The 143,420-nt window shown below is 41.7% G+C and overlaps 20 protein-coding genes across 20 annotated transcripts; 13 read left to right on the plus strand and 7 right to left on the minus strand.

The window, feature by feature from the left end:
• Window positions 1-7,342: 7,342 nt before the first annotated feature.
• Window positions 7,343-8,303, plus strand: MELLADRAFT_66879 (uncharacterized protein; the record flags this gene model as incomplete). Its single annotated transcript, XM_007414956.1, has 4 exons — window positions 7,343-7,389; window positions 7,564-7,823; window positions 7,898-7,990; window positions 8,050-8,303. 4 exons carry the CDS (start codon window positions 7,343-7,345, stop codon window positions 8,301-8,303), a joined length of 654 nt encoding a protein of 217 aa, XP_007415018.1.
• A 4,243-nt stretch (window positions 8,304-12,546) lies between these two features.
• Window positions 12,547-15,008, plus strand: MELLADRAFT_110786 (uncharacterized protein; the record flags this gene model as incomplete). Its single annotated transcript, XM_007414957.1, has 10 exons — window positions 12,547-13,219; window positions 13,322-13,502; window positions 13,591-13,623; window positions 13,718-13,846; window positions 13,928-13,979; window positions 14,080-14,189; window positions 14,281-14,389; window positions 14,485-14,767; window positions 14,837-14,913; window positions 14,988-15,008. The coding sequence occupies 10 exons, from the start codon at window positions 12,547-12,549 to the stop codon at window positions 15,006-15,008; spliced, it is 1,668 nt and encodes a 555-aa protein (XP_007415019.1).
• A 9,827-nt stretch (window positions 15,009-24,835) lies between these two features.
• MELLADRAFT_72928 (uncharacterized protein) lies at window positions 24,836-26,713 on the minus strand (the record flags this gene model as incomplete). The annotated part of the gene is made up of 3 exons (XM_007415011.1): window positions 24,836-25,072; window positions 25,161-26,032; window positions 26,111-26,713. 3 exons carry the CDS (start codon window positions 26,487-26,489, stop codon window positions 25,040-25,042), a joined length of 1,284 nt encoding a protein of 427 aa, XP_007415073.1.
• A 907-nt stretch (window positions 26,714-27,620) lies between these two features.
• Window positions 27,621-29,914, plus strand: MELLADRAFT_110787 (uncharacterized protein; the record flags this gene model as incomplete). The annotated part of the gene is made up of 10 exons (XM_007414958.1): window positions 27,621-28,146; window positions 28,230-28,269; window positions 28,502-28,513; window positions 28,609-28,737; window positions 28,828-28,879; window positions 28,980-29,089; window positions 29,185-29,293; window positions 29,389-29,671; window positions 29,743-29,819; window positions 29,894-29,914. The coding sequence occupies 10 exons, from the start codon at window positions 27,621-27,623 to the stop codon at window positions 29,912-29,914; spliced, it is 1,359 nt and encodes a 452-aa protein (XP_007415020.1).
• A 1,698-nt stretch (window positions 29,915-31,612) lies between these two features.
• Window positions 31,613-34,471, plus strand: MELLADRAFT_117735 (uncharacterized protein; the record flags this gene model as incomplete). Its single annotated transcript, XM_007414959.1, has 9 exons — window positions 31,613-32,292; window positions 32,358-32,538; window positions 32,762-32,890; window positions 32,977-33,028; window positions 33,130-33,239; window positions 33,338-33,446; window positions 33,532-33,814; window positions 33,910-33,986; window positions 34,084-34,471. The coding sequence occupies 9 exons, from the start codon at window positions 31,626-31,628 to the stop codon at window positions 34,102-34,104; spliced, it is 1,629 nt and encodes a 542-aa protein (XP_007415021.1).
• A 56-nt stretch (window positions 34,472-34,527) lies between these two features.
• Window positions 34,528-37,374, minus strand: MELLADRAFT_45062 (uncharacterized protein; the record flags this gene model as incomplete). The annotated part of the gene is made up of 11 exons (XM_007415010.1): window positions 34,528-34,999; window positions 35,068-35,138; window positions 35,207-35,288; window positions 35,352-35,553; window positions 35,612-35,766; window positions 35,841-35,958; window positions 36,030-36,447; window positions 36,518-36,615; window positions 36,697-36,766; window positions 36,839-36,871; window positions 37,073-37,374. 11 exons carry the CDS (start codon window positions 37,248-37,250, stop codon window positions 34,796-34,798), a joined length of 1,629 nt encoding a protein of 542 aa, XP_007415072.1.
• Window positions 37,375-37,732: 358 nt separating this feature from the next.
• MELLADRAFT_117737 (uncharacterized protein) lies at window positions 37,733-39,022 on the minus strand (the record flags this gene model as incomplete). The annotated part of the gene is made up of 2 exons (XM_007415009.1): window positions 37,733-38,831; window positions 38,917-39,022. One exon carries the CDS (start codon window positions 38,809-38,811, stop codon window positions 37,915-37,917), a length of 897 nt encoding a protein of 298 aa, XP_007415071.1.
• Window positions 39,023-39,994: 972 nt separating this feature from the next.
• On the plus strand, window positions 39,995-44,098 carry MELLADRAFT_91944 (uncharacterized protein; the record flags this gene model as incomplete). The annotated part of the gene is made up of 4 exons (XM_007414960.1): window positions 39,995-41,489; window positions 41,579-42,579; window positions 42,654-44,029; window positions 44,083-44,098. The coding sequence occupies 4 exons, from the start codon at window positions 39,995-39,997 to the stop codon at window positions 44,096-44,098; spliced, it is 3,888 nt and encodes a 1,295-aa protein (XP_007415022.1).
• Window positions 44,099-44,113: 15 nt separating this feature from the next.
• Window positions 44,114-45,159, plus strand: MELLADRAFT_72933 (uncharacterized protein; the record flags this gene model as incomplete). Its single annotated transcript, XM_007414961.1, has 2 exons — window positions 44,114-44,606; window positions 44,686-45,159. One exon carries the CDS (start codon window positions 44,154-44,156, stop codon window positions 44,451-44,453), a length of 300 nt encoding a protein of 99 aa, XP_007415023.1.
• Window positions 45,160-58,721: 13,562 nt separating this feature from the next.
• On the minus strand, window positions 58,722-59,420 carry MELLADRAFT_91946 (uncharacterized protein; the record flags this gene model as incomplete). Its single annotated transcript, XM_007415008.1, has 2 exons — window positions 58,722-59,030; window positions 59,346-59,420. 2 exons carry the CDS (start codon window positions 59,418-59,420, stop codon window positions 58,722-58,724), a joined length of 384 nt encoding a protein of 127 aa, XP_007415070.1.
• Window positions 59,421-65,372: 5,952 nt separating this feature from the next.
• Window positions 65,373-70,315, plus strand: MELLADRAFT_110792 (phosphotransferase; the record flags this gene model as incomplete). Its single annotated transcript, XM_007414962.1, has 9 exons — window positions 65,373-65,672; window positions 66,181-66,396; window positions 66,476-66,710; window positions 66,791-66,876; window positions 66,994-68,336; window positions 68,404-69,394; window positions 69,470-70,010; window positions 70,080-70,170; window positions 70,249-70,315. 9 exons carry the CDS (start codon window positions 65,373-65,375, stop codon window positions 70,313-70,315), a joined length of 3,870 nt encoding a protein of 1,289 aa, XP_007415024.1.
• Window positions 70,316-86,344: 16,029 nt separating this feature from the next.
• MELLADRAFT_72934 (uncharacterized protein) lies at window positions 86,345-88,571 on the plus strand (the record flags this gene model as incomplete). The annotated part of the gene is made up of 9 exons (XM_007414963.1): window positions 86,345-86,454; window positions 86,477-86,553; window positions 86,657-86,784; window positions 86,891-87,047; window positions 87,248-87,488; window positions 87,561-87,690; window positions 87,802-87,860; window positions 87,969-88,076; window positions 88,168-88,571. The coding sequence occupies 6 exons, from the start codon at window positions 86,893-86,895 to the stop codon at window positions 88,240-88,242; spliced, it is 768 nt and encodes a 255-aa protein (XP_007415025.1).
• Window positions 88,572-89,158: 587 nt separating this feature from the next.
• MELLADRAFT_30587 (uncharacterized protein) lies at window positions 89,159-89,647 on the minus strand (the record flags this gene model as incomplete). Its single annotated transcript, XM_007415007.1, has 3 exons — window positions 89,159-89,244; window positions 89,310-89,414; window positions 89,482-89,647. Coding segments are annotated over 3 exons (357 nt in total), but the record flags the coding sequence as incomplete, so codon positions are not given.
• A 4,946-nt stretch (window positions 89,648-94,593) lies between these two features.
• MELLADRAFT_75578 (uncharacterized protein) lies at window positions 94,594-96,426 on the plus strand (the record flags this gene model as incomplete). Its single annotated transcript, XM_007414964.1, has 5 exons — window positions 94,594-95,039; window positions 95,103-95,184; window positions 95,250-95,619; window positions 95,682-95,790; window positions 95,849-96,426. 5 exons carry the CDS (start codon window positions 95,000-95,002, stop codon window positions 96,025-96,027), a joined length of 780 nt encoding a protein of 259 aa, XP_007415026.1.
• A 2,598-nt stretch (window positions 96,427-99,024) lies between these two features.
• MELLADRAFT_66888 (uncharacterized protein) lies at window positions 99,025-100,442 on the plus strand (the record flags this gene model as incomplete). Its single annotated transcript, XM_007414965.1, has 4 exons — window positions 99,025-99,344; window positions 99,392-99,530; window positions 99,620-100,007; window positions 100,069-100,442. The coding sequence occupies 4 exons, from the start codon at window positions 99,025-99,027 to the stop codon at window positions 100,440-100,442; spliced, it is 1,221 nt and encodes a 406-aa protein (XP_007415027.1).
• Window positions 100,443-112,334: 11,892 nt separating this feature from the next.
• Window positions 112,335-114,466, plus strand: MELLADRAFT_91952 (uncharacterized protein; the record flags this gene model as incomplete). Its single annotated transcript, XM_007414966.1, has 7 exons — window positions 112,335-112,404; window positions 112,462-112,759; window positions 112,874-112,890; window positions 113,021-113,388; window positions 113,518-113,812; window positions 113,883-113,959; window positions 114,011-114,466. The coding sequence occupies 7 exons, from the start codon at window positions 112,335-112,337 to the stop codon at window positions 114,464-114,466; spliced, it is 1,581 nt and encodes a 526-aa protein (XP_007415028.1).
• Window positions 114,467-120,292: 5,826 nt separating this feature from the next.
• Window positions 120,293-121,469, plus strand: MELLADRAFT_91953 (uncharacterized protein; the record flags this gene model as incomplete). The annotated part of the gene is made up of 3 exons (XM_007414967.1): window positions 120,293-120,629; window positions 120,674-121,113; window positions 121,161-121,469. 3 exons carry the CDS (start codon window positions 120,293-120,295, stop codon window positions 121,467-121,469), a joined length of 1,086 nt encoding a protein of 361 aa, XP_007415029.1.
• Window positions 121,470-136,901: 15,432 nt separating this feature from the next.
• On the minus strand, window positions 136,902-137,060 carry MELLADRAFT_39014 (uncharacterized protein; the record flags this gene model as incomplete). Its single annotated transcript, XM_007415006.1, has 1 exon — window positions 136,902-137,060. A coding segment is annotated over one exon (159 nt), but the record flags the coding sequence as incomplete, so codon positions are not given.
• A 1,764-nt stretch (window positions 137,061-138,824) lies between these two features.
• On the plus strand, window positions 138,825-139,588 carry MELLADRAFT_123421 (uncharacterized protein; the record flags this gene model as incomplete). The annotated part of the gene is made up of 5 exons (XM_007414968.1): window positions 138,825-138,960; window positions 139,061-139,132; window positions 139,222-139,347; window positions 139,428-139,496; window positions 139,557-139,588. The coding sequence occupies 5 exons, from the start codon at window positions 138,825-138,827 to the stop codon at window positions 139,586-139,588; spliced, it is 435 nt and encodes a 144-aa protein (XP_007415030.1).
• Window positions 139,589-140,142: 554 nt separating this feature from the next.
• Window positions 140,143-142,635, minus strand: MELLADRAFT_50022 (ubiquitin C-terminal hydrolase; the record flags this gene model as incomplete). Its single annotated transcript, XM_007415005.1, has 10 exons — window positions 140,143-140,407; window positions 140,484-140,601; window positions 140,679-141,160; window positions 141,235-141,438; window positions 141,509-141,805; window positions 141,868-141,971; window positions 142,041-142,145; window positions 142,218-142,297; window positions 142,369-142,455; window positions 142,537-142,635. 10 exons carry the CDS (start codon window positions 142,559-142,561, stop codon window positions 140,293-140,295), a joined length of 1,617 nt encoding a protein of 538 aa, XP_007415067.1.
• Window positions 142,636-143,420: the final 785 nt, after the last annotated feature.

Here is a 143,420-nt window from a genome sequence, read left to right on the forward strand (position 1 = left end):
GGGAAACTAAACAAGTTCCTCTCCCACAAGTGACAGGGCTCTCTCGAGTGGCCGTCCGGAAGGGGGAGCCCGGATAAAAGCTCCGACGGTATTTTTAGCGCATTAAGCCCAGTGCCTCGGATCATCTTTCGGGCTGAGTTCACCTCTCTTCACCTCTGGGCCGCCATTCGAGAAAATACCTCCGAATCCTATACCGAACTTTGACGCATGGATGATAGCGGCATGTTGGCAGTGAAGAAAAATTAAACAATCAGTAAGTTTCAAGGTAATTCAAGTTGTTGAAACCTACCTCTCATAAGTAAAGAGAAAAATCCGTCATGCATGTGAAACATATCCTATGAGGCTAAAAAGAAAACTTGCACTCGGATTCTGCTTGTTTACAACAATATCAAGTTCAAGTACACCGAGAAGATCTATGAAATGAATGCAAATCTGACTGGAAGGAAGATGTACGCATTAGAAAGAAACTAAAAGTCTGATAATATTTTATCAAGCGATCTGTTCTACTCATGAGTACTGAGTTGATGACATTGGACTTCAGAAAAGGAAAAAAAAAAGAAAAAAAAAGAAAAAGAAGGAAAAATTATGAATCAAAGTCGTGATGATCATTGTCATTTTAAGAAAGAATATGAAAGACAATTATCATCCATCAAATATATGATTCGGGATCAACTTGAGCAAAACTTGACAAAAAGGTAGAGTGTGATAAAAAGAAATGTGCAAAAAAGGAGAAAAACATTCCATAGTATAAATATCGAGTAAATCATTTAAGCGTTCAAGAACACTCATGGAAACAACAAAAACCCAAGGATCAAAAAGCTATACGTATGAAAATGTAGATTTTTATAATCTTTTGTTACTGCGTACATATAAAGATCTTATATAAAGCGAAGAATCTAAAGATGAAGAATTGCAAAAGAAGACAAGAATGAAGGATCTAGTTCACCTAGAACCGATTGGAAAAAATGCATCAGGAAAGTGCACCTTGATTGAAAGAGACTGGGCCAATCAATACAAACAGGAAAAGGTTACCGTCTTTCATCGATTTCTATGTTGACAGTATCAAAGTAGGTTACCTCGGTCATCTACATAGCAATAAATGTTTTCGAAATTACATATTTAATGGAAATTCTTTAACGTGGCTATGTTACATTCTGTGGATGTACATATTGGCATTTGAGGTTCTTGTCTTTGTGGGATCCGGATCCAAAAAGAAAAGAAAAGAAGTGGTATGTAACAATGGTCGGGATTGGCCAATCTTAATTTTTGAACCCATTAAAGATTGTATTTCGAGTTGAATTGGTTTTCTGAATCCGAGAATCAAGCTTATGTGAACCTTCCCTAGCCACTATCTCTCGCCTCAATAGGCCAAGCCCAAGCAACAGCGCCATCGAAGGAATTTCCGCGCCAAGGAGTCAGGACATTTGATTTCAAGGAAAGAAAGACGGTCGGGTCAAAATGGTGGAGATAAAGGTCCAATGAAGAAAATGCTGGAAATCTTACACTGCCTTTTTAATTTACAATCAAATTGAGAGATTCTACTTACATACTCGAGATTCGTATCTAGGAAGTTGATCAATGAGAAAGTATATCGTGGCTTGTTTGACCCAAGTGGAGTCGATGTTCTTAATCCAACAATCAGGCTGGGGTTGAAATCATTGGGCACTACAAGGGGGCTTCTAGATACGAGAATGGGTTACAGAGGTCATGTGACGTAGCCACGACGAACGATATACCGTCGAGTCGCGCGTGTTTGCACTCTTGTGCTGTTTACCTTGCGTTAATCCCTCATTACCTCTATTGCAATGAGGGTGCTCTTTACCCTGTGAATGAAATATGGATGATCTCCTATAATCTCGAACTCCGTTTCCTTCTGCTTTCCTTATCTATTAATTTTTAAACTTACTCTCATCAAAGTAAGTACAAAAATTGTACTCTGATCAATTCTCAAGTTTTCGAGATTTCTTTCTTTTGTCTGTTCATATAATTTTTAGAGCCCGCTCACCTTTCCCTTTTTATTTAACCTTGCAATACTTTATTTAACCTTGCAATAATTTTTTTAGTCCGCCTCATAGCGGACCTTTTTTATGCATTTGAGTCAGTTGCAATCTAATGTAGGAATTATTCTACACATAGCTTTTTAGCGGATCCATATCCGTTACTTTGTAAATGGGTCGATAGATTTTTACACACCACGCTTTACACTCCTTAGAGCATCCGCACTCGTGCGGTAAGTCGGGTGCGGTAAGGTTAAATTTACCGCAAACGCGGGGTCTTTTCCACACCGGTGAAAAATTAGCCCCGCGGTAGTTAATTTTCGGTCATTTTGCGTTAGCGAATCGGTAAATTTACCAATTGGCTAACGCATGCGGTATCACACATCACGACTTGTTCCCGGCAACTCGACTCCAAAAACAAAACTCAACCAGACCTCCAACACCAAAGTCAACAACCAATATCTCCTTTTCACCACTCACACACGATGAATTCCAAGCCTTACAGTTGCATGAATCAACTCGAGAACGTTTGACACCGATTGATGTCTTCAATTGAAATAAGTCAATCAACCATCTTGAACTCGACTCCAAACCATTCAGATGAAAATGAAAGATGTCTAGATTCATATAGCTATGTAGAGGTCAATATTTAAGAAAATCAACATTAAAAGACCAATCATTGGAGGACTTTTAGGATCAAGTGATACAAATTAAAAATTGAAGTTTGGATTTTTATTTCCTAGTTTTAAATCTTTAAATCTTTTACAAGATCATTATGTGTATTCAGACTCATTAAAAGCTTTCTCGATGTAGTAAAGCCTTTGTTTTTTAATTGGAATTCATGTATTAAGATCTGAACAAACTCATGTTAAATTTGTAATTTTAAATTAAGATCTATCGATCGAGTAGATGAACAGGATGATATCGGGTCTTCATGTGTAGATGGAGTATTAGTATCTTAGTGCAAAGAAGAGAACAGTGCCTCTATCACATGAAAACTGGCCATGAAAGCAGGTGATGTGTACTCAAAAAATTAAAACTTTACCTTACTGCACGACCGGTGCGGAGTACATGCACTATCTGTAAAGTTATAAAAGTTACAGCGCTGCTAATGCAAACGAGTGCGAAATTTGGTTGAGTTAAGTAACTTTTTACTTAATGTTGTGTTTGTTACCGCACGTGACCAAATTAACAACCGCAAACGAGTGCGGATGCTCTTATTGAGTGTAATTTCGTATGTGTGTAAAAATCCATGTCACCAACGGTGAAATGTAATTTTACACTCGAACCTGCCCAGATTCACGTGTGCAAAAAAATGCTGTGTAAACCCATGAGTGTAAAATTGTATGGCCCCGGGCCCGAAGTATAATTTTACACATGATATTTTACATACCTTATGGTAGGTAAAAAAACCAGGGTGTAAAAATCTTTACAAGGGCCAAAACCCTAATTTTACTCTCAAAGTTCCTCACACTCCTTATCGGACGTAAATCCTCGGAGTGTTTTTTTCCGAAAGGACCCCACCAAAGTTGAGATTTCCACCCCATCTATCTACATAGCTTACACTCCGATCGGCGACCGCGGCTACAGCTTTACCGAAGGTTTTGATTGGCTTACCTGCAGGTACCCTACATGCCCCAACCTTCTTCGATCAAGGGCAAACTCTACCTTTTTGCCAACCTTCTTTCGTTAACTCTCCTTACCACCACCAACATCAACAATAATGATACCGATATTCGATGTGCCCTTTCCCATGGCCCATGTCAACTAAGGACCACCAATCGCCGACTATATCCCTTCGTCATCTCATAGCCAACCGAACCTACGAGCTGATCTATAAGAACGAACCTCTCGCAATACGACGACCCCCTTCCTACCCAACATCAAGTCTCAGAAGGCCACCTCTCTTGACACATCACGCCTTACGCACGATGTCCCTGGTCCTCCTGCGTAAGGAGGCCCCTGGCCTTCTCAATGGCTCACCCCAACCGAAACCTCCTTTCGACTTGGCTCTTTTCCTTTGCTCAGTGCTTTCTGTTCCTCCTCCTGCTCAATTGTTCGACCCAGATTCGAGTGTACCCATTTCTATTTACCACTGCCATCAAATTCTTCAGTTGTATTGGTCTTATCAATTTTACCAAGTTACTCATTATTATCGATTATTCCCGTTAGATCAGTTCATATCGTTCTATTACCTCTATCACTACCTCACTTTCCCTTCCGAAAACTCATCACCGAAACAACTCATCATGTCTTCTATCAAGAGCTCTCGATCTGTTACCCCTGATACCGACGAGGCAATACCACAAACCCAATTCAAAGGACCACCAACTCAAATTGACGAAAAGGCCGCCGCTTTGGTCTCACACGTGTCTGAAACGCCTCCTCCTACCCCTACCAAACTGAAGCGACGCCCTCCCAAGAAAACTGGGAAGAAGTTCAAGATGCCGGTTCCAGCCTCGGGTGAACTTGTCACTTTCATCGATCACGGCACGACTCGCAATCCCCAAGGTTATCCACTTTACCCCAATGGTGAGACTGTGTTTGTACGCCAGCCGCATGACAACATCACGAACTTCGGCCACGTCGCCTACACTCATACCCAAAAAACCAAAGGCACCAAGGAAGGACCCTGGAAGACCGTTTGGTATGCTTGCCTCGGGGTCCTCCGCTGTGATGACGACTTCTGTGCATACACGGCACCTCCTCCAACAGCCGAAGGAAAGGCTGCTGAATACATAAAAGAGTATGTTTTCTCATTTTGTATATATATTCACTCGAAGTTCGACATGTTCCTAATGAACGTGTTTCTTTTTTTCCGTTTGACCATCTCTAGGAACCCCGTCTGCCCGGCTATTGAGTGTAGTGGGACGCACATCTGGACTCAATGCCCCGGGACTATCTGCCGAATCGACATCCAGAAGGACACCGGATGGGGTGTCCTTCGCCATTCCGGATTCCACGCTCACCCTTGGCCTGCCTTGAAAAAGGCCGATCCCTTGGCAATGCTCGACCTCACCGAGGAGGTAGTGAAAAACCCAAAAGCCGGGCCTCTGGTGCTGAAGGTCAGTATCTCGCAAAGTATTTCCAAAAGTCAGGTACGAGACTGACCACTTACACATGTGATGCTTGGTAGGTTGGCCAAGCCGGAGCTGGTCAGACCATTACTCCACCCGTGGTCGATATTCATCCCGCATTTGCCAACGGTGGCCGTTTAGCGTACCTTCGTCGCAAGGTATTGGTAGAGAAGGGCTTGATTCCGGAAAAAGAAAGCAAGGGTGGAGGCGACCGTCTCATAATGGACTTGATGCATTGGGTAAAGTACGTCTTTCACCTACCTAGACTCAAAAAAAAATTGATTGCTGACTCGTTTGTACACATGACATCTAGCCACGGCCTTCGTTTAATCTCTACCTCTCTCCTGGGTGCCAACGTGCACATCACCTTCCAGACGGACTGGATGGCCGAACAGTTAGTACGCCGCGACGCGCTGGGTAAAGTGTACTGCGGAGGTCTTCTTTCGGATGTCACCTATCGGTTCTTTCATCACGGGTACCTTCTTACGACCTCAATGTACAGCAATATTCTCCACCGTTGGATTCCGATTCAACTCACATGGATGTGGGGCTTAGAAGAAAGTCACTATAAGGCTCACTTCACCACGTTGCTCGGCCAGATCAAAGGCGCCGATTTGACTTACCACAAGCGGGACCTCCTTGTGCAACAGGTAGTGGACTTTTCCACCGCGAAAAAGAAAGGGTTTGTTACAGCCCACATGGAAGTTTTCCAAGAACACGACCCCGCCAAGGCCTTGAGCAAACTCAAAGGCTGCCATGAACACTACCGGCAGTTGATTACTCGAATCAAGAAGAACCGGAATGTGGTCTCAGCGGGCCGGCTGGTGAGTCAAACTGTAGGACCAGGTTCACGGGCTTGAGGTTAGATGCTGATCTTGACCCACTTGCATACATAGGCTGAGTTTGAACGACTTGCTCTGGATCTCCTCGAACCCAACCAAGCCGGCGACCTCACTCTCACCGAGAAGTTTGCGCAAATCGGACGACTCTTTCCTAAGGCAAAGCCTTGGATCGACTGGTGGAACACGGCTGACATTCACAGCATGTTGTTCTGCGCCCGGGTCCGGCTCCCCATGGACGATCCTCCTCTCCCAGAAGGTGAGGATCCCCACGAGTATCCGGATACGACTAACGGACAGGAGTCCATGCATCGGCAATACTATATTCTCACGTAAGCTCTTTGTGTATGTGGATGCCTTACATTTTGTACTGACGCGATGCCTTTCAATTTCTCACAGTTCTGGTCACTGTACGATCATTCAAGGATTCATTCAGTTGTTACTCTTCGGCGAGTCCCTCAAGAGGGACTTCAACAGCGTCCTTCGAGGCGTATCAGTCAAGTACGGCAATAGTTGGCAATCTGTCGTTGAGACGATGGGTTGGTCCAAAGAGCAAACTCGACGACGCCCCAAAACCAACGACGGTCGTCCGCCTGACACGACCAACGCGTTGCTTTGTCCGAAGAAACTTGGCCGGCCCACAGGTTCAGCTAATGTCAACAGGGATCCCCACTCATCTTATCAGTCCTACTCGGCAAGCACCGAACCCGGCAAACTCAATTGATGTTGGGAGACATCGACCTTGGAGGCTTTGTATCCTACCTTTTCCCCTCTTTGGATCGAGGGATCCAAGGGCAAGGGGAAGGATATCACTTCCAAATTGATCCGCCATTACTCGTCAAGACTCTCAGCCGAAATGCATCGATCGACGCACATCAAGTCGGTCTTAACCCGGGGTCTCAAATCAGTTCAAACCGCGGTTCAAAAGCTCTCGCCGGACTCATTCGTAACCGACGCCTTCTGTTCTGCCGACTTATTCATGGAGTATCTTCTCATTGCGCAAAGAAATCGCCCAACATCCGCCGGTCGTCTATTTACTTACAAGTTAGTGCGTGACTATCAATGCACAGCTTTTTCCTCACATGAAGAGCAAGAAACTTCGGTTAGAGCGACTGTGGCAATTACCAACAATCTCTTTCATGACGCCAATCTGCAATATTTGGAAGTGGGTAAGCTGATCACCCTTTGGAGTACTGAAGGTCTCTTCTCCAGCAACCTTTGATGTTGCACGACCTGTCGCGCAGACCATACGCAGAACCCTGCGTCGACGGACGGGGACGTTTCCAACAATGAAGTGACCGTTGGCAAGGTGGACAATATCCCTCGCTTGTACGAACGATGCCGTTTGGATTTCACTGGCCAACCTATGAATGTCTACTTCCACCTTCGAGGGGTGGCAGGTTTAACCGAGGATGATCGGATCAGCTTCATGGCGGAGATGGACTGGCCTGAGACTCTGGTTCTCAACAACGTCTTGTATGAAATAGTTTTGAGGGGTTTTTGGGGTTACCATCATTATTGGAGCAAGGTGGTGAGACACGTAGATGGTGTTAGGGGCGTGTGGTTCTATGACGATCGAAAGGACGACGGCCGCGCTCAGCTTCTGGGTCGAGATCTCTCGTCAATTTCGGGGCCTCAACCATCCACCAGTTGGCTCATATATTCTTGCAAGCCTACGTCAAGCGAACAGAAGGTGATAGATCTTGGAGTCGCCAAAATCTCTGCGAAGAATCCTGATGCCCAGGGCGATTTACCTTTCATTTTGCAACCGGAGTTGGATGACGTCGAGGACATCGAAGAAGATTTGCCAGACTTACCGGCATTGGATCCTCCCTTGGCTCCGGGGATGGGCGGATCAGTCGCAAGTCAGACCTCCTTTAAAAGCGCCAAGCTCGCGTTTACATCAGCTGGTAAGTGACAAGTCACATTTATGGTGTCGCTTTGTGATACAATCAACCTGACCCATTGCAACCCTTTTGTGTAGCGTCTCCAGCCGTCGATGAACTTGAGGAACCAATGGGTTATGCTAATTCGCAAACCGATCAAGCCAAGCAGGCATTTCTTCAAACTGAGAACTGTAGGTGACTTCTCATTCCACATTTCGCTTCATCTCAAACTGATATGGGGTGTTTTCAGGTCCCTCGTCAACCGCTCCACCGACTGTGATGAGAAGGGAGGAGGGGGAGGAGGATAGCAAGCAAGTGCCAGCCTCCCTGCCCGAAAATACGAAGAAGGCCGACGTCAAGGGGCCGTTGAGTGTCCGCCTGCGTGTTAACAAGCGCCCGAAATCACTGGCTTCTCCGTCACCTCAGAAAGGTGCGAAGGTCAAGAAATGTGGGGCCAAAGGGAAGGCCGATTTACAGGTGGTCAAGAAAAGGACCTGGTGGTAGAGGGAAAGGCTAAGGCCTCGCCAAAGCTCAAAGGGAGAAAGAAAAAATGATGTAATATTGGTTATGTTTCTTTTCCGCACACGGTTTTTTTAGACAAATTTGTGATGATTATGAATGTGAAGGTAAGCACAGGAGTCGTCGTTTTTTTATCTCATTGTCTTGTGTCTTCGTTAGTGTCTCAGTTTTATGTATGATGGGGGCCTGAATGGAAATGCACATTGGCCAATTAAGCGGTGGACCACCTGCTCAGCATAAGCTAAGCTCGAGACATTAACGTGAGCGCAAAGAGCGAGAAAATAGGGCCCCGGAACCGTATTGTCTTCCTGATTTTGCGCCAAAAAAAAGTTCTAAGTCCAAAATTTTTAAAAAAGTTCTAAGTCCAAAAATTTTTGACACTTCGTCGCGTGTAAATTTGCATGTCCCGGGGCGGCTGATGGATTTTTGCGCTCCATCCATATCGACTCCTTATTGTGTGTAACATCTTGGAGTGCAAAACTAGGGCTTAGGCCTCCAAAATTTATTTTTACACCCTACTTTTTTTGCCTACCATAAGGAATGCAAAATATCGCGTGTAAAATTCAACATTGGGACAGTGCAACTCCACTTTTACACTCATCGTTTTACACGTGATTGTTTTACACACGAGGTTTTGGGGAAGCAGGAGTGTAAAACTGCATTTCACCCGTGTGAAAGTGCATTTTTACACACAACAGGATTTACACTCAATAAGGAGTCAAAATCGTTGTGTGTAAAAATCTCCTAACCCTTTGTATTACTTTTGCTAAAAAGGAAGCCCCGGTTGAAAAAAAATAAAAAAGAATGTAGCCCAGTGTTTCACCGCAGTCACTGCGGTGGGTGTGGAGCCTGAGCAGCCGCATTCCATTACCTATCCCAAATTTGCCAATCCCCTCACCACCTAATTTTCTTTTTCAGAACTCAATCATGAAATCAAAGCATCAGCACGTCAACCCAATCTTTCTTGATTGTTCCTCCCCATCCAATCCATTGGCCAATGAAGTTCTCAATATTGATTCCCCGGACTCTGGGACTGTTCAACTTCAGGTGATGTTTTCAAGCTATTTTTCACCTATAATGTCCAGTATCCAATATACTCATCTTTGACTATTCCAAATCTTACAGAGCCCACAACTGAATATCAACAATGAAGAAGACGGTGGAGGCAGCACTGCATATACTTTCTACTTTGAGTGTGAATTTTGGGTCCCTTGCAATAAGTCCAAGTCAGGATTCTCACAGATCTCTTGCTCTGATTGGATTCAACTCGGGACAGTATGGTGGTAAGTAACGAAGAAGAATACCTAAAGTTGTAAAGGTCCCGCTTGAGTCAGTGGATTGAAAACAAGACACAGGAAGGATAATGAGATTAGACACACCTCTCTTACGACAGAGGTCAGAAATTGATCCACCACGATGGATCGAGGCATTGTCCAGCACTAAGACACTATTGTCCGCTGGGAATCGATTCATGCAAGGAAGCTGTACAATGAAATGAGGTCAGTGTGGAACAATGGGTATTGAAGTAAAGGTAAAATCACGAACTAAGCTGTATTTCAAAAATTTCTCGAATCGCTTTCGATTCACCGGCCCCTCAAGAACTGAAAGATCCAGCAAGCCATCATAAGTGATGGCTGGAAGGAGGGAATACCGACCTTGATGCATCTTAGGCACCTTGCGAGTAGTGCGTATTCCAATCTTGCTTCGCTGTCGTTTTCGTAGCAGATCCCGTCCACAGACTGCGCTCTCGTCTGCAACTCGTGAGAAGGCAGAGGATTTCAATACAGAATATTTGAGATAGAAAGTGAAATAATACTGACCCGTAAACACTAAGAAATTGGACGGATAGCCCATCATATCGCGCATCCATTTCAACTTTGGCATCAAGGATTTCCGAGCATTACTGACACAGGCCTTCTTCAAGCTTATCATAAGACGGCTCATAAGTTCGAGATGAATGGTACTTATGGAAGGCATCTTCCCATGTGCATTGTAAAGCTTTTCTTGAATCTCGTCAAGGAAAAGTGCTGGCTGGTCAAGGACCAATTCTTCCATGAATTTGCGATCCGTGGCATTCAAGTGCTGGCGCCGACCACGGCGTTCGTAGGTGTCGGGATCGCGTATGACTGCACGAGTTAGGTTGTAGAGCTCAATCCATCGACCAAAGGATCGGCGAGAAATACGCTTGCTGAGTCGCTGTCGGATTAAAGATCTTGAAAGTCCTTGAAGACTGTAGCAAACAGCAAGCACCTTGATATCAGCTGAATATTTACGGAACCCCATTGAGAAGACAACTATTGAAATTGATTGGTTGGTGGTAGCCTCTCTTGAAGGACCTGAATCAAATTGGCCGGGATTGGAGGCGGGGCTGCACCTGCTAAACCTTGTCTGCTGATGTACGCCCACCGCAGTGACTGCGGTGAGATTCTGGGCTACATTCTTTTTTATTTTTTTTCAACCGGGGCTTCCTTTTTAGCAAAAGTAATAAATGGCTTTACACCTCGATTCTAGCTAAAACCTTCTCATTGTGAGTTTACATAGCTCGGATCAGCCAGGTTCCCAAGAAATCGAGATTTTCTTCAAATCAACTGGTCGGCAGTAAAGCTGAGATTGATTGTGACATCTGTCAACCTTACACGCCACATCCAACAATTATGCAGATGCTTATCAGCGATATGTACATCTCGGGAAACCCGGTGTTCAACTCTCTACATACACTGCCTTGTTATGGGCCTTTTGCATAAGTTATCCTACGAGGAATCACCCCAAAGGTGAAGTTTGGACCACCTTGACCTTCAATTTGTAAGTACGGCCCGCAAAATCCAAGTGATTTGACTTGGAACTCTCCTCAAGCTTTGTGAGACTGACTGTGCCTCATTTTTTTGATCCAAATCAGCTTGAATGATGATTCGGCGCATACAATAGTGTACGACAGTTCGATTAAGACTATTAAGAGTTTACCCGGGATTTTGAAGTTCGATTAAGAAGATACCTGGGATTTTGAAGTCCAATTGACACAGACCCACACCTTTTCTTTCGCTTCCATTGGTACACATGAAAGATGAACAAAATGTTTGAAATCTAATCATACATATGTGAGCATATGTGATCAGACAGTAGGCTGTGAGATCAAGAAAAGACGGTTAGAGTTAAGGTGAAAATCATCAGCCCTATTACTCATCGAAGGATGTCCCTGTATTTTTTTTCACTGTGTTCACTCACACAATCACTGTCCGATTGAAAAAGGCTGTACCAATAGATAACCGTGCTGTTTTCCACAGATAGCGGAAAACAGTTCATCGACCATTTAAGCTTTTGGGTTTCTCGGCGAACTTCCCATTGGTGAAGTTTGCCGGCCGAGCTTACTTATGAGACGGTAAACTGGTGGCTGACTGACCTCGTGAATCATAACGGCGATCTCATTGAAGATAGGTTTGAATCCATTCTTCATCAAGGATTAGTCGAATTCATTTAAGCAAATTTCACGGAAATATTTGTTGTGTAGTCGATGTCTTAGTATGGAAGAATGAGGTCATACTAAAAAAAATAAAATAACACACAGCTTTCTTTAAAAGAAGCGGATCAAGAATGAGATGTGAAATCTAGATAAGAATCAAAATCAAAACTCAGGGATTCAAACCATTTTCAACGTTCAGTGTCGGGGTTAGGGTACACCATCAAAGAAAGAGCAAGACGAGAAGGCTGTGTGAGATCAAAGAAGACAACCAGCATGTTAGATTGGACATGTAGTGAATGATTGGGCAATTCATTTTACTCATCTCTCCTTTCTCAGCACAATGCTTGGTGTAGTTTTTTTTCTCTTCCATATACCACAATGCTATGCTGTTCTTTATCTTGGATATCGGTTTGATTGATTTCACTGATTGCGTTATGGTTGTGTTGAAAAGATGTGAATATAAAAGGACCTATGTGGTCTCAATCTGCTTCATCCATTCTCTTCATCAGTTTCTTTTATTCGATCAGAAGTCTACTTTCCTCTATTTCATTATTGACCATTATAAAAACACTAGAAGATTCAATCATCCTTTTAGTTTTCAAAGCGCGTGTCGTTAGTTTCTGAGAAGCGTCTGTTGTTCTCTGATCTGCGTGTTGTTATCATTATTCATAACAGCGTATCATTCTCATCCAGAAATCATATCATTCTCGTCTTAATATAAAGCTCTCTTCGCACCTATCTATCACCATTATCTACAGCCAATCTCCATAGATGGATTCTCTTGCAATCAAACCAGTCCAATATTCAGGTCAATTCGATAAAGACTATATTACCATTACTCCTACCCAAGAAGATCCGCAAAACAAAGTTGTAGTTAAAACTTTACATCAATCCAATTCCAGCTCAACCTTAAGGAACCCTCCAAGTCTGCGTTCGATAGTGTATAAGGCTGAATTTAATTCTAAATCTAATCTATCACTCGGATCAAATCAAAATCAATCAGAATTAGATTCTCAACATCATGCTACTTCTTCTTCTTCTGATTCAACTAGCACTGTAGTAGAAAATATAGAAGTTGTTGTTAAATTAGAAGAAGTAACAAGTAACATTAAATCAGATAAAGCTGTAGTTGAGAAAAAATCTCCCTTAGATAGTTTTAAATCACATTGGTTAGATTTCTTAACTTGGTTTACGCCTTATCGTCAAATTTTCCTTGTGGTTGTGACTGTGAATGCTTCAATAGTGATTTCCATCATATCTGGTGCACTTGGAGGTCCTAAAAGAGATCTTTCCTTAGCAGTTATTCTTAATATCTTTGTTGCTATTGCAATTCGAAACGAATGGGTGATTAGATTGATTTATTGGATTTTTATTAAATCATTTAGAAGTCCAAAAGTTCCGATTAAGATTAGAAAACATATCGTTGGAATTTTATATCATATTGGTTAGTTTTCATTTCCGATGGATTTCTTGTTTTCCCGTGTGATCATCATCCTAAGAATTCAAAAATTGATTATTGGTGTTTTTTTTTTCACCTTTTTTTTAGGCGGACTTCATAGTGGTTGCGGTTTATCTGCATTGTTTTGGTTAGGATTATCTGCATATAGACATTTAAAGAATCCAAATCACTTTCATCCGGTTGTGATTACTCTTTTATCAATATCAATCGGTTGTATCTTAATCACTTGTATTACCGCTACTCCTATATTTCGTGGTAAAAGACATGAGTCAGTTTTTAATTCTTTCTATAAATATCACCCTTTTTTGTCTTGCCTATTATTTTTCTTGTGCTGATGTTTATGGTCGTTTTTCTAGTCTGTTCGAAATGATTCATCGGTTTATTGGATGGTAAGTTTTTATTTATCCTTTCCAATTAAGATTTCTGAAACATTCTTTTAGAATTGTCTAATTTTCTGTTTTTTGTACTGTTACGCTTCTTCAGGTTGGGAATCATTAGTACTCTGGTTTTTGTAATCTTAGGACATTTATTATCAAGGACGAATCCAATTAAAAATATGATGGATGTCATACTCGATGTTCAATTTTGGTTGATGATCACAATTCTTTTTTTGTGAGTTAAACTGAAGAGCTTGAATACAATATCCTCTGACATGTTTCATACAAATATTGATTTGTATCCGAACATTCGCAGTATCATTTCCTCTTGGATCACAACTCGACATGTCGATGTCGAATGTTTTGCGGTAAGCTTTTCAAATACTGTGAAAATCATATCATGAGTACAGTAGGACTGATTTAAATTCGACTTTGGATCATTTCTTTGTTTCTTTCAAACTCAATCAGTCTTCCAAGAAAGCTACGGTGGTCAAAGTTCCGGGTGGATTGACTTCAGGTCTTCATACCCGAATCTCCCGTGGTGGTTTGAAAGAATGGCACATCTTTGGATCAATAAGGTTCATTTTTCTTCAATCTCTTTAGATTTCAGTGGGAAAGAATAGAATGAATTCTGATCCGTTAATATTTTCTTTGCTTTGATGATCTTAGTGAAGGAAAACATTCAAATTGTCATTATATCGTAGCAGCTGTTCAAGGTGAATTTACGGGGGGTTTGAACTTAGATCAACCTACTAGACTTTACACCAAACTATGGAAGGTTAGCTCAACAAGAAACCCATCCTCAACCTCTATCTCACCCATCATCCCACCACTAATCGAGCCTTACGTTTTATTTTTTCAAATCGTTCAAAGCCTGCTGGATTACCATACTTTTCTAGAATGTTTAATAGAGGAGTAGCCATCTGTACAGGATCAGGGATCGGAGCAGTAGCTTCAACTTGCATTCAACATTCAGATTGGTTTTTGATTTGGATTGGACCTGATTTACAAAACACTTATGGATCTGAAATCATGAATTTGATTGAAGATAAAATTCCAACAGATAGAAGATTAATTTGGGATACTCGTGGTCCTTTAGGTAGACCTGATGTATTCTCACTCTTATCTAAAACTTATAAAGATTGGAATGCTGAAGGTATGTGAATTGTTTCGATTCTGCTTCATTTAAGCTACTTTACTAATTCCTTTTCATGATTGAACACAGTGGTACTTTTTATTGGTAGTCCTGCTTTGAACAAAAGTGTACTTAGATCATCAAGAGAACATAAGATTCCATTATTCGTGAGTCTTTTGAGAAACATCCTTCTCTTTTATTTATGATCATTGACCAATTTTCCGGATATCATGGATCACAGGGATCGATCTGGGATGCATAAATGTATTTTTCGATAAAACATTTAAGAAATTATTAGAATCAAAATCGAATTGGATTCATCCAATTATTAATAAGCATTATTATTCAACTATAGAGAATCTATTTCAAAGAGAAAAGATTCGGGTTCGTTCTTCTTCATTCTGCAAAGCTTATCATTTGGGTTTCAGCACTATTCTTTGAGCTGTATGTTTTTATTTCTCTAGATTTCATGTTTTTACTTTTCGTTGTTTTTTTCTTTCGTGGGTTTAATTTCCTCTAGAACTTTACATTTTTCTCAAAAGGACCAATTTTGAATCTTCTTTTTTTGTATTTGTGGTGATCTGTGAGTCTATGGACTTCATCTTTTTTTCTTATAATCATTGAGTTTACTTTTTGCAATCTTCTTACCACTCTGTTCTGTATCCTTGTACAATTATTTTAGATAGAAATCAATAGAACTTTTTTAAATTTCTGTCTTTAAGTTATCAGTGGCACTGGGGTTCAAGTTAAGCAAAAGGCAAATTTAATGTACTTGAGCCTCTTGGCCCATCAAAGTTTATCTGTTTCCAAAAGGAAAACACTAGGAATGTGCTTTTCAGTTGGGACTTTCTCAGAGTCTTGAATTTTCAAACGTTCAAAGCAGCATTTTGATGTAGGTAAGGGACAGCTATCGCTTAGGCTTCTCCCCAATTCAAACCCCCCTATTTTGAAGGCATCAATGTATGTCCTAATTCAGGCTCAGCTCCTACCCCCAAAAATCTTTCTGTGCTTTTTGTTTGGCATGCCACTTCAATTTGTTGCATGCCTTGGAGTGTGAGTTTGGGTGTGTTTGTGTATCAGAACAGCAGGCAATTTAGCTACCACCATGCACAGGACCTTCATTCACAGGATAGCATTGATGTTAGCCCTTCTCTTTGTTCTACTCAAGCATATTTTATCAAACAGAAATACAATTCACTCAGTATCTTGTGAGTTTTTTGTGGTTGACCCTCAATTCTGGATGATTATCATCACATACAAGGGATGTGAACTTAAGCTGACAATAGGGGTTATGTAATCATTTGGATTGAACCTTCCCAAGGAAGGCGGCTCAATTTACATTGTGAATACAGGCTGTACAGAGCAATCCTTCCTTTTATAGGGCAGACATAAAGCTTGACAAGTAACCTCAAGAATTGAAAATGGGGTATTCTTTTGTGGTTGATCAATGGTAGAATACATGTACAAAATCAGTCTGTATGACTTTTCCTGCAAGGTAAAGTCCTGCGTCCACCACATATGTTTTCTTGATGTCAAGAAGGGCAGATTGGTTGGGGTTTGGTGGCACAAAGAACATTTCAAAGTTTTCATTTCTTCCACTCAGTAGAAACCTCAGCAACCCTCAGCTTTTTGAAATTTTGTACAGCTCAGACCTGCACACCAATGTGCTGACTGAGCTATATACTGATGATCCAAGGAAGTGGAAGTATACAAAACAATATTTAATCAGTAAGCTTTGAAAGACCTATATAAGCTAACCTTAACACAGGAAAAGTGGTTGATAGGGGATTTAGTAAATTGATGGATCTGGAAAATTCAAATTACCATCTTCCTCTGTTTTTATTTCTGGTTCCCAAAGTTTGCCAACATTCAGTCTTCTAACAGGACAATCAGATTGAAGTCAAATTAATTCATCTTGCCAATTATCCATGATATCAACTTTGCATATTTTGAAGTGTTTATTGAGATCATATGAAAATGATATGGTATAACAGCCCTTGACAAAGTTTCAGAAATCAGTCTTAAGTTGATTAATTCAGTATAAAATGAAGTAAGGTGGTGAAGTTTTCTAGAATTTGCTTCATTTGATTGAACTTCTTTCCAAAGTTGGTATACAAAGTCATTTAAAATTTGATGGATAATTTCATATGGTAATGCATTCATCTTGTATTTGATGGCCATTTGTCTTGTTGATTTTAATAATTTTGATTTTTGGTTATAAGTTGAATTGAGTGGTAATTGAGATGATGACATAATGAAATGCTCATTGAATCATTTCATTGGTTTTCTATTCCTCTCCACCATCTACCTTTATGCTGTGTCAAATAGCTTGAGTATTTTCTCTGTTTACCATTGCAATAGTTGGGCAATGAGACAAATTATTTTCAATTGACACCATCAAGTGTTAAACAATTCAATTACCAGCCCAATTGTCCATTTGATCAATGCCATTGTCATTGTCATTGACTGGAACCATGCATTCATCTTTTCACTATTGAAGAGCCCAATGACACAAGCTGCTCTGGTGTCTCAAGTTTTATTTTTGGATGCCAGATGATCTTGGGTCCATTTCTTAGTGAAGTGTGGTACAAGTCATGTGCAACAGGGCCCAAGCCTATAAGTTTATACTATACATAGTATGAACAGACTCATTGTAGTTTGTTCCTGGCTTCTTAGAAGCTGTCATAGACCTTGGATACCAACTCCTTACTGGAGGTGGTCAGAAGCCTACAGAGTTATGTTTTGGGGTTGGTCCCAAAGGTAAGGAACCTTGGGAGGTAGCCTCAGCAAACCCCCTTCCTGAATCCTTACCTCCAGGATTAGAACAGCGCCTGAGAAGCATGAGAACTTCTCAACCTGGGAGGTGGGTGGGGTTTTAAAACTTTGAGATCTATAAGGGAGTGACATGTATGATCTCCAGAGTGTGTGTTAGGAAAAGAATAGGTGTGATGGACTCGGAGAGAGAGTAAAAACTCTAACTCTCATCATCCCATTACTCCCTGGTACCCAAGTATCTCTTGGGTTCCGTGCCTACCCGTTGTGGTGATCAATTTATGGGATCAATTAAAAAAATTCACAATTAGCAGTTTACCAGTTTATTAGAAGGATTTAGCAGGACAGAAAATTTAAAATGGAGGTTTTTTGATCAATTGAAGCTCTTGTAGGCTTATGTATTGGTCATAAGGATAAAATTACATCATTATATTTCACATTACTTATTAAGATCATTATAGTTTATTCACAAACTTATTACAAAAAGAAAGAAAGAAAAACATAAGAAAAATTTGAAAATATAGGTACATAGGTTGGAAAATGGTTTTTAGGGTAGTAAAAATAAAGTTATGGGTATTATGAGGTTAGAATATGACAGAACAACATTATATTATACTGTGACAATTTTAATCTTGAAGGTTGATAAGAAGAAACAAAAGTTATTAGAGAAAAGGCACTTTTTCGAAGTTGGTAAACAAGAGGTATACGTGTAGTTTGCATATGTAATGGTGGTAGTAATGGAATTTAAGGTTGCCAAGAGGGTTTCCCGGGATTTTTAAGGCTACAGAAGATGATGTCATATTACATGAGCAAGAAAAAGAGAGTAGCAGCTGTGAAAATTGGAAAAAATGGGTGAATTTCGTCAAAAATGCAGGTTTTCAGCTTATTACATATGTCAAATGACGTCAGATTAGGTTGGTAGATGGCTCATTCAAAGCAGAAGAGTGAATTACATAATGTACAAACTTTAAATTAATATTAGCGGAGGTTTATGAAAAAAGTTATAAGGCAAATAAAGAATTGGTGTGAATCTCGAATTTACAGTCACAAGTCAACATGTAATGCTCAAAACCTTAACTTCACAGCTCAATATCTTACTCATCACTCATCAGAAGTAGGTCATATGGGTGTCATAAATGATCAGTAACACGAGGGCTACAAGATGCACTTTAGTAATCAAAAATTGGAGCACATCTGAAAAGATTTGTAATCTCAAAAATTGGTTTTCAGCTAGTTTACAAGGAAAAAATCACCTGTATTCATCATAAGAAGTGCTGTACATCATATTATTGCGTCACTGATCACTTTTGGCTGTGAAAATTACATCATTTATTAGTAACAAAATTATTACATTGTGTCATCATAGGGTTTTTAGGGATTTCTGGGCGGATTTGATTGGTTTTGAGGCTGTTGACCATTGTAAAAGTTAGAGTACATTGTTATATATACTTTGAGAGGATTCTGGGACTGTTGTTCCCCTTTTTTCTTTATCATTTACGCAGTTATTATTTTGTTTATCATTATAAACTTATGTTAATAGTACCTGGTCACTTAAATACGCCCTTTATTATAGCTATAAAGAGAAATTTACTTCAGTTTTATAGTCAAAAAGACTCATTGGGAATAATACCAATAAGATATTGCTTATTTTCTTCAGTTATCATTTGGGAATAACACTATAGCAGTGTTGATAGTAATAAAAATTGTGCTTTTGAAGTTGGAACACGTGTGAAGATATATTTCTCTGGTGCCTTATCTGTACTCAATACAACAGAGTCTTTTCCTGATTGTGTTGTTTTAGAAGAGCAGTCTCAGACAACTTCTACTAGTCATTTTATTAGTAGATTATCCTCTTCTAGCTCTGTATAACCCTTGTTGGGTTATAAGTTCTACACCGTACCTGTAGCTTCTACCATTTCCTACACCACAGGAGTGTTCTGTGTCTGAAGAACTTCTGTTGGGCAGGCCGTCTGTAGCGGGACCATAGGGTGTCCTGAAATGGTCTTATCCCAGCACAAAATGGTCTTCAGCAACCCCAAGCTTTCTGAGACTAGATTAGACCATTCTGTGACTCCTGGAGTCCCTGTGTTCCTGCTACAGACCACCTATCCCACAGGCTCTGGGAACACATGCAAACAATTCATTCACCTCTTCCTCCTTGAATTCAAACTGCAGTTGAATTCAAACTGCAGGAGTTGCTGCATTCAATGTAATTTCTGGACAAGCATGATGCTTCTGGTCTTATCATGTGATATACTCAATCATTTTAGTAGAGTGAAGTTTCTTTTTCCTTCCTTCAAAAACACATTAGACCCCAACAAACTCTGGAACACTGCATTCAGGCATGATCAACTTTCAGAATCCTCCGATCAAAAAAGGAGTTATGAATTTTTTTTGTTTTGACTTTGGTTGTTGTCAAAAGTAATCCTGATTATTGGCTAAGGAACGGTACCCCACAACTTGAACCACAATACCGGTCATATTTTAATCAAGTTACAAACTCTTGTAATATTTGATTGATGAGTTCTACTGGTAATTAATGACATATCAATCTGGTTCATTTCTTATGTGGATTATCTTCTGGCTGTTTGATATTGTATATTTAGTATTGTTGACAATCAAATTTCTTGTTCAGTTCCTTGTAGTTTTGTGTTTATCTTGAAAACCAAAACTTAAAGAAATCAAATTTGAAGAAATCATTTTTCAAATCTGCTGACCACCACAGTAAAGATAGAATAGCCCCCCCACCATGTAAATATCCGTGTAGCACGTCGACGTGCACACACGGAGAGTTTTGAAATAAATCTCAAAGTCTTTTGGTTGAAATGAGACTGAGATTACTGTTGAGCACCCTTTGTGCTTTGTGATTTGTTCAAAGGATTTTCATAATCCTTTGTTGTCAGCAGGGGTCAACTGCCTTTCAACCTCCCAGGTGATAAGGGGAAGATGCGCTTGATGTGGCACCTCTTTGATGGGTCGTTACAGGTTCTACGGAGAGGCTTTCGTGTGTGCACGTCGACGTGCTACACAGATATTTACATGGTGCCCCAAGGCAAGTTGATCTTGCACCAACACTTGCTTCAAGGAATGAATGACATTTAAGGTGTATTGATCTTCCTTCTCTGGCATACTCAATGCAGGTGTGTGTGGGTCTTGGCACTGATTGACTGGTGGACAAGGGCACCCAATCCACCCATCCTTTGAAGAAGGGATACAGGTTGATCCAATGAGCCAAATGCAATGAATTTTGGCACTGAATTATCAAAATTGAACTTCAAGAATGCATACTCTGTGCCAGGACTTCTTACTTTCTGATAGGTTGAAATCAAAAATGTTAAATTAGCACAATGGAGCTCACCCTATCCAAGTCCAATAGACCACCATATCAGGTGGTGGGTGCAGCATAAATGGTGCATCAGGCACACCAAAATATTTCAAAAATAGGGGGTGGCACGCCCATATGCAAGAATCAAGTATCTGAAGATTGGCAAGCCTTCTTGAATGTGATCTTGGCCTAGAGAAAGGTCATATGGTGCATGAAATAAGAAAATAAATTAAATGCAATCAGTCTTCCCACAGTACAATGTCTCTGGGCTTCATGTGTCAATAGTTTTTTTATTTATCTAACTCTTAAGACAGAGAAAGTTGAGCAGATGGACCGGTGACTTGCAATATTATTGCCATCAATTGCCATTCATAGTTGTGCAAGACTGGAAATATTGTTTGAACAATTTTTTTCTCCCATCATTATTTTAAAAGTATGAATTCTAAGTCAAAATTTGTGTGCAATCCCCTTATCACAGATCCAATTGCTGTTTTCAATGTTTGGGTTGTTCTTCTTTCCCTTTTTTTGCACAAATAGCACACCCTCACGCCCCCTGCTGTTCAGGTGTGCCCAGGAGAAAGGATTTTGTGCCTGAGTGCACCTCTCCCTGTGAAACCCTTGCCTACCACCTGACTACCACAGCATGTTGTTTATTACATTTCCTACTACACTGCAAGCCACAATTTAAGCAAGCAAGATCTGCACAGTGGCATCCTATACAGTCAACTCCCTTGAAATCCATATCCCTCTAATCCCATACTTCTGCCTAACCCATAGAAATTTGGGTCCATAAAATTTATAGGCGGGGAAAAGTGGCCCAAAACCCATACCTCACACTATTCCCATGACCCATAACTTTTTTTAGGAAACTCAGGTCAAAATCCATAACCAAAATTTGCCAAAGACAAAGATTTATAAAAAAAAGCCGCATCCTTGTGAATTTTTCAGCATAATCAATCTCAAAATGCTTCCAAAAGACCTTTCACAATTCAGCGTATCAGATATTGAAACAGGTTTCAATGCTTTACAAACAGAGAATAACAAACAACTCAAGCCTCTCAAGCAACTTATCAGTGAAGGGAAGAAGTTATCAGAGGCAGATGAAAGATTCATAGACTGTGCTGGAAACTTAATAGATGAAACACTTGTGTTGAGGAAGATCATAGAAGAGGGGAATGCGGCTAAGGCTGCCAGTCAATTCAACAATGATGAACTGAAGAGACTGGAACTTTTGGTTTTGAAATTCAATCAGACCAAGGAAGCGGTGATTGCTAAAAGACCAAGTAAGTGGTAACCTTCAGGATGTAATTGAGTTGTTCACTTGTTGAAAAGATGTGTTGTTCAATGTTTTAGGCTCCAAGAAACATGTAGCCAAGGAAAGTAAAGGAAAAAATAACCGGCCAACAAGTAAAAAGAATAAAGCTGCAAAGGCTCAATCAACTCTGGCTCAGCGAGTTGAAGTCCTTGATTAGTACGAATGGAAGGGTTGCAATCAATCTAAGACTGCCCGACACTTTTCTGAAATCTATCCCAAGTTGAACATCAAGCAACCACTCGTTTCAGAATGGGTCCAAGACAAGACCAAGATTCGAGAGAATCATCAAGCTGGTCACACTGGATCTCGAAAGAACACATCCAAGCATCCGCAGGTCGATGAAGCACTTCAAGCCTGGGTTCAACAGGCTGTCATTGCAGGCTTAACAATCACGGGCGATGTGATACAATCCAAGTGGTGTGAATTCGCTAAACTCTTCAAAATCTCTGAACAAGACTGGCTTGCTCTTAGTGAGGGATGGCTCACTCAATTCAAGACTTGGAACGGTTTACGCCACATAAGAAAGCATGGAGAAGCTGGCTCCGTCCTTCCCGATACAGTAGCTGCCGAGCGTCAACGCCTCTGAGAAATTACCAACCTTTACCATCCATGAGATATTTGGAACATGGATGAGACTGGTCTATTCTACGGGTTGGTTCTCTCTTTAACATATGTATACAGTGTAACATTTATCAATAACAATCACCTTCTTATGTTTTAGCATGCCCCCCAACAAAGGTCTTGCATTTGGTCCAAAATCAGGGGTTAAAGGTGATAAGCAAAGATTGACCTATGCCCTTGCTGCTAGTGCTGAAGGTGAAAAGATTGAACCTTTAATTATTGGCAAGGCAAACAAGCCTGCATGCTTCAACAAGAAAAGTGGCGAGAGAGAGCCTCCCGAGCACAAGCTTACAAACATTCGGTTAGAATTCTTCGCACCCAACCTAACCTCACATATCCAACCCTTGGATGCCGGAATCATAGCCTCATTCAAGTGTCGCTTCAACAAGAAAAGTGGCGAGAGAGAGCCTCCCGAGCACAAGCTTACAAACATTCGGTTAGAATTCTTCGCACCCAACCTAACCTCACATATCCAACCCTTGGATGCCGGAATCATAGCCTCATTCAAGTGTCACTACCAATCAAACTTTATCAACTATTCACTGAAGTGTTATGATGCAGAGATCCCGGTTTCTGAAATATACAAGATACACCAGCTTGATGCAATGAAATTGGCTCAAGAAGCTTGGTTTTGTGTTAGTGAAGGCACCATATCAAACTGCTTCCGCAAGACTGGGATCATCTCACCTCGCAAACCTGATGGATTGATAATTGATGACCCAACTGTCTTAACATCAGACTCGGACACTAACCTCCCAATAGTCCCAGATTCCAAAGCTGAGGCTGTGTTGGCCGAAGATCTCAAACAACTTGAACAGCTCAAACTTGTCCATCAACGGAACGTGATGTCAATTGCCAAGCTTCTCAATCCCCTTGGAGAGCATTCTAGTGGATTGGAGGAATGGAATGTCGACGAAATATTTGAATCGATCAATAATCGAGATACTGACAAGGATCAAGATACTGAAATAGACATTTTCAAAGTCTCCACTCCTTGACCAAGCTATACAGCCTTTGCATCTTCCCTTTCTGTTGTTTCCGAGTACATCAAGCATGAAGACACACCCGAAGCTAAGTCTTTTGAAGCTGCTATTCGCACTGCTGGCAGACACTTTTGCTTAATTCACACGTGATCTTTAAAACAACCGTCATTATCTGACTACTTTATTAAACATTAACTACAGAACTCTTATACATAACTATTGTTATTGCGCACAAGAATGAAGAAATGATTTTTTTTTTTGATTTGCTCGTTCCTTGTTTTTATCTCCCTCTTGACCCATACTTTGCCCGCCAAACCTTAATCTATGGGTGATGAGGGAGATCCTCCAAAACCATACGTCCATAAAACCCATAGTTTTGGGCTTCCATGAAACGGTATGGGTTTCGAGGGAGTCAACTGTAATATTTACTTGGCTGTTGGGGTACAAGCCCTGTTACTCTCTTTGAGTTGGATGTGGATGTGATTGAATGACTGTATTTCTATTTTCATTTTGAAGTAATGAATTATAGGGATTATGGATCCTGATGGGTCTTGTGAGTATTCAGACCCCTGTGCAGGGTGTTATATTACACAGAGCACAGTCTCATTGAAGAAGGTCCCTGTTCTGTGGCCTTGTGAGGTAGATAGCCTCCTGCTGAGCTGCATTCCATGTTCTGCTGCACACAGTGCAGTACAATGGCCCACTTTTGAAGAATGCTTGCTTGGTCAATTATATGATCAGAAGTTGATAATTCTGCTGTCTTTGAAAACTCTACTATCAGGTGCTTCTTAGCAATTATTCCAATGTGGACTGTCCAAGAAAAACAAATCAACTTCCACAGCACCATCAGGAATTGATAATAATTGAACAGGATTGGACACACCACCCATGATGGAGGCAGAAATTTACCAAAGGTGTTTACTTGGCAGGGTCTAGACTGTCACCTGGATTGGTTTCCAGTTGCAAACATTTTTGTTGATCTGATAGAAAAACACAAACTCATAATTGATCACTTTATGTGACTTCAACTATTACTAAAGATCATCCCAACTCTTGCCTTGGCTTTAGATAATCCAGACAAACATGCTTAAGAATCAAATTATACAAACCTTAAAATTGCTAGAAATAATACAAATTTAGTCAACAGTAAAAAATTTAGGATTACTGGTAAATGTACAATTATACTTAAAATTAACTTCAAAATTGCTACATACAGATTGCAAAACATGGATGGAGGTTGGTTTTGAGGTGGTTTGATGCTTGAATCTGATGAATCACTACATGGGTCCATTGAGCTGATAATCTAATTCCTGATGATCAAGACAACAAATCAGTATGAATTTTTCAAAACCTATACTCTTCAGTTATTTGCCTGGTAAGAATAAAATTGATACAAACCATGCATTCATCTGGGGTTAATTCATGGCTAAAATGACATTGGACCCCATGAGATTTGAAGGCTTTGACTAATTCAGGATCGATTTCTTGAGATTTAGAGTGTTCAGATTTAGTAAAGACAATGTGTTTGAAATTTGGTGCTCCTTTCAAAGCATCCACACCCGCCAATTCTAATGCTACAATCCAGTATTCTTCACTACAATCTAAGTCGGTCACAATCGTTCTTACATTCTTCAAGATTGGATCTTGTAACCAATAGATTTCTGTTTCAACTTCTTCAGGAGGATAGTGAGTTCTGATGACCCGTAAGTTTGGAAAATCCCACTCTGTGACATGTTCAATAATTTGATCCGCAGATGTGCTTGTAAAGAGTCCTTCTAATGTATCTTTGATAGGTTCAAATACCCTTTCTACACCTTCAGTTGGCTCGCTACCACTCAAAAGCTCGATGATTTTCAAAGTTGTTTTTGAAGTTTGAATAATGTGACAGATTCCTTCTAAGCAAACCCACTCTAACATAAAAGAATAGTGGCGTAGATTCTGCAGAGCTGGAGGTTCTAGACTCATGGGCTCTACACAATTGATACCAAAATATAACGATTCAATTCGAGGTAGTGCTGATAATAATCTTGATATTGAGTCCACATCGATAGGCCCGGTATCCACATTGATAGGCTCGTTATCCACATCTATGCAGTCAAATAAGATGGATATTGACTTCAACTCTCTGATAGTTTTACAGGCTTCGACCAATTCGTGAGAAACACCCATTGAACAAAAAAAGGTAATGTTCAATGTCTTCAAGTTGATACCGAGCAGTTCAATTAATCTTGCTACCTGATTCACCGTAACCAGATTTGCTCTTTCTGCAGCTGAACAAGAAAAGGTACAATCTGAGTTAGTACTTCTGAAGCCTTATCTTGGCTGACCAAATCAGAAACCAAAACTACCATCTTCTTTCCATTTCTTACAATCCACTTCTTCTTCTTCTTGTACTACTTCTTTTGGAAGCGAGAGTCTTCCAATTGTGAGTCTCTTAACTGGACAATGAAAATTTGATCCAAAGAAACCATCGTTCCAATTATCCAGAATCAGGTTTGCATATTTTGAATTATCTATAGAGATTGTCTCGAAATAAAATGGAATGACTGCATTAGACCACATTTTGGAAACCAATCTCAACTTGATTAATTCGGTGTAAGATGATCTTCTGAGGTAAGGTTCTCTAGCCGCTGACTCGTAGTGATCTAAGTTTTTTTCTGATTGATTTACAAATTCTCGTAAGATTTGAACGATAATTTCGAACGGTAACCGACCGATCGCAATCATCGTGGTTTTTGAGCCTTAAGCCTTCTCGTTGAATACTTTCTAGAATGAATAAGTCGGTTTTCCTTATGAAGCGTTGCAAAGATTCTTCAAGATGAGATAGATTCGTTTGATTAAATGTGGCTCAGTCTAGAGTCTTGAAGTCACATAATGTTTTGGTTTGGTTTTTGTTCGAAAGCGATTGCTCGGTATCTTCTGTAGTTTGAGTCTTGATTCTTGCCAAGCTGATCAGCCTTACACATACATAACGTATATGCCAGGCTTTACGTACTGACATGTTCTCATTTGTATATTTAGTGGGTTCACGCTCTTTGTGATGTCTTGTTCTTTTCGCGGTTTTTTTGGTTTCTTTCGACCGCATCAATATCGAAAATCATGGCAAAATTTCCACTTCACCAATCACACTTTGAAAGCCACCCGAGAAAAAACAAAAGAAACACGCTGTAGGACCAAAACGTACTTTGTTGTAGGCTTCGAAGGTGGTTCAAGCTAGCGTAAAAGTCAACACTCGCGTTTGATTGACTTTTACGCGCTGCACATTCTCGGGAACTTATCTGAACTTATGCGCCGCAAAATGTGGAAAACGGAGGCCGCAGAACCTTGTTGAATCCGAGTAACCCAACATTTTCAATGAAAGCGCAGATTGCTACCTTTCTCGTCACCCCACCACTAGGGCAGTCAAGGGTCCTTATGAAAGAAGACAATCACCATGTTTTACTGGATAGCGGAGGATTGTATTTGATGACTCAACCCCCGTTTCGTAGTCCCATTCTCGCTGTAAATTCTTTTTCCTTCGGCGCATACCCAAATCCAATGATGTTCTTCATTTTTGATATAGCCTCGATTTGAAGAGATTTGGCCATAAAAGTCCTTCCTTCTTGGCCGAAATCAGGTCCCACATCTGCTTTGTCAGTTCCTTCATTCGTTCATATTTTATTGTTGAATCCTAGACGAAGAATTATTATCAGGATCATATCATAATCATCGAGATCGACTCTTTTGTAAGCGTCATCCTTACCTGAACTGCACGTTCTTTTCATTCGGAAAGCTTATCATTATCATAAAGAGCTCCAACTCTCTCGTCATTCGTTTAAAACCTCAATCATTACTGGTTCATTTGTGATTCTTATTATTATGGATGCTCTGATCGCTATAACAAATTTATATCTAAACCAATCTGATCACGTCTCTCTAACATCAAATTCAAACCAAGATCAATGCCAATCAACTTCTAATGATCATTCTACTTCTTCTTCCGCTTCAAACAAAACGGTGATAGGACAGTCAGAAGTAATAATCAAGATAGAGAAAGATCGAAGTCAGCTTAAATCGCATGAAACTGTAGTTGCGAATAAAACAATTCTAAATAGTTATAAATCACATGGTTTAGATTTTTTAGTCTGGTTCACACCTTATCGTCAACTTTTGATTTTTATTGTGACTGTGAATGCCTCAATAGTACTTTCAATCCTATGTGGTCCACTTGGTGGTACAAGTAGGGATTTTTCTTTGGAGGTTACCCTTAATATCTTTGTTGCTATTGCAATTCGAAACGAATGGGTGATTAGATTCATTTATTGGGTTTCTATTAAATTATTTAGCAGTTCAAGGGTCCCGATTATAGTTAGAAAACATATCGTTGGGCTTTTATATCATATTGGTTAGTTCAGTGTTCCTTGAATATCTTCTCCAGTTTGCTGATCTATATATTTGTCTATCATTGATGGTTTCACTGTTTTCTAGGTGGACTTCATAGTGGTTGCGGTATATCTTCTTTGTTTTGGTTAGCATTATCAGCATATAGACACTTAAAAAATCCTAATCAGTTCCATCCATTTGTTTTGACTCTTTTGTCAATATCTATCGGTTGTATCTTAATTACTTGTATCACCGCGACTCCTATAATTCGTGGCAAAAGACACAAGTGGGTTTAATTTCTTTCAAATTATCACTCTCAATCGTCTGGATTGTTCTCGCGCTAATAATTTTTTTAGTTTGTTTGAAACTATCCATAGGTTTGTCGGATGGTAAGTTTTCAATTCCTTGCGAAGGGATCAAAAACGACCGCAACACGCTTGTACATTTTTCCGGTTTTGAAACTATCTGTGTTCTGCTATTGTAGGTTAGGAATCATCTGTACTTTACTTTTTGTAATCTTGGGGCATTTGTTATCAAAGACGAATCCAATTCAAAATATGATGGACGTGATACTTGATGTACAATTTTGGTTGATGATTATGATTCTCTTTTGGTGAGTTGAAATGACGAGACTCGATATGTACATCCTTCGTTAATCTGCTTGATAACGAAAATATTGATCGTTTCATCTAAACTTCCGCAGCATACTTTCTTCTTGGGTTACAACTCGACGTGTTGATGTCGAATGTTTTGCGGTAAGAGACTTCTTGTTTGATACTAATTAGTTTCTATGAGAATATATCAAGACTGACTTAACTTCTGGTTTACATTGTTTGCTTCTTCATCTTTTATCAGTCATCTAAGAAAGCTACTGTGATCAAAGTTCCAGGTGGATTGACATCAGGTCTTCACACCCGAATCTCACGTGGCGGTCTGAAAGAATGGCACATCTTTGGATCGATAAGGTTAGCCTTTCCATAACTTGTGATTCTTAGGCTTCTGGGGCAAAAATTGAAAGATTCCTGAGCCGCTGACTGCTCCTTTTCATTGATGATCCTAGTGAAGGCAAGCATTCAAATTGTCATTACATTGTAGCAGCTGTTCAGGGTGATTTCACTGGGAATCTGAACTCAGATCAACCTACCAGACTTTACACAAAACTATACAAGGTTAGCTCAACAAGAAACCCATCCTCAACCTCCATCTCACCCATCATCCCACCACTAATCGAGCATTACGTTTCATTTTCTAAAATCATTCAAAGCCTGCTGGATTACCATACTTTTCTAGAATGTTTAAAAGAGGAGTAGCCATTTGTACAGGATCAGGTATTGGAGCAGTAGCTTCAACTTGTATCCAACATTCAGATTGGTTTTTGATTTGGATTGGACCTGATCTACAAAACACTTATGGATCTGAATTGATGAATCTAATAGAAGATAAGATTCCCAAAGACAGAAGATTAATTTGGGATACTCGTGGTCCTTTAGGTAGACCTGACGTCTTTTTGCTTTTATCTAACACTTATAAAGATTGGAACGCCGAAGGTAAATGCATTCGACTTCTTCTCCTAAAGCCTTGCGTTCCTCATCTCCTTTCTGCGTGTTTTTTTGCGCAGTGGTGCTCTTTATTGGTAGTCCTGCTTTGAACAAGAGTATACTTAGATCATCAAGAGAACACAAAATTCCGTTATTCGTAAGTATTCTCATGGATAATCTTCTCATTGATCTACAGTCACTGATTACTTTCTTGGATTTTATTTATTATAGGGATCTATTTGGGATGCATGAATATGCCTTCAACAGAAATCTACATACGTATCAGAGCGTATAAAATTGGGTTCATCCTACTTATATATTAATGAGCGGACAATTCTTCAACTATAGAGAATCTATATCTTCAAAGAGAAGATTTGGGTTTACTATCATTCAAAATTACATTCTTGCTCTTGGCACTTGATCTGGGGGGTTTGTTTTTTTGTTTTTTTATCTATTTATATATTCCTAATTTTCTGTCGTCTGTTTTGCGGTTTTCCTCCATGTAATAGGACACTTCAACCCTACAACCAAAAACTCGACTTTTGTAGTCTTTGTATTACTTTTCAATGTGGAGTGCATATTTACTCCCATAGGATTGACTCTCCCTTTTGTAATTCTTCTTGGTGTCTGTTAGTATTTCTTGTATGAATTGATCGTCTTGGATAGAGATGGATATATTATCCTTCTTGTGCTTTTGCTTCAACTTGTCAATGCGCTCTGGTGTGATCAAAGATGAGGATGATCCCTACCATATTTAGGTATAAAGACCAATCATGAACAGCACTGAAAACCGTAAGACAAAAGTTGGAAAAAAAATGAGAGGGCCTATGTATGATCATGTATTGGATTTGATATCTTCAGCTTGCTCAAAATGTGACGCTCGAGATCGGGCGATTCCACGCAGTGATCGGGAAGCGATATCTCCTTGTTCGAGTTAAACATATCCGGTCTTTGGGATGTGGTGTTCTTCTGTTTGTTTTGGTATCTGTTGACCGCATCAAGATTGAGGATCAAGCGTAAAATGCTAACTTGACCAATCCCACTTTAGAAGCCAGCCAAGAAAAACAAAAGAAACGCGCTGTACATTCTCGAAAATTTATGCGCCGCAAAACGTCGGAGGTCGTAAATCCAAGCACCCCATATATTCTTGAAGAATTGAGACGCCCTTGCGCCTTGTTTAGATTTCTAGCGGTGTTCTAGCTTATCAATAATGATGTATCAATACGAATACGAAGTACTATCGCCTGCATGGACTGTGCGGTGTTTTTTGAGTGCCTTTTTTCTTTTTCCAGCTGTTTCAAAATGATTGTTGCTCCTGTTGTTTTCGGTTATATTTTGCATATCCGTGGTCAAATGGTCTTTTGTCCTTCCGGGTTATCTATCCCGATTGGGATCAGACATAGAGCTCATGCAGGCTCAAGCCCGCTCAAGCGTTGGCATCAAGGGTCGAAGCAGGCTTCAGGTAAGCAATGCGATTCAAACCCAGGCCGCGTCAGAAGCCATTTCCACGCTTTTCCCACCAACTTGAAAACTAACGATATGAAAGCTGAAAATTCGGAAATAACAGCAGGAACACTTCCCTCTTTCCATGAGCGTTTCCTCCAGTCGTGTTTTTTTCATGCAAATCTCTTCCTAGCCCTTATGGCCCAAACGCATAGAGAGAAGAAGACAAAGATCACATGACACGGACAACTAATCCCCCAAAAAACTAAAGACATCCACTTTCCATTATCAATCTATTTCGTTCAGGGTAAGGTGTTCGCATCATATGGGAACTTCGTCTGTTCAATTGATTGATACGACTCTTCGCTCTGATAACATCCGATCACCACTCAACTCGGACAAAAGGCATGAAGCTCTTGACACGACATTGCTTGGTATGAATACAAGAACGCGGTCATCATCGTACGAAAATCCGAAGCTCTCTTCACACCTCTCAAAACCTTGGACCTTGTCCTCAAAGATGCTTTCTCTAGAAATTCAAACATGTTTAAATCCAAGTCAAGCTGATCACATGTATACTACTCCTACGAGGAAAGACGATTCGCAAAATCAAGTTGTAAGGAGACCTTCACAAGAATTCAACTTTGATTCGACATTAAACATTCCTCAAAGTTCGTGTTCGACGGTGTTCAAATATGGGACTGGATCTAACTCTGATCTAGCATCAAAATCAAGTCAAGATCAATTAACTTCAAACTGGAATCTTCAACCTACTTCCTTGTCTTTTGATTCATTTCAAGCTGTTGCAGAAAAATCACAAGTTGTTAAAGTAGAGAAAGATCAAAATACGACCCAATCAGACGGAACCGCAGTTGTGAAGAAAACATTTTTAACTAACTTGAAGTCTCATTGGTTGGATTTCTCAACTTGGTTTACACCTTACCGACACCTTTTCTTCAAGATTGTGACGGTTAATGCTGTGATAATACTTTCAATTATATTTGATTCAAATGGTGGTGCAAATAGAGATCTCTCTTTGGGGGTGACAATCAACATATTTGTTGCTATCGCAATTCGAAATGAATGGGTGCTGAGATTTATTTATTGGATTTTCATCAAAACTTTCAGTAGTCCAAGGATTTCGATCAAGATTAGAAAACATATCGTTGGAGTTTTATATCATATTGGTCAGTTATAATCTTTTCTTCAGTTTGATGATCCTGATGACTGATGGTTTTGGTTTTTTCCCTAGGCGGGCTTCATAGTGGTTGTGGTACATCTTCTTTGCTTTGGTTAACAGTATCAGCATATAGACATTTCAGAAACCCAAATCAATTTCATCCAATTGTGTTGACTCTTTTATCAATCTCAATCGGGTGTATCTTGATCACTTGTATCACCGCTACCCCTATATTTCGTGGTAAAAGGCATAAGTAAGTGAATACGTCTACAAACATTACTTTCGACTATCTTGCCTCCATTTCTCCTATGCTGATATGATTGGTGTTTTGTAGTCTTTTCGAAGTGATTCATCGGTTCATTGGATGGCAAGTCTTGAATTTTTCAAAAAGACGAAGGACCGTACCAAGTTTTCGAAATTGTCTGAAGTTTTCGAAATCCTCCGTTTTACAAACGTTTCCCATGCCGCTTCTTTAGGCTAGGAATCGTTTGTACTTTACTTTTCGTAACCTTGGGACATTTATTATCAAAGACAAAATCAACTCGAGATGTGATGCCTCTTGTACTTGATGTCCAATTTTGGTTGATGATCATGATTATCTTCTTGTAAGTTGAAATGATAAACTTGAATAAGATACCCTTTAACTCTAACTCACTCAATACATCGTTTCTAACCATCTAAATTTTTGTAGTATCATTTCTTCGTGGATTACAATTCGACTTGTTAATGTCGAATGTTTTGTAGTGAGTGATATTCTCGTCTGAAGTTTATATATTTGAGTTCAGTAAGACTCATGTAAATGCTCGTCTCAATTATATTGGTTGTCTCCTTCATATTACACCAGTCCTCCAAGAAAGCTACGGTGATCAAAGTTCCAGGTGGGTTGACTTCAGGTCTTCATACCAGAATCTCACGTGGTGGTTTAAAAGAATGGCACATCTTTGGATCAATAAGGTCAGTCCCTCTATACTTTTTTCTCTGAGAGTTTCTGCAGAAAAAACAATGTAGATAATACCGACCCGCTGACTGCTTCTTTCCTTTGATCATCTCAGTGAAGGAAGACGTTCAAATTGTCATTATATTGTAGCAGCCGTTCAAGGTCAATTCACCGGGAGTTTGAACTTAGATCAACCTACCAGACTGTACACTAAACTATGGAAGGTAAGTGTGACAAGAAAACTCCAAAACCAATCCAATCCAATTATCCTTATCCAATCACTGATCAAGCGTTGTGTTATGATCCAAGCCTGCTGGATTACCATACTTTTCTAGAATGTTTAATAGAGGAGTAGCAATCTGTACAGGATCAGGTATTGGAGCAGTAGCTTCAACTTGTATCCAACATTCAGATTGGTTTTTGATTTGGATTGGACCTGATCTACAAAACACTTATGGATCTGAATTAATGAATCTAATTGAAGATAAGATTCCAAAAGACAGAAGATTGATTTGGGATACTCGTGGTCCTTTAGGTAGACCTGATGTATTTTCACTTTTATCTCAAGCTTATAAAGATTGGAATGCTGAGGGTAATTTCCTACATCGCTTGTTGAAAAAGCTACCCAATTGGGTGGTTTCTTAAGCTGTTCTACTGATTTCTTTTATTTGTAATTTCTATACGCAGTGGTGCTTTTTATTGGTAGTCCTGCTTTGAATAAAAGCGTACTTAGATCCTCAAGAGAACATAACATTCCCTTATTTGTGAGTCATCAAACTCTGAATTACCTTGATACTTTTGCTCAAGAAATGCTCTCATCGTTGATCATCAACCACTTGTTTTGGATTCTCCTCATTATAGGGATCCATCTGGGATGCATGAACATTATCACACTCATTTATACTTCGATATTTCACTATTTTAGTCTACATACTTGATTTTTGGCATTTGGGGTTCCCTATTTTTCTCCTTTTTCTGCCTTTTGTTTCACGGTCAGGTTATCTGTAGGACTCTTTATTATCCTCAGATACCTCAATTTCGAACATTTTTTGTTTTCTTTCAGACTGTTGTACTTCATAGGCATATGGGCCGCAAGCTTCTGTTATAATTCTTGGACTCTTATTTGTACAATTTTTTATAAGTCTGTTGAGCATTTTGTGAAAGTACCTTCCGTAGAAAGACTTCACTAATTCTTTGGTCTCAATTTTCATGGGGCTTGGAGAGAAGTGAACTATATTCTCAAGCCTCATCATAACGTAGCGCGCCCATTTGAGCATGATTGTTTTTTAGAAAACATCACACTTTGGAATTTACAAACGCATTCACAGTATTGCAATTGGTTGACGGGGTAGCAGAGCCAAATATGTATCGAGTAGTAACAATTTTATGTGTCGGTCATAAGCACTTAAACAGGGTGATCAATGTATCTGGCTCAACTGTCAATGGGCTAATCTGATGAGATGTCAACTAGTTTAAAGGGGCAAAGGTAAATAATCTAAAAATCTGAATTCTTCAATTTCATTTTATTTGCAGTGTAGAGTAGAGTAGTATTGACGGGGGAATGTACTCAAAATTACTCATCCTTCATCTCAGCTGCTAATTTATCAGCCTTGGCCTTAACATCATCAATGGCTCCTACCATGTAGAAGGCAGCCTCAGGAAGGTGATCATGGTGACCAGCAAGGATACCCTTGAAGGACTCAATGGTATCTTTGAGAGGAACTAGTCGTCCTTCGAGACCAGTGAAAACCTCAGCGACGGCGAAAGGTTGGGACATCTGTTTGGTGGAGAGCCTTTCTCAGCGTGTCATGTGGTTAGAGACAGATGGAAAAATGGTGAACGTACGAATCGTTGAACTTTTCGGGCTCGCTCGACTGTCAATTTGTCATCTTCTGACAATTCATCCATACCCAAAACTATTGTGACGATAAAAGACCAATCAGTCACCTTACAGTCAGTGGTGGGCAAGGCGATAGAGACATACTGGCAATGATATCCTGGAGACCCTTGTAATCTTGTAAGAGCTTCTGGATAGCGGTGGCCAAGTTGTAATGTTCCTCTCCGACCTTGATAAGTAAGAATAGATCAGCATGAATGTTCAAAGGCGGAGTTCAAGGCATTTGACATACAATACGGGGGTCAAGTAGACGCGACTTGGAGTCGAGGGGATCGACAGCTGGGTAAATACCAAGTTCAGAAATACCTCGGGACAATACAGTGGTGGCGTCCAAGTGTGCGAAGGTAGTTGCGGGGGCAGGATCAGTCAAATCATCGGCAGGCACGTAAACGGCCTGGACGGATGTGATGGAACCCTTTCGGGTGGTGGTGATACTGTAGGCCAAGACAGATTAGGCGATGTCAGTCGAGATAAAAGAAGGAATTCACTTACCGTTCCTGCATACCACCCATATCGGTACTGAGAGTAGGTTGGTAACCGACAGCAGATGGGATACGACCCAACAAGGCAGATACCTCGGAACCAGCTTGGGTGAATCGGAAAATGTTGTCAATGAACAAAAGCACATCTTGTCCCTCTTCGTCACGCTGATTGAACAAGAGATGAAAGTAAAAAAATCAGTCTCCACAAAATGTCCCCTCGAACAAGATCGAAGACGTACGAAATATTCTGCAAGTGTCAAACCAGTCAAAGCAACACGGGCACGGGCTCCTGGGGGCTCGTTCATTTGTCCGAAAACGAGGGCAGCCTTACTCTTGTCGTTCTTGAGCTGGATGACACTGTATATGGAAGGCAAGACAGCATGGTCAGCGGTGTTCAACAAAGTATAGAGTAAGCAGTGACAACATACCCAGTTTCAATCATTTCGTGGTAAAGATCGTTACCTTCACGAGTACGTTCACCGACACCACAGAAAACGGAGTAACCACCATGAGCCTTGGCAACGTTGTTGATCAACTCTTGAATGAACACAGTCTTTCCGACACCAGCACCACCAAGAAGACCAATCTTTCCACCACGAGCGTATGGTGCAAGTAAATCTACGACTTTGATACCGGTAACAAGCACTTCAGGAATTGTCGATTGATCAATGAATGATGGAGGCTCGGCGTGAATAGGCATCTGTGTCTTGGTGTTGATCGGTCCACGCTCATCAATCGGTTCACCGATAACGTTCATGATACGTCCCAGACACTCAGGCCCGACTGGAATCTGAATGGGAGCGCCAGTGTCAATAACTTTTTGACCACGGACGAGACCTTCGGTACCTGTGATCGATGGATGATGGAGGTGTGTCAATCAAAAGATCGTCATGTTTACTCCCCTGAAGGAACTTACCATCCATAGCAATTGTTCTGACGGTGTTCTCTCCCAAATGCTGGGCGACTTCAAGAACCAAACGCTGTCCGAAATCTTGAACCTCGAGGGCGTTAAGACTGTATAGTACATGATCGATGAGTTAGTGAGGGCACCACACCCGGCAAACGATTAACACAATCAAAAAGAACTTGACTAACATCGGAGGCAAGTTCTCGCCATCGAAAGAGACATCGACGACGGCACCAATAACAGTCTTGATTTGACCGACTACCAAGTCAAAAAAAGTGTTAGTGCAAGACTTGGACCAAGATTTCAGAGATGGCGACTACTGCAACTTACTTTGACCCTTGGCCTCGGTTGCGTATGATCGAGCTGAGAACGTCAAGGAAGTGAGCAAGAGTCAGTCAGTGATAGTCAGAAAAAGGGTCTGGAGAGAAGTCCTCAGTAGTAAATTGGTGATCGGAAGATCCATGTGATCGCTCATCAAGTTAGTTGGTAACACTTTCCGATCTCGATCACCTCATATTGAAAGATAGAAAGAAGCTTGACTTGAAATGAACACAATCTACTCACTTTGATCGACTTGGGATTGAGCGAACTTGGGGATAGCGCATTTCGAGATGAGTGGGGTGACATTAGGCTTGCTGAGAGTAGCAAGGCTACGAGAAGCGCCTAGAAGGGCGTTGTTGGCTCGTCGAGCTTTGGTGGCAGCCCGAGGGATGGCACGCATAAGACCGGAACCTCGATGCATGATGGGATTGAAGGAAGTGAGAGACAGATGGTGTAGTGGATAATGTTTGGGTGGAATTGAAGTGTGACCACGAAGAAGTGGAAGGGGGAAAGGGAAAGGGAAGGCAAGGAAGAGCTGATGAAGCCTGAAGGAGGAAGTCGTCAGTCAATCAACTTCAATACAGCTCAACCCATCGGATCGAGTCAAATAGGTTTCGATAAGTGGAATCTGTCGGAAAGTCACGTGCTGCTCAATCACCTAGAAAAAACTGCTGGGGTACGGCTAAAACCGTTTACATACATTCACTGTCAATGGCCTGTCACACAAAAACTGACATCGCTATAGTAAATTCCTCAACTCTAAATCCACACGTTTGGTCGCAATCCTCACGTGTGGCTTTTCAGGGAAACGTGGTTCACCTTTTGTAGGGGGCAGCTCTCAGGTGGAGGGTATTGCAATGTATTCATGAATCAAAAGATAGTCTTTATTATTGAACTCGCACACTGCAAGAAAAATTGAATACTAAGATCCTTGATATGATGTTTTCATAAGAAAGATCAAGAAACACAATGACCGATGATAACAGTTTGGAAGAGATATGTACATTTTTAATCCTTGTTTTTTTTATACGAATCTCGTCGCATCTTTTTTGATTCAAATCAAATACCAATAGAAACAAAGAAAATCATCTGCTCCCATATGACTGGCGGACATCATGATTCATTCTTGTTATATTACCTTTGTTATTGACACTCATAGTCAGACCAACATATGATAATTCGTTTAGATCTTCATTGCCTGTTTGAGTTTGAGGACTTGAGATAGAACCATAAGATTCCCTTTGCTTACTAGCTACTTCTCTATGAACAGTTTTAGTATGACGAACAGGATGATGAACTGGGATTTTCATACCGTATGTTTCTCGTTGCAACATGGCCAATTCTGTGTCAGTTTGCTCACTGGGTCTTCGGGGACGAACGGGTATAGGTTGAGCTATCGAGGATCTTGATGCGATAAGATTAGAATCGATTGGATCACAGCGAACAGGGTAATCGAATTGGCCAATCGATTGCCGCATGACCGAATGGTTCTCCAATCCACGTCCACTACGTGAAACAGGTCGTGCGGTCCTTGGACTTTCACTACGGCAAATTGATGATGGCCTAAGATTTCGCGGTTGGTCAGATAAAGGAGGAAATATCTTATCGAAAACCATTCTTCCGCGAGTTTTGGACTTATCATTTTTAGTTGATTCGGGTAAACAAAATCCATAGATATCTTTGCCAACGAATTTAGGGTTTGATGGCTTGGGAGTAAATTGAGCTGGGCGGTTAGAAATTTCTGAATATCCTCGAGATCTAGAAGGTAAGATATTATTGCATCTACCGGTAAAGTTATGAGTTTGTACTTTGGTGTGATTATTGAGCCAGTCGAAAGCTTGTGCCGAAGTGGAAGCCAATGAGCCAGAGATCTTCCGTGTCAAACGTGGGATGCTCTCCAGTGAGATGTTTCCAGGGAGGGAAGCTCTCCTTCGGCGGGTGTTCGAATAGTCGACATTGGTTCTATGGCTGGGGGAGGGCATGGTGGGAAAGTTGTGAAGGGCTTGAAGGTTTTGTGGAGATAAAATGCAGTGGAAGAAGTTGTCAGTGTTTGGATTTAAAGCTTCGTGAAGGTTAATGTGGCAAACGGTGGTGCAGATTCGCTCAAAAGCAGACACCAGAGGTCAATGAATATATAGTAGGCCATCTGCTGAGCTCTTCCCTTTTGCACTGTAGGCATTTTGTTTTACTTGCTCTAGAAAGCAGCCGTTTGGGCCGACGTTGTGACCACTTTTGAAAGCTTAGCTCAACACATCCCTTTGTACCGGTGTCCCTTTGTCTTTAACGAAGTGATGGGTGCTTTTATTCATTTTTGGTCTTCGGAATGTTTATGTGGCTGGCTGTGAGTGAAATGCGCTGATAGAGGCAGTTATGAGTCACTGGCCGCTCCAAATTTAATTGCAGGTACATGTGCTGAAGAAGGCTGAAGAACTGCCATGGGCTCTGTGGAATTTTCTCTTGGCTTACTATGTATGGCGTGGGCGGGTGTGAGCTCATCGAGTTCCTCTTCGAGACCACCGGTGTTCGAGACAGAAAGCTGCACTCTTTCATTCATATGCTCAGATTTACTTCGTGTCCGCCCAACAGCTTTTCCTTTTGCTCACTTGATCAGACCGAGCACTATACGGTGATACGTGATGATCGACCCAAAGGGTTCTCCAAAATGCCTACACTTGATATTCCTTGGACATGCCCATGACCGTGTCCTGTGTTGCAATCCACAAAGGTAGCTCGATACGCTCTTCCTTCCAGCTTCCTCCCGTTTGCTCATTTCCTTTTGCTCAAAAGGCACTTGCGCTATGAAGGGCTTTGGGGAAACCCGTAAACGATAGAAATACTCTTGAGAAATTAGGGCTGTGTGTATACTCAATTCACTCGGTGACTAGCATTGTTATTTAAATAAAGCGCCTTGATGAAGTCTGTGAGTCAGCTTCGGCAAGGCTGAAGGAGGTGGTTCATTCTCTGCTTCCACCATATCGGGTTAAATTAAATCCTTCACTCAACGCACCAACACATTCTATGACTCCAATTCAGCTCATTCGCCCGTGTAGAGAGTTTTGTAAAATATCATCCAGACGGTACAGGATTCGATTAGTCGCTATCAACTTTAACTTGTCTCACAATACCCACCCACTACCCTTCTGAGTTTGATTGTCATTGAAGAGCATGAAACGAGCTCAGCTTGAGAGAGATCAAGTATCACATGTCATAGCTTCACTCCCTTATACCAAAGAGTCTCAAACCATAGGCAGCTCGGTAGATAGTCAGAAGAATAGTTTTCACCTTGTAGCTCGACGTCCTACATTTTCTGAACGCTCCGATAATGAACCTCGACATCCTTTCACTGTAACAGAACGTGATCCTCCGAGGGCCTTATTATTGTCGTCATCTTCATCAAACAACAAAACACATTATCCTTCATCGCACTCCCAATCAAACGACCGTATCTCCCAGTGTCCAGCACCCAATTTCGACAAGCGGAATTATTCACTCACTCAATCGGTTTCTTTTCTTCCTCCAGAGGTCTCATCCTCATTTCCTGACATTCTACAACGTACTCAGGCTTGGGCATCTGCTTCTGCTAATTCTTCTCACTCTTTGAAAAATCCTAAGAAAGTCATCATCAGTTCGACTTCTGTTAAGGCTGTAGCCTTTGAATTCGAACGAAACCATATCCAGAAAGCTCGAGATAGTGTAGAACTCAATCTCAAGCAACACTCCAGGTCATCATCTAGGTCATCATTCAGTAGATGGACGGAGGTGCCCCGTAAATCAATGACTTTATCTAATTCAGACTCTACGACGGACATTTCCTATAGTTCCACTTACTATCCAACCTCGCCTGGTAACAAGTTTTTTGAATCTTCTTCCGCCAACGCCCCCGAGAATCCACCATCAGAAGAGGAGGTGGAAATCATCTCTAGCCCTAATCTTTCACGTGGCTCTCATATTGACATGGACGCACCATCATTTCTACATTTTGACTCGCCTGAATCAGTTTTTGTGAATCAAGGCAGTGAAGACTTGAAACTCTCAATGTCAATCAAGTACCCTATTGCCACCACATCGGACTCTCTAACCACCAGCCCATTATTAGCTGCATCACACGAGAAGCCTAATGACTGTTCATCTCAAAGCCTCCTAATCAACACCTCCAATATCTCGCAGAAGTTGACTGATGACCATGCCTCTCCATGCTCTTCCGAAGATTCTTCTCCGACATTCCATATCCCGGGTCACTTCAGCGCTGATGCAGTGTCTGTGGTTGAAGATGAAGTTGAAGACGACTGGGAGGATGCTGAGGACGACGATGCTCTGGGGGCCAATTCCACACCTGTCAACTACATCAACACCGCCCTACAAACCTATAATTTTGCGGCGCCTGCATCTTCATCTTACATGCCAGATGCTACGAAGCCTATACAAGAACTGATTTGTGTTGAAGTCAAAAGGCGGAGTCTCACCAGCACCCAAAACCGGCACTCGCCCCATATAGCATCTACTCATCGCCCGAAACTACGAAACAGCGTAGTTAGCATGCTGAGCATTGCCAGTCGCAGTAGTGCCGTGAGCCTCGGTGCAACTGACGACGGTGGTGAATTTGAAGACGCGGATGATGAAGCTGAATGGATGGACATTGACGGCGGCGGTGCCTACGAAGGTAAATTGATTTTATCTTTTGCATGCGTGAATCCAGTCTTACAATATAATCCGGCTAGATGGCTAACTTGACGATCTTATCCGCCCCAGATCTAGATAAGGCCCAGGAAATCACTCGAGAGGTTAGCCGACAATTGATCATTGATACAGCGCAGGCTTTACAAAAGGCCACAGAAGCTCGCCACAGGTACTCAGCTCTAACAGAAGCGCATCACGCCAATGATGTAATCTACACGCCTATGGCTGGTCCGCTGAGCAAAAGAACATCAACTCAGGTTCCAAAGGACTTTTTCAGTAGGTATGATGGTGTACCCCGGTCAAATAGCATCACTTCCTCTTCCGCGGTATCCAGTAGGGGATCGCGTCTCAGTGATCGATGTGATTGTGAAGTACATGATCGGTGCGGGTGTAGCAGTCCATCTTCTCAACCAAGAGACTCTGTGAGCAGTCGAGGAAGTCGAAGCAGTAGAGTGATGCTCTTTACTAGAAACTCGAAACCTACTTGGGTTGCTAGATCAGAAGAAGCAGGCGAATTGGGTCCGATTGTCGAGGTAGAGAATGGATCAGATGAACACACCCGAGTCTTATCGGAATCTCCCTCTACGCTAGAAAGCTCTCCTTCACAAGGTTCTGTAGACCCGTTGACTGGTCAACCTCGTTGGCGGCCTAGACCTTTGTTTCTTAAGCCTGCTAGAGTTAAAACGCCACCTGGCCCTGCAAAGCGATCAATCCATGAAAGTCCATCTGGTTCATCTTCCGATAACGATCCCACCAATGGAAGACAATTTTCAAGACAGCATCGACAGCTGTCAAAGAGTCCCTCATTCTATTCAGCCAAAGAATCTACTATCCATGGATCTGCTCCTTCTCCCCGACCTACTTCATCCGAATCTTCAGCTACTTCTATCAGCCGTGAGACGGCAATGACCCAATCTGAAGTTCTATGGCCATTCCCTCCCTCCACTAGCTCTAGCTCACCTGCTGGTTCTTCCCATTTAAATGTCCGTATTGCTCAGTCACCTCAAGATACCACAACCCGTGTCTCGCCCGAAGGGAAGATGTATCTGTCTGTCAATCAACATGTACGGCCGGTGAGTACCAGACTTATTTTCCTTTAGATTCGAAAGAAACCATTCACCAAACTGACTCTTTGTGGTCATAACAGCATACAGCCAATGTCACATCGTCCAACCCACCCAGACCATTTGGAACAACTCCACCAGTCACACTAAGACGTCTTCAATCACTTTCCAGTGACCGATTACCTTTGGTAAATTTAAAAGATCGAAAACCAATCAAGTACAGTACCCGGAGTAATTCCAGAGCTGGTCATCAATCCAACAGAAGCAAATCAACACGCATACAACAGAAAAATAAACTTGACCTGTCTGTTTTACCAGAGATTGTGGATTCTGGAGCACCGGTTACCCGTGCTCGTTCAAACACGCTCTTCGATGCGTCTTCCGTAGCTACTGGCCTTCTATCTCGCTCTGGATCTACAGAGCTACATTTTGGGCTATCAAATGAGACTGATGAAAAGGGTACTCGTGTCAAGTCTCGAAAGAACATCTTACGACCTGATAATTCTTCTGGATGGACAGTTTGCGATCCAGAATCTTTGTCAGAAGAAGTTTTGGATCCTTTTGCACGCGTACCCGGGGTTCTTGTGCGACCTCATACAGCTAACTCGATCCGTCGTACTCAGACAACGAGTTCAACATCTTCCCAACATACTCACAGAGGAAAGCGACGCTCGCTTACTGGGGCTGACTCGAACAATGCATCACAATCAGATAGATTGGAAAGGCTTTCATTGAAGAAAATCTCAGCCTCCGCAACTAATTTACGAGAATATCCCTCAGACGGTTACAGACCCGATTCTTCTTTGACTGACGAGGTTGGCCAAGGCTCCGAAAGTGGTTCCGAAGACTTATCAAGACCTGCTTTCCCTACTCGACCAGTCCGACCCCTTCGAATGGACGAGGATCCTTCGGCGGCACAAGATGGATCATTGGACAAGCCAAACATCTCTCCTCGTGAACGTAGTCAAACCTTCGGTCGGCATCCACGTAACAACCCATCGCATAAACCTCCGGTGATGGTATTACAACACGGAGAACATGTTGAACTTCCCCTTCCGACCGGCGTGAGTATGAGTAGATCAGGAGTAGATGGGTCAGACCGTATGAAACATCATTTTAATCTCCACAGAGGTGTTCCGGTCTCTCCGATCTCTCCTCCAACCCCCGAACCTGGACGAGATGAGGGACCGATGAAGAACCCAGTCTCTAGACCTTCATCTGGGGGACTTCAACCTGGATTGCCTCATAGCCCTCGAGAGATCTCGTACAACCTCAAGGATTCTAGCCCATCTCAGTTGTCATTGTGGCCCTCGTGGTCCGGTGGACCTAAAAGCCCACAAACGGAACCAAGTCCAAGTCCAACACTCTCCACCTCCACCTCTACATACACCTTTCACTCATCTTCTCGGGCTCGCCTCTACTCTCACGGGAACTCGACAGTGATGGAAAGTGCTTATGAGTCAGATGACCTCCCTCAATTATCTTCATCAACCCAACTTAACAAGGAACCAGAGTGGGAGAAGGGTGACCACCGTTCGGCGGGACACAATGATGCTTACCCATCAGTCGAACAAGCTAACGGGATGAAGTTATTCTACTCTGACAATAAACAACCTTCGGTGATCAATTTTAAGCGAGATTCCGCTTTGGACAAGATGAAATTACTAGATGTACAACGAGATCCAGTCACCGAAGTAGAAGATCGTCGACCTGCTTCTTTCATCATTGGAGGTAGAACCAAGTTAATCTCGGGGCCTATCAGACTTGATCAAGCAACTCAAACTGAACTTTTATGGAAGATGATCAATGGAACAGTATCTTCGGATGGGAGATTATCATTCGGTCAGAAGAAGAAGAAGAGGGGATTGAAGTTCAGACTTTGAAGGTAGTCATCTGGGGAGAGAAAAGGAAAGATAGTTGCAAAGTGATTTTGAAGGAGTTGATTTTGTTTTCTTAGCTCGATTTGTTCGTTTCAGGATTGTAGTCATTTATGTATTTTGTTCTCTATCCTCTTACCTACTTCTTTTTGCTGATCTGTGAGTAATATTCTTTTTTCTGCGCGCATGTTTGAAGACTTTGATTTGAGCTAACATGATTCTTTTTTTGAAACGACAGGTGGACCAGGAGATGGATAATTTATCCAACCTTTTTTTATTAATTCATTACATCTGTTTTCATAAATCTTTCAATTTATTGTTTTATCGGGTAACTTGCCTTCATCTATATTGACATTAAGAATCATCGACCGATAATAAAAAAATCCCTTTTTTCCCTCTCTCAAAGAAGCAACAAAACCAAATAGAAACTATTAGTTTTATTCTTCTTTTGCTTCATTCATATAATTTATTCTTATTTTTGATTTTCTTCGTCACTCCTTTATATGTTTTCTTTTTGCTGAAAATTTGTTTATGAAAGAGGTCATTTATCAGTAGAAGAGTTGCTCAAATGTCTTTCTTCTTTGTCTGTTTTGGCTTTTGTCTTTTTGATTTGTATGTGTGCGCGGACTTGATGATCTGATTGAAGTGTTCGAACAGACTACCTGTAACGGCTAATTGGCTAAACAATAAATACTGACTCAATCCATCCTCGAAAAATCTTCATTGTTGAGGTTCCCTGAGGAGAATAGTAACACTTCGCCTTGGCCGCGTGTGCTGAGTTGGGTAGGCCATGGTTTGTGCTCAAACCATCAAACTTTGTGTATCTTAGAGCATCCACAGCCGTGTGGCGTAAACCGTGTCGTACGGAAATTTAGGGCAAAAACATCCACAGCCAATGCCCTAAATTGTCACGTAGCTAAGGGCATTTCCACCGTGCGAGCCAAAATAGAAGAAATTTGTTCTATTTCGGCTTGCTCCCTAAATTCATCCGTACCTCGCTTTTCCCATAAAACTCCCACTTCCTCGCCGACACTCCCTGCAGTCATCCCCCTTGATGATCAATAGCCCATAACTCACCTTGCCAAATATGCTTCAAGCCGTACTGTACGGAACCACGGCTGTGCATCAGTTGAAAATCATGCCTCAAACACTTCCCTAAATGATCCGTGCAACCCTCCGTACGATATCGATTTACGGCACGGCTGTGGATGCTCTTACTGCCTTGCTGAGCTGAGAGGGAAATATCAAACTTAACAAAGTCCCTTGTTTTTGAGCTGTACTGGCCAGCTCAAACGAGGGACTTACGCGTAAAGTCAAAATTTTGGCGTGAGATCGGCCGGGGCTTTTTGTCAAAATCTAGTTGTCTTATAAAACTTTTTTTTGCAATTATAAGTTTCCTGAGCCCAAAAATGAAAAATGTGAGCCTCACTCTTGGCTACAACCTCACGGTTGTAGTATCCCAATAACATGAGTTGTGCTGAAAATAAATGAGAAACTTGGTGTTTCAATTACGCCCAAATTTCAACTTTTAGACGCGGAGCAGCCCAAATTACTTGATTTTTGACTTTGGTCACTGAAAGAAGTTCATGCATATCTACAGAGCCACTCATCATATTTAGAAGCGGAGAGTACGAGGCTATAGAGACACCCAGGGTGCACATCTTTCAATTTTGGGCCAGGCAAATTTATAATTGTAAAAAAATGTTTCATAAGAAGACTAGATTTTGGGCAAAAGCCCCGGCCGATCTCACGCCAAAATTTCGACTTTACGCGTAAGTCCCTCGTTTGAGCTGGCCAGTACAGCTTAAAAACAAGGGACTTTGTTAAGTTTGGGGAAATATATGCTCAATAAATTATACTGTTATTTTTAATGGTAACATTTACGGTACTCAAAGCTGTGCATAGTTTTGTGTGTATAGTTTTTTTGGCCCGAATATACTTTTTTTCACAACTATACACGACCTGGGCAAAGTATATTTTTGTTGACATTTTAGCCACCAGCATCTGATCAACAAACACAGATATACATATGGGGTCCTCAAACAAACTTAACAAAGTCCCTTGCCAAAGGCCCGAGCCCCAGCAAAGGACCTACCGCATAAACTGGAATCCTTGCGTGAGAAGTGAGCTGTATTGGCTCCAAGTTCTCTACATCTGTTTGTTTTTTTTGTCTCTCAATAAACATGTCTTGCAACAAAGAAAGAAGAAAATGGCAGGGGACCATTACATATGTACCAATTGCAACCTCCTTTCTATCTTGCTGGGAAGTTATCTTTTTGAGTAGTTGAAGATCAATTGTTTTGACCGCTTTCTGAGAAATACAGGCTTTGAGTCAGCTCGCCGCTGCTGAAAAATGAAAACAGACCCATTTTTGATTCCCCAGTAGCCCAAGTTCCAGACCAGATTTGGGGGAGCTTGCAATTGGCTCATATGTAATGAATATTTGCCACCATCCTTTTATTTAGAAACAAATTGAAGAATTCAAAGTAGTGTTTTTTGTGCCAATACAGGCTATTTCTCACGCCAGGATTCCGTTTTATGCGGTAAGTCCCTTGCTGGAGCGCGGACCTTTGGCGAGGGGCTTTGTTAAGTTTGGTCCTCACTTTTTTTTTGCGGGGAAAAAAAAGTATATTTGGGCAAAAGAACTATACACACAAAACTATACACAGCCTTAAGTACCTTAATTGTTTAAATTGGGTGCAATAAGTGTGGGATGTGAGTTGGGCAATCAGGTTAGGGTTAGGTTTTAAAGGTGTACTGCATCAGGGTCCAACTATACTTTGGTTAGGAGTGTTCCTTTTACTTTCACTTAAGTATAAATAGAAAGATGAAAGTAAAAGGAACACTCCTAACCAAACTATGCTTGCACCCTGATGCTGTTACAGATGGTACAATGTAGTTATGTGTCTGATGGGATTTGAACCCATGACACTGCGGGAAAAACTCTGACGCCCGCCGGGCTTGCGCCAACGTGACGTGAGCCACGGGTTGGCCCCATTTTGAAGCCAACCAAATTTCAAACCCTGGCTTGACGAAAGCCATGGGTTTGTTGAAGTCAGCCAGACCATACCCAAGATCCATCATCCAACCCAGCCAAAATCGGATCTCACCACCCTCATTCACCCAAGAGCGTTTATGATCGACACTGCCACCTTACCAAGAACAATCAAGAACGCCTGATCCTGTCTACATTGGTAGAATCCTCACACTTTGCGACTGACAACCGAGGAAATCTAATCACACTTACGTCTGGCATTACTCTCACCACACAAGAATGTGTTTCGCAAGTCAATCAGACTATAAAGTGGCCTGATTCCTTCGTACGTTCCATTCTTTTTTTGTCCTAACTATATCCAACTTTTCAAATCACTTCCCATCTGTTATGGACAGACTTGGGGGTTTTCGGCGACGAGGGTCAAGGGAGTTCTGGTGAGGATTTGTATCTATTACCAGTCTTCCTATGTGGATTGTCGGATGAGGGAAAATCTGTACAGGCAATGTATCTACAACTATAAGATGGTTCTCGAGCTTGTGACATGTAATGTGAATATGTCACTCAAGTGAAATAGAACCAGTTCATAACATTATCCCCCCTTTAATGCCCAAGCTTCCTCTTGCAAGCTCTGCATTCTTTCCACGGGCTGCGTTAAAAAACCCAGTGGGAAAAAGCATAGCCCTCTCACTTCTTCCGCCTTCTCCTTTTGTACTTATTTGTTGCGTCGGGATATTTTAAATTAAACTCATTAACTAAATCTTGACTATTCTTGAGGTTGATTTCGGGTTCCCATGAATTGTTTTCCTTGCCAAATCCTTTCCAACTCACAAAGTATTCCTTCTTGTTGTACCTTCTTCTACAATCTAGTATCTCGTTGACTTCCCATTCTTCTTCATCCTGTATTATGATTGGTTCGACTGGGGGTTGTTTTCGTTGATGTATTGTATCCGGGTTATGTTTCCTGAGTACAGAGACATGAAATACAGGATGGACGCTTTTCATGGAAAGAGGGAGATTCAATTTATAAGTAGAATTTGATATCTTTTGGATAATGAAGAAAGGACCTAGTCATCTATTTTCTAATTTTGGGCTTGGCCTAGTTGTCGAAATGTTTCGTCCGTTCAACCAGACTTGGTCTCCTACTTCCCATCTTGGTGTTTGTTGTACTCTTTTGTCAAATTGTTCTTTCATCTTCTCTTGAGTTAATTCTAAACATTGATTTAATTCAGATTGCACTTCGGCGAGTGTTTGCATCCTCTTCTCTACTGCTGGCACACACTGTTCAGCTGATGGTACTTTGTTGAATGATGGGTTAAATCCATAGTTAGCTTTAAACGGTGAAATGCCCGTGGATTCATGGTCTTTGTTGTTATACGAGAACTCAGCTGTGGGCAGTAGACTTTCCCAATCGTCTTGTCGATATTTAACGAAATGTCGTAAATATTGTTCGATTACTTTATTGACGATCTCGCTTTGACCGTCTGTACGTGGGTGGAAAGCGGTTGACGGGTGAAGGCGTATACCTAGGCGTTTGTCAATTTCTTCCGTGATCTGTGAAATGAAAATACTACCCCTATCTGAGATTATCGTCTTGGGAGTTCCATGAAGCTTCCATACGTTCTTCATCATGAGATCTGCTAGGTCTTCAGCCGACATTGATTCAGTACAAGCAATGAAATGACTCATTTTCGTTAATCTATCCACCACGGTTAATATGCTGTCGTAGCCGTTTGATGCAGGGAGGCCGGTGATAAGGTCATATGAGATATCCGTCCACGGGCCAGCCGGTATCGGTAATGGCTCCAGAGTCCCAAAGGGTTTCTGTGTGGTTGATTTAACCCTTAGACAAGAGTCACAACCGTCCACGTACCTGTTGACGTACGCTTTCTGAGATGGCCAGATGAAGCTTCTCCTGACCAATCCGAGAGTCTTTGCTCGACCTGGGTGGCCCGCAAGCAATGAGTCGTGTCTGCTTCTTAGTATTGAGTATTTGATGTCGTCGACGTCAGGTACCTCTATTCTACCTTGGTTGTAGAGGATACCATCTTGTACTTTGTAATGCTTCAAAGCTGCTTTCGTCTTGGCTGATATCGGGTTCAAGGTTGTGTTCATCAGTTCCCCTATCCTGTCACACTCTTTGCTTGCGTCTCTGATTCGTTGTATAATTTGATCATCCGTAGGAATGTCCGGTGCCTTAGTGTCAGTTTCAGCGATGCCCAATACATCCACCTCAAACCAGTGCTCAGAATTGTCGAGTGCAACCAATTCATCTTCGAAGAACCCCTCTACGCTAGCAAGCTCGACCGGGAACGTGTCTGGGCCGATGTTTTCGGGTCTTAACAACTGGCCAAAGGTCAATTTTTCCTCGTTAGTAGGCGCCAGGTCCGGTCTTCTAGATAAGGCATCTGGTTTGGTAGCTTTACTGCCGGGTCGGAATTTAATCACGAAATCGAAACAGCCCAGTGTCTCCGCCCATCAAGCCTGTCTGCGGGTAAGCTGCTTGGTTGTCATGAAAGACTCCAGGTTACGATGGTCCGTGTAGACTATCACATCTAGGCGGTTGGGGTTTCCCTCCAGGTAGTGGCGCCACTCTTTGAAAGACGCGACAATCGCCAGTAGTTCCTTATCAAAGATCTCGTAGTTCCTTTCAGCTTGGACTAGTGATCTGGACAGGTAAGCTACTGGGTGGAGTTCTCCATCGTCCTCGCTGCGTTGTGATAGCACTGCTCCTAATGCAAAATCGGAGCAGTCACATTCCAGAGTAAACGGCTTGTATGGATCGGCTATCTTCAGTACGGGTGCGGTGGTGAAGGAGGTCTTCAGGCTCTCAAAGGCTTTTTCGCATTTTTCATCCCAGACATAGTGCGCGTTGAGCTTGGTCAGATTATGAAGTGGTCTTGTGGTTCTTGAAAATTGGTCGATGAAACGTCGGTAAAAATTGGCGAATCCAATGAAGCGTTGGAGTTCAGATACTGATTGGGGTGCTGGCCATTCTTTGACGGCTTTCACTTTCGTCGGGTCCATTCTGATTTTATTCTTAGAGATAATAAGGCCAAGGTATTCAATTTCCTTCTTCGAGAACTCGCATTTTTCGGGTTTCAGCCAGAGTGTATGCTTGGATAGGACGTCAAGTACGCCATCAACAGCGCCTTCGTGATCTACTTTAGGCTTTGTATAAATCATAATGTCATCCAAGAAGGCCGCGGTGTCTTTACCTATACGTCCCAATAAGATATCTTGAATAAAGTATTGGAAATAACCAGGGGCGCCTGTTGGCCCAAAAGGCATAGTCAGAGGTGCAAACTGGCCTTGTTTGCATATAAAGGCCAGTTTATCCTCATCACCCTCTGCTACTTGAAGATTACCGTACGCATTGCGCATATCAAGCTTGGTAAAGTCTTCGGCATCCAGCAAACTGTCGACTAAGTCCATAGTCAACGGTAGTGGGTATTTGTTCTTGACGGTTAGGGCGTTGAGCTTACGGTAATCAAAACAAGGGCGCAGATTGCCGTCCTTCTTCCCTGTGAATAACACAGGGGCAGCCCATGGCGAAGTGGTTCGACGGATAGTCCCGTTGGCTAAGCCTGAATTCACCAATTCCTCCAAAGCAGCGTCCTCGGCTGGTGATAATGGAATTATCCTGCTAGCCTGCGGTTGAGCTCCTGGTATCAGTTCGACACGAAAGTCGTAGCGGCGTCTCGGGGGTAGGCGTTGGGCATTGGACTTCCTAAACATGTGTAAGTGCCTATGATACCTAGACGGGACAATTTCCTCTAGAGCTTTGACGGGTTCGAGTTTCTTTTTGTCGGCGGCGAGTCGTGCTGAGGTTGACCAGGACGTCTTGGCTGCTGTGACCTGGATTGATGTGTTATTCAAGGGAGAAACAGGCTTGCCAGCTGTTCGGGTTGAACATGGGTTGGAATCAGTAATAAACTCACATTGCGGGGGCGTTGATATATCTAAAAAGACATTAGCCCCCTCGTCACTGTTCCTTGCGTGCCCCTGAGGCTCCTCCTTGGGATCGTCGGGGTTCTGTGGCGGGACGGACGAGGCCGTATTCACTACGGCCGCAATGCTCGTATCCGGGTCTTGTGTCGTGATGTGTTCGTGGTTTTCGTTGTTCGTGGTGGGTGTAATCGTGATAAGGGGGGAACTATCGGGAGATAGAGGGTTGTCATCTGTTTCAAGGTGATTAGGATTAACTGGACTCTCGAACTCACATTGCGGGGATGCTAACGTGTCAGAATTGACACACATCCCCTCGTAATTGTGCCTAGCGTCCCTCATGGGGTCCAACGAGTGGCCAGATAAGGGTGTTTTCGGCCAATACGAAACCAATGAAGTGGTTGCAACGTGAGTCTCGGCTGGGTGTACCATACTTTTACTCCAGTCAATCAGGTGAAAGTTTTTCTTGATCCATGGCATGCCAAGTATGCCGTCGTACGAGTCTTTGAGTCTTGTAATGATGAATGGGGTCGGTAATGGGTCGGATTTGATAAAAAGGTGGGTCTTGAAGGAAGATCGGCTCTCAGAGCCGTCGAATCCAGTGATCAATTGGTCATGTCGATCAGCACCGGCTATCAAGCCAGCGTGGTAGGCAAATGATTCACTGAGCACATCGTGCGTAGCACCTGAATCAATGAGGAACGTAGCGGGAAATGTTTGGGACGGTGTGGCTCGGGGAATTTGGGACATGGATAATGTGGTGTGTAAAAAAATGCGTGGGTCGTTTGTATTGCACAAGTTCATTCTACTAGATCCCACATTAATTGATGACAAATTCTCCAGGTGGCTCAGGATGGGCACAACCTTCAATCCTGAGCTTCTCCATTTTTTGAAGTTTCAGCTCGTCCTACTCCTTCTAAACTACTGGTATGATTCACCCTCTGATTACTCAACTCTGCGACTTTAATTTCCAATCCAGCTATTTTTGATTGATAACCACCTCGACCCTTCCCTTTCCTACTAGCTCTACGATCGGGACATGCGCTGGAGATGTGACCCTGGCCATTGCAGCGGAAGCATAAACCCGCTCGCATACGTCGTGCTCGTTCCTCTTCGGACAATCTAACGTAGGCGGCTGATAAATCCATGGCATTGGGGTCTGAGATTCCTGCACTCGTGCTTGGCGTATGGAAGGTTGGGTTGGTCGCGCCGTGTAATTTACTGTCTATCTTGATAGCTAAATTAGTGATTTGTTCAATTGACGTGAAATCCTCTTGCGTCATAACCATTGCCACTCTAATCTCCTTTTTCAAACCTTGCTCGTATTGACTAATGAGCTTCGGAGTTTCCCAGCCAGTAGAAGTTGCGTGAATGTTAAATTCATGGGTATACGCGGCCACGGTGGTCTTCTGCGATAAGTTTCGCAGCGCGCGTTCCGCCTTCGATTTCTTCTCAGTATCGAAATACATAGCTTTAAAATTTGTAACGAAGCGTTCAAAGGTTACGAGGTGGGCGGTAGCGGGGTCGAATAACTCCTTTGTCAAGGGTTGCGCCCAACTGCTGGCTGCTCCCGTGAGGTAAGACAGCGAGAAAACCACCTTACTTCGGTCGTCGGGGAAGAGGTAGGGGTGTGCCAGCATATAGAGCTGGACTTGACTCGCAAAGATCTCTGCGGGTTCGCCTCGAGCGCCGTTGAATTTATCGGGCGTCGAGACTTTGGGGCCCTTCAGGACCGGTTCAGCTGGTGGTGGCTGTGGCGCAGTGGGTGGTTGAGTGGCTGCAGCAGGTGCAGATGGGCCTCGGGATTCCAACGCCGCTAAACGAGCTTCGGACTGCTGGTATCTGGCTTCAGCTTGTCCTCGCATCAGGCGTTCTTCAGCCAATGAGGTGGAAAGCTCCGCAAGCTTGCGTTGTATGTCTTCGAGAGAGGTCATGTTGGTGTCAGACATATCGATCTCGCTACCGGTAAGGCTAGAATCGGCGTCGAGAAAAGGGATCGGAGTTTCACTATCAGAGTCCTCCTCCTCTAAAGGAGCACGGTAAGATGGAGACGTGGTTGCGTTTGCTAGTCCAGGGATCACAGTTGGGATCGACAGAGTTTTTAGTAAGTAAGATAAGGTTCTGGTGGATTCGGTTTCAGCGTATGCAGATTAGTTAATAAGGTTTTCGATTTCGAATAGTTTCTTGGGTCTTTTCAACTTTGAATTTCTGAGATCTAGATAAGGTTTTCTAATGAGGTCGAGATTCGCTAGTATTCTGAATCTTGAGGTTCGGTTTTCTTTCGATTTAAGTCAATTCTACTTGTTTCTTCTTGGTGATCTATCTATAGTCCTTGAGTCTCGTCTATAGATCCGACAATATGTTATGGACAGACTTGGGGGTTTTCGGCGACGAGGGTCAAGGGAGTTCTGGTGAGGATTTGTATCTATTACCAGTCTTCCTATGTGGATTGTCGGATGAGGGAAAATCTGTACAGGCAATGTATCTACAACTATAAGATGGTTCTCGAGCTTGTGACATGTAATGTGAATATGTCACTCAAGTGAAATAGAACCAGTTCATAACACCATCTATACCACTTCACACTTATATCACTCATTTTGTTCATTGCTTCCTATCCCCATCAATTGATCGAAATGTCTTTAGTTCCTTTCACCCAATCTGAGCAGAACGGTTCCCAGAAACCTACCACTGGGCGTTCCCAATTCAATATTCAAAACGCCATTTCTCAGGCCCTTGCGACCCAAGGCCAACAGTTCCAGGCCCAACTACAATCTCGAGATTTGATGATCAACAAGTTATTACACAAGTTAGAAGGAAGCACAATGTCAAATTTCAATACTGCATCAGCCGGCGCATCCACCTAGGGCCAACGGTGGCTTGCTAAGCTAAGGATTTTTGCCACCTTGGCTTAGCTTAGCTAGAGGCCGCTAAGGAAAAATCCGCTAACGCTAATCTTAGCGGATTTCCGCTAACGCTAAGCCATTAGCTTAGCGGGCGTAAAATGACACCCGCTAAGCCAATTGATTGGCCGCTAAACCGCTAATAGCGGCTTAGCGGCCCTTTTTTGCACTTAAAACATGTAATTTTTTGATAGCTAAGCTCCCGGCTTAGCTTAGCGCAGACCCGCTAAAGGAAAAATCGAAATTCGATTAGCTTAGCTTGAGTGCGCCAAGGATTTAGCGCTAGCTTAGCGACAAAAAATCGCTAAGCTAATGCACCGCTAAGCGCTAACTTAGCTTAGCCGTGCCACCGTTGCTAGGGCTGTGACCCAATCCTGAGAGTTCAGGGCCGGCCCCGGGGCCAAATTCAGCCCTGAGTGAGCCCGATGACCTCTGAAAACTGCTCAGGGCCAATCAGGGCCGGTGAGAGACTGGTGTGAAGGCATTTTTTTAGCAAAAAAAGGGTCGGCACCCCGGCCGGGTCGGGTGCCCGAGCCGCCTGAAGCGCTCACAGGGCCATATTAAGCTGTCATCAAGCAGGATCTGGATGCCCTGGGGCGCGTACCATCAGCTCTGTGAAAGACGTTGGGCAGAGCGGCCGGGCAGGGCCGGGTCTGGGTCACAGCCCTACTTCCACCAGCACTTCTCAGAAAAAATCGGCTCCGCGCAAATATGTAACCATTGGCACAGCAACACCCACCAAAGTCCCGAACAGGGCTGTATCAGAGCCACCCCCCTCTATATCCAAGTTAAGAGCTACCTCCAAGGCTGGCACAGTGCCCCCGCTCACAAGTCCTCCAAGGAGACAACCCCATCAAGTGTTTGTTTTGGAATACCCAAAAGACTTTGACAAGACTAAGGTGATCATCCTCAATTTGTATTCCGCCTCTCGTGTAGACGTATTCATTGTTTTTTCTTCCAGGCTGCCTTTGAGATTCATATCCAAGTGCTCTGGGGAATGTTGCAGGTCAAATTGGTCCCGCCACCCGCTGGCAAGGGCAGCATGCAATTCTTTGCTGCCTCTTATGACAATCTCAAAGCGGTGAAGAGTGCGATCAACATTGCTGCAACTCCCAGCATCATTGCTAGGTCTCAAATCCAGACCCTCCGCAACGCTAGTATGGGCCAAATCCGAGTGGCCTGCAGAATGATTACTTTAGACACGCAAGCCATCCTTGCAATCCACATGGCCCTCTCCAAGGCTGGGCTATCAGTCTGGGGCCCAGACTTAACCCAAAGTCACGACTCACTCTTCAACACCACCAATTGTTACATTGCCATCCAAACGTTCCAAGAAGTTTCCTCCGGCCCGTGCTACCAATATCTACAGGTTAATGCAAAATACATGGACGACATTGGTGTTCTTACTTCGGCTTACAACCACTATGTTCATCACCTTTTGGCCACCAAGTTCAAGAGAGAAGTCAGAACTCCAGGACGTTTGGCCAAGGCTGAGAATACCAAAACAATATCTCAACGTTGTCAAAGGGTAAGTGATTTAACTATCAATTGGTTTTTCAAAATTCTGACATGTCTCCAATTCAATTCTCAGCTTGCTGAAGCACGCAAGGAATTCGCTTGCAAAAACAATTTTCCTCAACGCTACAAGCTTATCATAGAACAGCCTCACACTCATAGTGATGATGAGTTCGATCCAGAACATAAAGTCCATGTCATCAAGACCCTAGTGTACTGCTCCGCCAACGCCAACAATTTTTTTTGAAGGTTAAATTCAATGATGGATCGTGTGGCAATCATGTCTGGAAAGATAACTCAGCGCCAACCCTGTTTACTTCCAATGGTTCCTGTGGCTTCAAAATTCCTGGCTCCTCCACTTCAACTCCCAATCGATTATTACAAACCCAGCTGGTTCAACACCCTCACTCCTTCACAAAAGGAACAAATAGTCAAGCATAACCAGGTTGCTTTATTACCTGACGCTGCCAAGTCTTTCATTCCAGCTCTGAATGCTCATCCATCTGAAAAGTTGAGCGGTTGTGATTACAATAAAAAGTATTACTTACGTTTGACCCTACCGTATCAAATCAACACCCCAGCCGGTGACTCTGATTCTGAAGGTGGCGATGGACCGGTGTTCTCCAACAAACCCTTGCATCAATAAGACATGAACAACTCTATTGACTTGCAGGCCCCAAGTGAAGGAAGTAATGAAAAAGGCAAGGGTACTGCCAAGAACATCTTCTTTGCGGTTGGTGACTATGGTCAACTTTATGACAAAGACAGCAAAGACAGTGATTGGGGAAGCAACGGCTTCATAGATGAAGACAACAAAGATGAGGAAGATGCCCCTTTTGATACAATTGGGGATCAGCCAATGCAAGACTAGACTTATTTCTCGCTGCATAGTATGTGTGTGCTTTTGCCTTGCCTTGATGAGTGTTTTCCATTGTCCGTCTCTACTCAAATGTGTTAATTAAATAAAAGAAATAAAACCAAAAAAATTGTTTCATTATCCCTTTGTTCATCTCAATTGTAAAATCTGTCCAGAAAAATAAAAATAAAATAGTTCCATATACAGTTAAATGTTCCTTTCAATCGTAAAATGTTTCTACAAAAGCTACAAAATTTTTTCCTATTGAGTATGATTTGTCTTGTTTTCAATGAAGTTTCTTGAAGTAAAACTGTGAGCACACATGATACAATGAGCATTATTGCCCGGGGGAGCAGAGAGATTTTTTTTGTTTGAACATTTTTGTTGCATTTCTCGGACTACACAATAAGACAATAAGAGAAAGAAAATGTATCACAAGGAATAATTATAAGAGACAACATAAGAGAAAGAGTGTCAGGAGAGAGAAGGAACAAAGTATAGATTGGAAGTGGAACAGCAACTGCAAAGGTTAGTGTTGAATCCTTCATCATTATACCACCTTCAGGTAAACCAAAAGTATGAGCGAGCAGGAGACAATTAGCTGCAACTGCAACTATATCCCTTGCTTCCAGGATCAGAGTTGATTCTGGTTGCAACGTGCCTATCACACATCCCATTAAGTGCACGTAATACCTGAAGTATTGAGATGGACAATTCAGCCTCATATTAAAAACGTCAGTAATTGGCTCAACAAGTGCAGCCTCTTGAACACCACCCACCCCGTTCTCAAACCGATAGACCTGCTCAATCATAGCAAATTGCTTCCTCCCACCTTCCTTCTTATAGCACATGCAGTTGTTAGGTTTTTTTGGGTAAATGCCAAATGTGTGCGTCTTTTTATCAATCAATAACCTAGAAATCGGTGTTGCAAAAGGCTGGAAGATCTTTGAAGCCGAAGGGTGTGGGTAGTTGTTGTAGTGTTGCAATTTGGGATACTGAAGCTTCATTTGGGCAAAGAGTTGTATGTACACATCGTTGGAAATGTGAATGGCTGATGTGTCCAACGCAGGTTCTTCTTTTTCTAGAATAGGTACCAAGTAGTCTTTTGTGAAATTTTGAAGAGCGCATAACTTGAGCATCATGTTCCCATCAATCTGAGCTAATATGTCAACACAGGGTTAGTAAACATCTTGTGGTAGTATATTTGAATTTGTAGAACAGTCACTTACACAGCAAATGATTGGTTTTGAATTTTTGTAACAACCCATTGATACGCTTGCCAGAAAACTCTGAAACTTCCATCAACGGTCCCCAGTACTTCATCATGTCTGGTATGTGCAATGCATAGTGGTGGTTTGGAAGGCTGTTGATATTGTTGCAAAACATTGCCAAAGTTGCTCCATAAATCACATACATTTTGCGGAAATCATCAATGTTATCTTGAGAGACTTTCTTTGCAAAGAGGAATTGTGTGCATCAAACTAAGCTGGTGGTATTACGGACAATTGTATGGCGATTCGAAGTTGCAGGAAAATCTTCTACATCAAGCACTAGAAGCTCCAAGAGGACCAGCGGGATAACATACAGGAAGAGTGACTTCCCCTGACTCTCTTTCAACTTACTGTGGGAAACGTTGCCAAGGTTCTTTGGGATTGGCTTCACGCCAGATGGCAATATCACGTTTTTCAGAAGCCGTCGTATATCGATTAACTCGCATTCTGAAAAAAGACTTGAGTCTGTCCCTTCCTTGAGATCAAAATCTTTGGCCCAGTCCTCCATGACCACTTCATCATCATCTTCAGTACCATCATTGTCCATATCTTCTTTGATCCATTCAGTTTTACCCCGATATTTCTTATCCTTCCCTTTGAAGCCCCATCAATGCCGGACGTGGTGTTGGAGGACCCCCTCCAACCAGTTATGCATGATACCAATGGGTACATCATTAACTGGATGTTGATAATTCAATGAATTGAGACAAGAGTGTCGTATACCATACTCCTTCAACAGTTTGCCTTTGGCATCCAGCGTCCTTGCTCTGTTCCAGGCTTCTGCCTGTTTCAACACTTCTTCCTTAGTCCATTTGTTACCAAGGAGAAGACCCGCTCTTTCTTGCCGGGTTCAATGGCCCCACAAGCAGAACTGATTGGCTGAGTGTGATGCGTAGCCTGCACACTCGTGAACGGCAACAATATCACCGATGAGAGTGAGGAGTCTAACACAAACGAGTCTTCCTTTGGGGAATTGGATAGTAGAATTCCTCCCTCTATACCTGTTAGAGTATTACTATAGAGACCTAGACATACAATTCCTATATGATTAATTGAAGAATAAGCTACCAGTTGCTTAAAATCTGTCTGTCTTAGACACTCGTAAAATCAGGGGTGATAAAGGTATAATAATAAATTGTTTATAGCTAAGAATTCGAATTCGAATTATCTATATCTCGGATTACTTATACTTCCACACCTTCGATAATTCTAGTAAGTGCTGATTCTTATCTACTAATATTTGTAGGTCAAACATTCCCGGCCTAAAAGTATAAATATAAGTATAAATACAAGTATAAATATAAGTATAAATATAAGTATAAGTATAAATATAAGTATAAATAAAAGTATAAATATATGTATAAGTATAAATATAAATATAAATATAAATATAAATAATTTATAAATAATTACCACTCTTCCGGCAATACAGGGGTTGGCAATCAAGTTTTGAGTTGATGGTGGCAAGCTTGGACAGTTCAGAGCCATGACACCAAGGGATTCCTTCTTTCCAGTGATCTTGTTTCCACGCGGGTTGAACCAGTCGACATAGAGATTCACGACCAGATCAAGAGTGTTCAAATCACACCGCGGGAATGAATAGGTGTGAAACGCGATTGAGGAAATTTGCGGTGACAGGGTCTGCAACTTTCCCCAATCGCAAATTGCGTTCGCAATTCGTTCGCAATTTGTTCGCTAGCCATCCTCAAAACCGCATATGTACAGGATACAACCATACATATCCAGAAGCCGGCAATGTATTCGATTCATTCAGCTTGAGGAGTGTACGTGTGGATCTGCGACCGGTCTACATACGCTCCTTGATAAATGTGTCCAAAAAGGTCAAGCTCACTATTGCGCCTATTATACTACGGACCGTTATACTACAAAATGTAGCAGACAAACGTTCACATTATCACCAATGCCATTTAAGTGATGTGGCAACAGAGCAGGGTGTCAAGAGATGTGATAACAGATCGAAAAGCTGGTTATACTCAAAGAAACATCCAAGCCAAAACCACGAATTATGGTCATTTTTGCTTCAAAGATCTCATGATTGACTGTTCTGCCTTCAGATCATGCTATAGCATTACATCCAAATTGATGCCCTCAGGCTCCAAACTCATGTTGCTGTCATATTTGTTCACCCAGTTACTCAGCATCAGACAAAGTGATGGTATCACAAAGGCTTCTCAATAGATTGTTATAGATGGTCTTTTGTGACTCAAAGTAAGTTGTCTTCTAGATTCCACACAAGATGCATGACTTTTGATCAGATGGGATTGAATATGAAACAACCGCCGCCACGCAATGTAGGAAGACCCTAACGCTTTTACAAAAGCACAACCTGCAAAAGCGGCGAGCACAAGTATAACATAGAAAACAGAAAAGAACTTGTGAATCAATAGTTTGTCAACTGGCGGGATACAGTTGACCGAACTGATTGAGATCATCCTTGACCAAACCGTGTCCTCCGAAAACAAATTAAGTGCGACTTGATACATCCGCTGACACATTGTCTCAAGACAGGTAAATCAGCACTGCCCACATTTGGATATCATTCCTGTACTTGTGCGGTCTCGAGGGCGCACAGCGAACAAATTGCAAACGAATTGCGAACGCAATTCTCAATTGGGGAAAATTGCGGACCCGGTCACCGCAACTTTCCTCAATCGGGTTTCACACCTATTGATGTTATGGTATAATGGAAGTAAGTGTCAAGTCCATCACGATATCATGGTGTGCTCTTTCAAGATGTGGAAAACAAGTAGTGCTCAAGAAGTGTTAGAAGGGTGTTGGTTAAGTGTTTTGTTTGATTGTGTTGAAATTACTCAAAGGGTCAGAAGAATCGGTATCAGGACAGATTGAGAGAAAGGGGGCTTACGGTTGAAGTACTAATGATTCTTACATTCCTCTTTTGGGAACTCTAGTTGTCACGTTTCTTAGTCCTCATTCAATCCTTTCCTTTTTGGTCATGTCCCAATAGTTGTCAGAGTTTTTCATGTGTTTCGTTTCCAAACTGTTGAATTACTACTGTCGAGTTCACTTAGAGCTCATAAATCACCTGTTCTGTCCAGGTAAATATTAGCTTTCTACTTTTCTCTTTATATTTTGTTTGCTTGAAATCAATGACCGTTAGGAACGAGAAAACTCAGATTCTCTTTTCTTTCTTTTCCCTGCACTACTGCAGGTAAGGCGTGATCCTCTCCGCTCTTTCTTACTACTGTCAAGTTCACTTAGAGCTCATAAATCACCTGTTCTGTCCAGGTAAGGCGTGATCCTCTCCGCTCTTTCTTACTACTGTCGAGTTCACTTAGAGCTCATAAATCACCTGTTCTGTCCAGGTTGAATCCCTTGCTCTAAGCTGCGTAGATTAATCAATCCGCATCAAACAATTTCAATTGATTCCCGTGGTGTCAGTAGGGTTTCTATTATGAGCTAAAGTTTTCCACACGGGTGATTGTTGAAGATCAAACATGTCGCGAGTGTTGGTGTTCCTGATCTCACTTGCCCACTCATCGATACTGGCTTCAGTATCAGATTGGTTGAGAAACCAATTAAGCCACAATAAAACTGATTGAGTAACATACACACACTTCGGAATGTCAGGGTTAACAAGATTCTTTGGACAGATGCAATAAGGCTTCTTTTGATACAATCCTCTATCTTTGATTGGTCAAAAGTTGTTCCCTGCTTTGAAGAGTGTTTCACCACAAGCAGCCGATGCAATACTTGCTTTGTAGGTGCAGTACATTGGAGCATTGCGAGGGGAATACATTGTATAACACTTTTGGCAACATATTTGTTTTGTAAGTTCCAGAATGATATTGAGTTGATTCATCAAGGTCCTGATGTCCTTAGGGATTAATTTGAGACATTGGTTGCAGTTAGGAGTTGAGCGTACTCGACAATTTGGACCAAAAAGTCCCGTGCTGTTCGACAGTTTTCTTGACTAAGTTTACACTGCAAGTGAAGCCAGACCAAGAATACAGATGCTTAACCTTAAATAAACGCATCAGTGACGGCTCCAAAGGTTTAAAACATCAAATACTTACCTTCAACCACACCCTCCGGGTCACTAGCTTGACTCTTGCTGTCACTAATGTCAGGTGTGCTCTTGATATCCTCGTCGGTATCATCTACATTCTGTTCGTCTTTGTTCAGGTTGAGTTCAGTGACTGCTGCTGACAAAGAAGCTCGTGCTTCCTCAAAATCGGTGGCTTGGTGTTTTTGTCAAGTGCGGTGTGTCACATACATTCTATTTTGAGTTTGCGAATCATCATTGGTGTAAGTATTGGTAATGCAATGAGAGCACTTGCAAACAACTAATTTGGTGAGTGGCATGGGAAGCGACGTTTAAGAGGGGAGTCAAAGAAAATCTAGAAGTGTTTTGATGGCTTCAGGCTGAAAAATGGCGGACGTCAAGGCTGACTTCAATGAACCCATGGCTTTCGTCAAGCCAGGGTTTGAAATTTGGTTGGCTTCAAAACGGGGCCAACCCGCGGCTCAAGTCACGTTGGCGCGAGCCCGGCAGGCGTCAGTGTTTTTCCCGCAGTGTCAGTGCTAACTGAGACACATACTAGAGTTCTGCCTTTTACCACTAGGCTACAGACGCTTGTGTTGCCAATGTTGTCACTGTGGTGGATACATGTCTCTACAATACAGCTCCTCCAGACTGCAAGTGATTAATCATACAAGCACACTTCCAACAGCTCAACAGATGCAGTACACCTTTAAAACCTAACCCTAACCTGATTGCCCAACTCACATCCCATGCTTATTGCACCCAATTTAAACAATGTTACCGTTAAAAAGAACAGGGAAACTCTTGGGTTGGTGGAGTGTTACTTTTATTTTTCAAAATTGACCTTTCATCAATCCCACACAATCAACACATCATCACCCAATTCAACTTTTCTATCAATAAACATGATTTCTACACCTCCAAGATCTAGTATCATTGGAAACTGGTCATTCCAAACTCTTAAACCCCGCCAATGAGCATACAAGTGGCCTTATGATCTGGAATCCAGAGGAATACAACCACAACACAGATATACCTGTTGCAGAGCAACCCCATAGTTGAGGTAACTACACAGCCAATGTACTCTGATTTACTCAAGTCTGCAGATGTTGTCAAAAATCACATTAGACACAGATATCCTGAAGGAGTAAAGTGTGTGTGAGATCCTTGAGGAATTGGGTGCAGAAGACTCCAAACCACTGGTTCACTTCACACTTTGGTCATTCTTTATCAAGTTCTCTTCAATATGAAAATGAAATTGCTCCACAATTCTATCTCACCTTTCAAAAAATTCTATTAAACTCATGAAGCCATTGGTATGGATTAAGGCAAAAGCCCATACTCTATGCAAACCCATATCTTTTGGGTTTCATAAAAAGGTATGGGTCATACTGTAACTGTAGTAACCCCTAACCAGTATGAAACCAGGACATCTTGACCCAAGACTTCAATGTCTCCATAGAAAATATCACAGACTCAATGAAACAGATCTGAGCAAGCCTTTTAAGTGAACCTTCTTGAACACAGCTCAAGATCTTTGTGAAAGACATGAATGAATTCAGAATTTTCAAAATGTTGGGTATGATGAAGAAAGAATCATTTTGCAAATACACATTTGGAATCTTTGGATCATATGAGCCATAGCTGAAGATTTCAAAAACTTGGAAATGTTTAAGCATCAAACTTGAGTTATCAACTTGATGAACTTATGAGTGGTATGATGAGTCTGTGAACTTCTCTATTTCTTGATTTTGCATTTCACATCCTCAAAGTCTTGGTTTATTTTTGTCTAGACTAGAACAAGTTTTGATTCTGATGTTTTTTTTTGAGTTCTCATACTTTATGATCATCTTTGAGTCATACACTCTTGATTATTTGTAAAACTTTTTCTTCAACTTTATGATAATTTTGTATCTACATATGTACATTGAAAAAAACTAAAAACTTGTCAAGAAGACTACTTCATGAGTGGAATAGCAGGACTAGGAAATATGCACCAAAATTTGTTTTCAGTTCATGGGCTCTACACCACACATCACTTCTTGTCTCAAGTTGCCGAGCACTTCAACAGATGCACATGGGCTAGGGCCATTGAACGAGCCTGCTTCAAGGCCCTTCACTTCACCCAATTCGGCGTCAAATGGCTCGGCACATTTTTTTGGGGACGTCCGATCTTACGCCTGTTTTTGGCTGTTACATTCAAACATCTCGCGAAGTCTGGGTGCTATGAGGCTTAGAGGTAGCTTAAATGAAAGCCATCATTCTCATGCACATTTTGCACCACTGTAGGAGCTATCGAAGTGCAGTTTCGCTGCCGAAAACCTCTCCAACAAAAAGGTCGATATTCTCGGTCCCGGTACACACCTCCTCAGGCGTATTCTTGGGACTTGAGTATTTAGCCGATTGATAAGATCCGAATTCGAGATTTGCGAGACTTGATTTACAGATCTCATTCCGATTTGTTTGTTTGATGAATCATAAATACATACTTAATGAGTTCTTGGATCAAACTATGATGTAGGTTGCTGAGTTTTATCGAAAGTCAAAAGTGATGAGCTGAATGGTTTGACTGAAGAAAGTTAAAGGTTTGAATGAAGATGAATTTACTAGATGGAAGGGTACAAGTGTTCGAAGGAGGCTTTGTAAAAGGTTTCAGCGTGCTTGGGTTTTAAAGAGTCTGAGTTATGTAAGATGGTTTTCTAGTCTTGATTTACTTTATGATTTTGAGAAAGCTCGGACTGAGTTCTTTGGAAGATTCGATGAATTGTGTGATCAATCAGTGATTGCAATTTGTTTTTCATTTTCATTTTCGTTTTCGTCATAAGAATTCAAACCAAGCTTGGTTGATTGATTGATTCTTAGAACCCTCGTCGTTCATCATCTTGTCTCTCTGTCTCAGTAGAATTGTTGGTGTGCATGTGTGTGTTAAGGGTACTACTTCAACTTGAGTGTTTTTTTTTTTCTAAATGAAAGATTATTGAAGATCAATTTGAAAATTTGATGATTTTGTTTACACTCTGTCTTTAAACTTTTCCAATTAAATTTCACTACACTTTACTTTTTTTTTCTTCTAAACTCAATTTAACCAATACACCACCACTCAAGACTCAAACTTGATTTTTTTTTCACAGTATTTTTGGTTGATTTGAATTTAACCAGTTTTTCATTTTACACTTAGACCAACGCTTTCACTTACTTTTCTCTTTCTCTTTCTTTCTTTCTTTTTCTCTCTCTATCTCTGTGTGTGTGTGTCTGTGTGTTTTTCTCTGTCTCTTTACTCGGTCTAGTTTGCTGTTATTGTTTTTTTTTTTTTTTTGATTTTTGATTATTCATCTTTAAAGTTCTCTCTCTCTCTCAAATTCAATCAAATCATCTCTTCTTCAAATTCAATCAATCGAGTTTAAATCTCAATCAAGATGAACTCAGAACAACAACAACAACAACAACAACAACAAGACCACCATCAAGAATCAACTCAATCATCTTCAAATCATCATCATCATCATCAACACTCAAACTCATTACCTAAAACTCATCAAAACCCAATCAAATCTGAACTTACCATTCCACCTTACAATCCATCTAAAAAGAATCATCATTCATCTCAATCTCAACAACAACAACAACATCATCATCATCAATCTAACTCAACTCGTCCTAGACCTGTCACCACTGCCATCACACCTGTCTCTTCTAACAATCCTAATCATCAAACTGTAAGTCAAATCTAATCTTTCATTGTCTTTCTTCATCAGCATCTTCACTGACTAAAACTGGATCTCCTCCTACTTCTTTAACCATTGCTTCATTTCACTTTCTATCATCTATCTCTTACTAAAAAACAACCACTTATATCCAATCTATCTACATCCTACAATCATCTATCTTTCATCTTAATCTGTCTCTCTCTTTCATTCTCTGCGTGTGCGTGTGCGTGTGCATGTGCGTTGTGTGTGTACTAAAAACAAATGATGTGTCAAAATTGTGTCATGTTTGGATTTTGAATGTTGTTGGACCATGAATCGATGATTCCCACCCGAACTGAAAACCAAAACTCATCCATCAAAACATAAAAATTCAAATCCAATTGATTTCTTCAATTTCAATTCAATTCAAACTTCAAATCATTCATTCTTTCTTCATTCTTTTCTTCAATCTCAATCTCAAATCTCATTCGATTTCACTTCTTCCCTTTTTCTTTCCGTCTTCCAAATCAAACCTTAGCAATCTCGAAATCATCTACCACCCAACATGCCAGTTCCTGCTACACCTTCGAATCGTAATCGAGCATCTCATCAAATTCAAACTTCAAACACTTTACCAAACACTTCAACAGATGAAAACTCATCTCAATCCAACTCACTCAGTATGGTCGGACCTTCTCATCCAATGCCACGTCAAAGAATCTATTTCGGTCCTTATCTCTTACTTCAAACACTCGTCGGTCTCATCCTTTCTCCATCAATCCTCATCACCTTCATCTAACATCTTTTTTCTTTTTGCTCTTCTCTTGGAATAGGGTGAAGGTGAATTTGGAAAAGTTAAATTAGGTGTTCATTCCTCACCAGACAGATGGGGTGAAGAAGTAGCCATCAAACTTATCAAACGTGGAAATGTAGATACTCAAGCTAGAATGATCAAGGTTGCTAGAGAAATCGATGTTTTGAAATTGGTCAAACATCCTAATATCGTTCGATTATATGATGTGATTGAAACTGAAAAATATATTGGAATCGTATTGGAATATGCTTCTGGTTTGATTCTTTTCTCTATTTTCAATCCGTCTTCTTTCTTACTGATTTTCTTTTTTTTCGGGGCGTTTTGGTTTCTTTAGGTGGTGAACTCTTTGATCATATCTTGGCTCATCGTTATTTAAAAGAAAAAGACGCGTCCAAATTATTTGCTCAACTTATTTCGGGTGTCACTTATCTTCATGCTAAGAAAATCGTTCATAGGGATTTAAAACTTGAGAATTTACTTTTAGATAGGAATCGGAACATTATCATCACGGATTTTGGGTTTGCTAATCGGTTTGAGGATCGATCGAATGATTTGATGGCCACTTCTTGTGGTTCACCTTGTTATGCGGCTCCTGAACTGGTCGTACAAGACGGTCGATACGTTGGTAGTCAAGTGGATGTTTGGTCTTGTGGTGTGATTCTATATGCTATGTTGGCCGGTTATCTTCCTTTCGATGACGATCCTTCCAACCCAGACGGCGATAACATCAATTTACTTTACAAGTATATCATCAACACCCCGCTCAGCTTTCCTGAATGGATCACTGATCAACCCAAAGATTTACTCTTGAGAATGCTCGTACCTGATCCTTTGAAGCGCTGTGCGCTTTCGGAAGTCACTTCTCATCCATGGCTAGCTAAATACGCTCATCTCTTTGATCGCTCAATTGAAGAACTCGAATTGATTTCAGAAGATAATGAACAACAGAAACGGATGGCATTACAGGCTCAGAGACAGGCTATGGCCGCTAACAATGGTCGGGGTGGAAGTGGAGCGACATCAGGTGATTCGATGGGTCGTAGTCAAAGTGCAGCTCATCCTTCTGGTATTTCGGGTCGAGCACGTGCTCATCAGAGTGCCATGGTGGTTCCTACGACGTCTAGTGTGGCAGAGAGCGAGTTTGTTCAATCTCCGAGTGCTTATCAACAGCAACGTCAACAATCTACTACGTCAGGCTCAACTTCGACTGTCACTCACTTGCAACCTACTCCTCAACCTACAGCACCGACATCGAAGACCAGAAGAGCTCAAGCTCAATCAGCCATGGTCATTCCAACTAGTACGACTCGTCAAAACAAAGAGAATGAAGTTCTGGCCGGTATGGAAGATGTTCATAATGCTCATGGGGCTGATCACAAGAAGCCTGTCGAACTGGTTAATGATGGCGAGGAAATCGCTTCAGGAACCAAGGACGCGAGTAAGAAACGTAAAGTTAATGCAGCTGGTGTTACACCTGGCTCAAACCAACAACGATACACTGTTCAAGTCGAATATAGCGCAACACCTAGTCCAGATTCTCGAGCAAAGGGTAAAGCAGTTGAACGAGTTGGAGAAGATGGTATGGTAGAAACGAGAGAGGATGAAGCTCTTCAAACACCCAAGACGACTCACCGTCCATCTCGTCCAACAAACGAAGACACACCTATTGCTCGAGAGGCTCGTGATGTGGTACAAGAGAGTACACCTCCACCTAATCGAACGACTAGGTCATCTAACACTAGTGCTAATCCGGTTATCAATGTTACTCAACCACTTGCTGGAAAAGAAAATGAAGCTCAAAAATCGGCTCATTTACCTTTCCCTTCACCACCCATTGGATCAAAGACCATAACTATGATTGGAGGACAATCAAATCAAGCGTAAGTGTCGGGTTTTCTCGCGCTTTATTCAGTTGATACAAACTGACTGACTCTCTCTTTTTCTTAGGCCTGCTGGAAAGCCAACTCACACCAATGTGGAAGGTATCATTGCGGCAGAATCAGCTGCATCGAAGAAGGACAGTCGACATCGAAAAGGAATGTCGACCGATCGATTCTTATCACGTTTACTTGGTTCGAGCCAACAAGGTAATGGCAACAGTGCGATCCCACCGTTACCTCCACAACCACCTCCCAGTGCATTGAAGAAGCCTACTGGCTATAGTGCTGTAGCTAATGCATCTAAGAATACTAGACGAAAGGCTCTCAGTATGGTAGTTGAACCATTGAGTGGGAAGATTCCAGGAACAAGTTCGGCTAATCGAGCCAATAGGAAATCAGCCAAGGTTGTACCTCCTTCGCCTGGAACGGTTACCAGTCCTACATCATCGAATGCATCCAATGATCCATCAAGGAGACCTCGACGTGGTAGTACTATGGTACCTGGTTCATCTGAAAGTACTCGACATAATCGAAGGATGACATTAGCAGGAAGTTCGAAGAAAGATGGCACACATGGTCAATTAGTGATTTCGAGTCCTGTTTTGATCAATCCTCAACCACAAACTCCGATCAGTCCATCTACTCAAATCCTTGGTGAAGAGACTGTAGTAGTTGATGAGAGAGGTTTATCGGGATCACCTAACTGGAGTCAACATACGGCTGCAGGCAATAGCACTTCTCATCTCAGTTCTAGTTCATCTAAGGCTAAGAGGGTGATGGATTGGTTTAGGTTCAAGAGTTTGAATACTAGTACGACGAGTACTAATACGACGGTGATGAATTCTAATCCAACTAATTATGAAGAAAGTGTGATTCCTCCGACTCCGTTTATGACGGATTTTGATGAACGTAGGAAGAATGGAGAATCGGTGGTAGGTAATTCTGGTAATGTGAATCAAATCAACACTTCTTCCAAGAATACTACTAAACCGGTGGCTAGTAATAGTAGTTTGAGTACTAGAGATGTTCAAACTACTGGAGATGAATCTGCGGTTTTGGTATGTAATTTCTTTGCCATTTCTCTGGAACGGTTTGAGAACTAATGATTGGGTTTTTCCATTTGATATTCATAGGTTCAGAACAATACAACAAGATCTACATCAGTGAATGTGCCACCACAAACTACACCGTTTAATGATTCGAAATTAAAATTACATCATGGAGCGATTGATCAGAATGCGATTTCATCCATCTCACCACCTTTGATTATGTTTCAATTAAAGAAGATCTTATGGGAATTAGGAATCGAAGTGACAGAAGAGAATTCGATGAAATTAAAAGCGATGAGAAGATCCAAGAAAAAGGTAGTCGCTAGTCTTGGATTAGGTGTTTTTGAAGCTTTACAACAACAACAACAACAACAACAGAGTGGTGGGACTACTTCGGGTTCATCTTCTATTGGTGTACCTCCTTTACATGGTCCTAATGGTGGTGGTAGTAGTGGGGGTGGTGGGTTTAAGTCAATCTTTAATAGGAAAGCTTCGGGAATGTCTGTTTCGGGAATTATTGATCAGATTGGAAGTGTGGGTAGTGGGAATGGATCGAATGAACTTCAACCTTTACCGGCTTATTCTGATGATCCATCAGTAGATAGTGGTGATGATGTTAGATTTAGTAAGTAGTAGTCCCTTGTTTGTTTGAGGAATTCTTTTGATTGATGTGTTTTTTTTCGTGTAAAAAAAGCTGTGGAGATTACTAAGTTGCGAGGTTTGAATGGGCTTTATGCTGTGGATATTAAACGATTGAAAGGATCGTTGTGGAGTTTTAAGTATTTGTGAGTTTGAGATTGATGTTTGGAGTGGATTTTGAAGTTGAGGGTTTACTGATTGTTTTTTCTTTTGGGATTTCTTAGGTATTTACAAATCTTGGAAAAAGCTGAGTTAGGTGGTGGTGGTGGTGGGGGTGCGATTGGAGTATGAAGAATGAAATGAGGATGATTTTTGGATGATCATGGACGGTTTCTTTTTTTGGGTTAGATATTATGGATGGATGGAATCAGAATGAGAAGAACATGTGTGGGGGGTGAGGTTTAAACTGTTCACCCTTCAGTAGTAGTAGTAGTAGTAGTAGTAGTTTTTTTTTTTGATTTTTTTTTTCTTCGTTTACATCTGGGAAATTGATTCATCAAGTCTTTGTTTTTTTTTTCTGTCATCGTTTCTTTTTTTCATTTTTTTCATGATCTCTTTTTTTGTTCTTTTGTTATATAGCTATGCACTTCTTTGATTCACTTTTTCTCATTTTTTTTCTTTAACATCTTCTTTACATACATACACGAGAATAAGAAAATCGGTTCTTCTTTTTCTTTTCTACTTTTCTACTTTTTTGATTTTTTCTTTTTCTTTTCTTTGTGTTTTTTTGTTAGTATTAATGAAGATGAAGAAAAAAAATATGTTTTTTTTGTATGTATGTTTTTTTGGTTTTGGTTTAATTCACTCGCTATACAAACTCTTTTTTGTTTTTTGCTCTTTTTAGATTTTTTTCTTTTCTGATTTTTCTTTCTGATTTTTGATTTCCTGATTTTTGATTTCCTGATTTTTGATTTTGGTTTTTGATTTGATGATTTGGTTTGGTTATCTTTGATTTTTGGTTATTTTTATCATTTAATATGAGACTTGATTTTTTTTTTGTTGACTTTTTTTTCTTGATGATGATGATTTTCTTTTTTGTTCAAAGAGAAAGAGTAAGAAGTAAGAGAGAGATAGAGAGAAAGAGTAAGAGCGCGTTCACTTAGCCTGGTTTCCTAGAACGCGATTTCTAGGTGACCACTTTTCTACATGTAGAAAAGTGATTTTTGTGAAAAAAAAATGAAATCTTGTTTCCATGACAGAAAGAGCAAAAGAAGACGGTAAACGGTGTTCGTTTTGATGGTCATTAAGCACATCAAACATGGTTGGTGGTACAAACAACCAACAACCATCATGTCTGATTCCTCCACTTCCACGAGGTCCTCAGCCTCTTCTCGAAACCCATTTGACCTCCTCAAATTTGTCCTTCAAGCTGGAAAGGACTTTCTTGCCTCATTAAAGACCGAGAAGATACCCTGTCGAACTTCAAAACTCCGCGGAAATCAATATACGAAAGAAGTTCTTGAGGGGAGTGATGTACGGTTTCGAGAGATTTGTCGGATGGATAAGCTGGCTTTCAAGGGCTTGATGAAAGCCCTTGAATACAAACTCATCATCTACCGCAAGCGAAGTGTGACGGCCGAAGAACGTGCCATGATTTTCTTATATATATCGTCGGCAACTCTGGAACCAATCGAACCGCTGGAGAACGATTCCAACGCTCCGGAGCTACGATCAGCAAATACTTCCAGGAGGTCTTGAATGCGATTGTTTCTTTACAATCTATTTATATTGTTCAACCCACCTCCAACGAGATATGTCCAAAACAAATTCGAAACAACCCTCGGCTGTTCCCTTACTTCGAGAAATGTGTGGGTGCCATTGATGGCACCCACATCCCATGCATTGTACCTCCGGATCGTCAACCGGCACATCGAAACCGCAAAGGAGACTTAAGCCAAAATGTATTGGCAGGCTGCTCCTTCAACATGCTCTTTACCTTTGTCTACGCGGGGTTGGAAGGCTCTTACGCTGATGCTCGAGTGCTACATTGAGCACTCGAGGAAGAGCGATTCATTGTACCAGAAGGTAGATTTGTTTTCTTACAATTAAATCCATTTGATGAACTTGCTGATTTGTTTCCTTACCTCCAGATCGCTTCTATGTAGCTGATGCTGGGTATGCAAATGTTCCGGGGTTTCTTACACCCTTTCGATTGGTACGATACCATCTAAAGGAGTGGAAGAACTCTGGATTGACGCCACAGACCCCTAAAGAACTCTATAACCATGGGCATTCTGCTCTTCGAATCATCATAAAAAGGATCTTTGGCGTCTCAAAGATGAGATTTCCAATACTTGCCATGATGCCGTCTTATTCTTACAAGACTCAAGTGAAGATAGTGGTTGCTTGTTGTATATTACATAATTTAATCAAAATCGAGTCAGGAGAAGATGACTTTTACAAAGAATACACCATCAAAGAAATATTAGAATCAAGGCTCGCACATGATGATGAGCCAGATTGGACTGAACCTACCCTTCAACAATGTAATAGAGCCAATGAGCAGCGAGAATCACTTGCTCAATGGATGTTTGACGACTATATTAAAGCACCTGTGGCTCGTCGACGTGTTTAAACTGCTTGTTCTCATTCATATGTTTAAAACCTGATATTTTCGTTTACTGTTGTACCATTCAAAAGTGTAATACATTATCATTATCTGCATTACTCATGTACCATTTGCAACTATAATGTATGTTTTGTTTTGTCTAAAAATATAGGTAATGACTAAAAACAGATCAATAGAAACAATATGAAAAACGATTTGAACAAAGGATACATTGATCAATTAATTATTTAACCTATAGATACATCAGTTGATTCTTATTCATAGTCTTCTAAAACCCCCACCTCTTCTTTCAACCAGTTCCAGTGGTGATCCTGATGCATGTGAAAGAAAAAGAAAGCTGTATCATCATCTTTGAGTTTGCTAGCGACTTTGTTAATGTGACAAGGCTTGAGCTCGGTTGCAGATTCTTCATTGAATATCTTCATGGCTTCTTCTTGTTTGGGATGTTGCTCTAGTTTCATCTTTGCTATGATAAGCTTATCGCTTTCATTTGCCTCTGCCAACTTGATAGCTCAATCCATCGAGCTGGCTACAAGTTTGGGACCCGTTGTGCGTGATTGGACCGATGCTGAACCTCCCGGGTTAATTGGGCTTCGCTTACTTCGTACAAACCTCAGCTTGGGGGTTTCTTCATCTTCATCTTTGACAGGCTTCTTAGCAGGCCTTGCTCGAGTACCCTAGATGAAGACAAGTCAGTATGATAAGCAATAAACTGGATACATAATGATACCACTTACCTTCCCCTTCTGCCTTTTTAAAGGAGGTGGAAGTTGATCCTCAGATTCGGAATTTGAATCGGACTGTTTATAGCCTTGAGAATCCTTTTCACTAGACTTGTGAGCTGATGAAGGAGCTGATGAAGGATGAGGTAGATGCGATCATTGATTTGATGTGATAATAATAATTGAAATAAGTAGACGTACCTTCGTTGTTTGTTTCATGACCTGCATCATCGGGTGGAGGGGTAGGTGCTGCTTTTTGTTTCTTGCTCTGTGTCCCAAAACCTTCATCTCCATTGGCTTGTAAGTGTTTTTCAGGCATAATCGAGGCTACTGCTTGATACTGTGGAAACCCGGTGTTCTTGATAGGAATTGCATCAGTGTTTCCGGACTTAAGTTCAAAAGTAAGTAAATAAAATTGAAAGTAAGAAACAACAAAAGCTAATAAAAGAGATGATTTACCTTCTTGATCCATTCATCCCACCAGTCTTTAGTAGCCTTTACTGTTCCAGTGGTGTCATTGGTCCCTGGAGCACCTGACTGGTCTTTGATCTTGTCAAAAGCCTTGCATGTTGTCTTGAGCTGGTTTGAGATTGTACAGAACACAGTCAAATCGAAATCATGTGAAGAAGAAGTAAGAAGACAGAAAGAAGAAAGAAGAAAGAAGCAGAAGGAAAAAAAACCTTTTGAATGTGATTTTTAAATCGAGTTAATTTGTGGTTTGTTTTAAATTTTCTGTTACAGTTGTCACGCACTATCTTCCAGGCGTCCGACTTGATTCCACCGTCATTTCCTTTACCAATTGCAATTTGATTTGAGTATTCTTAAATGAAGTAAAGCGAGTCTTGTAGAGTCCATGCGCCAGAAGAGATTTCATCAGCTTCTTCTTTCTTCTTATCTTGCTTCTTCTTTTCATTAGATCGGTTTTCTGATTTTGATCGTGAACACCAACCAAGGCACGACTTGGTGTGTAGTTCCATGGAACAGAGTTGTGTAGTGAGATATAAGGATATGCTTGTAGAGGGGTGCAACCACGCTGCAGAGGTTTCCAAGGGGAACAGGAAATTGGACAATTTCTCTCAGCGCACCACGACACCCGCACAAGCAGTATCTTGCTATATCTTCGATACACAACTCATCTCGTTCTGATCTCGAAATATATATATTACATTTCAAATACCACCCACCCACCCAGGCAATGTTGGACACTGGGTTTTCCGGGAGCGAGAAAGAGATTTCTCACTCACGCAAAACCGGGTGAGCCGCCGGCGGCGCCCCTCCCGTACAAACTTAAACCAGGCATACTATGGATGCCAAGTTTAAGTAGGGTTGGTGTTAGAGATGTGATACATACATCAAGCACACACGGACTCCAGTAGAATGGATTTTTATTTTATTTTATTTTATCTTTTGATTTACTGTGGGTTTTTTTGATGTTGATGGCTTGATGATTGATTCATCTTCACTGCTGGTGACTGACTTCTCGTCGTTGCTAGACATTTTGATGTTGAAGAGTTTTCGATTGATTAGAAAGGTGATGATGGAGGAGTGAAAGAGAGTGAAAGGCAAAGAGGTAAAGGGTTTTGTACACTGTAGGGAACAAATCGTATGGTGTCATACAGACTTGTATGGTTTTATTCATATTTGTACCGTGGACGTGGACTTGTCCATTTTCATCGAAAAGATAGAAAGCGAGTTCTATGATGAGAATCAGCTAAAAGCTAATTCTCAAAATTGGGACAAAAATCGATTTTTTAAAGCATTCTACGATTTATAGAATGCGTCAAATTAAGAAAACAAACGCATTCTGTAGAATGCAATTTCTATAGTTCACAAAAAGCGATTTCTGCTCAGAAATCGCTTAAGTGAACGCGCTCTAAGAGAGAGATAGAGAAAAAGTACAAGAGAAAGAGGTAGAGGTAGAGAAAGAAAAGTTTGGAAGGAAAGGTTTGGTTTGGTTTGGTTGAGAGAAGTGGTGGTTTGGTGTTATTTAGAACACTTTGAATGATATCTTAAAGTAGAATGGTCTTTGGAGGGAGGTCACAGAGAGAGAGACAGTGTATTGAGGTTTTGATCGAGGTTTTGATTTGCTTAGTTGGCTGGATGATAGATGGAAGTGAAGTTTTGATCATTATGGTATGTGTAGGAAGTCTAGTTGATTGAGATTTTGGATTTTCTTGAAATTCAACCAAAAAGCTAAAAAAAAATCAAAATGACCATTGTTGACCTTTTGATCATAACCCTTTATACCATTGATTTACACCAAAAGCTTGACTAAAGTTGTCTACAAAACTTCATGGTAACTTTTTAGGGAGTTTGTGATAAGCTCTTTTTCAAATTGACTTTAAGGGCACATTTACTTAAGTGTTTTTTTGTGAGAAATTGCATACTGTAATTTGAAAAATCCCATTCTGTGGAATGTGTTTGATATATTATTTACCAGCATTCTGGAAATCACAGAATGCCTATAAAAATGCTTCTTTCATTGCTTTCCACAAATGTGATCATAATAATATCACATTCTGTGATTCTTTCACATCTCTTTCACCATCCCGTTTCAAGAAACTTGACCTGAATTTGGACAAGTCCCTGTCCATCAACAAACTTGGGTGAAGTCATATTTCACCATACACAATCAGATCACCTCACCCTTCCATACAGATTTGTCTCTATCATCAATCATCATCTTCCACCACATTCCACTATTGTCACCATCTTTCTTAAACTCAATCAACACCCAGCATGGATTGTTCTGAAGACAGGCTCAATGAAGAAGTCACCATTGTTCCATTGATTTCAAAATTGAAATTCAAACCTTGGTCAGAATCAAACTCAAAATCTCAACCCAAAGTTGACAAATCAATCAAATCCAAAGGTGACAAATCAAAGAAAGCTCAAGATAAGAAAGATCTCAAAGGAAATCTGCCGGTGGTGGCCCATCAATTCATAGTCACACCCTTTATCTTATTGACCAATTTAAACATCAGGTAGAAATTGGCAAAGGAAATGATGGTGGCCTTAAGACCAATGTGTGGAAACAGGTTCTTGATGATCACAACAATAAGTTCAACCTTGAAAAACCTTTGTCACAATTGAAGAATCACATTCAAAAGGTATGATAATTCCATTCTTTCATCTATGGTTCAATAACATTCATTCCTTTGTCATTTGTTTGAGGGTTTGGGATTTGGTTTCTTGTAGAAGGAATGTAAGGAATTGGACTATCAAATTGTTCTGGGGTATCAAAGGAATTTCAATTTTCATAAAAAGCCCCATAACCTGATTCAATTCATTGTCTTTAACTTCATTCAGGATTAGCTTCTGCATAAAGATGACAAAATCCTTTTCCTTCTAGATCATTATCTCTTTCTTTTTGAATTCAATGCCTTCATATATGTTACAATATGTAGTTGAAGAAAACCTTCAAGGCCTTTGTAAAAATTATGGACTCTTCTTGAGCTCCTAAAACCAATATGGACGTCACTGCTGAGGTACATGCTAAGAAGCATTGGTGGGATCACTGGATCAAAGCTGTAAGTTATTTCTTTTATTATTTACCCAATCTAAAATCTACAAAACAGGCTGGTAACAACAACACAAAAACAATTTGTAACAGTAATTTTCCAGCCTATGAAGCCATAGCAACCATCATACCAGAAAAGCATCCCAGAGCAAACAGAAATGAAGGCTCTGTAACTCCAAGCAAAAAGAAAATGTCTGCCTCACCATCATCTGCTGAATCAAATGAGGATGCAGAAGGTATGATTGTTTTGTTCTCTTCTACTTTACCACATACTGACTTCTCTCTCTTTTATTTTCTGACAGGTCACATTCAATTGGTAACCAACTCCAACAAAGATGAAGATCAATCCAACATCTCTGATTCAGAAAAGGATTTGGACCTTGAGGAGATCAGGGTAGCTTCTTTACAAAAGAAGAAGCCTGCTGTCAGTCTCTCATTTGATGTCTTTCAACCTTTCATCACAGCCCCCAATAACTACTCACTGGCAGCCTAGTACATTCCAGCAACCTCAACTTGTTTTTGATTTGTGTTTAATTTGTTTCTGATTTTTTTTAATTTGTTTTGAATTGGTTGTTCAACTTACATCAGGCGGTATTTGACAAGTTTTTGGATATATGTTGAGCAGTCACCAGGTATATCTTGACTGGACATTGTAATGTTCTTGACCCAGCATTGAACAGATCTCCAACAGTTGTTAACCCAATCTTGAAGAGATATGGGACATATATATATATATATATATATGAGTCATAATACAGTAGGCTCCTAGAAAACTGATACTTGTCAAAAGCAATACTCTGGAAAAACCAATACTTTTTGGGTCAAATGTATTTTATTTGCAGTAAGATGGGTTGGAAAACCAATAAATCTGTCAAACCCAATAAGCAATACTTTTTTTTGGCTTCCCAGGTTTAAACCCAATAATTTAGGTGGCTGTGCAACTTGTGGTTGTTGTTTTCTTGTGCTTTTTTCTGTTCTGTATGGTGGGTAGTGCCTAAACGTGTAAAATCAGGTATTTTGAGAAAAAAGTTTATGAAGCCCACAAAATTGATCCAATTTTGAAGCCAAGGGCAGATTTGGAATCCTCACATCGATAGGAATCCAAAATTGTATTGAACATGTTGTTTTTAACAATTTTATAGTAGAGAAAGTTCTTTTCATCCAATGGAGTTTTTGATAAATCAGCTTTTTTGGCTGTACTAACCGGCCCGACATTACACGCTTTTAGACACTACCCACTATACATGCTTTTTCATTGCAAAAGCTTCAATTCACATTCACAATTATAAGTTTTTGTATCATGCTTCCTAACACTGCGAAGATAATGTATTTCTCCGAGGTGAAAAATGATTACATTTAATGTACAAAATGATTAAAAGTGCATTAAGTCTGCATTAATTCTGCATTATTAATCATTTTGTGCATTATATGTAATCATTTTTCACCTTGGAGAAATACATTATCTTTGCAGTGTAAGGACCTCCCTCTATACAACATTTCTCACATTGAGAAAGGATTTGAAATGTTGAAATCCAAGAATTGAAATAACACGACACGGAAGTTATTCTACGTGGTCGAGTGGAAAAGATGAAGCCTGGACAGACAGGTCTAGTCGTGAGTTGTACGACTCAAAGGACTGAAGATGAAAACTTGGAGCGGAGTAAATCGACGCTCTTACCTGGACAGACAGGTCTAGTCGTGAGTTGTACGACTCAAAGGACTGAAGATGAAAACTTGGAGCGGAGTAAATTGACACTCTTACCTGCAACAGAGCAGGGATCAAAAGCAGCGGAAGGGCTACTGAAGGAGGTGAGTAAACGACTAAAACACTGATGTAAAAGAGAAAAAGGCTTACTCTGAGTTGACACGTTCCTAACGGTGAGGAACAAACTCAGAGCTCGAGAGAAGCCAGGTATATGAGGAAACAACAAAGAAGTGAAAAAGAGAGAAAAATTCAGACACTCTTAACAACTAACCCAAAAGGGAACAAGGCGCAAAGAATCAATGAAAATAATGTAACGCCTGTTCTCAAAGCATCAATAAGCTAAACATAATGTAGCACCTTCTCAGTTCAACTCTACACTCCTGATCCCAAAGCGGTAAGTTCATTCCTACAATGACCTTCTCCATGAAACCTGACTCCTGCTCTTCACCCTTCTACCATCCTACTACTTGATCTGTGATGTACTTGACCTTAACAAGAATGATGCTTGCTTAAAGCCTTTGAAAGAATTGATGAGCTCAGGAAAAAAACTTACTGAAGCTGAAGACCGGTTAATGGATCAATCAGCCAACCTTGTTGACAAGTGGAAGGTGGTGGAGCGCATCAAAGAAGTCAGAGATGTTGCTTGTGCTGCCATTGACCTTGACAAGGAGGAGAAGGCTGCATTGGAGGTTCTAATTCTCAAGGCTGATCAGACGTGTCCAGAGACATTAAAAGCAGTGAACAGGAGTCTATGAACTTTTCATTGTGATCAATTGAAGTTGTCTTTCTCAAGTGGACAATTTTTTGACCTTTGAACTGTGTTTCCAGAAAAGTGTAAAAATATAGAAACTTCAAAGCCAAACCCTTCCACCAAAAACAAAGTTGAAAATAAAAAAGCAAAAATTGTGAAGAAGGTCAACCCAACGCTTGATCAGTGAATCGAAATTCTAGACTGGCATCATGCTAATGGGGGCAAGCAAACTAAGACCACTCAAAGATTTAAAGAATTGTATCCCAAACTCTGATTTGGACAGCCTTGGCTTTTGGAATGGTTGAGGGAAGAGAAAGAGACCCAGTTCCAAGCCGCCTATAATTCTGGGGTTGGTCTGAACTCCAAGTGAATAACTTCAACCAAGCACCCTCAAGTTACTCAAGCACTTGAGATTTGGGTGACTCAGGCTGAACACTTGGGTCTTATCTTAACTGGCTCAGTGATGTGTACAATGTGGAATTGCTTTGCGGATCTCGTCAAGGTACCAGATGAAGACCAACTCCGTCTCTCTGAGGGATGGTTGACCAGTTTCAAGAGCCAAACGGGTCCGTGTTCCGTCAAACATCATGGTGAGGCTGGTTCAGCTTTGCCTGATACTGTTGCTGTAGAGAGGTCATGTGTGTGTGCAATCACTGATCTATATGATCTTGCCAATATCTATAATATGGATGAGACTGGCCTATTTTATGGGTACATCTATTTTACAATAATTTAGCCATTCTTTCATTTTTCTGATGTACCTTACCCTTATGTAGAATGCCACCAGACAAGGGATTAGCTTTCAATGCAAAGTCTGGGATCAAGCCAGACAAGCGTTGTCTGACGTATGCTTTTACAATCAATGTCGACAGATCCAACAAGTGCTGTCCTTTAATCATAGGAAAAGCTCAAAAACATGTATGCTTTCATGGGAAGACAGGCAAGCAACTCGGCTTCTACTATTGAAACAACACAAAATCTTGGATGCAGACTGGAATCTTTATTGAGTGGATTGAATCCTGGGATCAGGAGCTTAGATGGGAGGGCTACAATATATTATTTCTTGCAGACAACTTTTCCGGTCACTCGGTTGACCCAGACAGACCTTTAACAAACATCCATCTTGAACTCTTTGCTCCAAATCTTACATCTCATGCCCAACCACTTGATGTGGGTTATCATTTCCAACTTCAAGTGTCATTACCAATCCAAATTTATCAAATATGTGATTGATTGTTACGAGCTCCAAATCCCAATTGGTGAGATCTACAAGATTCATCAACTGGATGCTATGAAGCTTGCTTCTGAGGCATGGTTTAGGGTCTCCAACACAAAAATTGCAAACTGCTGGCAAAAGTCAGGTATTCTGTCCGCTTGAAATCCTGATGGATTGGTTAAGGGTCAAGATAATCATGCCCATCCTGAATATTTCAATTCAGATCCAATAATTGATGACAAAGCTACAGACACTTTAAGATCCGACTTGGATAGTCTTGAAAGGTGCAATCTTGTCCATAAACCAAACCAAATGTCACTCTCTGAGCTTCTCAATCCAATTGGCAAGCATTCAAGTGGTTTAGAAGAATGGACACCCGAAGAGATTGTTGAAAGCATAGAAGAAGAAATGAAAGAAAAGGATAAAGTTGAGATAACACCACCACCGCCTTGACCAACTCATCAAGAGTTCCTCAAAGCTTCAGAGATCATGTTGAGATTTATGGCCTATGAAGAAAATAATGTAGTTAAATGGTTTGAATGTGCCATTAGGGCCTCAGTTAGACATTACCGCTTAGTCCGTGCCCAAAGTGCCAAGCAGCAAAGCCTCACAAATTTCCTTTTCAAATATTCTTAGACTGTTGTTATATATCTTTGTCATAACCAATAATTTTGCTCCAATTTGATTTTTATTGGTTTTCTCAGAGTTTTGACAAAACCAATACTCTGTCAAACCCAATAGGATTGGCCTCAACTTTTCAAGTATTGGTTTTCTCAGAGTCTACTGTATTCTTCAGCAGCACTGATGTCTCTCAAGATATTTGATACAAATTGGCATCATCTACAAATCAAGAGTGTTCAAACAAAAAGGAAGGATACCCAAGTGCAATTAGGTCAGACCATCTGCAAAATCCTATAATGGTTCAGCAGCAATCATACATCCATATCAATGCATCCTCATCTTTTCCTTGCACACATCCCTGGTCAAACCACAAAGGTCAGTGAAAAGCAAAAACTCCATTCAATGCAAACTCACCAGATTCATCAATTCAACTGTTGAGAGTGTTCCATTTTGAATATCAAAAGCACCTTTTTTGTTCTTGATGACGGATAGCTGCCCAATGAACTTGCTGAACCCAATGACATGATAACCTCCATGCTTGTCATATAGCAACCAGGTGTTCAGCAAGTCCAGAGATAAACAGTACAGATGTTTGTGTTTGTCATTGTCAGAAAGGGGTACCAATGAATTGACAACAAGGAGCAGAATTTGTAGAGCCCAAACAAAACGTAAAATATAGAAAAGGGCTGTAAAAGCCTTTCTTGGACCACCCTTATAATGTACATGGCTCAATAGTTAGCAAGTTGGTTGCTTTTGCAAAACAAAATTTAATGCAACAATGGTGTATTTCTAGCTTACAAAATACATATGAAAAATATTGTAGAGGCATTCAAATCACAATAAAGAGAAAGCTATGACATATTAAATCATGGACAAGTCAAGACAACCAATTTCTGGAGAAAAAAGATTGGCACTGTTGATGGTATACTGTGACATGATGGGCCTGAAACACTCTGTTGAACATACAAATCTGCTACATTGAATCTTCACTTGATTTATTTCCTTTTTTCTCAGGCTCTGTTTAAAAATTCAGAGAGTGGATCGGTGAAGTAAAGATGGCATTGGTTCTTGGATAAGCCCAGCCAATAGTCACACCTGTGCAATCTGGGCAAAAGTCCATTGTGGTGTAATTATTATGCTGCAATCAATGATTTGTCCAAGTAACAAGGATGACAGGGGCTATCTGGGTTTTGAGTCAATATATAGGCCCATTGCAGTCCACTCTGGGGTTTTCCTTCTGGAAGGGTCATAAGCTCAAGCATTTTGAAAATGTGGTAATCCCCTATTGCAAGTATAAATATGTCCATACTTGATTAAGTACTGTTCCTTTTGGAAATGTATCAAATCAGTACTTATTTCCTTTGCTTTTCTCAGCATCCTAAATTGCTCAACTTAAATGATATTCACCTGTAGATTTCCATAGCATTCAAAACATCTGGAATTCTTAGTAAGATCAAAACATGACATGACAGCGCCCACAACCCAATTGGCTAGTTTTATTCAAGTTCAGTCTGGATGATCTTTTGACTGCTATTCAAGGCCAAACATGACAAATGATATTGGCTTGATATTGTTGTGGTATTGTTTTGATATTGGCTTGATATTGGCTTGAGGTAATGATACTCACTGGTCTGCCAGTGCCTAGTAAAATGACACTGTGAACACATGAAACACATTTAAAGGTAGATACAATGGATACTAGAAGATTAATCAACATGGACCTGTAAGCAAGCCATCACAGACACCTCCAGTGTGCTAAATGCCTCTATAAATGATGGTATCACTATTAACAACAGAAAATGTATGGTTATTTTGAATTGTGATGAAAAGTTGCATGGTTCTTTTCAATCAGGATGGAAATTTGTATCATTTTTTTGAATCAGGAAGAAAAGTTGAATTGAGATAAAAGAGAGTAAAAAGCAATGGGAAGCAAATATATATATCATGGGTCTCCAAAACGTAACTGACCAGAGAGGCAGCAAACACCGGGAGTACCGAAAGTGGCGAGTTGGGATTGCATCCTCTTACTTTTAAGATAAGATTGTCTTCTTTTCATTATTGTTTCCCAAATTCCAGATTTGACCATGGAAATTAATCTTGATTGCTCTGAACCGCGTATCTGAATACGTTCATTGAGAGCGAGGTCCCTTATGTCATCAACCCCGTGGGCGTTTTTCCAGTCTTTCAGGACAAGCTTTGTTTTGGTGCAATTGACCAACATCGCGATTGGCATGATGCCTGCCAACACGCATCTGGTCAATGGAATCTTACGAGACGGATATTGTGTTCGGCGTGCTTCGTTCGGTCTAGGTACAAGATCAAATTTCATCTGCTCCTGAAAGACTTCTAGCGCCTAAACTTGTCAAAGTCCGTCCCGCGCCTCACGATGATGAGGTTACAGTTGTTATCACCAAAGCCCTCTGACTGGCTCCCTGCAAGAACAATTGGGGCAGTTGACCCGGTACTTTGGTATTTTTTATGCCATGATGTTTCTTGAAAAGCCCATTTTTGGACTGTTCAGGTGTAGAGGAACCAAGAAATGGTACTCATGAACCTGTACAGCCACTTTTGCAAAAAGAAATTGATCTAAGACCCCAACCAGTCGGACCGCGGGCTGATTTGAGCCTGATGCAAGCCTAATACAGGCAGATTTCATGGCTTTACATAACTAGCTATGTACTTAACATCATAGTTAAGTCAGATTTATAGCATAAAAACCCACAAAAAATACAAAAGTTTGGTCAAAATTGGTGAAAACCCCCAAATTTTTGATTGTTTTGGCGAAATTAGGTGTTATTGGAACCCCCTGACCAGTCGGACCGGGGCCGGCCCCGGCCAAACCAGTCAGAGAGCTTTGGTGATAACAACTGTATGTAGCGCCCATCTATTTACACTGCAAAAATAATGTATTTTTCCCAGGTGAAAAATGATTGACATTAATGCACAAAATGATTAATAATGCAGAATTAATGCAGAAAAATGCAGAATTAATGCAGAATTAATGCATTTTTAATCATTTTGTGAAATAAATGTAATCATTTTTCACCTCGGAAAAATACATTATATTCGCAGTGTTAGAAGAGAGCAGGCAGGCCTCATCGAATGAGAAATCATACTACAGTCAAACCGGAAAAGCTTGACCGATTTTGCCCGCAAAACTCGAGCAAATTGGCGGGGAATTGGTGGCAAGCTTTTCCGGTTTGACTGTACATTTCTATAACTATTTTAATATGCAGGTCCTTGCAGGTCCTTGCCTGTCTCAGAACCGGGCTTCCTCGGCAACTTTTTGGATATCATAGTTTTATATGTATTCTGATTCTCTGCTGCTCAAATCCGATTGATTGCAAGGTGGCAGAGCGGGGATGTGCATGAGAAAGCTAAAAGCATTTGGCACTTGCTCTCGAAGTTATTCCTGCGATAAGAATTGAGTTTTATATACTTTTAAGATAGAAGGCCACTTTCCGTCGAGCATCGCAAGACTTGCTTGGCATCGTTTGCTGCGGGTGAGCCCATCCTTTGCCCTGCAATCGACTAAATTGCTCTTCTTGACGCCAGATCAGCGCGGACAATCTTGAGCTCGATGGGGCCCTACGCAGTGCCACATTGCCCGTTCACATTTGTGTTGATTATGTACATCAGGTCCTCAAAGCCGATAAGCCCGGCGGTTTATCATGATGATGAAGAGTACGTACATGTATACAGGACGCCAGCGAAGTAGGCCGGGCCGGAAGAGGGACTTAGTTAAGCTTAAAAATAACCCAAGATCAAGCTGGCAATCTCAGCGAGTATACAACATACTTCATGGTGAAAGATGAAGTGTAGTTTGAGGGTGTAGTGCTCTCGGTACACACTTTCAGCTCTGTTCAGGTCGAGTTACATCACTGAGTCGGTATGCTTCATGGTGAAAGATGAAGTTTCCTCAACTGGAACTGGTTGATGGATGACTCGATACCGCCACCGGGTGAGGTGAAGAACATCATTTGCCTATCTCTCCGAACGGTGCCAAAAGATCACGAGACAAGTGACACATTTGTTGATATCTTTTCGCGCTCCCACACATCTAGTTTCATGAACCGCGGTCTTGTACTTCACCCCCTGAACCCGCATCCTAACCCTTAATATCATCTTTTCCTCAGTCACTTGGTACACAAAGACCAGGTGCAGATTTACTGGTGTTCGTGGTGAAAACCAGTTGTTTTTCACGTTTTGTCTCGTCTCAAAATTGGATTATTCATCTAGCTGACACGCCATACGCAATGCGATTGGTGAAATGCGCAGTTTCTCCTTGTCGTGCCTCACATAGTTTCAGTGAGGCACAACATCATCCATTCTTCTATCACGATTCTATGATGAGCCTCTATGGATTAGTCAGACGAATTTCTAGACCTTCAAATCTCCTCACTATTTGATATTATCCCTGTCTGATATTCAGGATTTTGCTCGTTTGAGAGCGGTTATAGTCGCACCGCGTGCCAACTTTGCTGGTTGGCATGAGCTTTGTAATCTGATGCCACAGCTAAAAGCTATGGGTTTTGAAGTTACTTGGTACGACTTGAACTGGATGCGGGCAGATCCTTTTTTAGATAGGCACGCGAGTGGCATCTTGTAGCATGGCACTCGCGCTCTAAATAAAGTCAAGAACTGCTTCAAAAGTGGAAAACCTGCCAGCAGTGCGCGAGAATCTGAGAAAATTGCGCGGTATCCGAACCAAATTCTGATCAGGAGATTCACGTTGTTTTGACCTACTTAACGGGAGTGTGGTAGTCAATTGAAGTGCAATTTGAAGAAGTCCAAATTTGTGTGTTCCTCATTCAGAATGAGTGTCCATATGTACTGGTGTATTTCAGTATTTCACATTAATGTGATAATCAAGCTTGCGAGAAGAAGTTTCTTACATTCAACCATGTGACTTGCACCGAATCCTCCCCAAGCAAGACCGCATTCTACCACCGTCTGCCGGCATGGATAGCCATCTATCAGTCTGTCCGCGAGGTTTGTTGCGCTGTGGTTGTAATATGTAGCGGATTTACGTTCTTCGATCTCAAACTAGATGTCGAGTATCGTGCTGTCTCAATCTTCTTGAGGTACAAACACACTATTCTGAAAGTGTATGTCAACTTTGAGAAGCTGATCCACGAGTATTGGAGGATTACACCCCAGTTGATGTTTGTTGCGGAAATTGGAAGAGCTGATTTGTATTTAAAGACCTTCCTCTAGGACTGACTGCCCCATCGCCTCACCTCCCTCCCCTTCTTTGTGACCCTGAAATTTGCTGATTTCTCTCAATAATAAATAATCTTGTACGCTCTGCTTCTACTCAAAGTAACCTTTAATATCAACTCCCGATAATAATTCCAATATACTACACCCTTGGTCCCACGTGGGTCACCCCCCTGGGCTGAGATCCACAAATCAGCTAATCTTTGTAAGCTCCGTCTTCAAGCGCTTTATTTGCTCCATTTGCTCATCCTTATTTGTTACGCACATGTGCTATTTTCTCAATTTTCTTGGGGTGAACCCTTCCGCAGGTCTTGAAAATCTCTACTATTTAACCGACGCGAATCAACCAGCACCAATATCATCTTCAGCCTACAGCAAACCGAACTGGGAAATAAAAGCTCCATACTTCTCCTCGCAACACTCGCTTTTTACGACGGTCAGTGTCCATACTTATCACTGGCGTTTTTCATTAACTATGGATTGTCATTACGAAAAGAACCATATCAACGAGTCATCATACTGACAATAATCCTCCTATCAAGATATGAACCGATACACAATTGTGGCTGTCTTCATCGGCAGTCTCATGGCAAACGCAATGGCGAAGTCTTATAAAGCTAATTTCGATAGCGTTAACAGTCAGATGTCCGAGCTTTACCAACACATTGGGGACGTGCAAGCTATCGCGAGCAGCAGTGGGTAAGATCTATGTTTTGCACCTGCATCATGTCTTTTCGTTTGTCCTTGGTCCCTCTCAGAGGGTTATCTTTGTGAAACATCCTTTTACAAAGGACTCCCCAAGATTTAAATACGGTCTGACCTCAGCAAACTCATTCCCAGACGCCGACTCTCGCTGAGATTGTGTCCATTTGTCTAATCGACATCTTTTTTTCGCATAGACATTCTGAGATCCAAAAAAAATGTTCAGAAGCCAAAGACGCCTTAGACTTCGCTCAATCATCTTGGCAACAGATTTCAACCACTTATATTAACCGACCGTGGTTGGCGTCTGAAAATAGCTTAAGTTCAACGATAAAATCCCGACTGTCAGATTGCGGCAATATTCTCAAAGAAATCCAAGAGCACTCTGACGTCCAGTCAAACACAAACGCCTACTCAAGAACCGTACAAGCATGTCAGGCAAGTCTTTCCTCTACATGTGAACTGGCTGTTTCTCATTTGTTTTGAACTTCTAAAAACTTCTCAACTTAGACTATATATACCAAGTGCGTGTCCAGCTGTGACGGTATTTGGGACTGGCAACCTCCTTCTCCCCAACCGAGTGGCAGCTCCAATCGAAAGCTCAGGCGTAGTCTATATGGAGAACAAGTTCCTGCCTGTCGTAAGTTGCATTTCACCACTTGTCGTCATCAAGGTCCGCGTTTGGTAGCTGAACTGCGATTGTGTCACTCCACGGCCCCTGCCGGTTCTCGTATATCGTCACTTGCGATAGCTAACAACGAAACAGCATGTCCCATCTCGCATCTTTCCTTGGGATTTGAATGTATCGATGTAAATCAGAGCATTCCACTTAGAACTCACCTGATTGCCGTGATTTCATCCTTGGTATTCAGTTGCTAACACCGCTACTCTTCCTTTACTGGTGTCCCCTACTGACAGACCAACCTCGAGCTGGCAAGTTGCGGCGGATGTGTCACGAAGGGAGAAGGTGAGAATTGCCTTTCTATCACTGGGGCTGCCGGTGTCGGATGTCTGGAAGGCAAATGTGTAAGTCAAGACTTCCTACCTTCTTTGGTTTCGGTGGACTTCAATTGATTCACTTACCTGGTTTCCTGATACTTTGAACCTTTTTTGATAGGTCGTATTCTCCGCCGAAAGCGGGTATTACCTTGGGCAACAAGGCCGACCTCTTCGTCGGAGGAGAATGCTTTGAATACACGGGTTGTAGAATACTTCTCTAACCAAGTCTTCCACTTTCCCCAAATGAGCCCTAGCCTTGATAAGGTCTCAACGCCCCTTTCTGCAAGCTTGTACAGCACAACGAAAGGTTCCGATCTGATCAGCACACCGCACATTCGCTCTATTTTTCTCTTGGTTTCTACGCGCCTCTTTCAAGGCCGATCGTGATGACTGTAGGATTTGCGCAACTACAACTCCCCTGGCTGTTCGAAGCTATATTTGTGACTTCATGTGTTTTCTCAGTCAGCCTTAGTCTTTGTTGTTTCTCTTGATATGCAATTTTTAGTATCATTCTCTCCAAGCAAAAACATCAGCGAGCAGCTTAACCCTCCTGACAGGTGTTGACATTGAGCAGCTTTCATTCAACATGAGTCATTCACACGGAGATTGCTACACAGGGGTGGAAGCTATGTTTTGAGCTCATGGCACAGTACCACCGGATTCCTTTTTTCTCATGGAATAGAAATAATAGTGGAACATGTTTCCTAGCTCGGTAGTTTCGACTGACCAGATACCCGGCCTTTCTAGGTGTCGTTTGCGGAAGTGGGGTTGACCGAAGGTGATGTATAGGAACACACCCCCTGGTTTTAAGATCCTACCCATTCATGAATTTCAGTTACCAATGATATCGGAATCCCTTCGCTGAATCGGGCATATCATGGAATCGGATACATACCGCATTACTTCATCGACCTCCCTTTTGCAATTTTCGATCACTTCCGCAGAAGGCTCCTGGAAAGATCAGGGATATAAGAAGGTAGGAAATCCAAGGGAAAACGTGTGGAAACATCATTTACCCAGACGTCGCCCTTCGAGCACATCAGTGCATCCATCGTGCCTAACATGCCAAGCGGCTCGTTAGCGAGGAAAAGTGGCAAAAGATTGTTATAGACCAGAGGAGTTACACTACCTTTATCGATAGCTACGTCAAATGAAGCAGATTCAAATGGTAGCTCACGTACATCCGCTTGTACCCCTATCAAATTTATACCAAGCTCTTCAGTCACAGTAGGCCAATGTCCATACAAGAGGGTCACATACACGTCATTTCGGGATGTTCTGTGCGCATGCGCTCGACCAACACTTGAGAAATGTCCACATTCACCACGGAGTGATAACCAGCCTCATACATATCTTGGGACAGAGCTGTACCCGGAACGATCACTCAATATGAAGGTGAATGACACAGGCATGGCAGTATGTAGTACTCAACTAGAGTTACCACAGCCAAGAACGCATATCTTGGCTTCGGGAAGCGGCACGTGTTGTTGGATAAGGTCGGATAGCTCAGAATAACTTTGAAACCAATCGAAATGGCTTCCGGCAGGCTCTTGACTATAGCGCTCATCCCAGTAAGCAGCTGAGCCATAGCTCTCGTTATCCTAGAAATCTCATCACATAAGGCGGGTGGGTAGTTTGAAAAGGTCAATGTCTTGGTTCGTTGCGTAGGTTTGAAGCTGTCCAAGAATCGCCCACCGGCGGTAATCCGATATTTGCCATGAAAAAACGCTGGATGTTGATAAGATCACTTCGCCTCCGGGGTAACAGACAACCGACTCACCGAGCACCTCCGAGCACCGACTTGAATTGAAAAAATCAGATCACGCGGTATAAGCATATTATGATCCGATCAAGCGGTATTCTTATGTAAGATACCCGATGATGCAAGTTCCCTTGCCAAGACTGCAATTACGGTACTCAAAGCTGTGTATATGTAGTTTTGTGTGTATAGTTTTTTTTGCCCAAATATACTTTTTTTAAAAAAACTACATAGCTTTGAGGACCCCATATGTATATCTGTGTTTGTTGATCAGATGCTGGTGGCTAAACTGTCAACCAAAATATAAATTGCGCAGGTTTTGTATAGTTGCAAAAAAAGTATATTTGGGCCAAAAAAACTATACACACAGAACTATGCACAGCTTTGAGTACCGTAAATGATTGAATTGAGCAACCTGAGCTGCAAGAATGTGATCAATGAGTCGGGGGAGTTCTCTCTTGAATGATCAACTTGGAAAGTTGTTCTGACTCTTTTAGAAGCCCAAGTGCATATGCTTAGCTAGGGTATATTGAGTATCCTGATTAGTTCTCAAAGCAGTCACTCTGGGCTTTTTGTGACAACTGCATCTTTGAATCATTACCCATTCTCTTCAAATTCTTTGAAAAATGTGATCTGGGTCTGTGTGAATCAGGGGAACAGAAAAAACATCACAATCCTACTATCAACTTGTGGCCCTGGGGTTTGATTTGAAATTGTGGAAATCTCTACACAATTTCCAAGAAGACTGGGCAGGTTATGTGACAAAGGAGAACAGTGTGCTATATTGAGCCTGAATATTGCACAATCAACACAAATATGATTGTAACTAAGCTCAAAAACACTGAACCTCATGCAAGGAAGGCAGATATGCCAAAGCCAGAAAGATACAATCAGATGGCAAGGACATACTGGAAACCTCCCCTATATTTCAAGTGACAATGATTGTGCCCAAGGAGTAGCTTATAGAAACCAGTGCTTCTTTTTGGTCCTTGGTTGTTTTGAGCAGGTGTATAATTTCCTTAAATGGGCAAATCATGTCAATTGGAACCATTGGTGCAAAAAATGATTTTTACTCTATATAATTTGTGATTTTAATGAGCCCTTTCTGACTTTCTGATGATCCTTCCTTGCTAACCAATTTTCTTTAAACATATAATCTAGCCAGGAATTTAAGTTATTCAAAAGAACATGCCTGGCCAAACATGATCACAGAAACCTTTATGTGGTGAAATATAAATATAAGTAATACCTCTCTTGTTCAATACAATTATCTGGGATACAAGGTTGTGTCCTTTTTGACGTGACTAGACTGGAGCAACTGTATATGCCTCAATACACCAGGGGGTAAGTGACACGTTCCAAAAGTAGGATCGATAGCGTTACGGACACGTTACGACATTTCAATTGTTTTGGAACGTGTCCGGGAGGTGTCCAGGTTTTACGGAACAGAAACACTGCCATCACGTAGCAGTCACCAAAAAGCAGGCTGTATTCAAGAGTGCTGGACCCATTGATTGACAGCTCAGCCGAGCAAAGAATGACAAGGTCAAACACATCGCATCACAACCAGATGGTTGCACTTGGGTCAAGGTATTGTCTCATCCGAGTCTTGACCAACCTTCATACCATCTGTGACTATGATTTTTGGTCGTTTTGAACCCACAAAAACCAGTGAAAATGACTGATTGTCACACGGTTCTCCTCATTTCGTTACCGGAACCGCTTTGTCTTGGTTCTTGCAACAGGATTCCTGGACACGTTTCCAGAACGATCCGAGGCTGAGGAAGTTTACCCCCTGGTGTAGGCTCACTGTGGTGTCACATTCATTAAATTTGACATCCATTTCAATTATCAATATGTTAGGTTTTCATTTCTCATCCTTTTCCTTTTGTCATTTCTTAAGTGTTCTCCTTCCACTCTTCTTGTTTCTACTTAATTATTATTCTTGTATTGGGTTCCTTAGCTTTTACTACAACTGACTGTTCTAACACACAAAAAAACCTACACTGGTTACTAAACTACTTGCTATGTCTACTTAGGTTGCCCAAGTTTCATAGCGTGTGTGTGGGGGGCGGCCTATGGCCTGCGGGTCTCGTAACGGTATAGGCTCTCTGTGTGGCAGGGTCCAGGGGCGGGTGGGAGGAAAAGAAAAAGTTTCACAATGAAAACCGAGATTGCCTTCTAGTTGGGTTTAGCTTCTAGTTATGTTTGTTGAGATTATTCAGGATGAGGTTACAGATTTTTCCGAGGGAATTTCAAATCTGTAACTCTCACTGCTACGTGTTCGTCTTCAGTTAGTCCGGTACCGGGTCTACCATGGTCCGTTTATCTCTCTTTCTATGGAACTGTACAGGTGCCGTCGTTCCTTTGGGCACCTGTACCATTCATAAGTATGTACATAGTTTGAAAAGGTTTGAAATAATTTGAGAAAGCCGTGACATGACAGGACATGACCTATGCAGTTGTTCAAATTTACAAAACTGACAGGCAATACTTGCCTGTGTCAAGGAAGGACGAGGATCAGATATGGATCAGGACTAAACTCATGGCTCGGTCGCGAGCGACAGCGTGGGACTCTGATGAGTTTAGATCAGGACGTTGGGAGACGAAATATGTGTGAACTCCAATTAAGTTACAGATTGAGATTCTGTCGGTTTGACTTTATCGCGCATGGAGGCGCAAAATTCAAGCTTGGCTTTAGCCTCTGCATAGACACCCCGCACGCGCAAAGATGATTCTAAAGTCAAGGAAGTTATGAGGTTACACCACGAAGACGCTTTTGAGCGGAAGGACGTCGGGATTGTCCGAGATCATATGCTTCCGTCGGCACCCCCGTTTGGGCTGTCCTCTGGATGTCAGTGCGTGCGGACGTCCGCAGCACACACTCAGGATGCCAGGTTGGGCCTACGTTTAAATAAGAACACCCTTGGAAGCCCGTGGGATGTCCCAAATTTTGATTCCGACCCGGGCTCCTTGGATCAGTTTCGTCAGGATATCCCTTCCCCTGCAAAAAATCCTGATGTCCCTAGGACATCAGCATGTCCTTGTGGTGTATGAGGTTATGAGAGACCCCTCTTTGGAGGGCGCGGACAAGACGGGACATTCGGTCAAGGACTCATTCATTTCACCTAGCCTCATTTGCTACCAGCTGGGGACTCTATATGAAATGCCGACTGAAAGGAAGTTAGTCAAGCCAATACAATGTCAGTCAAATAGACCGCACCTATGGAAGCAGCGAAGGCCTATAAGATATGTATTTTGATTTTACCAAACATGATGTACAGTCGATTGCAGAAAGCTTGGAAACTTTTGCCCGCCAAACTTGGGCAAATTGGAGTGGAATTCTTTCCAAGCTTTGTGAAATTGACTGTAGATGATCTTGGCTCACCTATATGCCAGCCGATTTAGATTTTAATCGGGAGCTCGAAATTGTAACACCGCAACGGGAATGCTTTCCGACGCAGTTGCCTTGTCAGGAACTTTCATGCGGCGGTGACCTCTCAACCAAATCGAACCATTGCTCTGTATACCAAACCGCGCAAGCAGCCACCCACTTCCTGTTGCACTACAGACGTGACTGAAGCAATTTCCACCCTTATGCACAGAATTACTTAACTCAAGACATCATACACAGAATTAACTTAACACAGTCAGCTCTTGCAATACCGCGAGCGAGGGAAGGAAAAAAATCGAAATAATTTCAGCCTGGAACATATGGATGCACGACAGCACCAAGCCTGCAGGATGATTTCTGCAAATGGAAAAGCTCCTTGAACCTTTGTGACCCAGAGATTGCTACTTCATCGATATATTAGTAGGTGATACAAAGATAAGATATCGCTGTAGAGCGGGACGGCGGAGAACAGAATCTCGAATAAGACGCGCTAGTTGGTATATGTTTAAAGATAATGCAATCAAATTCCCTACCGCATTTATATCAGACTTTGTATCTGGAAAGGAACGGAACATCTGAAGAGGGACCTGTATCTTTCCTCACCCGAATATTCATTAGTCGACACGGGTAGCGAGCTACTCTCTTCGAGATCATACGTTACCTTTTGTCGAAATCTGATCTGTCCGCAAAGGTAAGACTAGCTATTGTTGACATCTCTCGTCCAACTTGCCTGATGCTACAAATGCTAGGCAGGATTAATTGCATTTGGTCACCTACGGCAAACCACGGTTCTTGTTAAACGCCAATTGAACGTGACAACTTTCGTCCCGTTTGAATCGCGTGTGTTGATTCAACGACGAAACAGAGATTTTGTTTATCGAATATTTGGAGGAACTCCATTAGATTATGAGCATCTGGCCAAAATGGCGGACTTGAACCCTTCTCGTGAATAGTTGAGACTTGCCCGATTGTGTGCCAATCCAGTCAGCGCAGGTGGGGCCCGACAACATCGCTCTCCAGCCCGCCTCAAGCCCTTTGTAAATTCAGGAATCGCGCGCACTCATGACGCTTGAACCCCAGTTGAAATGAACCTGATCAGCGTTTCTTGACTCAGTTGAGAGCTGGATGACACATTTGCCTAGAACTTGAAACGGTGACCATTGCTCGCAGCTAATTTCAAGTACAGAATGGAATCAACTTACGTTTTGACGCGATCACTCAACCCAGGATAGCCAGACGCACTTTGTATCTGACCGAATGGTGGACTAATCCAGGCAGGTCTGCTCCGGACTCTGCATCTCACAGATGATACATAGAGTTTGGAATTTGCATGGACCATTATGGTCCATCGGCAGCAGACAACTCGTGCGATCTTTGCAGTGAGCTGGTGAGAGCACATCAAGGATACAGCCGCGACACCGTTCATGATTCATGAACCACCATCCCAACCTCTTCTTTATAAGCTTCGTACGCACCGCTACGCACCGACATTTGTATTTCATTGCCCATTGCATCCATTCTCTCATACTGTCATCCAATCCCAAGTTCTTTTATTAAACCCTCGGTGACAATTTCCTTTCTCACACTACATCATCAATTACATATACATCGTTTTTCTCCTAGGCAGCCAGCCTTTTTCTAACCACATACATAATTCACAATTCATAAAGCTGCACGAATCTCCCCAACTTCATAGCTCCTTTTCATCCCATCGTTCCTCATATACATATACAACACCCCCAATTTCACCCTTTGAGTCCTTTTCTTTTGAGCACATTCGTTTATACAATCTTCGTCATGCAATTCTCCGCCTTCCTCGTTTTCGCTATCGCCTCGTGTCAGTCCATCCTGTCCTCACGACGCATCGTAGACCACGACTAACCCATATCTTTCCCAACAGTCGTCTGTTTCGCACAGGCTAAAACTTTTCCCAATGGACCTTCCGTTTTACGAAGATCTGCACACAAGGGCTCTAAGTTCAGGTTTGCTGTCGTTTATCACGAGCTCCACGTTTTCTCCAACTAACCCTTGTCTGTCAACCCATTAGTCATCTTCAGGTATCAAAGAGGCAGTTGTTAGAGCGATCGCACGAAAAACGCTCGCCCGAGCCTACCCCTACATCAGCCAATGGCGACAGTGAATCGCGTCGCTTTCGACGTCAGTCAGACTCAAGCGCCTCCCTGCGAAACAAGATCTACCAATATCTCACCGACTGCCACTCCGGAATACAAGCACGAGTTGCAAACATTCAAAGCCTTTGTGCTGCTACGACCCAAGAGAACGCTCAACAGACCGCATGGAAGATTGTGGCTGAATTGCAGGCAATCTTGGCACTTTTGGTTTCTTGCGTTGCCAGGATCAAAGGATGCCCTGACGAACCGACTCCTAGTGCTGTACCAGGAGTAAATACTTCATGTGTACGTAGCGCAGCGACTAATGATTAGCTTGGATGGTTTGCTAATTGTCTTTGGCATCGCAGGCGCAAATCGCTCAATTAGTTTATCAAATAATGGTATTGCTCAAAACTTGCCTCAAGCAAATCGGGACAACTGGCCGCCAATTCAGCGTAATTCATAGCACTTGTAGCGGTATGTGCGCTTCATCTTTTTCTCAGGACTCCACTTACTGATTTTATCCTTCTCACAGACACATTGAATCAAGTTTCTGGCAGTCTTTCAAACTGCGTTTCAGCCATTGGAACGTTGGTGCCCGATTTGTATAGCCAAGTCACTGGAATGCTCGGTGGTCAAAACATGCCACAATTCTTTCACTCTTTAGGATACGGAATGGACCAAGTCTTGAGCGCCCTTCAATCTCCAGCATGAGTTACAATTCAATAGGACGTCGTTAGTCGCTACTTATAACAATATCAATGTTAACATATTATTTATATGAGATCTACACCTCATGAATGTTTTTACACTTCAACCTTTCTTCTTTACAACTTTGATCCTTGTGAATCTTTTCTTGCCTTTGTCTCTATGGCTATATTGTTTTGCAATCACACAATTATGCCCTTAGTTGATTCACATCGTTCCCCGGACCATTGCTGCTCAAATCTCTCTCTCCCCATCCCCTATTTTCTTGAATACTTGAAACCTTTATTTTGCGCTACTATATTGTCAACTCTAATGATCACATTTGTCAATGAGCACCTTGAATTGCCATGTGTGTCAAGCCTTCAAATGCCAACACAATCCTTTTTTCCTTGTTGGAGAACGTCCAATACGAAAAATGTTGTTTGGCCACTTATATGCCCAATCCAGCAAGAAGTTGATTATACACACATCCTCCGGTTTCATATCGGGGAGGCTCCACGAGTTATAGAAGTCTGTGTCATGTATTCCAACTGAATGAGTTCACTTAACCACAAATCATCGGTAACAAGTCCTGGGTTTCCTATGTTTTCAATGAGGTACATCAGATGTCCATTGCAATCCATACCTTTTGTAAAAAAACAACAATCAATGCCTTGACGACGTAAATTCCCGTCCTGAATCTTTTAGTAGGCACCATACTCGTTTATGCTCGATTAGATTTCTTCGGGTATCAGACAAGGTCGCATGTAAAGTGGTTCATCGACAAATTTGTCTTCATTAGGGGGGCTCAAGTCCAATTTTTTACCACTTGTATCGTGAAAAACTTTTCCCAAATTTCTATAAGTAGCAAATTTGCGTGAATTTACTGCCCAGAAGGAGATCCGAAAGATTTTTTTTACGAATTGGGAGAAGTTTTTACAGCATGGTACCGTAAAAAACTTTCCCCAATTTTTTAAGAAAGGGCTGTAAATATTTCAACTTGAGCCCCCTTATTTACAGCCTGAATTTAAATTTTACGTCAGTCAGGTCAAGTTTTGTCGGTTAGAGTCATGGTATCCAATTGCATTTCCCTGGTTTAAGTAAGATAGGCCAAACTGAAGAACATTCAACACACAAAGCACTTTGATTTTGTACGTCCTTCTTACATGAACTTCTAAAATCATACTGGCAAAACAGCAAAAGAGAGAAAAGTATAATGACATAGTGTTAAGGATTGGAAATCATTCCTGGTAAAGTGTCAAGGAAATTATGTAGAAGGAAGAATTTTTTTGAGAATTAGAAATAGCTGATATTTGATATACTAACCAAAGCATCTAGATGTTCTCAGAAGGAATATGAACCTCCTATGTTTTCTATGTTTTATAATCTATTGTCTTTCTGGAATGATGATTTGTGCACAGTTTTGCTTGATTCTTATTTCATTTCTCTAGTTCATTTTCATCTAATATCTTTCATATCATGTAACTTAATCATCCAAGAATTCTAATAACACACAGAACAACTACAAAGATCACCACGACGTCACAAACAGCCTTGTTGAGAATAACTGACTCAGGAGGAGACAGCTACCTAGCTTTTGTTAGAAGGTAATTCAATTGATTGATTGTCAAACTCAAACAAATGAAAACATATCTATTAATCTTTCTTTCAATTGTGGACAATAGTAGGGGTAATCCATTAACCCTAAAACTTACTTATACACAATGAGTTCATACCTGTGTTGATCTTGTTTTAGGTATGTACTTGACATTTGTCTACAACAATTTTCTTTCATTACAGTCAAACCTCTGAAATCCGGTGGGCTTGGTGGACGCCTTTTGGACCGGATAGCAGAGGTTATTGGATTTTAGAGTTGAACTCCCTGCTAAAAACCCAGCTTGGTGGACCAAAATTTGACCACATATCAGAGGTTATCGGATTTTCGAGGACCAGATTGCAGAGGTTTGACTGTACATGCTATGGTACTGATTTTATTGTTGTAGTTGTTTTGTGTTTATATGTGTTAATTTGAGTTGCTACAATCCAATATCTTTCAATACATCCACAAATATTTGTAGACAACATGTAAGGAAATTGAGTCATGAATGTACCAAATTATGAGGCAAAAGATGGATGCTCTTCATCTCATAGTAGATTCAACAAAGCTCAGATTTGAAGGGACTCATATGACGGAAAGGTGCTTTTGGTTAGAATAATTTGAAACCCATTGATACAAAGCATCAAACTTCACTAGCAGATAGGCTTATGATATATCAATTGGAAAATTCATGGAAGAGCAAAAAGGGAAGCATGGGTACTGTGCCTACCACGTGTTCCAGAAGATGTACTGCACAACATGAAACTGGAAGAGGAGTATATAACATGTGGAGAAAGGTGTATATGACTCCTTGACACTGACAAATTCCACTGAATTTCTTGGTGTTTAATCCTCTTCATTCTTTTCATTCCCCCTTAGAATCCAAAGACAGATTCATTAAGATTATGATTGATTCATCCACTCAGTAGTGATAATCAATCTATTCTCCAAAAAAATGAATATTCATGTCTGGTGTTTTCTGATACAGTCAATAAGTCTACAATATCTCCATGCTATTACGGTCAACTACAATGATATAAGAAAACCATACCACTTGCAACAAACATTAGGCCAGACAAAAGGTGGGCCAGCACATCTATACGGGTAATTATTTGTAAAGGTTTTGGAGCTCATCTTTACCCTTGTATCCTGTTTAAATCAGTCAATCTTAGTGGTAGAGAGGCTAAAGATTACTGGCAAAAGTTTACAAAACAATCATATCACAACCTATATCCTAACTTTACAAAATCACAATCTGATGAAATCTTGAAGTTCTGGAGAGAAGGTGAGTGGTCCAAAAGGTTTCTTACAGGAAAATACTGCATTCATTATGGTGATCCCATCCAGGCTGATTGTATCTACCAGGTTATAATCACAGACAAGGACTGTACTATGATCTATTTTCAGATGTATGGTTGATAGCCAGCATGAATGACCTGATTGTATCAGATGAGGCTAGCTGGAAGGACAGGATGAAGGAGATATTTGACTTAGCTGGACGGCATGTGGCTATACAACAGCCCCAGTTGTTCCTTCGGCTTTCACAAATACTGATCCAGTTTATTGCATTGAGAGAGGTTCCATTGAATGTGGTGCAACTGATTCATCTACGTTTGCTAGAGTTTTACCAGATGGAATGTGCCCAATCAGACCAACCAGTTGAAGCCAAGGCCTCAAGGGTTACAGAAACACTGAGACTGTATGAAAAGAAATACAAAGAGTGTATAGGGAGGCTTACACCTGGGGAGTGAGTAAATCTCTGTGCAGTCCTTGAATGATTCTTTGCTAACATAGTTTCAAAACAAATATGAATCCGTCAGAGAGCTTGACAATTTTGTATCAATGCAGAAAGGACTGGTCAGATTTGGCATATCACTTGCTGGTGATTGGTCTCCTGAAGATCAGAAATCACTTTTTCTGTTCTGGATTTCTGGTGAGTCACCCATACAATCTTAATTTAGAATGTTTTGTTAATTCTGGAGTGGATGACCACAAAAAGACAGCATGTTACCGTACTTCCAGGTGAAGAAGAATCCACATCTACAATTTGTTTTGGAAACTCAGTTGGTGCAGACCCAATTTATTGAACAGGTGAAGGCTATAAAATTTGCCACTCGTGACTATCACCCAGTGGCACATCTGTTTTCTACCAATTCTATCGCCAAGTTAAGGGAATGGTCTGAGGTTGTGGAAGATCACATCAAGTCTCTTGCTGATGTCAATGACAGGAGAGTTTTATGTTTACTTTCAACAAATTTTGTCCATGACTTCAGACTGAGGTTATATGCAACCCACAGTGTTCTCAAGGATTTTGTTGCTGCACAGGAGCTGATTAAACCATATGGAGTGGAGGTACCACAGAACATGTGCAAGACTGATCAAATAAAGGTCATCCGGTTCTGGTCAATTAGTGAGTTGACCTCCTTGGGTTCTTGAAATCTTTATACCACTTATGTTTTCCATCTTTGGAGATGTTGAGGTATTCCTGATGATTAAAAGTCTTGAAAAGACAAAACCTATCCAAAGAACTATAGAAAGCTTGGTGGTGAAGGACTTTGATGAGGTTTCCCAAATTATGAGGAAATTTCTGGATCAAGTTCCAGAGTTTTCCTGTTTGGTGAATAAGCCTGCTCTGGTTCAGTTCCTACAGTACTACTTAAAGGCTACTGAATCTGATGAAAACAGAGCAATTGTTGAAGAGGCTTTGAAAAAGTTCATCAAATCAGTTCAAAAGCAATCAGCTAAATGGAGATATCATCTGAAATCTACAGTAGGTTTAGTGCAAGGTTTCAATCCACTTTCAATTGTAAGACAGATCCCCTCAATCGGAAAACAAGATGGATGAGCAGGTTGGTTGGTGTATGAGTCAGAAGAACAGCCACATTTCTTAGCTTCCATCATTTTTCCATTCCACAAATTTTACTCTAGAATATTCAGTCTACTCTTCAATGTCAAACATTTATTGACACCAAAAAGGGCATCATACGATCCCAATAGATCAAATGAAAGAACCCCAAGAGGATGATTGAAATGAATCCTTCTTATCATACTGTGAACAAGTCTGACTCACCGTGCAGAGAGAAGCGTGGAGCAGAGCGCTGCACTTGGAGCTGCCGCCATGCAGCCCGGGGGCAACACTGCCACCTATACTTTACTTTTTTACAGTAAAGTATTGTATTGTACCTTTTTCACAGTATCTGTATTGGCCATACTGTACTGGATGGTCTGTGACATAGTATTGTAGGATCCAATACTGTATCCCGTAGAGTACCAGTGTGGCCAATACTTTACCAGTTACGCTTGGGTTGAGTATCCAGTATATGTCAGTACATTTCCAGTATTGACTTATAAGCCAACATTGGAGCTCATCTTGAGTTCCATTGCCTCATAAACCTCCTATTGACTCCACCACCACCCTTGCGTGGCGCTTCAAGTTTGATTCAAGTTCCATGGGGTGTTTCACGTCATGGGCTTGAGCTTTTTTAGCACCCCACGTAGCGCTGGAAGACATCATGGACCCTGTACTTGACAGTTTCAAGGTCCAAGTAAGCAACTTCTTGATCAACCATCTGCTATAACTTCAAGAAAGACTTGATCTGACCATCTTTTCACCAAAACCCCCATCTGCTCCTCCCAATACATCTTATTAGAAATACCAGAATAATCCACATTCCAGAATATCTTCTGTTTCTAATTGAAAAAGTACCCCTGTCTCCTCTGTCAAACCCTCCTTTACAGCACAATCAGCTGCAGGAGATCCCCCCCACATTGACAAAGCACCCAAGTAACACCATTTTGTTGCTAGTCCTGAATGACTATACCACCCACAGAATCTCAAAGATCTATAATACTATCTGACTCCAATGTCTCAGTCCATGTTGTTGAAAAGAAGAAGAAGGGAAAGCACCCTCAAACCAGAGAAGACCATGGTGACGCTCAAAGACGTTCAAAGTCAGGAAACATTTTGTACTATCCTTTAAGTTTATCTTTGAATCTTTACTGATGTTGTTGGTATTATCATAGACAGATTCCTTGCCAAAGTCTCCTAAGAAAACAGGAATCAAGTTGGACTTAGCTCAAGACTCTGAGCATGAAGAAATCAAGGTCAAACCAGGAAAGAAAAAAGAGGATGAGCCAAAGAAGGTCTATGACTACATCAAGGATTACTTTGGACCAGCTTATCTGGGTGTAAATGATGTGAGTTTTTCTATTCTTTTCTTTGAACATCTCTCTCTTTCAGATTCAAAGAACTCATGTGAGTCTTGCTTATCTAGCCAAACAAAGGACCCTTCAATTTGTACAGCTGGAAATATTGTGGCAAGGAGGTCCGTGGAGGTGGAAGCTCACCCAATACCGCAAGCGCACCACACTATATTGTGCTTGCGGTGCGGTTGCGTAGTGCTTTTTGGCGCCGCAATAGCAATGCTATACATTGCGGTGCCAGAGCACCGCAACCCGGGTTCAAAAAACCCGTTGCTCAGAAACCCGCACCACAATTGCCATTGGTTTTGGACAGTCATTTAGGGCAAATATTGTGCACTTTCCACAATTTGCCCTACCGCTCCGCAACCTTGAAATCAAAAAAAACATCCGCATTGTGAAGTGGTTGCGGAGCGGGATATTGCACTGAATACGCAACACAATGGAAACAGGTCAAAATCCATTGTGTTGCGTAGCGCTTGCGGTGTTGGCTCACCAGCCAACATGTTGGCCCAGAGAAGGTTTTAAACAGCCTGGCAAATTGGGACAATCAGGCTGCAAGCAAAGGGATTCAGTAATTGCTGCTGGTTGTAACCTTCCCCTGAATATTGCTGACAAACGCAAACAACGACATGAACAACAAGAAGGGGCTGCAGAAACCAGCCAGGCTTCTCTTGATCATTATGTTCAAAAAGGTGCATCTTTGTTCTCAAACTTGATGTTGAAGCAAATGGTAGGTTATTGGGCTGTGAGACCTTCTCAGCCTTGGTTAAGAATCAAAGATGAGACTCTTTGTGCCTTCTTTTGATACATGAATCCTGCGGCTCAGCTCTTTGGCCAGACTTGGTGTTACAAATCTGTCAGAGCAGGGTAGATAAAGTTCAGAACAGAACTCTATGAACTACAGTCGCCTCTGCGAGAACCGATACATGACAAAACCAATAATCATGCAAAACCAATACTTTTTTGAGCAAATAAATCTTCATTTTTAGTGAATTTTGCTCTGAGAAAACAGATACTCGGTGAAAACCAATAGCTTTGGACCCAATTCTTTGGGTATTGGTTTTCACAGAGGTGACTGTATATCAAATCCCACAATCAGAGTTTAACTCACCTGTCAGAGCAGGGTAGATAAAGTTCAGAACAGAACTCTATGAACTATATCAAATCCCACGATCAGAGTTTAACTCACCTTTCACCCAAGAAGTATGAAGAATATCTTGGATGAGGAAGGGAGTCTCAAGATCGCTTCTCTTTGAGGTTTATCACAACTCTTCTGAAATGGTACATAGTTTAATAAAAGTGATAAAACAGATTTGAAACCTAAACAAACAGATAGCGTTACATATGCTAAGATGAATGAAAATGAGAATGAAATAATAAAATAATGTTAAGTGTCAGTTATGTATAATTGTTACAGAATTGATATGAAAACTTCAACACTTGGCTAGCCCAATTTGCTCACAAGGCATATCTTGGAATGTGTTCATCTGTCATATCAGAATTACAGGTAAGTTTGGTCTTTTTCAAATTCAATCCTTTTTATTGACTTGCTTTTGCCTTATCCTTCTTATTTCATCTTGTTGAATTCTCTCTTTTATTTATACGAGGTCTTGGGCGGCTGCGCCGCCCCTTAGGCACTCCTTGTTGTCACTCAGACCCAGACACTTGGTGCACGTTCATAATGACATTGGTGCAAATCCTATCTACAATTGAGTACACTATCCCCAATTCACAATTCAACGCACACTCCAGTCAGAGCAAGTCAAGTCCCCTGAAGCCAACGTCACTTCCGCACAGGATCACCTTCCTTCAGGTTGTACAACAATTCCTCCTGTTTGTGCCACTGCACCTAGTTGAGAACAGACCTTGCTCCCTACGCCTCCTGCATACTCTAGGTCTGTCTTGGACCAACCTGACTCTGGACACCTACGGAATGACATGTCAGCTCAGTGCCCACCAGCACTTGACTCCAAAGACACCCGGGTGTACCTTTACTTCCCAGGTGCCTTGAGCAGCAGTGAACCCTACGGCCCTTCCCCTCAAGCTGACTATATTGTTCACATCCAATGGCTCCATTGGCAGTGTGCACATCATATTGTTGATCCATTCAATTCCACCATGTTCTTGATTCTTGGCTGACTCAGCAGGTATTATCTTCACCACCTGCCTGGTTGCCCTCTCCCACAGTGTCATAAAGCATGCCAAGAGGTCCATGCCTCAACGCATGTCTTGGGTGCAATCAAGTCTTGTACACCACATCATGGCAGGTATTATTACATAGTGCTATTCACAATCAATTACAACTACATGACAAATAGAGACAACATAACATCTTGCCTGCCCATGCTTACAGTAACAATGGTTTGTAAACTACATTTGTAGTACACATCTTGCACTCTGCTTCTGTTACTACTACCAGTGTTTCAGCGGCGGATGTGCACCAAGACAAACCAACATATAGTTTTCTGTGCGCAAAGATGGGAGTGGGAAGAATCAGACAAACACTCTCCAACATTTGCCCCTGCAATTTGTTTATTTTCAGGGCAAACTCCAAAGCTACTGGAAATTGAAATCTATCAAAAGATCCTGTGTATCTTGTGCATCAATCATCCCAAATCATGTTACACTCTTACCCACGGGTCTATCAAAAAATTACAGATAAAGTTTAAGTCAGGATGAGTAAGTCAGCAGTAGCAAGTCTCAAAATTAGTCTGAGCAAGGTGACCCGGGCAAACAAAGCAAGATGTTCCAGGACTGGATGACCCAAAAGTCAATCAGCCAGTCTTTGATCAACTGTGATGAACATGAACGGTGAGATGCTTCATTAGGCTTCATTATCACTCAAGCTTGATGCGTGCAATGACCTCTTGGAGTCTGGATGTGAGTTTTGTACTTTTGGTTTCTCACAACTGTTTGGGCCATGCTTATCCTCCTGATGAGTCTAGCAATGTGATTGTCAGTAGCGTAATAATTCTCACCTGAGGAGTACAGATCCTTCGGTACTTAGCCGAAAATAAACGTGTACTGTACGATCGGCTAGATGCCGAAAACACCTGGCAGATGTCCGCAGGTGAGCCAGATGGAAGCCTCAAAGGCACACAACCAAGTCTCAGTTTTGGAAACCTGTTCTCCATCCTTTAATTCGCCCACATACCCAATTTGAGCCATCAAAGTATGCAATATCAAGGTTTCACGTTTAGTTGAAATATTTCAGCCTTCACGGGCAAAAGAGAATCAGATGCATCTGATTCTGCTGATCCAGTGTAGCGTATACATATGCTCATAAGCAGATACATCTGCATCTGTACACAACATATCAAGTACAATATCAGATCCATCTGCATATGTACTTGGACAACCAGACATATCTGACCATCTCCACCACACATCAAAGGTACAGTCAACCAGATACATCTGGCTGCTACACACCGTATGCACAACACGTTTGCCAGCAGATGCATCTGCATCTGTGCACTGCATTGAGTGTGACAACAGATCTATCTGACTCTATACACAACACCTCACGTATTGAACCAGATGAATCTGGATATGGAAACAAAATATCTATGCAATTCCGTTTGTCGATGGAGTCAACCAGATACATCTGAAACAGATGCGTCTGGGTACTTGCACATCGCCTTATCTTGGAATCTCAAAACAAGATCTCAACTGCTCAGCATTCTGTTCGTTTCCTCATAATAGAATTCATTTTACAACACAGAACAAACTAGAGTACTAAAATAAAACCCCATCCAGCGGCATAAAGTTTGGGTCCATTCTATTCTCGTCACCAGCATCGTCCCTATTCAGGCGGTGCTCTTCAAAGTCTTCCTCATCAAGACCTTCAGCAAACACAGGATTTCCGTTGATCATATGCGCCCATCTCTCGCGGTTCCGAGCCATCAAACCTTTCCAGCGTAGCGCGAGAGAAGCATTTGTCTCTGCTGGATTATCGCAATAGATCTCAGTCTGTTCAAGTAACAACAGAATCTCATCATCCCAAACCATCCATCTACGGCAATATATACGAGATAGCGAGTTGTGCACCGATTTAAGCACCTCCTGGCTCTCGTCCCAAGCTTCTTTTGAGAGCATACCACCCACATGAACTAGCTTAATCGGCCGAGTTCCATTTGGGAAACCAGCTTCATAAGCTGATATGGAACGAAACAAAGAACAAGATAGGTAAGACACATCACTTAGACCAAGGAAGATGTACATACCTATCATGCTCAACGCTGCCAGTTCATCCAGCTTGGCCTCCATTTCAAGAGAGTGTAGCACCACATTCCGCACCTCTCGGGCAACCCTTCTCAACTCTTCTTCACAGCTACGTACAGTACGATACGCCTCTATTCCTCTTTGTGTTGCATTGTCTACTGCCCACGCCTCTCCAGGGTGAGTCAAATGGCCAAGATTCCAGAAAACATCGCTGATGGGCATTGTGTGTACCTCCTCTAAAGTTGGTACGCGGGAAGGAGGAGCACCTGGAAACTCATCTTGAAGATCCTCAACTTTCCCTTTATATGTTGCCCATTTACTTTTGAGAGCAGCCACTCTTGTGTTCATGACACTCTTGAATCGCTGTTGAGCAGAAGCTCCTGTGTCAATAGACATATCATTAGACTAAACCGGTCAGTTCATTGAATATAACAAAGCTTACCCTGATCCGCGTTACTCCATCGCTTCTGATGTTCGATTACACCAACCTTTGCTTCGTAAAGGTTTTCTTTGGCCAATCTCAGTTTAAAGCAAGCACGAGCAAAAGGGTCTATGGGATGTGGACATGTCAGCTACTCATTAGTCTCGAGATGATGAGAATGAGAACAAGAGTCAAGACACGCGGCGGTGATTTCTTTCTCGAAACTCGGGACCTCCCAACTCAGTTGTTATATCTTGCATGTCTTCCGCCAGATCTGCCAGTATGCCTGGTAACGATCGCAGCTCAGCGAAATCGGCATCTGACAATGTTCTTCGCCGCCGACGTAGTTGTTCCAATCGTTCCCTTTGAACAGTTGTAGATGTATGTACAGTCAGGTAGGAGATGAATAGAAATTGATGAAACCAAAATTCCTAATATGTTACTTACCGACTTTCTCGAAAGCTCTCCTCAAGGTCAATCAGACGCTTTAAACGGGCCTCGAGGTGTTGGATGTTGGTATTGCCCATATTTTCTCGTTGACAAGTCTTCTGACGTGCCCACTGCTGCGAAAAATATTCAGTACGATGGCCAGTAGCCCTCTCAAGATCTGCAAGAAGCGCCAGTGCTTCTTGCATGGTCGAAACACCTCTCTTGACACGATCTTTCATTGATCGACCTAGCCCAATAATCAGTCAGTACTTTCCATAAAGAAGAGAAGACATCTTGATAATACAGTAGAATTACTTGCCTATGTTCAATTGACCCAAATAAATTCGATGAAGTGCTTGAAAATGTAAAGCATCAAGCCGATGCTGCTTGGTAACATAACGTAGAAGGGAGACAAGAGCGTCTAAAAAAGACCAATCCCGTTCCAAACCCTCGCCATCAGACAAACCCCATCCTTCATTGAGACGGGGATTGTAGTCTAATTGACAACTCCAGCGATGTACATATGCGTGGAAGACGCTTGTACCAAACTTGAGCTGCCCTCGTTCACGTTCTTGCACAAATAGATCGTTCTGTAGGATGTTATATACTCAATTGTACTTGATCTATCAGAAGAAAAGACCTCTTACATTTTGTAATCCTTTCTCAAGAGTACAACCGATATCATACAGAACCCCACAAGTTTTACAAGGTTTGTCAGGCTCTGAAATGCGATCCAGTAGTGTTGCAATCATGGAATGAGCGAAGTGCGATCTGTAGGAATATAATATCAGGCATCTGTCAGCAAAAAATGAGTAAAAAAACAAATGCAAGAACAGAAGCAACAGAAACATTACTTTTCGCCACTTTGCACGATATTCACAAAGCCTAAGAATTGATCGTGCCGACAAGCCATACCCATGAGACCATTATCATCAAACCCTCGGAAGGTGGTGGCACACCTACGGTCTGCAGCGGCAGTATGCTGCGCAGTGCAGGGATCCTACGGGTTTGACCAGGCATCATCAGAAATTTCTCTGAATAAAATAATAAAACAACAATACAACAAAGACCCTGACAAGCGGAATCTCAACATGTTGCCTGGCTCCAGGCTCCCACGCTTTAACTTGTTCTGGGGTAAGAAAAAGGGATGGGTATTGGACTTCAATTTCTTCATATTCGTGACTAGCTGCTGCGTGTCGTTTATGTTGAAAATTTCCGTCTAGACAAACGATATAATTGGGCTCGTTGGGTCGCTTTGAAGTCTCCCCTGGCCCAAAGCATCGTGGGCAGATAGTGGCCATCTTCTGTAGCTTGCTTAGCTCTAACGACAAATGCTGCAACTCGTCGTGCGCCTTCAAAATCTGACGATATGCGTGAATGGCACATGACATTGGCCTTCTCCAACTTCGAGGCTATATTGGTCAATCAAAGACGATGTTCAGATGGTCTGATTACAAAGTACAGTAGGAATTGACCTAAACTTACCTGTTTAGTTCCGTTGATCAATATCAAAGGGCAGAACGCATCGAGATATTCATCATGCGCCAGCGCGAAAGGCTGTACACCGATTGGTCGATGTTTCCACGTTAGATGATACGACCGTACTAGCCGTATCGAAAAAGCCGTCTCAGGTCGTGTTGGAGTCCCTCCTAAGTAGCCTTGAGAGATCAATCGGACTTGATCTGGGGTACATTTACAGAAGTCAAACTCCTTTTTTTGTCGAGCTGTTGACAAGAAGCCTTAGAAAGATTGAAAAGAACTCAATGGGGCGTACGATTACTCACACTCTCGATCGACTATATCTAGAAACCGTTTCTTCTTTTCGCTGGCCGCACAATGGCACTTCTCTTCTCTAAAGTGATTGTTATCCCAGGTTATGGGGTTTCCCCATTCAGAAGCGATGTGTGAACATTGCAAGTAGGTGATTAACATGGGTCGTAAGAATTTTGACCATGCTCTTTCTTCGCGTATTCTTCTTGTCTTGTAGGCATCATGTCTTACAAACTCGACTAAGGTTTGAGGAGGGCGAATCACTGGCTCTTGTTCGTGAGGTTCTTCATTTGGATGGTCAAATTGAAGATTGATTTGATCGTCATCTTCAACAGGCGCACCATTATCCTCATCTTCATGAGGATCAAACGGATTTTCATTGTTACTAGAATGTGGTTGGTCCTGTTTGATGACGTCGAGATAACGATCACATTTCCGCTTACACCAAGCTTCAGCAATCTTATTGTTCTCTAGTTTTTGGCGTGTTGCTGGTGTTTGAGGTCGCTGGCCTTTTCTCTTGGAAGAGCCTGCGCGAGGCCAGGATTTTTGGCTGGCATTGCTCATGTTATATATAATAAAGCGATGATTTATGATTCAGAAAATATGAAATTGCTGTTTACAAGATAATGCTTACGGTTGGTGGTTTATTGAAAGAGAGGAACTGCACACTAAACTCGCATAAGCCTAAAGGTTGATCAAAAGGACCCCTTCCATCATTAACTAATCAATCACCCCCTTTCTCTATGACGAATCGAGACAGATGCTGTTGCAAATTAGTCCTAGAAAATGATACGTCAAATCCAATTGACGTATTATCCAGCGCCAAGTCTGACACGTCATTCATTGTTAGACCTTGTGCATTGTATGTATACATTATGTATGTGAGAAAGTGTCATGTCAATAGTGCATTTCAAGATAACAGCCAACACCAATTCCAAAGGCCTTATACCCGGGCCTGTTATACCTACTTGGGCATTTCAGCTCAGTTCACGGTGTTCCTGGTAAGCCCTTGCAAGGAAACAACTCATATAATCTAAACTTTAGGTCCATGTCAGCATGAAGTTATTTTGTGAAGCCTTGAGATAAGGATTAAAGCATAGATACATAGGCTCTATTAAGTCATCCTGGCACTCTGGTTAGTCAGTATGTAGTAAGCTTTGCAGCAACACATGTCATAAGGATAACTTTTTTGATTTTGAAGCAAAATAAGAAGTTGAACTTGAATTATGTTTGTGGAGACTTTGGCTTTGATATTCATCCCACTGAGCACTCAAAACACCTTGATATAGACCACTAGTGGCCTGATGAGTGGGCACATAGTACTATTTGATAGTTTTGCGGTGACACTTGTGACAAATAAAACTTTTTTATTTTTGGAGCAAACCTATAAGTTATACTTGGATCGTATTTGTGGAGATTTTAGCTTTTATATTTATCACAGCATGCACCCAAAACAACCTCACATAGACCACTTATTGCCTGATTAGTGGGTCTGTGGAGGCCAATTTGACAGTTTGGCAGAGACACATACTGCAAATAAAAAAAAACAGTTTTGCTTGAAAACCAAAAGTTGAAATTGAAAAATATTTTTGGGTATATTGGCAATCATATTAAGCCCACTAGGGATCCAACGGACCCTCACATGGACCACTTATGGGTGTATTAGTGATATTTCACCCTGTTTTGGGGAAGACGCTCTATAAGAAAAACTTTTTTGTTTGAAGAGATAAGCCAAAAAAAAAGTACCTTTTTTATTTCACTTAAACCTATGAAAAAATCCATAAATCTCATTTTTTTTTTTTTTTGGTCACTTCACCCCAAGTGTCACCCTTTTTGATAATAGCTCATATGTTGGCAGGTATATCATAGACAAGAAAAACCCAAGTATTCAATGATTCCAAATGATTTGATATAACAGATTGTGACACCTAATCAGCATCAATTTTCAGCCATGAAAGTGGTCAACACCTGCTTCTGTTAAAAGAAAGGCTACAGATATGACCCTACCTGGCCACCGTATGAACACTGTTGTGAACAAAAAGGTTTCAGTGAAAATAAAACTGATGAAACAATATAATTATAAAATCTTATCAGGTGGTACTTTCAGTTGGCAATTTCCAGTATACTTTCAGTTGACACTGTCAAGTATACTTTCAACTACAATTTCAATAACACTATTGGTTTATGCAAAACCGTGACGTCCACACAAGGTACTTCTTTGCATAACTTTAACTGCATATCTTTGAGAGTTCAGAATTTTGTATATATGATTCTTGACCCACATGCACCCTTATTCTGAGTAAATTATTTGTTATTCAAGTATTCATCATCGTCTTGAAAACATTCAAGGGGTACAATTAAGTCTCACCTGCTACAGGTACTATGATCAAGGGCCCACATTGCAGCAAACCATAATAAATGATTCTGATCAGAATAAGTTGTTCCACCTTTTTAATTATTCCATCCAAGCAGCTTGGTTGGAATCAGTCTTGCATTTTTGAGTGTGGATTGAATACATTCATATTCAACAATCATATTCAACAGCCATTGAAAAGCATATACCTGTGATGTATGCATCCAAAGTTGAGTTAGAGAAAAAAAGGTTAAAGGTATCAAAGGTCAAGAATCAAATAATTTTTTCACTTACATAGAACATTGAACTTGGCAACTTTGATTTGTCAGAGAAAAGATTTCTTTGGTGGTATTGAAGGTGGTACAGTTCCATCAACAACATCCCTTGGCAAGAGTTTGCCACTGGTCCCTCCAATGGCATAGCATATGTTCAAAAAAATTACTCCACACCAAATCTTCAAGCTGTACAAACGTCGAGTTGATATACAAAATCTTTATACAAAACCTACCAACAAATCAATATCTGACCAACTTTCATTTGGAAAAAGATTTGATGTAAAGGATATATATTGAAGACAGTCAACATACTTATGTTATTAGATCTTATCAGATTCATTTACATTCAATTGTCTTAGCTCTCAAGACAATTCAACCCTTGATGAAGATTCAAAAGCTTCAATTCATAAACATGGCATGTGAGATCGAAATCATTCTGTAAGGATGAAACCAGTCATCTATTTAACAATTATTATTTGTCACTATATCATTGTTTATAATAATTTTCTTCCAAAATGTAGATACTCAAGATCATCTCATGATCTATCATTGTTCAATTTTAAAAGTAAAACCTGATCCCTTCATAACATACTACAAAGACTTACGTTTGAAATCAATCATTTTGATTACAAACGCTTTGTTGATCATAACTCGAACTTGGGTGTACATAAAATCAGTACATAAAATCATAACCTAGGTTAAGAATGGGTATGGGTTTATGTATGTAGGCCCAGATGTCAATAGGTTACATCGTATTGAAGATGTATCTGCCACGTATATCTGTCTTCCACACCCAGGTTTGCACTTTTTGAATCTACCCTTTTTCCCCATCGTCTATCTGCCCGGTCCATCTATCTTCCAGATACATCTGTGGTATTTCATTTTCTCGTTATTCCTTTTTTTCCTCACCATCTAAGTTTCTATTTTCGAATCGGCGTTTTTTCCCCTTCATCTATCTACCAGGTCCATCTGTCTTCCAGATACATCTGTGTTATTGCTATATCTTTTTTCCTGTTTTCATTTTTTACCTCGTCTTCGAAAAGTCCAACCTTGCTAGCGCGCTCCATGCCTATCAATACACGAAGCCGTAGATCTACTCCGCCTGGAGCAATCAACCTCCGTGGAGCCAAACGGCGTAAGCAGTTGGAAGCCGAAAGAGATGAAGCTGAAACTTGACGTCGTAGGGATTTAGAGACTCAAACTTCAAATCAAACTCAAGTCAACGACCAATCATCCAATCAGCACGACAGTCGATCTGCTGAAGAACTCAAATTAGATGAAATCGATGTACACACCTATGGACTTCAGAAGAAATTCTGGCCGTTGCAGCGAATTGACAAGCAACTGAAGGCGCAGACCACTGATAACCGCTCTCAACCCAATCCGCTCATCCTGGCCGAAGCACAAGCACTCCACGAAGCGTTCCAACACTCTCTACACATGCTTGCAATGATTGGCAAAGTTCACCTCGACACCCTGAAATCCCATCTGTAAGTACATTTTTTTTATCGTATAGATTCATAACTATTCATTTCTCTACATTCTCATCACATCTCCATCTTTTCATTAAATCTCAATAACTCTGTTATCTTTCAAATTTTTAGCGGAATCTCAGGTGCAAGTCGGGCGGCGCATGCATGGAATCGATTTCTAGCCTTTTCAAAGCTCGCTTCTAAGAATCCTAGCAAGTCCACTCCAATATTGAACGGAAATATGGTTCAAACTAACTAACGACAAGTTTTATCCTCCAGTGCCCCCACGGGGTGATCCTAACGCTAGTGCAATTCTGAGCGCGCGAAACAAAGCCAATCGTGTTACGTACAACCGGTTGAAGGACGACGAGCATGCAGTATTCACTTCACGCATTTTTCACGCCTTGGGAGGCTATCCGGACTATTCAGCAATCGTAGTAGAAGACGTTGAGACCGTCGGGGACTGTGAAGTTCTGATCCCCGAGGTTCCTAAGCTTTCACCTGAAGAAGACGCCCTGTATCGTCCTCTATATGAAAAGCTAGTCGATCCGGCAAAGGTAGCAAAAGATCGTAAACGATTTGAGGTTCCTTCAGCTGAGAAGAAAGAAAAGCTTTCCCTTCGAACGTTCAAGAAGAGGCTTCAACAGGTATGTGATGAACAAAAAATCGATTTCTTGTTATCGTCATCTTTCATTTTATTCATCTACTTCTTTCTTTCAAATCATCTACTGTTGCATTTACACTTCATTAATTTTCGCATTCGGCTGTTCTTCCAGCTCCACCATGACGCTATCCTTGCCGACTTTGACTATTACACAATCGGCTGTAGCAAGACCTTGGGGACCGGTTGGTGTCACGAATTCACATCTTTACCCGAGATCAGCGCCTGGATGGACGAGAAGATCAAGTTTCAGACAATCTTTCCAATCTACTCCCAAGCCAGACCCGAGATCAACGAAATCGATGCGACTGCAGCGGCGAGCAACAACACCAAAAACAAAGTCACTCGTCCTCCAAATAAGTCCGACCGCGAAAGTACTGAGCTAACGAGTTTGTTGCTTACACAGATAAGTCAGTTGAGCATGATCTGATTGATTTGACTTGGGAATATCAACTGACACAACTTTTTTATTGTTTTCAGAGGCACTTGGTGTTACTCTCCCTACAAGAGGCTTCCCCCGAGGTCCTGATGTGCCTGCTGTGTTTGAAAAACATAAGGTTGGCGTGATTTTTCTCCGCCATGAAGATTCAGCAATGTCCACCCGCGAGTTCATGCTAGGCTTTGATGGCATGAAAACTGCTGGTCGACGAAATTGGCTTCAGGACATCAAGAATCAGAAGTTCCTTATGGTCATGAAAGGAACACCTGTGATTTCGCCTTGGAAAGTTTTTGAGAACGATGATGATGATAGTAATGGTGGAGGTGGTGGACCCGGTGGTGAAGGTGGCGAAGGTGGTGGACCCGGTGGTGATGGTAATGAAGGTGTTGGACCCGGTGGTGAAGGTGGTGAAGGTGGTGGACCCGGTGGTGAAGGTGGTGAAGGTGTTGGACCCGGTGGTGAAGGTGGTGAAGGTGGTGAAGGTGGTGGTCCCAGTGGTGATGGTGGTGATGGTGTTGGTGATGGTGGTGATGGTGGTGATGGTGGTGGAACCGGTGGTGATGGTGGTGAAGGTGGTAGTGGTGGTGGTGAAGGTGTTGGACCCGGTAGTTGTGGAGTCATTTGAATCACGATGTTATGTTGTAATCTTCATGTTGTATGATTCTTAGATCGTAACTTTCCTATTTGTTCCTTATTTGTTTTCCTATTTGTTCTACTTTTTCTCTCCTGGTTGATTGTTTTGAAATACATTGATATAACCTAGTCTCATTTGGAAGAGGCAACCAAAACAGGTGTGTCTGAGCAACACATCTGATCTTGACTTTACAAAGTAAATTCAATTATTCTCACCACGAGCAGATAAAGACTCGTTTGTAAGGAATCATGACAGTTCGATTTACAAGATGCTTGATAGACCACCATTAGAACTTGTTTGTATCTCTTGTTCCTGTGAACTTGTACCATTATCGTTTGACTTCCACTTCAAGATTGAAGTCCTACATTCACATTCTACATTTGCTGACTCTGTGACGCCTTGAAGGCTTGTATTTGATTTGATTGAATTACTTATGTCCATTTGTCCGTTCAAAAAATCAAACTCTATAGGAAAAATTGTGTGATATTTGACGTTTACTTCTCTCCAGTTGAAATACACAAGAGAGAGTTTCATTTCAATGTGATAAAGATATTACTGTCATTCTTGAAACACTTGTCCAAGGTCTCAGTCTTGTTCATTTGTAGCTGATTCCTGCTGAATCTGATTGTTATGTATGTATGAGTTCAACTTTCAATCCTCTCTATCACGAGGCGACACTTATTTACATCTCCTAAACTTATGCTATCTGACTGTTTTGATGAAAGCAAAATTCACCGATCCGTTACTTTACTTGTATCTACCTCAACAATATTTTTTTAAAAAAAGGACTTTCACTTTGTAAAATATCAATTCGCAGTCAGCAGTCACATCTTTTTTGAGAGCTTGGATAAAATGAACTTGGATTAAATTTGCTACAACAATTGATGAATGGATGATGCAAAAACACCGTGTTGGATTTGTGGGTTGTGTTGAATCCAAGGATGACTCGTATGTAAGACAATGTGAGACTGTTGCTACAAATACCAGGTGTATCTGGGACTATGTGGACAAGCGGACAAGCTGGGTGTCTGTACTTAGCGGTGAGTTTTGAATTCAAAGATGCAGACGCATCTGCCTCACACAGTCGTTGTGTTGTAGTGATTCTGATGCATCCCAGATGCATCTGGGTTTAACCGTGGTGATTTTGTATTATGAGAACAGATGTGTCTGTTTCTCTGTGGTCGAGTGTATGCCCAGGTGTATGGATGTAACCAGATTCATCTGATTGTAGGTTAGCCAGATTGATATGGTGTTTGGTAGTCAATGAGGTAACTGCAGATGCATCTGCTGTGTAAATGGTTTTGTGATGGATGCGTGGTGTACATATGCAGATGGATCTGATATTGTACTTGATATGTTGTGTACAGATGCAGATGTATCTGCTTATGAGCATATGTATACGCTACACTGGATCAGCAGAATCAGATGCATCTGATTCTCTTTTGCCCGTGAAGGCTGAAATATTTCAACTAAACGTGAAACCTTGATATTGCATACTTTGATGGCTCAAATTGAGTATGTGGGCGAATTAAAGGATGGAGAACAGGTTTCCAAAACTGAGACTTGGTTGTGTGCCTTTGAGGCTTCCATCTGGCTCACCTGCGGACATCTGCCAGGTGTTTTCAGCATCTAGCCGATCGTACAGTACACGTTTATTTTCGGCTAAGTACCGAAGGATCTGTACTCCTCAGGTGATAATTCTGCTACCTGAGTATTACATTTTTGTCACTCTTTGTTATTATGCTGTTTGGTCATGTCCTTCAAACAAAAAAGTTTCAAGGATCTAGAAAGTTATGGTAATTTTCAATCATTTCAAAGTTATGCAAGAAATGTATATTTGGAATTGAAGTATGAAATCAGGTGATAAGTCTAATACTTCTATTGAGGAATTATGATGTGTTGAACAGATTATGTTTGGGTGAGATTTCATATCAAACTCAATATAAAACTGAATATGTAGATCATTTCATTTTGACATGTAAGATCTTATCTGTCATCAAGCCAAAAGACTGATAAATTGTTTCACTTCTTTAGAATCTGATCCTATATCAATCATATTCCTAATTCACAAATCATGGCTAATTTTCATTTATTTCTCCATAATCAAGTAGAACAAACAACAAGTAACAATCAAGATTCCACAAGTAAATAAGCAGGTGGTGATGGTGCAGGTTCAGGTTCAAGTGGTGGTGGTGGTGCAACATCATCAGTAGGTGGAGGAGGAGCAGGTGCAGAAGCTTCAGGTGGTGCAGGAGGTTGTTGATCTGGTAAAGGTTGTTGTTGTGATTGATGTGTCTTACAAACCTTGAAGTGTAACAGGCTGTGAAAGGATTGATGCATGTCACGAATGAACTATACATATAACTATTGTATTGCGCCACGTTTGTATCTTTCCCTCATCCAACAATCACTTTGATCAATAGGATAAGGCGTTAAGCATCTTCCTTCATTCCCAACCCAACCGTGAGACCAGCCCATGACATATTGTCGGATCTCATTATTACCGGAATCAAGGAAACAAAGCCACCTCGATTAGAATCAAAGATTAATTAGATTTAAAATTAGAACTCACAGAACCCACTCAATCCCCTAGACACTGCCAGCATTAAAGAGGTTCCCAGATGGGAATGTGGTTCGTGGGGATCAGACCGCCATTGTAATATATGTAGTCACAAAGGCTGTTTGATTCCTACGACCCATATTCCCATCTGGGAACCTCTTTAATGCTGGCAGTGAGATTGAACTTTATCAAACTCAACCCAAAACCTTAGAAGAATCGATTGAACCTTACAGAATAAGAAGATCCAAGATTGAACACCGGATAATTAGGATTTATTGACTGACTCAGATCCAAAACCTTAAGACTGAACCAAACAAACGCCACCACACCTTCTTACAGCCTACCTGCAATTGGCGACGCCAAATCCGATTCTGAAACCCATTTTGTGTAGAAGGATGAGAACACGGTTTAACCTATAAAGTGTAGTGCTTGTATCAGCACTCTTCTCCTACAAAAGCTGTGGTATGCAGACCACTTGCTAACCTATAAAGTGTAGTGCTCGTATCAGCACTCTTCTCCTACAAAAGCTGTGGTATGCAGACCACTTGCTAACCTAAAGGTGTGGAGGAACAAGTTTGAAATTGAGAAAATAAAAGTAAGCTCGAAATGGCTCTGAGATTGATCTAAAGGAATTTTCTCTTTCCAAAAGATAAGAATTTTATTACTATAGCTAACCTATAAAGTGTAGTGCTCGTATCAGCACTCTTCTCCTACAAAAGCTGTGGTATGCAGACCACTTGCTAACCTAATAGATGAAGAAACAAAATGAAACAAGAACATAAACCAAGTTAGAATATTGATAAGTTTGTGAAGAAAGATTATCAGTATTATACCTAAAGGTGTGGAGGAACAAGTTTGAAATTGAGAAAATAAAAGTAAGCTCGAAATGGCTCTGAGATTGATCTAAAGGAATTTCCAATATATATTAAGGTGTTAGTATATAATCTATAAAGAATATCAAAAAGAAAAACTCACTCTCTTTCCAAAAGATAAGGAAAGAGAGTCAATCAAAGAGAGACGAGAATGAAACATATAAGTGAAATGAAATTATGGGAAAATCCATTGGGATTGATGTGCAACAGTAATATTGGGATTTCTAAACCCGTATAAAGTAATGAAAATGAAAATCAATAAAAGAAACATATCACACCCTTGACACCTCTCTGTGTAACTACACAACTGTCTTGATTGTATTTCAACATTTTGTTGATACCGAAACTCATTTGACAATCAAAGGACCATCGTATCTTACTCCTGCTCTTGAAGGACCATCTGCAATGGACGATATCCAGAGACAGATCAACGAGCTCTCCAACGCGCTAGCAAACGAGAGAACATTACGGGAACAGGCTGAAGCCCGATCTAACGAGGCAGAAGCTCGTTTATCTGCTATTGAATCTGCTCGTAACACCCACCCTTCTCACAACCACCCTCCTGCTCAACCTACTGTGATACCACAACCACAGCATGAGAGTTTACCTGTTCCTAAAGGGCCTAAGGTGACTGTCCCTGATAAGTTCAACGGCACTAGAGGTGGCCCGGCGGAGATCTTTGCTACACAAATCCAACTCTACATGCTTGCTCATCCTTCCTTATTCACCAACGACCGTAGTAAAGTAGTCTTTACTTTATTGTACCTCACTGGTGCTGCTAGTAGTTGGGCCCACCCCATGACGATCGAACTCCTAGACGATAGCACAGCTCATTTAGTGACTTTCAAGCGATTCATCACCAACTTTAAGGCGATGTACTTTGACACCGAGAAGAAGTCAAAGGCCGAGCGCGCACTACGTACCTTAACCCAAAAGGGTACTGTCGCTGCCTACGCTCACGAGTTCAATTTGTACGCGAGCTCTCACAGCCCCCAATCACAAGTGACTGGCAGCCCAGTACATCCGATGACCTCAACCTTTTTTTGGTTTGTTTTCAGTTTTTTTTGAAGATGTTTTCAATATGCTATTTATCATATCTTAACCAGTTATCATAGAGATCTTGTCCAGTCATCAGAAATATCCTGATCAGTTACCGGCAAGATCTCAACAGAGTGTTGAACAAGTGTTTGACAGCTATGGAAGCTCCACATCCATAACTATCACATTTTTTTTGAGAGTGATCCACTCATCAGAGTAGCTCTGGAATGTCAGGCCAAGGTGACACCCTTGATGGAAACACCCAAATCACTTCAACTGGCCGCCAACTTGCTGCAAGTAAACACAGAAATCAGTGCATGTCTCCATTTCAATATCTGACCTATAAAGATTGCTCCCATGACTAGAACAGCAGGGCAAGTTGTTACTTCTACAAGTGCCTGCTGCTGGGAAGGGCTTGGCAGCTGAAAAGGAGAAGATGGAGTTTAATCGGCGTCAGTACAATACTCGACCATCACCACCTCCTCCTCCTAGCCCACCTTGCAGCCAGCAAGCAGAGACATCTGAGATGCGCCCCCAGCGCAGATCTTGATCACACCATTCTCACGACACTAGATCAGCAGCACCGTCAGATCTTCATAATTTACCATCATATTCAGGTGGATCTGACCGCACCATCAAAGGAAAGAAGCGAGCAAGAGTGGAACGATCTCCAACACCCCCACCACCTGTACCCGCTAATGTGCCATCAGTCACCCCCTACGAACTGGATCTGCTTCAGCACTGTCTTGAACATGCCATTGCCCCCTCTTGGACCACTCGACCTAAGCCTAACTTTGGAATGGCCAGTGCTGGTACCCCCAAAGCAGCCGAATGGCAATATCTATTTAAAGTCTATATAGTACTTGCTTGGGTACCTCACTTCAGCTCTGGAGAGGCTGGAGACACCTCTGCCAAAATACTTGACTGCCTCTTGCAGCTCATTCAAATTGGTAACATATGTACTTTGTGATCTTTCAAACATGGTGACGGAGAAAAGCTCACAGAATTGGTTGAGAAGCACCAAGCAAGCCTTGGAGATGGATGGCCCCATATGATGAAAAAGCCCAATTTGCATTTTGCTGAACACATAGGCTCCATCTCAACACTTCTTGGGTTGCAGACACCACAAGGAACGAATTGGTGGCATAGTCCATTCTCGTGAAAGGTCAAGGTAGTCGTGTGAAAGCTAACTCGGAAAGACGCTCCGAAGTTAGAATTTGAAATCTGAATTTCAAACTCTATTCATCTCATCCTCCACACGCTCATCCTTGATTCCTTGAAGAACCTCAGTCACAAGTTCAGTTCTTGCTCATACCTTCATTGCTCTAACTCGTCAAAAATATACAAATGGCTTTCAGACAACAAATTGATAGAACAGCAGAAAATGTACAAAGAAGGTTAACAAGAGCAGAAGCGGCAGCAACAGGAGCGCAGCTAGAAGAACGTCTAGTGACACCAAGAAGAGGTGGTGGAAGAAGACAACAAGACAGAAGACAAGAAGGAGAAAATAGAGATGAAGAAGAAGGTTCCCATGTACCGATGAGGAATAGATTAAATCAAGTAGATGAACGAGAAGACAAAGAAGATGAAGAGATGGAAGAGTGGGGAGGTATAGAAGGTTTGAATGAAGAAGAAGAGAACAATCAGTCAGAATTAGATCGTATCAGTGAAAGAATAAAGAAAGGTAAGAGGCAACTCATGTTTTTAACTCTTCATAGTCCTTCAAAGTCCTTCACGTTATCCAACCTTCACCCGAAAGAGCACGCGAATCACTCGAAGATGGATGCCCGAAGGGCTTGAATTGGTTCAATACCAGCCTGGCCCGGCTACAAATAGGTGCCCAGCCAGGATCGGCTTACAATAGATACCCAAAGTCGCCTGGTCAGGCTCATCATATGACCCAGCCTGCACGGGCTTACAATACGTCGCAGCAATATTCCAGTGGAAGGAGAAACACAAAACTAATCAATGGATGTTTCGACGGTCTTAACGTAGAAGCAAGACGAGAAGCGCTGGTGGAGCTCATACAAGATGCTTACGACCGAAACGACGAAGATAGCGCTCAATGCTTAACGAAACGTCTCGAGAAAGAGGATCAAGCAGGAGAGCAAGTTGATCCTTACATCGTGGAAGAGGAGTCGTCAAAGTCATCCGACGATGAAGCGAATGTACGCTCCTTCTTGATCGCTCGTCAACCTGCAAGTAAGGCGCCGAGTGTCACGTTTGTCAAGGAAACGCAACTCCTACCTCCACAGACCCAGCACCAGTCCACAACACCGAATGCTGCAGAATCAAAAGACAGCTGGTTAAACGGATGCAAAGACCAAGAAGAGTCAGACAAAGCCAAAGCCCTGTTAGCAGCGAAGAAAGGAAGTCTGACCTTGTCGAACGGCGACATGATTCACAACGGACACATCTTGAAGTCCGGGCCAGCGAGGATGGGAGATTCGATAACCCCTCTATCCCCTCATTTGACATTGAAGTTGAAGAACCTCAAATCTTTCATCCCCCTGCCGGTTTTTGATGAGGAATTTCTTATTTGAGATCAGATGGCGTGGTCCCTGTTGCCTCCGAAATCAGAGGATAAGGCGGAGAAAGAGAAACGGCTGTATGGCGGAGAAGGTCCAAAGGAAGAACTCACGATGGACTTTGAGGCCTGGAGTGACTGTATGGAGTTGATGTGTGTACACCTGAGAGATCAAGATTGGGGACCGGTAGCAGACAGATTCGAAAGCCACATGTTGATTGTAAAGCAACTAAGAAAGGACTTTGGTTGGATGGTGGCGTTGAGGTATTGTCGGATGGTCCGGCAGGGAGTAATGCGAGAAACTATCGACAGTTTGATGGGTAACTGGGCGGAATTACAAGAATGTACATTTGTTAGCTCAGGCAAAAACAAAGGCGGAAAGCTTTAATGAGAGACATTACCGTACGAACCCATACGTTGTTGGTGGTCCGAAAGCCAACATCTGCCCGTATACCAATCAGGTAAAGCAAGGGTTCCCTTTAGGTCCAACTGCCAGCACCTCTCAACAAACCTCCTCGTCCTACAACTACGGCAATAACGGGAATCAACACGCAAACGGAAGCTCTTATCGCGGAAACGGAGGAGGAGGAATGAGAAGAAGTCAAGGAGGCGCGACGTGGAGTAGAGAAAAAGAGACTCGAGAATATTGTGACCATCGAGGCCCTAAATGGGGAGAAGGAAAGCGGAAAGAGCAAAGTAGAAGCCCGGAAAGGCGCTACGAGAAACGGAACAACGGGAAGTGGAAACGCTTGTAAGCTGTGGTTTATAAAGATACAAGGATGAAGAATGAAATGCATTTACCTAAGACAGGTAGCTGATGATCGTGCCACACTTGCCCATGCCAAACGTTCCTGTGCCAAAATAAACTCCAAACTTACTATTCTTTTCTGACATCTGACCTACCGGCCCGTTATCTGACATTTACACGTTGAGAAGTGAGATGGAAAGACACACGGTCAAAACGGTAAGACTGGAGGGGGAAACGATGTGTAACATCAGAGGAGAAGATGTGAAAAGTTGGCCAGAGGAACCATCGTACGAGATGAACCTGAACGTGTGGGAACAAGAATTACGTCAAACAAACCTGCTGAAGAAGTACGGACACATACTCGAAATGTTTGTGGAAGGTTTCTCGCAAGGGATAACTAACGCAGACATTCCGAATCAAAAGTTTTATTGCCCCCCGAATCATTCCTCAGCAAAGCAAGCTCAAGATAAAATAGAAAAGAACTTTATGAATGAGCTGAAAGCTGGCCGAATGTATGGTCCGTGGCCAAAAGAAGAGGTGTTTCAAAGAATCGGATTCTTCAGAACAAATCCGCTGGGTGCAGTCATCAATGGAGATGGCTCCTTTAGGCCAATAAGCGACCTCTCTTACCCCAGACACTTACGAAACGTGAAATCGGTGAACTACAACGTTGAGAAGAAACAGTTCGAGACCTCTTGGGACGACTTCAAGAAAGTCGCGATATTCTTCACATCTTATAAAGGTAAATTGTTATTGGGTATTTTCAATTGGGCCAAAGCCTATCAACAGATACCGGTTGCGGCTAACCAATGGCGGTTCCTGATGGTCCTGGATTTCAACGACGAAGTCCTACTGGACACGAGAGTACAGTTTGGCGGGGTTGCGGGCTGTGGCACATTCAGTTGGGCAGCTGAAACATGGAAAGAAATTATGGTGAAGAAGTTCAAAATGTTAGCTGGGTTTTGCTGGGTAGACGATACCTTATTTGTGAAACCAGTCAAAGATAAAGAAGCAGGGAAGATGATCGATATTGTGAATGCTAGTGAAAAGATGGGAGTCGCTACGAATGAGGAGAAATGGCGCGAATTCAACCACGTTCAGAAATATTTAGGCTTCCTGTGGGATGGGGAAAACAAAACCGTCAGTCTACCAGAAGAGAAAAGGAAACTACGGATAAACCAGATAAAGGACTACTTACACACCAGCAAGCAATCGTTCAAAGAGACCGAGAAGATAGTAGGACACTTACAACACGCAGCGTATGTTTTCCCTCAAATGAAAGTGTATTGCGCGGCGATCTATAGATGGTTGCAAGAATGGAAACATAAGTATGCATTAAGGGAAATACCTGACGAAGTGAAAGAAGACTTACATATATGGGAAGAAACTCTTTTAACCGCCAACCCACTTAGGATAATTCCACGACCAGAAACACAAACAGTCGGGTGGGTAGGTGACGCCTCAACGTCATACGGATTAGGCATTATGGTAGGAAGGCATTGGTCGAGATTCAAGCTGAAGACTGGTTGGGATGATCCAGAAACGGATGGTACTAAAAGGGGAATTGCATGGGCCAAAAACGTAGCAATTAGATTAGGTTGGATGATGGTGAAGAAACTCAGGAACGTGGAAGGAAAAACTTACTTGGCATTGACGGACAACACGGTGTCAGAGGGTGCGGTGAATAATGGCAAATCAAGAGACCCCTTGGTGAACCGCGAATGGAAAGTCATACAAGCAGATTTACTAAAACACAACAGCGCTATCGAAGCCAAACGAGTCAAGTCTGCGGATAACACAGCAGGCGCGCTGTCTCGGGGGTTAGATTTGACAAAAAGAAGGTGTGATGAGATTCGATTAGAAGTTCCAGGTGACCTTAAAAAGTTCTTGATACAGACGTAAATGATGTAAACATAACTAAAGCAATAATGATCCGAATAGTTTGACATCAACAAACATGTTCCAAGTCAGAGAGCGAACTGACTTACCTGAGTGAGAGAGGCGACCTGCCTAAGAGAGAAGGTGAGACCGACACTTCGTAATGATAGGTTGACCGGCTTAGGCCAAGGAAGTATGGTTATGAAGTTCTTGAGGAGACAATGTGCTGATGAGGGTGAGCCTCGAGATATGGCGAATAGCAGTGAAAGATACCGTCCTTTCGGTCAATTGAGTCTTGACATCTCGCTGGAGAGGTAGTTGTCACCTCGCTGGAGAGTGAGATTACCCGGCCAACCCGACCCGAAGCTGAGAGAAAGACCGAGAAAAGAAATCGTCGAGACGCTCTAAGCGGCGGAAGGCGTCACCGAGAGTAGACTATCCAAAACACCCTCCTTTCATCTACACCCACATGCCTCCATACCGATTATCCCATCAACCCATCCGAAGCACAGGCGTCAGAAAGCGTGAACCGCCAGGACATTTCGGCAACACATTAGGTGCAGCCTCAAGGCCAGGCGCCCACATGGCGTTAAGTAGTTGGGCAACGACGACTCTAAAAGGCTATTTGTCAGGATTGTCGAAGTTCATCGAATACGTTGAATCTACCGGACGCACCTTCGACAGTTGGTTACGGATCAAAAGTGACGACGTTTACGGCTTCATTACCTGGGCTGGACAGTCCGGATTACAGATCGGCGTACGACCCAAGAGAACGATCTCGTCAAGAACAATTGATAAGTACATTGATGGGATACAAGCATGGCATTTAGTAACACACGTTCGGAAAATAAAATTAGATGATTCAATAGTTAAACTTCTGATCAAGGCAACGAAGAGAGAAGAGGAGGACCAACTACTTACAAAGAGCAAACAGCCGGTCAAGGTCCAACAACTTCTGGCCTTACTCCAACACTGTGAAGGACAATCGACGTTGCATGAGTTTGTGGCAGCTACGGCGCTGGTAGCGTTTTGGGACTTAATGCGTTTAGGTGAAATTTTTTGAGAAAGGAAGAACGATGGAGCAATTCTCAGACGACACGTTGACTTTGGTCAATCGAGTGTTGGGAACTGGGCGAAGATTAGCTTACGGAAAGGTAAAACAGCCTTACCTGGCAAAATTCAACTCATACACCTACAAGAACAACCTTCGGTCCTTGATCCCGTAGCAGCAGCAAAACAATTAATGACACTCAATCGGTCCGAAGATCAGGACGAATTCTTATTTAAGTTAAATGGGAAACTGTTGAGTAAACGGGTGTTTGTGAAGGTGTTGGAAAAGGCTTGGGGAAAGTCTAGCGTAGAAACGTGGTCCGGCCACTCGTTCAGAGTTGGAGGAGCGTCATTACGGGCTAATTTAGGAGCGAAGATCAAGAAGTTACAGAAGGCTGGGAGATGGAAATCTGATTCATACAAACGTTACGTGAAGATTTTCACAGAAGAAGAACTACATGATACAAAAGAATTTTTAAATGCAATCAAACTGCAAGAAATCCAGCAGTAGAACAATTATCACCGCTCTAGCAAGGAGTATTTAACATGGGGTCCGTCAGAGTCCCTCGAGATGAATGTGCCGTGGATGGGGTTGTCCTCCAGGCCAAGGACGGACACGTTCTCACGAGCCCTTCTTGGTTAGGGGCGGATGACAACCCATCCAGAAGCCCATTTGAGGGCGGGTGGGGAGTGAGCTGATAGCGGCCCACCCTCAGCCTGGTTGGTTTCCCAAAACCAACTGAGAGGCGGGCCCCGGCTTCCCCCATATGCTCTGTCCTCACCTTCGAGGCAAGGATAGAGCAGGTGAGTTACCACAAGCCGCCAAAGGCGGCCAACATATGTAATCACCCTCATCTAAGTCAAGATGAGCTAGAACTAGAACTAGAGAATGGATTGCAGACACCACAAGGAACGAATTGGTGGCATAGTCCATTCTCGTGAAAGGTCAAGGTAGTTGTGTGAAAGCTAACTCGGAAAGACGCTCCGAAGTTAGAATTTGAAATCTGAATTTCAAACTCTATTCATCTCATCCTCCACAGGCTCATCCTTGATTCCTTGAAGAACCTCAGTCACAAGTTCAGTTCTTGCTCATACCTTCATTGCTCTAGCTCGTCAAAATACCATCCCACCCACCCGACGAGTAAAGAATGGTACCCACCCACCGACACAAGCTGATAGCGGCCCACCCTCAGCCTGGTTGGTTTCCCAAAACCAACTGAGAGGCGGGCCCCGGCTTCCCCCATATGCTCTGTCCTCACCTTCGAGGCAAGGATAGAGCAGGTGAGTTACCACAAGCCGCCAAAGGCGGCCAACATATGTAATCACCCTCATCTAATTCAAGATGAGCTAGAACTAGAACTAGAGAATGGAACGCCTGCTTATATGGCTAGCTGGGCAGGCGAGCGGATCATTGGTAGCCTAGCTGGAGCACGTAAAAATGGAAAGAAGGGTATGTCTTTATCTCAAAATTGGGCCTATCCAAACTTGGCTGAACTTATTTTTCCATGACTAGAACGGCAGGGCGAGTTGTTACTTCAGCACTATTCCAGACATAGCTTCTTTCAAGCCATGATCAATAACAATCACACTGCCTTCAAGAATGATCATATTATTGGAGAATACCTCTTAAGAAAGCGACAGGCATTGTGGAAAGAAAGACAACTCAGTCCTATTGCCTTTGGAGACCCTTAGAAAGAATGGTCATGTAGGGGCAGAGTACACTGCACGCTCAACATTTGATGTGACCACAAGGATCCTCATTTCAACCAAGCCACATAGTACTCACAAGAAGACACCTGGAAATAGCTACATCTCATATTTCCACAGCTCATGCAAAAGGAAGGGCTGTATCACGGATATTATCAAGCTCCCCAATTCTGAAAATCCACTCCTTGTTGTCAATTCATTGTTACCTCTCTCTGATGATGACAAACACAAAAGTCCGTACTATTCTTTGCCCAACTTTCTGAATGTCTCAGTGCTATATGACAAGCATGGAGGATATCATGTCATTGAGTGTGACAAGGTCATTGGGCAGCTAGTTGTCATCAAGAACGAAAAAGGTACTTTTGATATTCAAAGCGAAACACTCTCAACAGTTGAATTGATGAATCTGGTGAGTTTCAAATTGATTGGGATTTTGGATTTTGACTGACTTTTCTGGTTTGACCAGGGATTTGTGCAAGGTGGAGATGAGGATGATGGCATGGATATGGATGGATGATTGCTGCTGAACGGTCATAGGATGATGTAAATTGTCTGACCCAATTGCGCTTGGGTATCCTTTCTGTTTGAACACTCTTGATTTGTAGATGATGTCAATTTGTATCTGAAATCTTGAGAGGCATTCTATCTGGACTTCACCAGTGCTGCTGGAAAGGACACATATGGTGAATAGAATCTGTCAGCTCATTGTGACTCATATATATTTGAGATCAGGTTAACAACTTGTGGAGATCTGGTCCATGCCTGGTCAAGGACATTACAATGACCAGTCAATATATACCTGATTACTGGTCAAGCAAAAACTTGTCAAAGACTGTGTGATAAAATCACAACAACCAATTCAAAACAAATTAATAACATATTACAAACATGTTGAGGTCGCCGGGAGGTACTGGGCTGCCAGTCACTTGTGATTGGGGGCTGTGTCTACTGGTTTGGAAGTACCTACCCTGATCAGTCACTTTGAACAGGGATTGAAAAAGGAAATCAGAGTTGCCATGGTTATGATTCAGGAGGAGTTCACAAGTATTGAACAAATCGCCAACCTGGCAATCAAACTAGACAGCAAGATGCACGGAGCCACTAGTACCGCGACGACCTTTCATATCCCAGCCCCAGACCCTAACGCCATGGATATATCGTCCAACTTTGTTTGATTATCTGAAGAGGAGCGGGCGAATCAATTACGCACTGGGTCCTGTTTTCATTGTGCAGGTCAAGGTCATCGAGTGTTAGATTGTCCGGCTAAGAGAGGTGGTACTAATGGCCGTAAGAGAGGAGGTTTTAGAAATAAGATAGCTGAATTAGAATCAAAGATAGCGGCAATGAGCGGTGGAGGTTTAAATCAGGATGATAGACAAGAGGGTGGTAGTCAAGCTGATCAGTCAAAAAATGGTGCAGCTCAGGAATGAAGGGTGTGCCTATCCTGAGCCTGGATGGGGATTTGGATGTTATACAATTGGGCGCTAATAAAATTAATTCATGCAATACAAATGATCCTAGGTTATTTTTACACACGTCCCTTACTTTGTCCCAAATTCCCCGCGCCACACCAACTACCTCTTTTCATGCTTTATTTCTTATTGACTCCGGTGCTAGGCACAACGTCTTGAGTGAGTCAACCGCTGCTGCTGTAGGTCTCCTTCAGTATGCAACCAAATCATCTCGAGTGGTAACTGGCTTTGATGGTTCAAAAAGCCAGTCATCCTATGAAACTGAATTATACATCAAGAACGAAATCACCACCACCACCTTCATCATAACAAAGATCAAGAATTCTTACGATGGCATATTAGGAATTCCGTGGATCAAGGATAATTATCATCTTATCAATTGGAAAACCGGAACAGTTCACATCAACAGTACTCACGTTGCAGCCTCAGGTGAGGCTTTGTCCAATCCGCCACCACCCTTACCAAACCTGCTTTTGGAACCCGTAAGGGAAGCTAGGAAAAATGACAAGGGGATGTGTATCAGTGATGGTACGTTAACATCCCCGCAACGTGCGTATGATCCCGTCTTTTCTTGTGTATGCCCCGAAACAGCTGGCAAGCATATGTTTATCCCTGAATCGCAGCTCCAACCAGCACCTGTTGACAACATTCACCATCCAACCAACAACACCTCCATTGCGGCCAGACACATGGCTTCGTCCTATCCGCCACAAACCCCTGAAGATCACGACGTGATGCCAAAGGGGCAAGTTAGGAAATGTGACGAGGGGATGTGTATTACTAGTAATACAATAGCATCCCCGCAATGTGAGTTTGATACTCCTCCTCAGACCCTATTTCTAGAAGCAACTGGCAAGCATTTGTTGCCTCCTAAATCACAGATGACAGAACACCAACCCCACATCACCATCAAAGCGAAATCAAACCCGGAGCTCACCATTGAAAGACCCATCGCGGCTGCTGAGGCAGTTTTGTCAGTTCCGCAACATAACCCCGTGGATCAAATAGAAAGACCTATGGGGCACGCTAGGACAAGTGACGAGGGGATGTGTAGCCGCAAGGGTACATTAACATCCCCGCGATGTGAGTCCACTATCCTTCATAGTCCTTCTAGTGATGAATTAGTTGGCCAGCATCTTGTTTCTATATTACACAGTGACGGTCCTGAAATCAATGAGGCAAAGACCTCTTGGTCAACCTCAGCACGACCAGCCGCCGACTTGAAACTCAAAGAGCCGACTAAGACAGTCGAGGAACTTGTACCGACTTGTTATCACAGACATTTGCACATGTTCCGCAAATCAAACGCCCAAAGATTACCACCCAGACAAAAGTATGACTTTAAGGTCGACTTAATAGAAGGCGCACAGCCTCAAGCCTCACAAATTATTCCCCTCTCGCCAGCTGAGGATGCTGCATTGGAAAAGATGATCAATAAAGGGCTGTAAAGCGGCACTATTCGTCGCACAAGCTCACCGTGGGCCGCCCCAGTATTGTTTACCAGGAAGAAGGACGGCAATCTTAGGCCTTGCTTCGACTATCGCAAACTGAATGCTATAACCGTTAAAAATAAATATCCCCTTCCTCTTACAATGGATTTGGTGGATAGTTTATTGGACGCGGAAGAGTTCACAAAACTCGACATGAGAAATGCCTATGGTAATCTTCGAGTGGCTGAAGGCTACGAGGATATCTTAGCTTTCATCTGTAAACAGGGACAATTTGCCCCACTCACCATGCCTTTTGGCCCCACTGGCGCGCCGGGATATTTCCAATTTTTCATTCAGGATATCATGGTAGGACGTATTGGAAAAGATACTGCTGCTTATCTCAACGACACAATGATTTACACAAAGAAAAATGTCAAGCATGTAGAAGCAGTCAACGGTATCCTTGATATACTTAGCAAACACAATCTATGGCTCAAACCTGAGAAGTGTGAGTTTTCAAAGTCCGAAATCGAATATCTAGGCCTTCTCATTTCAAAGAACAAGATCAAGATGGACCCTAACAAGGTTAAGGCCGTCAAGGAGTGGCCTGCCCCTTGGAATGTCACAGAACTTCAACGTTTTATTGGCTTTTCTAACTTTTATCGCCGTTTCATCGACCACTTCTCATCTACGACCCGGCCTCTTCATAACTTGACTTGTCTGAAGACCCCTTATATATGGGACGGAAATTTTGACAAAGCATTCGAGCAACTCAAGACTGCATTTACTTCGGCGCTGATCCTCAAGATTGCGGACCCGTACAAGCCATTCATACTAGAAGGTGATTGTTTGGATTTTGCATTAGGTGCATTTTATCTCAGATGTGCGATGAAGATAATGAATTACACCCGGTTGCTTACCTATCTAGGTCTTTAGCTCTGGCGGAACAAAATCATGAGATCTTTGATAAAGAACTACTGGCTATAGTAGCTTCTTTCAAAGAATGGCGGCACTACCTCAAGGGTAATCCTAACCGACTGGAGGTCATTGTCTATACAGACCACCGCAACCTAGAGACGTTTATGAAGACTAAACAACTTACTCGACGTCAGGCTAGGTTGGCAGAGACATTAGGATGCTTTGATTTCATAATTAAATTCCAACCAGGCCGAAACGCAGCAAAGCCTGATGCACTATCCAGAAGACCAGATTTGGCTCCCAACGAGGAAGATCGACTAACTTTCAGACAACTGATCAAACCAGAAAACCTAGTACACGACTCTTTCATGGCCAAAATTGACGCATTTGAATCATTTTTCGAAGACAAGACCATTGATCTTGACAATGCCAAACACTGATTCGAGGTTGATGTGCTGGGAATATCAGATATCACCGAAGATGAGCCATCAGAGACGCTATCCGACGAGCCAACAGACCCGCAATTTATCACAGATGATAAAATTGTTGATCTCATACAACATGCAAGCAAGCAAGACAAACATATTCAAGAATTAATTAATGCCAAAATCAATCCAATATCCTCAAAATTGAAGAAGTCAGTGCAAAATTACGAAGTTAAGGATGGAGTGTTGTACAACAATGGTCGTATCGAAGTACCTCACAACAATGATATTAAGTTTATGATATTAAAAAGCCGACACGACAGTTTACTCGCCGGACACCCTGGACAAGCCAAAACCCTCAGTCTGGTTAGACAAAGCTTTGTCTGGCCCTTGCAGAAGGCTTACGTGAATAAATATGTTGATGGGTGCGACTCATGCTTAAGAGTCAAGTCTACATTGCGGAAACCATTTGGCACACTGGAACCACTTCCTATACCAGCTGGCCCATGGACCAATATTAGCTATGATCTAATAACCAAACTCCCTAAGTCCAATGGTTTTGATAGCATTCTAACTGTGGTTGACCGGTTAACAAAAATGTCACATTTTATTGCCTGCAACAAGACCATGACAGCAAACGAATTGGCCAATCTTATGATTAAACACGTCTGGAAGTTACATGGAACACCTAAGACCATTGTGTCAGACAGGGGTACAATCTTCATCTCACGAATCACGCGGGAACTTGATAAAAGGCTAGGAATTAGACTACACCCCTCTACTGCTTTTCATCCAAGAACTGATGGACAGAGTGAGATTGTCAATAAGTCTATTGAGCAATACTTACACCATTTTGTTCAGTACAGACAAGACAATTGGGAGAGTCTACAATGCATACCAATTGTTGAAGCTAGGTTGAAACTCATTGAAGACGTACAGAGGGAACTAACAAGTTGTTTAGAAGTCACACAGGAGAAAATGAAGACACAATTTGATCAACATGTAGAAGAAACACCAAAGTGGCAGATTGGCAATCAGGTTTGGCTCAATGGAAAGAACATATCTACTACTAGACCATCGCCTAAACTGGAGCACAGATGGCTAGGTCCTTTTCACATTATAGAAAAAGTATCAAACTCTACTTACAAATTGAATCTTCCATGCTCAATGAAGGGCGTCCATCCAGTATTCCATGTCTCATTATTACGAAAGCATCAAGTGGATTTAATTGATCAACAAAAGCAACCTGAACCTCCACCAATTACCATAGAGGGACAAGACGAATATGAAGTAAAGGAAATACTTGACAGAAGATCAAAATACAAGAAGAATGAATACTTAATCAAATGGAAAGATTTTCAATCAAATCACAATTCATGGGAACCAGAGATTAATTTAAAGAATTGCAACGAATCATTGATTGATTTTAATAAAAGATTTCCAAAAGAAGCCACAAGACAGAAAAGGAAACGGAGAAAGTGAGAGAGGGCATAGCTTTTTCCCACTGGGTTTTTTAACGCTGCCCAGGGGGAGATCGCAGAACTCGCAAGAGGGAGTTCAGGCGTTAAAAGGGGGAGAATGTTACAAACCTTGAAGGGTAACAGGCTGTGAAAGGATTGATGCATGTCACAAATGAACTATATGTTGTAGTATTTATAGCACAACAAGGGCTATACAGTGCTTTGAAAGAGGATAATCTGAAGATATAATAGATCTAAAGAAGGTGTCTGAGACTGCTCTTTCTGAGAATCTTTAACAAACTGGACTTTGTTGTTAAAGTCTCCTGATAACAGAGAAATATAACCAGGTCTTTGATAATAAGAGAAAAGTATCTTGATAAAAAGCACCAGAGAAATAAGCTCAACACATTTAAAGTGTTATTCCAGTCAAGTCAAAATGTTGAAAAATAAGCTCAATATCTTTTTGATATTATTCCAGAATGACAGTGTCATATAAAGCACATAAAACAAATTTCTCTTCTGATGAAGGGCTGATTTGAGTGACCTAGTACTGCTCTAATAAGTTTATAATGATAAAAATGATTAATGCTATGTAAGAGATCAAGAAGAAAGGAAACATGATTTCGCACAAAGGACACAAGCTTATAAACACATCAATACAAATTGTTAAAGTGGTAAACAGCTCTTAAAAAATCCTCTTTACCATCTAAAAAACCAAAAGATGACTAAAATGTTGGTAAACAGCTATGATCTAATGATTCAACCACTCTCTACATTCCTAAATTTCGCCATCAGTACCTCATCAACCCATTATGATCATTACTATGATGTAATGTGATCTTCTATTCATCATCTGATAAGATTTATTACTAATTTGACCAGTAAAACATGACTAATCTCTATTCTTATGATCAAATGCTGTGTATATGCTGTGTATATGCTGTGTTTTGAATGTTCTAGAATGAATATTGATTTGATCTTATGATGATTCAGCATTTCAATGATGTAATTGCTTGTTATTAATGATTTGTGATCTTGTTGATGTGTAATCAAATCCTTTGATTCCTTATAACTTTTGCCATACACCTCTGTTACTAATGATTTAAAGATTGTAAATTATGAATTTGATGAATCTGCGTTTAATGAACTATTACTCATCATGTTCTGACGTCATTTGACACATGTAATCAGCTGAAAACCTTCATTTGCGACTACTTTCACCTATTTTCTTCACTTTTCACACCTTTTACCAAGCCTTTCTTTCCTTCTGTAACATTAAACAGTAATCTCCAACCGTGAAAATCCCTAAAAACACCATTGGCAACCTTATTCATTACTAATACCACTGTTACATACGTAAAACTACCTGTAAACCCTTGTTTACCAACTTCGACTTTTTTCCATTTCCTTAATAACTTCTATTTTCTCTTATCAACCACCAAGATTAAAGTTGTTGCTGACTAAAACAATGCTCCTCTTTCGTATTATAACCCTACTAAACCCATAAACCTAATAATACTACCTGAAAAACCATTTCTCAACCTGTATACCTATATTTTCGAGTTTTTCTTATGTTTTTTTCTTTCTTTCTTTTTGTAATCTGTTTGTTAATAGTTTATACTTATCTTATTAAGTTTGTTTAAATGATAAAATGATTAAATATTAAACTATATTTAATATAATTGATGTAATTCAAAATTCGATTTTTTTTGATTTTTTGATTGGTCTCATAGATTGATTACCACAACGTATAACTATTGTATTGCGCCATGTTTGTATCTTTCCCTCATCCGACAATCACTTTAATCAATAGGATAAGGTGTTAAGCATCTTCCTTCATTCCCGACCCAACCGTGAGACCAGCCCATGACAATACTGCCAATCAATCCCGATGTACTCTATCACACTACACAAAATGTAATATTTACCGGGCGGTAAAGAAAACTACTGACATAGAAAAATCCTGAGGCAACAGGAAGAGAGCTAAAATCTGAAAAAATATGCACCTTGTTCTTAGATGTTGGGCGTCCTGATGAGTATTTTTTTGTATTTTACACACAGATATTGGTTAATGTACTAACAATGAAGGCTGAGAATCATCAAAAACCCACCTGTAACAATACCTGAAATTTGGCCCATGATTTTGAAGACAGGATTTTGAAATCTTCAAACATCAATACCTTTTGCAGTTCTGAATCAAATCACTCAATTTTGAGTTCATCAAAAAGGTGGGTCTTTCCTCTACATTTATGATTGAGACATCACATCTGTAGCTGGTCTTCAAAAGATCCTACAGAGCTACTTATTCAGAACTGTTTGAGCATATGTAGAGCGGTTACATGACTAAATAAAACCTTACTGCCTTTATGAAATGTGAAGGAGAATAGTTCAGCTTTTGAATGAACCAAAAATCAAGTTATTTGGAGCAGAATTTCAAAAGTTATTGAAGCTTTTAGACCACAAAATATTATCTTCATAATCATGACCCAAATTTCAGGTATTGTTACAGGTGGGTTGTTAATGATTTTCAGCCTTTATTGTTGGTACATTAACCAATATCTGTGTGTAAAATACAAAAAAATACTCATCAGGACGCCCCAACATCTAGGAACAAGGTGCATATTTCTTCAGATTTTCAGCTCTCTTCTTGTTGCCTCAGGATTTTTCTATGCCAGTAGTTTTCTTTACCGTCCGGTAAAGATTACATTTTGTGTAGTGTCAATTCATAATATGGGCAGTTCCAAAGTTACCCAATTCTCCTCATGACATTGAAAGCTCACCAATCAAGTCTGGCACGATTTGAACTTACTTGTCCAGAATCAAGGCCTGGCACCTCTACCATGATTTCTAGTACCCGCATCACGCAACCCCAAGGATTGAGCTTATGTTGACAATGGCAAAGAAGTTAAAACTGATTGGGAAGGAGAAGTTGGTTAAAAATCCAATACTCATAAAACACTTATTTGCTCTCTTGGAACAGTTGTTGGGAGGAAGTTTAGAGAATCAAACGGCTTACACGGTAGCCTTGGTGGCATTTTGGGGTATGGCCCGCTTAGGGGAGTTGTTGAAGCACCCTAACGCAAAGGACCAGGTCCAAATCAAGGACCTTGTGTGGGACCCCAAATGCAAGTACCTCATGATTTGCATTCAAGCTGCAAAGATAGTGGCGCTCAGGGAAATTCAGGAGATACACCTCCGGAAACAGCAATCCTTACTCGACCTAGTAAGCATGGTTCAATGTCTCATCTCGTGCAATCAAAGCACAGAGAACAACACACTCTTCTCATACGTGGTGAAGTCAAGCAGAAAGATCTGGACAAAGTCGAGGTGTCAAACAATCTTCTCAAACGTATGGAAATCATCTGCAGAAATTAAGCTCACCGGCCATTCCTTCAGGGTTGTGGGAGCATTGCTACGTTGGAACCTTGGCTGCAATCTGAGTGACATTGTGGCTATAGGCAGGTGGAAATCAAAGGCCTATCAGCTTTACATCAGAGAATATAGTGATTTAGACTTACTCAAAACACACCACCTCCTACAGCAACTAATGACATAGTAATGATACTTGATGACAATGAGGATCGTAAGTCATAGAACCGTGTGGTAGCCGCATAACTCACTCCCTACCTGCTCCTGGGGGATGTAAACAACCCGGCCCATAGTGGATGGGGGTTCTCAGGCTCAGGACTATGTCCTGAGTCGAGGGGAAGAGCACCCCATCTACAAGGCCCGGTTGTCCTACCCCCCCGGTACCTTACGGACGGGGGGCACCCCCAAGAAACCTAACAAACCCCCTAACAAGCATAAGTTAGGTTTGTCTACACCACAAGGACATGCGCATGTCCTAGGGACAACCGGTTATCATTGCAGGGGGAGGGACGTCCTGACAAAACTGATCCAAGGAGCCCGGATCAGAACCAAAATTTGGGACATCCCACAGGCTTCCAAAAGTCTTTCTATTGATTCTAAATATGGGGTCCTCATGGCGCCTGTATGTGCTGCACTGACAGCTCCGCATTGGAGTGAAATGTTGGGGGACTCTGCAGTCATCATGAGGATATCTTGTACTCAACTCAAGGACCGATTGTAGCACCACATTGTAAACACGATATCTCTGGTCTAGGCTGTCAAAGGATGGGCTTCTCACTCTCACACACCTTCAGACCAAGGGGATAGCTTCAAAGAATTTTGTGAGAGAAAATTATATTGCATTTCAATGCTGTTAAAGGATACAACAATGGAGACTTGGTATTGAAGTTGAGAGGTATAAAATTAGTGACAATGATATCATGAACGCAAAGCAGTGGTCTCATTCAAGACAGGATGAAGCATGACAAGACACTACATGGTTGAATCATCGAATGAATTAGAAGCCATCATAAAACACTGATAGACGGTTGAGAGCAACTTACAAAGGCAATGAGCGAGTTGGATGTCTTTGGGTTGAATGGTTACACATCTGGTGTGAATGACAGCCAAGTTGATGTCCTCAAAGAGGCTAAAGTTTCAAAATCGAATCGATATCAGCACAGTGACAAATGAGAGAGAAAGGTGAACAAATGAGATAAGATAAGCTTCAGACAACTCTCAAAGAGCACCAATGGCAGAATATAGGAATCAAAGATCTGTCTTGAATTCTTGAGCAATCTCACAAACAAGACATTGAGATCAAATCGGTCATATGAGGATAAGCTTAGGCTGCAAAGACGATAAGGAAAAAATGCTTACGGAAGTTGGCGAATAAAAGACTCGACTTTATCACCGGTAGATTGATGTGTGTTTGCTAAAGGGGGACAGCATTGTAGTCGGTGGTAGTCAGATAAATCTTAGAGTCGAGTGGATGGAGAGAAATAGAGTGAGATGATGAGAGGGGAGAGGAACAGGGCGAGCAATGGGTGGTGATTAAGGCATGGACCCGGCCTCAGGACACCCGGAACGGTCCTGGTCCGGGCCCGGGCTCGAGCTTTGACGGCCCATTAAAAATGCTCTCGGGCCCCAGAGTAGTGTGCTCACGGGCCAGCCAAAAGGGCACAACCAAGGGATTATGGGGATGGAAAGTGGTCTTGAGATGCTCAGAAGGATGGGGGGAGTACTGATTATGGCAGAAAAGGGAGTTTTGAAGGCTATCATGGCCGATATGATCCTCCAAAATCAGGATTTTGCCCGATGCTGAGCCACACAGGCGATTTTTTTGTATTGCCGGGCCGGGCCGGGCTAGCCCAAGCAAAATAGGGGCCCGAAATGGCCCATTTTTTGAAGGCCGAGTCAGGCCGCGTCCAAGCCTTAGTGGTGATGATGAGATTTGATTGAAGTACACATCGGTTGGGACTTTGTGAGATGGGGAAAGTGAAGTGGACTTGTGAATTTTGAAGCTTCCTCCCTCCGATTTCTTCCGCTGGTTGTGTCTTTTTTTCTAGAAGTTTCCTTCAAGTGGCACACGGACCTCCCAAACATCATCATTTGGAAATGTCCTCAAAAGGATTAGAGAAGGGGGACTGTTGAGGATGCAAATTTCACGGACAACCTGCTGCACACCAGGCAGCACCTGCGAGATATCCGGATCTCAGGTATTGTGACTCGTGAGGACATCTAGGCTTCACTCTGAAGACAGCCTCAACGGGAATGTCCACGTCCGGCTGAGAGCTGGGGCTCTTATCAATTGACCAAGATCATAGAGTCCTCACAACATCCTGAGAGTGCGCAACAGATGTCAGCGCTCCAGGACGCCCAACGGACACCCCGATTGAGGACGCGGAGTCAAGCATCAGGTTTTGGACGGCTCGGACATCCTTCTGATCAAATGTGTCTTTGTGGTGTAGGGCAAACCGGTAGACTTAAGAAAGCAATTCAAATATTATTATGAACTGCTTCTTGCGCACAAAGAAAACCCCTTCCCAGATAATCCATAGCTGAATTGAGTGGAAGGGGGGGAAAACACTCAAAAAATTGTAGACATGACACGAATACCTTGAATAGCTGTATAAGCTTATAAACATTACCCACCACATTACCTGCAACAAATCGAATAAAAACTGTGATGTTGCGTACGTACGCAACCATCTCCTGGAATAAATGAGCCAATACAAGTCATAGTGAGAAATGGACTCGTGTGGCGGCGGCGAGACGTTGAGCCGCTCTGACCCAGCGAGTACATATTTCTCTCTCCTTGACCGGCTTTGAATGGGCAATTTTTCACTCGATTTTCACTCTCACAAGTTAAATCATCCTACTCAACGTGCTTCTTCGCCTTTTGCTGTACTCATCATGCTCCGTATCTTCCTCAAGATTGCCTTCCTCCTCTACTCCTTTGAGAGTCATGGCCTGAATGCCAAGAAGCCCCTCTATACAGTCACCTGTAACGGAGGGTTTTCATCTTACACGGGCGGTCATTACAATAGAGGTATGTATGTGTTTCAATTTTCGTCCCAATTCTTACGACTCCAGAACAAGTGACGATCACTGCTAATGCGAAGTTGATTTATACTTCCTCACATCAAAAGCATGCAGGCTTATACACGATGGAGAAAGACATTACAACTGCAGAATCGAAAATTGCTGGGATGATATTAAAAGTATCTTACAACCCGATCCTGATAACACTTGATATATCACATTATAAATCTGACTATAATCGGGCATCTTTTTATATTATTCATGTTAGAAAATCAATGGGTTCCTTTCAATCGCTGCCAACTCGCCAACTCTCCAAACAAGCAGCTATCGAATCAACAATGCTCGTCATATAATTATAGGGGAAGTGACTCCGATGGAAAGAGCAAGGGTTATGGTCAGTTTCCATAGCCTCGAATCATACAACCCTGATAAGATGCCTGATTTCTCTTCCTCATTTGAATCGGTGAACTTTAGATTGTACCACCGCCGGAGGTGTGCAATATGTTTGCCCAGACTATGCTCCTGATACTGTGAATTCCTTGAGTCAGTGGTATTTTTTCCTCAATCAAGATTGAATTTACTGAAGACTATCTCTACTTTCAGCGTGCGAGCATTGCCGTGCCGGAAACTGGTAGATTCTTGAGACAAACAAAACTTTTGGGAATCTCTCAGTAACTTAAAAGTAGCGCAAAAGCAAACCCTTCACGACTCACGCGATTGATGTGGTGTCTTACCTGAATGCTGGAGGGTTGACTCCACTCAAACTACTCGCTTTGCACACCTTTCTGTGTCTGTTGTTGACAGCTCATTCGTGTTGTTTGTGACCCGAATTCAAAGAGCTGTTAGTATCAGGTTCTGATGCTGGTTTTAAGTTTTAAGTCCTTTGGGCCGCCAGAACCGACTAATGTGCGTGTAGACCACATTCTGCAGGTGCTCAGCTCTCTCAGCATCTGAGGATCAGGTGTAAAAACCAAGTGTATCGAGACCCAAATTCAATCAGATCAACTTTCAGACTTTCTCGCCGGCAACGGGAACTGAAGTCGATAGCAGTTCCATCCTGTTACACTTCATGTAAGAGCGTCACCTACATCATGGATGTGTTTTGCCCGCCTACAGGCGGTCCTGCCAGGCTAACGGGAGGCGGCCTGCCCTCTTTGCAACAACTGGCAGCCTACCGTTAAAGTATTTTAATAAAACCCAATTCTGCCGTATCATCATCTTTACATTAATGACAATTCTATAAGATCACTCAAACATTGACTGACTGATTACAAAGTTTTAAAAATCAACAATGCTTTTCAACGTTCTTTTCTCATTCACCGTCTCTATTTTTTCCCCTTCAAAAGGCAACAGATCGATATAATAACAAGTAAGCTGTAGAATCTTCACCTCCTCCGTCCAATGTGGTGATCTTATCACGTTTAACAACCGATACCTTATCATCATCAAATTTACTATTCGAAAATTCAACCATATTAACTTCGATTGGTTGGCTGTAATGGTAGCATGACGAATGAAAATTTTACTTACTACCACTCTTGTTGATCGGGGTCTTCAAACTCCTCAGGTGAGGCCTGGCTCGATGAAGCTTGGTTTAGGTTCGGATTCGCTTTAGCACTATCACATCTGACCCAAGCCAAATAGTGTCCTGATAGAAATATATATATATATCATCCATTAACATCATGTCCGATAAGAAAAATATTTGAAAACAAAAAAACAAACCTCCATCGGCGGAAATTCCTTTATGAGTCACGATTCCACAGAGTTCATATTGACCTGTCACATTTGATCCAACGTCTTTGATCAAATCAGGATCAACCAAGCTGTGCAAAAGCGCGCGCTCTGTCTCTCTAAGTGTTCCCTCATCTTCGTCCACATCCATTTCAGATGATTGCGCAGCTTTACTTGAAGCACTAGCCTCGCCAGTCGCTGGCGCAGTAGTCGATTCAAGACTAGCCGACTGTGTCTCTTTAGCAGCTTCTTCCTTTGCAATCTTCCTCTTCTTCTTAGTCTTGATACGCTCTCTTCGATCTTTTTCCACATCCTTGATTTTACTAGCTACCGGTCCAACCTTGGCTTTTAAATCGTCGGTTAATAAATCCGTGAGATCCAAGTTGAAGGGAAACTTCACTTTTCGCATGATCTTCGTCTTTTTCGCAATATCTCTTCTCCAAAAGAATCGTACCATATGAACAGTCAAGTAGCTAAATAAAATCATTCACCACAAATTATCAGATTGGCAGAAAAACAACAAATCGACCGAAATTAAAGGACGTACGATGGTAAGCGAGAGATTTTGGAGCTTTGCATATACTGCGCTGATCGACCTAAACTAGGACTGTCTTTTTGTAAAGGTTGTTGAAGTCCATCTTGGATTCCGGTGATCAAGTAGTTGGTAGAGATACTAATGTTACATTTCAGCTCGAGCCATTTCTCCTTTTGGATAGTCGGAGGTTCATCAGGTGCTTCAATGCATTTGGTCCTTGAATACCAAAAAGCCTCATTAGTACACTCATCTTTCAGTTCATCAAATGATATGGATGATGACTTACTCAGTTGTCATCTCACCGGCCATGAACCGATCAACAAACTTGCCATCAATCCCATCGCTAGTATCCAAAGTACTTCGAACAGCACCGATGATTTGACCCCAACACTCTTCAGCATCCTGTTGAGCAAAATGGCCCTGAGTTTGTTGAGCAAATTGTGGTGCAAAGGATCTCAAGGTTCTAATGAGATCAAAGGGTGAATAACTATCGGTGGTTTTACATAGATCCTTGTACGTATCACGTAACGAAGAGGTCAATGCAGAATCCTTTCGTAAAGCATCAGATGATGATCCCTTGAATCTATGCGAAATCATGATCAGTCCTTGATAATAAGCAAAAGATAAAGCTTGAACATGACAAACTCGTTCAAATTAGCCTGAAGCTCAGGGATAGCTCTCAACACCTGCACAGTGGAGTTGAGGTAACAAGTATTACCCATATTCTCCAGTCCAGCTGGGAAAGTGATCTATAAGAAGAAGAGCTTAGTAAGTATGAGATAACCACGCCTATTGATCCAAAACAAATCAAAACGTACCACTTCAGCTAACTGAGTGTCGGTCATATCTTCCATGAACACAATAGGTTGAGAAGGCGCCTTAGGCAATTCGCCCGCAGTACCAATGACCATAAATTGATGACCCTAACAGAAATTGAAATATGATCAAATACCCAGCACATTTTCCAATGTAATCAAAAACTAATCAAGACTTACGGGCTTGACACCCAACTTCGACCAATCTGAGTCATCTTTTAGTTGTCCGCCCTTGACCAAGATTTTCTGCTTTGAAGGTTCTATGAAAGATGAAAAGGATAAATAGTTCAGATAGAATAAATATGGAGTTAAAGATGATCGGCAATCTCACCTACTCCGGTAAGCCGATAAACCGATTGTTTGAACGCTGAAGGTGGTTGATTGATATCCAAGTCAAGGTCATATTTCTTACCAGCATCTTAAACGAAAAAAAACAGATCAAGATTAGTTCAAATTCATGTTCCAATAAGTTAATGAATTGCTTTCTTTTGATTCTTACGTTTGATTGATACTGAAAATGCCATGATGGTGGAAGTGTTGAATGATAGAAAGCTTCTTTTTCAATTTCCTCAAAATGATGGTGGTGACGTACTAAACCTCGATCTCTTTATAAACATATCTCCCGCGCGAGCTTGTCACGATATTCTAATAGCCGGACATCCGGCCCCGTATCAATCTTTTACGGCGGTACCGGCAAATCGATCAACAGAAATCCCTACTTCGCAAGCTATGACCTCTCGAAGATGTCTCTGTCAAATTGGAACTAATCCGTGCCTCTAGACAAAATCCACACAAGGCTTGTTCCAATTTGAGCTTCCAATGACCATGTAAACACAAATACCAGTAAAATTGACAAAACGAACAATTGCGGGATACAAACAGGTCTCAAAGTGTCCAGGTAAATAAGCCAAGGCCACCAAACAAAGGTGTTGAGAGAAAACTTTGGCACTTTTTCATCTGGATTTGAGTAGATTAACCACCATAGAATAAGCCTAGATATATCATCAGATAATTGGGTCGGAAGATTTATTAAGGGTGTGTTCACTTGAAGAATTTCTGACCAGAAATCACAACCCGTACATTCTTTAATGCAGAAATGAATCACGCACCACCAAATAGACACTTTAAATTTTGCAGAATGCAATTTCTCACCAGAAATTAAGTGAATGCACCCTCAATGTCCTCAGTGTCATTGTCAACAAGTTGAACAATCACCAGTTCAATCCAGATAAGCTATAGCCAGCTGCATATATTTCTTTAGGATTGTAAGACTCGAGCTCTTGTCCAATCCAGATTTTCAGAATTATGAATCCTTTCAAGATTTTTTTGAGCCATTGAATTTAGCACAAACAATGTCAGAAGCCTAGCTCTTGGTTTTACAAA

Source organism: Melampsora larici-populina (assembly GCF_000204055.1).
Source record: "Melampsora larici-populina 98AG31 unplaced genomic scaffold MELLAscaffold_47, whole genome shotgun sequence".
NCBI classification, from domain to species: domain Eukaryota; kingdom Fungi; phylum Basidiomycota; class Pucciniomycetes; order Pucciniales; family Melampsoraceae; genus Melampsora; species Melampsora laricis-populina.